Source organism: Hakea prostrata, chromosome 3 (genome assembly GCF_041222555.1).
Source record: "Hakea prostrata isolate BN-2017 chromosome 3, UWA_Hpros_2, whole genome shotgun sequence".
Taxonomy (NCBI): Eukaryota; Viridiplantae; Streptophyta; class Magnoliopsida; order Proteales; family Proteaceae; genus Hakea; species Hakea prostrata.
In genome coordinates, this window is record NC_142602.1 from 73,302,034 (window position 1) to 73,412,391 (window position 110,358).

A 110,358-nucleotide genomic window follows, 5' to 3' on the forward strand; every position below is an offset into this window, starting at 1 on the left:
CTGAGTTTGTATGATCCATCTTTGTTCGCTTGACTAGATTTACATTCTCTAGCCATGACTTTCTTTTAACACCCAGGGCATTGCACTTAACTACTGGATCAATATGTTCCCTTGAAAAATAACAGAAAAATGCTGATATCATCAGAAAATTTATTCGTCTGCAAATGATAAAAGGAGAATCCAGCTGCAGGAGGCTCCCACTACAGCAGGTTCCGGTAGGCCAAATGTATAGCTTTGTCCCCACATTTTGGATAGGCTGTCTCCAAGTTTTGGACTTGCAACCTGATGGTTGCAACCGTTGCATCAATCTTTGGCCACAGTTGGCACCTGGGAGAACTGCAGTCTACATTATCTAGGTTTTGGATTTTTTTTTTGGAGAGGGGGGAGGGGGTCGTGAAGGGGTGGGTGGTTGGCATTAAAGGGAGTGGGGAACATAGAACACATTACCGGATGCTACTGCTATAATAAATTAGCTTTGTACCTGATCTTCTTTTCTTCTCCAGCTGGTTGTCATCTTCAACTAGGGGCTTTCGCTTATCACAAAGCCCACTGTGTTCGTTTGTTTGATGATCCTTTTGTTCACCTGAAGAGATGCAACTTGGGTTAACAACTCTGATGTTTGATAAATTCAATACGATGAATACTGTATATAAAGGGGAAGTATTAGGCATTGAGAACATGATGGTACATCAGTTATCTATGGCATCTCTGCCACCACATTAAACTTGCATTATATAAAAGTTTGAAGCATCTAGGCAGAAAAGTACAATCTCAATTATTTTTCAGTAGACAACAAGAATAAAACTGGAAGAGCTTATACGATCAGAAATTTTTACGCCATTAAAAGGTCCATGACTCCATTATCAACAGGAGTATATGAGTTGATAAATTATTAAAAGTAAATGTTAGCTTTCCATATTGGAGGAACATATGTACCTGAAGGTACAAAAGTCATCAACACCACCATTATAATAATTTACAGCAGGAAATTAATTATAAATCTGTTAGTAATAACTCCATTTTATCTCAATTCGATTAATTGATGGAAAGATCATTACCTAGATTTGTTTTCTTAAATTATGGAGAATCTATAGGGGAAGTAAATTGGATCAACGTCCTCGTTCCTCCACCAAAGTTCCACCGAGGTGGTTCCACAATCACTAGGAAAGGGAACAAGTTCCACAACCCAAATGCCGTGTGGAAAGGATGGAAGAGTGATTTAAAGCAGGGAACTCATTTCCTGCGTTTCTAGGAGAGAGGGGGAGAGAGATGGGAGCCGCCTCTTTTCTGGAAAACTTACATAATGCAATCACACTCACTTATGCGGTGGTCACCAAAATATATAACTCTATATTTTGTAACCGCCCTAATAGTGAGTTTTCAATATTGCCCTTGGACATATTATTAAACTAATAATTATAAAATCCCAACACAATCAATACCCTTGAAAGCAGCTTCCAAAGTACTTATAAAACAGAAAACAAATCACCTATCAACATCAGTACAACATATCTTTTGCAAATGCCACTCGTTAAGGATCTAATCTAAGTTCATGTAAAACCTACCATGTCGAAAACCCTTTAGCACCTTTGACTTTTTGATTGTCAAATAGGCTGAAAAGCCCAACACCCTTCATTATAAGTGTTGATGGATTACAGTGGCAATGGCAGATAAGTAAATCAAAAAAGTTTTATGTCCAGTTATTTCTTTAGTTTAGGGAGCGAGAACCCGATATCTTTTCTACCTCATAATTTGGTGACCGATAAGATTGACCATATAATCGAATAGAATAAATCATAAGAAATTCATTAACCAACCAAGAAAACTGAGAAATTCCCACTTTTATTCTTTGCCTTCTTGAGAAGTCCTGGATCGTTAAATTGCAGTTTGAAAATGAATAGATAAAATATATAAACATTACTGTCTTCAGAAGCTGAAACAGATTTGAATCTCTTGCTTATCTGGTTTTTTTTTTTTTTTTTTTTTTTTTTGGTAAACTGGGAAATTTATTTGAAATGAAATCCTCTAGGAAAAGGGCACCTAGAGGCGTCAAAGTGCAGGTTCCAGTTTAGTAGGGGGGGGTAACAGAAATGAAAGATAAAGGGGATTGAGAGTTTGCAAATGAAGCAAGTTTATCTGCTACATGGTTTCCTTCTCTAGTGGTGTAAATGAAGGAAATGGATTCAAAGTGGTACAAAAGTAATCGAATTTCTTCAAGGATGTTTTTGATTATCCATGGTTCCCTGTTCCTTCTAGTGGTTCAAGAGGTTGATAATTGCTTCATTATCTCCTTCAAACATGACTTTCTTGAAATTCTCTTTGATGGCAAGATGGAGGGCTGTTCTGAGGGCTTCAGCTTCAGCTTGGAGAGCAGATAAATTTGATTTGGAAATGGCAAAGCATAAGAGGACATGGCTAAGATGATCACGAGCTATACTTCCACCTCCAGCGCTATAATGACCATTCGAGTTCCTTCTTGAGGAACCATCAATGTTGAATTTGATCCAGCACATAGGAGGAGGAGACCAACTGATGCTGACTTTCTTCCTCTGCAGTTTCTTGCGACCAGATTCCAAGGAAAAAAGCACAGATATTTGGGAATCCCATTAATATTGATTCCCTAAGGCACCTCTAACTTCTCCTACTACAGTGAGTAAGAATCTTGATAGATCAATTGCAAATAATAAGAGGAAAGAGCTAAGTCAACTGAGACATTTGGTTAGATGCATGCATAAGAAAAAGTGGACGTCTGAATTTTCTTTGTCCTCCTCAGACTGAATATATTTGTGACCTTGTGATAATCTGCAGGGAATCAATGTATTGCAAGTAAGGACTTCCTTTCCTTAATTACCAGCTAGTGAGAATTTGCAAAAGCCAGCATGATTATGGTGATCGATTGTTAAAGACAGACAACTCTCCTGAATCCTGATGCTCGCTCTTGCTGCAGGTTCCAATGGTTTCTGGAAGTATCTGAGTTCTTGTGTGTCCAGTGTTCAGTTTTTGTCTTTGAAATAAATTTATATTTTTCCTATTTCATGGTTTTAGGGCCGTATCGGATCGAGTGAATAGATTCATATCGGCAATACCGATACCGATAAACATTAGTATTGTTTCTCCATTTTTTTTAAACCACGGACTTAAAGATTCTAATGCATTCTGATGAGCAAAAGAGTAAACCGAACAAACGCAACGTTCGACAGGACACGACCGAAACCCAGACATACCCATTCAGTCCGCATTAGAACTGCCCTGATTGTGCACCACAAGGAACCAAACTCCGAGAACTCGGGAACACCAATACAAGGAATTGCAGGGAAATGAATTACAAAGGATGTGAATACTACAAGGAATCCCAATTCAATCTTGATAGATTTAGGGAATATAAAAGGAAAGGAATCTACCCTAAGAACGAAAGCAAGATCTCTTGGGATTCTCGAATCATTACTAACTCTAACCCTTAATCAAACGATCCACACGAAGCCTACCAAGGAAATCCAACAGTCACCATCTATAGGTAAAAAAATATATAAACCCTGCCTCTCAACAAGGCCCAGGTAATTGAATTATTCTCAACTTTTAGTGATCCTGTGCTTACGCTCTATGTATTCAGAGAGCCAGAGATAAGCTTTCCAACCTATGTAGTCGGCCTACATCAAACCTTGTTTGTATGCCTCTGTCGACCGAGCGGTTTCCACATGCATCACATTCAAAGTAATGTGAGAAGAACATAATTTGAGATATAAATAAAACCTAACGTAGCGATTGGTTGCTTAGTTACACGGTAAAATCATGTTTTGATTTGCAATTTAGGTGCAATAGAATCTAGTTCTCTAGAATCAGATTTGTAATATAAAAACTATTTGATTAATCTAAGTCTGAGAATTAAATTTAACTTGTTACACGGAGTCTAAGATCTAAATCTATCTGCAAAACTGTTCAGTTATCATAGATTTGAGCTCTAATCATCTAAAATGACTATTTGATCAGCTTGATTCCTCCATCAACAGGATTTCACAATACAGGAACCCCTTTAGTATTATCATGGGAACTCTTATTTGCTAAACCTATCCTTGAATTTAGAAAGCTTCCATGAATGTTTAGTTGTCATTAATACTATTCTTCTTCTTCTCTTTTTTATTTTTTATTTTTGGTAAAGAACACTCTTCTGCTATTAGGGCCATGAATTCTCTGATTGAGCTTTCCGGGTTATATAATGATAAGAGAAGACAATGGCACATAAGAATAACTATTACAGATACTTCTACGAAAAAGAAAAAAGGAAAGAAAATCTGTTTAGAGATCCATATGCAAATAAAATCTTCCCATCTAGTTACTCATGTGTCCCTTACCTAACAATTCTGACCTCTAATGGGCACAAGTTCCTAGAGCAAGGCACATTAAATTCCCACACATGCAATACGTTGGGCTTGGTATAGGCGGGGGGTTGTTTTAATTTTTAACACCAACCTGAGGCAATCTAAATAGCCAGGCTAAACCAATCTCTCAAGAAAGAGTGAGCAGAGCAACATAAAGCTGAAAAGGAGAAGGGGGTGGGGTAGGTATCAAGAAAGCCCTGCTTCTTGTTTAAATTGGATGGTGAGCTTTGTTCTTGGAGGCTACAGATTGCATACATGCAGAGGTTATTCAGCTCCCTTCATGAAGGAAATATGTGTTCATGAAGCCATCAAAGAAATCAGAATGGAAAGGCAGTCATGGCTTCCTTTCCTTCCCTTTACGAAAGAACAAATACCAATTGTATAGAACAGAAACTGTCAACCTAAACACATTAAGATGCACCTCTCCAGTGAAAGCAATAAGACCATAATCACCAAAGAAACCCAAAACTACACAAATCACTAGAAGCATATAGCAACATAGTATAGTATTATAAGCGATGGACCAGAAGGCAGTAGCCAATAAACAAGATCCTTAAACAGCGAATGGCTATTATTTGACATGTGATATGATAAACTATCTATTACTTTGAATGTGTAAGTAGTCTTATAACCTGTGTAAGTAGTCTTATAACATGTTTACAGTATTTTAAATTGATTACATGACGTTGACATGTTGTGGATGATGATTAAAATGTACTTGATTTATTATTTGATATGAAATAATATTATGATGCGTTTGGTGCGACTATGATTGAGGGTTATCCTTGCTGGGTATTCCTAGCTTGGGATATTAAGGATTGTGGTATGGTACACTATTCTCTGATGCCCCTAGCACTAACATGGTTGTTGGATTACATACCTACGAGGTTTACACTACATGGTTGGATACCCTTACATATTACCCTTTCGGCGGGGTATTGAAGCTGAATGACCCGTGATAATGGTGACGTGACTCTGTTTCATTCTACAATGGTAGCCAATCCATGCAGAGACTCAGTGATCTGTTGTTGATCATGCAATGGTAGGGTTGCATATGTTATGGTAGGGCTCATGGGCGTCCAATAAGCGACTTGAGTTGTGAGGTAACATAAGAGCATCTACCGCAACAATATGTGGATGACCATAGGGTTAGGGAATGGAGTCTAATAGAGGTAATTTGTCCATGAGGATTCTCATTCCTAGGTGGAGAAAGATACTGAACCGAGTTGGTTGGTGCCATAGGGGAGGTATTTGGACCACATGTAGTATGTTACCGTAGGACCTTGCATTGGGTTAGAATCCCTGACATGTGATAGTACTCATGCCAATGGTTGTGGTGAGAGAGTGTAGACCAAAACCCCAGCCATGGTTGATTGACGAGACTGTACCCCTTGCCCAGGATCCCAACAGAGGTAGCCAGTCCATGAGGGGTCAAAGTGACTAGACCTACCTAAAGGAGGGATGGTGTTATGTCTTAAAGCATCCCTACCTTATTAGAGATTTGCATGGTGAGCTATTAAATGCATCCATATTGTTGCATAACATCTTTCATTTTTATTATTGTCATGTTTATGATATTGATGTATATATGGGATTGTTGCCTTACTGAGTTCGTCATAACTCATTCTTTGTAAATGATCTCTATTTTCTTCTGATGACTATACAGATGCGAGAGAAGTTCCGTATGTCTAGGAGAACCCCAATGAAGAGGCTCTGGAGATGTCAATGGAAAGTGGTGCTGCACGACATGAAGCCTCCTATTGGTGCTTGGAGTGCGCTTATAGCACCTATTGACGGCAAGAGGATCTAGGTGGTCCGTCATTTAGATAGATCGATGAGAGAGACTTTCATGACTCCTTTCATTGTGAGATTAGAAGAGAAAAGTGTCAACCCCGAGAAAGACCAAAATAATAATTAGATTTCGATATTCTCTCTACTTCCCCTGAAATACCCTTTTGTACACATTTCTTTTATTCATTCTTTGGATTATATTCATTCATTTTGATTGAATTTTGGACACTTGTATTCCTTCATATTTAATTATTGGATTATTCTTTGCTCTTGAATTGGTATTGTGTGCATTTATTATTAGTGATGGAAAAACCGTGGATCTTGTGATTGTTGATCGCACCCACGAGTTGTCTGGTGGGACCGTTAATGGTGGGTGGGGTGTGACACTTAATGTTGAGGAATGGTTTTGGTCTCAAAAGTCTAGATGCCTCTACATCTCTGATGGAGACAGGAATACAAGGTTCTATCATTTGACTGCAAAAATTCATTGCCATAAGCGGAGAATTGAGTCTATTGAGCACAATGGGGTCACCTTATTTTAACCCCATTCTCCTGCAAACATTTTTACTCAGTATTTTCAACCTCTAACCCCCTTGATACAACCTTTGTAGCTAGCCTATTCCCTCTCATTGATAACTCTTCCCTGTTGGACGGGTTATCGGCCACCTCCTCTATTGAGGAATTAAAAAATGTTGTTTTCTCCTTTGGCTCATTTAAAGCCCCAAGGCTTGATGGATTCAATGCTTTCTTTTTCAAAAGAACTAGGATTTCATTCAACATGATGTATTCAAGTTTGCAAAATCTTTCTTTGAGGATCTTGTTCTGCCTTGGGGCACTAATCACATGTTAGTTTGTTTCATCCCGAAGAAAGACAACCCAAATGTGGTGACCGATTTTTGACCTATCAACCTCTGCAATGTCACATACAAAATCTTGGCCAAAACCCTTGCTCTCTACTTTTATTTCCCCTCTACAAGGGGCCTTAGTCCCAAAAAGACAAAAAACGGAGAACATTTTTTTGGCTTATGAAGATTTTCACTTTATGAACCGCACTAGAGGCAAGTTTGGTTTCATGGCTCTTAAGCTTGATATGTCTAAAGCCTATGATAGGGTAGTGTGGTAGGTTCTTTCTAATCTCCGTTCTTTCATAGGGTTTGATCAGGCCTGGCACAATTTGGTTTACAAATTGATTAGCGCTACCTTGTTCTCAATTAAACTCAATGGGTGCCCCTATGGATGGTTCAATGGAAGCCGTGGCCTTTGCCAAGGGTGCCCCATGAGTCCCTACGTCTTTCTTCTTATAATGGCGATTCTCTCTAGACTCAATGAATATAGAGGCTTATTTTATTCAAAGGGATAAAATTGCCAATCAGGCTCTGGAGATTTCGCACATGTTTTTCGTCGGTGATATTTTTCTCTTCTGTAGGGCTGACATGGATGATGTCCTCTCTATCAAAGTTGTTCTTGATCTTTTTTTCTGACCTCATTGGCCAAATGGTGAAAAAAGTAGAGCCTTCTTTAGTCATAATGTGCCAAATAACCAAAAATCCCATCCTGTCAATTTTGGGAATTTCGGAAATGAAAAAAGATGTGGTCTCCCTTGGAACAAATTTGATTTATGGCAAGACCAAATCCAAAAACCTTAAGTTTCATTTTGCAAAAGATTTATTGTTGCTTTGCCTCTTGGAAAACTTCTTCTCTCCCATTTGCTTCCAGGGTTGTTTCAAATCAGTTCTGCAACCCCTCTCTTTGTACCATATGCAATGTTTTTGCTTTCCTAAACAACTTTTTCATCAGACTCTCTTTGCCAAAGGTTTTGGCTTGGAAATCTGGAGAAAACAAAACAACTAACCTTGATCTCGTGGGAAAAATGTTGTCAACCGAAATACCTATGAGGTTTGGGCTTCAAAAAAATGGATGAAATCAACTATGCCCTTCTGCTTAAACAAGGTTGGAAGCTTTGGACGGAATCCCAAACTCTTCGGGCTTCGACTGTTAAAGCAAAATACTTTCCAAAGACCAGTCTTTTTAATATGAAGGTCAAAAAGAAGGGGGGGGGTCCTAGCCTTGGCGGAATATATGTAGTATCATTCCTAGTTTACAAGGGATGTGTCTCGACAAATAGGGAATGGCATGGACACCTCCTTTTGGTTTGACCCCTGGTTTCCAAAGGCCAAAAGCTTTGTTTCTGAACATTCGGACAACGTTATTGGAGAGAAGAATCTATAATTCATGAAATGTCTTGTTTTTTACACACTAAAGAGGTAGTACCTTTCAAACTTAAATCTGCCAAATACTCCTCTCTCCTCTACATCTCTCAATTCTTCTTCAGATAAGTGGATCTCAACTATTTCTTCTAAGGGTGTGTTCTCAACCATGTTGGTGGGGCGTGCTCTAATGAAAAATAGGATATCCTCCCCTGTCAATAGTTTGAATCCGTGGTGGAAATTCCTCTGGAACTTACCACTACATCCTAATTTAAAATTCTTCTTTTGGCGTCTTTTGCATGCATGACTTCTTATTAAATCTATGCTCGTCCAATGGACAGAGTTGCATACTGAATGTCAATTATGTGGAAATAAGATAGAGACTAGATCTCTGGCATGTATTCATCTCATGTGAATGGACCAAGAGTATATGGGCTGCAGAACCTCTAGGATTGCAGACTGAACATCTATCCCAACAATCAATAATGGACTTCTGTCTCTCTTTCTTTGGTGGGGGAAACCATCTCAACAGGGATGACACTAGCTAGTTTTTTTTTTCCTGTGTTTATGATTATTATTTTTCCTATGGTAAGAAAGAAATTTGGTGACCTTTAGTAAACAAAACCCAATCTATACAAATTATTGGCCAATGTTACCAAATGGATTTCACATCTCACCGTGGCCTCATACAATGACCTACAGACATATGTGTTGTGACTAAAATATCCCAGTCCCGGTTCAAGCCGGTTCACTCCGGTTCACTCCGGTCCAATGACAATGCGATTGGGTTCAATTGTTTAAACAAAGTAATCTATGGGTCCGCTCAAAATTTACAAAGAAAGGCTAATCATAGCCATCTAGTCATAAGCTACAATCCGACGGTCACAGTTAAAAACACTACAGGCGGGAAAACCTATATAAAAAGGAAGCAAAGGACTCGTCAAGGGTAAGTCTCTCAGATCAATTTGAACACTGGATTCTTTCCTGATTTTATTCCATTAGAACACCTTAGAAGCTCCTTTGAGCTTTGAAGAACTGTCTTCATAAATCTAACTAGACCGTCAGAGACGCGACGCCGATCAAGACTATCGGCTCCGTTTCTAACCATTGTTTTATTTTCCAGTGAACGAGAGACTAGCAGAGGGATCAAACGAATCAAATCGATCCAGATCTGAAGAGCTTGGAGCGAAGATTACGGTTCAAAGCTATTGGCAAATTTAGCACCAACATTTTGGCGTCGTCTGTGGGAAGTCAGCTTGAACAAGTTCAGAACAAAGGTCATGACTCAATCACTTGAGCGAGAGGAGATATTACCAGTTGAAATGGCGAAGCAAGCCCAGAGGGAGCCGATGAGAGTAAATCCGAAAAGAAGAACAAGAGAAATGGTTCCAACACTGCAAATTCCAACAATGCAGACTCGGCAAAAGCAAAGAATGACAGAAGATCGCTCACCTCATCCTGCTGAGATTTTCGAAAGACAGGAGAAACAACTCGCAGATACGCTGGTTGCTTCTCATTTGGAACTGGATCCGAATCAAATCACTGAACGATTTGAAAGTATGCAACATCAAATACTTGAAACGTAAAATCTGATGAGGTCGTTCATCAAGCAAGTCAAAATTCAACCAGAATGAAGAGTTCTGATCTCACCAGCTAGAAGATCTCGAACTCTTTCTTGAGCTGAGGCGATTTCTGTACCGAATCCTCAGATCTAGAGGTCAAGAGAAAGCCAAAGGAGATCAATTCTCAGGGAGGGATCAGGAGAAAGTGCATATCCAAATTACATTCCTCTAGAATTGGAAGATCAAGGATCATCTAAGGATGATCGATTAAGCCACATTCAAAGTAAAAAAAGTAAAACTCTTGGAAGTTGGAGAGATAAGAGAGAAGCAAGGAGATCAGAAGGTAGCAGATCTGAAGTTCATGGATCTGAAATCAGCAAAAGATTTCGTATCCTGGACGATCAAATTCAACGATTGGCGAACAAAGACAATGGAGAAAAAGTGGAAGAAGCAATGAATGAAAATCCATTTTCTAAAGACATCATGTTAGCACCATTGCCGCATAATTTTAAACTTTCGGTGTTCACAATGTATGATGGAAGCTCAGATCCATTGGAACACCTGGCTCAATTCAATTCTGTTATGATGTTGGCAGGTAATTCTAATGTTCTAAAGTGTCGATCCTTCCCATCATCATTGAAAGGTCCTGCAACAACTTGGTTCTTCAGTCTGTTGCGAGATTCCATTAGAGATTTCAGAGACTTGACAAAAATATTCTTGTCAAGATTCCAAAGTAGCATGAAAAGTAGCAAAACAGTGGATAATCTGGCTGCAATTCGCCAGAAGTCAGGAGAGTCAGTTCGAAATTATATGAAGAGATTCAATCAAGAATCAATTCAGATAAAGAACTTGAATGAAGCAGTAGCTTATGATGCTATGTTCAGAGGTTTGACGGACGATCATTTGTTAGAATTTCTAATCATGAACAAACCGGCAAACATTGCAGAATTGACAACCCGGTGTAATCAATATGCAAACATGAAAGATATCCTTCAGGCTAGGAAGGACACTGATGGTGATGGAAGCAAAAAGAGGGAAGATGGAGTCTTGCGGTCTGATCAGAGAGATCGAAGAAACAACAGAAATTATCCGAGAAATGGTCCTGATCGTCAAATTAGAAGGGATATTCCGAGACCATTCCTGGAAAATTATACTCCTCTTAATACTCGAAGATCAGAAATTCTGATGCGAATTCAACATCAAGGATTTGTAAAATGGCCAGCACCAATGATAGCAAAGGCAGATGAGCGGAATCCAAACAGATTTTGCAGGTATCACAGAGATCATGGTCATGATACTGATGATCGCAGAATTCTGAAGAATGAAATTGAGTGATTAATCAGTCAAGGGAGGCTGGATCATTACGTTCAAAGGAGAAATGGAGGTCACCAGAGAAATGTTGCTGATCAGCTAAGAAAATGGAATAACCAGACACCAGTGAAGCAGGACCAGGCGAAGAGAGATTTTCAATCTAGTTCTCCAGATGAAAATGCTAAACATCAGGAAAACCAGCGAGTTCAGCAGAAGCAGTCTCCTGTCATGATCATCTTGGGAAGTTTAGATTTGAACTCAATTTCAAAGTCTAAGGCTCATGCCAGGTATGTCAATGCTGTCGAATCTCATGTTATTCCTAAAAGAATTAAGAAGATGAAGGAAATAGTCTTCATAGAGGCGGAGATGGATGGAATTCAAGAGCCACATGATGATGCCATCGTTGTAGTCATTGAGGTGGCAAACAGAGATATTCACAGGGTTTTAATTGATACTGGGTTTTCTGTAGACATTATGTCTTACGAAGCCTTTCAACTGTTGAAGATGGATACTGTCAAGATATAACCTTGTGGAATAAGATTATTTGGATTTTCTGGAGAATCTACTTCGGTGGAAGGAACTATGGAGTTAACAATTACATTGGGAACACATCCACAAACAGTAACAACAGTTACTAAATTTTTGTTGATAAAGAATCTGTCAGCTTACAATATAATTCTGGGAAGGCCAACTTTGAATTCTATTGGAGCTGTGGTTTCAACGAGGCATTTAAAAGTAAAATTCCCAACTGAAGGAGGCATTGGAGAATGCAAGTCTGATCAGAGAACCTCGAGGCAAAGCTATACAACTTTCTTGAAAGATTCTAAGTCACAAGGTAAAGCTCTTGCCCTTACTGTTGAGGTTATGGATAATAGGGATGAAGAAAAAATTCAGAGAGGAGAACCAATGGAGAAGCTAGAAAAAATTTCTTTTGATCTCGAAATCCAAACAGGGGAACCATGATTGGGGCTGATCAGACCAATCAAGACAAGGACCTGTAGAAAGAATTTCTTCGACTAAATGCAGATGTCTTTGTCTGGTCAACACAAGACATGCCAGGTTTGAGTAGGGAGGTAGTAGAACATTGTCTCTGGATAGACAATACTGCTAAACCAGTAAAACAAAGACGGAGGAATTTCTCATCAGAAAAGCGTGATGCGATTAAAATCAAAGTGGAAAAGCTCAGAAAGTCCAAATTTATTGAGCAGATTGAATGTCCCATATGGCTGGCAAATGTCGTAATGGTGAAGAAGCATAATGGCAAGTGGAGAATGTGTGTGGATTATATTGATTTGAACAAGGCTTGTCCTAAAGATTGTTATCCTTTGCCATGATTTGATCAGTTGATTGATGCCACATCAGGTCAGCAAATGTTAAGTTTTATGGATGCTTATTCTGGCTATAATCAATTCTTATGAAGACAGAGGACCAACCTCGCACGGCATTTATGACGAATAGTGAAAGCTATTGTTACAAGGTTATGCCTTTCAGATTAAAAAATGTTGGAGCAAAATATCAAAGGGCAATGAATAAGCTGTTTGCTGATCAGATCGGAAGGAATATGGAGGTTTATGTTGATGATCTTCTAGTAAAAAGCCAATTCAGATCTAATCATCTCACTGATCTAAAGGAATGCTTTGATGTACTCAGAAGGAATGGAATGAGACTTAACCCTGAGAAGTGTGCATTTGGAGTTTCATCTGGTAAATTCCTGGGTTATATGGTTACATAGATGGGTATTGAGGCTAATCCAGAAAAAATCAAGGCCATTCTAGATATGTCGGCACCCAGCAATATGAAGGAGATCCAGAGTTTAACAGAAAGAGTTGCAGCATTGAGCAGATTCATATCCAAATTAGGGGATAAGTGTGCACCATTCTTCAAGGCATTGAAAAATTTAAATGCACTTAACGAATTCAGATGGTCAGAGGATTGTCAAAGTTCGTTTGATGAATTAAAAAGGAGGCTGACCAGTCCGCCAGTTCTATCTCGGCCGAAGCCAGGGGAAATCTTGCAGATATATTTATCTTCTTCGAAAGCGGCAATGAGTGCAATATTAATTCGAGAAGAAGGTACTATCCAAAATCCTATCTCCTTTGTAAGTCATACATTGTTAGATGCAGAGTCTAGATATCCAAAATTTGAAAAACAGGCCTTAACTTTGATAATAGCGGCCAGAAAGCTTAGGCCCTATTTTCAGGCTCATCCAATTATTGTTCTTACTAACTGGCCTTTAAAGAAATTATTACATAAGCCTGATCTTGCCGAGAGAATGGTATCATGGGCAGTAGAATTGACGGAACATGATATAGACTATAAGCCCAGAACTGCGATAAAGGCTCAAGTCTTAGCTGATTTTATTGCTGAAAGTATTTCATCACCAGAAGAGCATAAAGATTCTAGTGAAATATCTACTGGGTGGATTCTTCATGTGGACGGATCAAGTCATTCTCAGGGATCAGGAGCAGGCATGATTTTACAAAGTCCGTTCGGATTTGTAATTCAGAACGCTCTTCAATTTAACTTTCATGCTTTAAATAATGAAGCAGAGTATGAAGCTCTAATTGCAGGATTACGATTGGCCAAATCCCTATGTGTGCAAAACATTGAAGTGAAAAGCGATTTTGAGTTGGTGGTCAGTCAAGTCACGGGAGTATATGAAGCGAAAGATGATCGAATGATCAATTATCTTAAGAAGGTGTTAGAATGTAAAAGATGGTTTTCACAATTCTCAATTATGAGAATATCCATAAATCAGAACACAATGGAAGATTCTCTTGCGATGTTAGCATCCGCAAAATTTACTTCTTTACCACAAGCTGTATATATTGAGGAGCTGGATATTCTAGCATATTCAAAGCCAGAGATAATGGAAATTGATACAGAAGTGTCTTGGATGGATCCTATTATACAGTATCTTAAAGAGGATATTCTCCCTGAAGATAGAGAAAAGGCCAGAACTTTGAAAAGAAGAGCTGCAAAGTTTATTCTAAAGAATGAACTGTTATGTAAAAGAACAATTTCTGGGACACTTTTGAAATGTTTGGGACCATCAGATGCACAGTATGCTCTGGCGGAGGTCCATGAAGGGATCTGTGGAAGTCATCTAGGTGGGAAAGCTTTGGCCTATAAAATTCTGAGGCAAGGATTCTATTGGCCACGAATGCAAGCTGAAGCAATTGAATATGTAAGGAGATGCCATCAATGCCAAATTCATGCTCCAATCCAGAACCAACCGGCAGAACAGCTGACATCAATTCTCATTCCCATTCCATTTGCAATGTGGGGGATGGATTTACTTGGTCCATTTCCTGTTGCGTCTGGAGGAAGAAAATTTGTGGTAGCTGCAATCGATTATTTTACAAAATGGGTGGAGGCAGAAGCCTTAGCCACAACCACAAAAAATCAAATTGAGAAGTTTTTCAGAAATAAGGTCATATTCAGATATGGTCTGCCAAAAGTCTTATTGACAGATCACGGAACTCAGTTTGACAATGAAAGGTTCAAGGAATTATGTGCAGATTACCACATCGAATGCAAAAACTCTTCTGTGGCATATCCTCAATGCAATGGTCAGATCGAGATAACTAACAGAACTCTCTTACAGGGAATTAAAAGAAGACTGGATGAGGCAAACAGCCTGTGGGTTGATGAGTTACCTCATGTGTTATGGGCATTTAGAACTACAGTCCGAACACCAACGGGAGAAACACCTTTTAAGTTGGCATATGGATCCGAGGCATTGGCTCCAGTGGAGGTAATGGTTGGGTCAAGATAGATCGAGAGGTTCGATCCAGTTACTAACGAAGAAGGATTGAGGGTAAATCTAGAGTTTTTGGATGAAGTTAGGGAGAGGGCTCTGTATCAAAATATAGAGTACTAGAGGAGAACAGCGGCATACTATAATGCTCGTGTCAGACCTAAGTCTTTTAAAGTTGGAAATTTGGTATTGAGAAAAAAATCAGCATCAGACCCGAGAAACTGTGGAAAGCTCTCCGCAAACTGGGAAGGATCATATGTGGTAACAAAGACTGTGAGCAAAAATACATATTGGCTCAAGGATGTTTATGGAAGCTGTTTGAGGCGACCATGGAATGTAATTCACCTCAAGAGGTATTATCAATAGAAAGGGAGCAAAATTTTCTGATATTCTTGAAGAAATTATTTCTATCAACCATTGTCACCAAAAGGTTCTTCCTCAAATTGCACAAAAGGTCTTTTTGGTCGAACCAGTTTTCTGATCATGCTTTCTAAAGCTGATCCAGGATCATTCCTTCCGAGGGTGATCCAGACTTTCCGAAGTCAGGCTCTAGTAAGCCAGCCTTCCGAAGCTTGGTTTTGCTAGCTGATCACGGATCATTCCTTCCGAGGGTGGTCCCGACTTTCCGTAAGTTAGGCTCAAGTAGCCAGCCTTCCGAGGCCTGGTCATGCTTTCCGAAGCTAATCACGGATCATTCCTTCCGAGGGTTGTCCCAACTTTCCGTAAGTCAGGCTCAAGTAGCCAGCCTTTCGAGGCCTGGTCATGCTTTCCGAAGCTGATCACGGATCATTCCTTCCGAGGGTGGTCCCGACTTTCCGTAAGTCAGGCTCAAGTAGCCAGCCTTCCGAGGCTTGGTCATGCTTTCTGAAGCTGATCATGGATCATTCCTTCCGAGGGTGGTCCCGACTTTCTGTAAGTCAGGCTCAAGTAGCCAGCCTTCCGTGGCACGGTCATGCTAGCTTAATCATGGATCATTCCTTCCGAGGGTGGTCCCGACTTTCCGAGTCAGGCTCAAGTAGCCAGCCTTCCGAGGAAGCCTTTCGATCAAGGGCAGAGGAGCTGATCAACAGGATTTCTCACAAAACAGGTTATATTGAAGATTCTAATTACATTTTATCAGTTACTTTTTCCTAAGAATACTTCATCAGCAACTGATCAAAGATATAGCAATGGATCAGAAGTACAACAAATGGTCAGAAGTATTGTGTGTGATCAGATGTGCAATAGGTCAAGGATTGCTGCCATTTTTTCATGTTTATGATCAACGTTGCAAAGGTTTTCTTCAAAATATTCTTTTATCAAAGCCATAGAGAGCAAAAGAAAAGGAAGGGAAGTTCTATTGATATAAAAAAGAGATTAACAAAGTCAGAGCCATTGTATCAAAAGGTTAACAAAAAGGTAAGTTAAAAAGACAAAGGAAAATATTCTCTTAAACATCTGGGTTTTCTGGTGGACTACTATCTGTAGCAGCATTCTTATCACCTTTTGGAGGTGACTTATCATCATCATCATCATTGGAAGAATAATTGTTGTTAGAACTGGCAGTCTCATCATTAGCATCTTCCGAAGAACTACTTGAATCTGGATGCTTTAAATTTCTGAGATAAAAAAACTTTCTAGACGGGAGAAACTCTGGAGGCAGCAACTTGAAATCCACATTGGGGCAAATTTTGATAATTTTAGAAAAGATTGGATCAAAACACACCTTTACCACATTCTTGCAGAATCCAAGGAAAGCTGGATTATCTCCTGCCTCCTCCATTGATGAGGTAACTGAACTAAGGACAACTTGATGTTCATTATGAAGTCTTTTCTTTTCTAGTTCAAATCTTTTCCTTTTTGACTGTATTTCTTCAAGCATAGCAGTTTTATTCTTCAAAGTCTCATCCAAAAGAACGTTCAGATTTTCTTTTTCCTTAGAAATCAAATCTAGAGAGACCTTGAGATTATCTCTTTCTGCAGAAGCCTCACAAAATCTCAATCCCAAATTATCGTTTTGATATTCCAAATCAGATTTTTCCTTCAAAATTGAATTAAAGGCTTTATGATGATACTCATGTGCCAGCTCCAAGTCTGCATTCAATTTTTCAGTCCTTTCAAGCTTCTCTAAGAGCTCACTTTTCTCTTTCTCAATGCCTTTCAACCAAGCAAAAGCCTTGGCTAATTTTTCTCTAAGATCATCTCTCTCAACTGTAGCTAGTCTAGCCCTTTCCAGAGCATCATTCTTTAACATTTCGAGCTGTAGAAGCTCATCTTTGTGTTTTAAAACAGAAATCCTTAAAAGAGAAACTTCTTCCTGCAAGTCAGTGCATAGGTCAGAGCAAAGTTGGAAATCATTTTTTAAATCATCTATATAATTGCACAAATCTATCTCTCTGAATTTAGCAGCTGTCAATTTTCTCTCTGAAGATTTCAAACTGTTTTTGAGTTCCTATACCTCATTGATCAGTCCAAAATTCCTTTTGATCAAACTGTCATTTTCCTGGGAAAGAACTTTTTCTCTTTCCAACACTTCAGAAAAAGCATTAAAAGCAACTCCAAAACATCTGCAAGTCAAGCAATAAAAACCAAATAGAATAAATAAATGAAATCACTAATAAGTCAGTTTCAATAAGAGGAATAGAAATTTGTTCCTTACCCCCATGCATGTGACTAAAGATCAGGGTCAAACATTCGAGCTGTTTCCCTTTTGTCATGAGGGATCCTACCCTTTGTTCCCCATTCACGGGCAACTTCCCAATTCTGGCTAGCAGTATGGTTCTCCTTCAAATTCCATTCAGGTTTAAAATGATTCCCCGAATCAGCAACACTTTAGGAATCATCTAACTGATCAAGAATTGGGTGAGGGTTGGCGACCTCCATCATATCATGAGGACCAACATTCGCAGCCGCATCATTTGAGTCAAGTTGCATATCAAAATTTCCAGCTGCAATGTTCTCCTGGTCCCCAGGACCAATCGGAGGATCAGCTAGTACATTAACTTCAGGGGGAACAACATTAATCTCAAGGGGAGCAGCATCAAAAGCTTCTTCATTTGGTGGGATGTTTTGGACATTTTCTTCAATAACATGAGCAATGTTAATGTCTGGAATGACAGTATTCACAGCAAAATCTTGTAAAGGGAAAGTAAAAGCAGGAGTATCATTCACAACAGCATTTTCATTTTAAAGAATATTTTTCAGAAATATTCTCTCCAACAACAGTTTCCAAAAGAGGATCAGGCACAACAACATTCTCATAATACAATTGATCAGCAATCTGTTCAATAATATCACTTGCAAGATGAGCAAGGATATCTTCAGCAATTTTCTTCAAATGGTCAAAAGAGTAATCAGGAATTTCCTTACCTTGACCTTCATTCTCAACCATTTCTTCTTGGAGAATAGAAGCATCGTGGGGTAATTCAGCTAATACAGGAGGAGTGCAAACTTCTTTCCTGGGAGGAAGTACAGGTTCTACAATTTCTTCATCTTCAACAATATTATCAATGGCAGTGGGGGCTTCTTCCTGAAGATTACTTTTTTCAATAAGAATATCAGTAGGAACAGAACCAGATTCTTTCTTCTTTCTTTTCTCGGAACCAGATAATCCCTTACCAGAAGCAGGACCTGTAGACCGAAGTCTACATCTCAAAGTATTGGAGGTCCTGGAAGTTCTTGTCTTGACAAAAGGATTGTTACTGACAATTATTTTGACAAGCTGCACGTCAGGATTTTCTTCAACAGTTTCTTCTCTAACAGTGGTCTTCGGTGCCTGGTATGTTTTTCCCTGACCAGGCGAAGATTTCTTCTCAACAATCTTTTTCTTGGAGGGTTTTTTGTGGCTACGGTCACTGGAAGGACGGAGGGCAGCATGCTTTCTCTTCTTAACAGATTGATTAGGTTTCTCTTCTTCTGCAGCGGCCTTTCGAAGTTCGGAGACGCTGGGAACTTGATGAACAACAGTTCCTATATATATGTATATATATAGAGCGAAGATAAGGTCAAAAAAAAAGGAAGAAGAAGAAGAAGAAGAAAGTATATCATTATCATTGTTCTTTACCTGGAAAAAGACCATGGTTAGCCAGACCGGCATCAGTTTTCAGATCAGCCGCGTCAATCGGTACTCCAATAGAAATCAAACCCCAAGTCTCTCGATCATACTCGTTGAGTTCAGGACGCTTGTTCAGAGGAAGAAGAGAATTTAAGGAATGCAGGCACCAACGGAAACGGTAATTTGGATTGGGAATGGCACAGAAAAAATATTTCTCTCGCCACTGCTTGTTATCATTAGGGATGGAGGAATCAATAAAAATCCAGGAATCTTGACCCAATTCACTTGCAATACAGGTTCTTCTTGCAAAGTGAATGTATCCGCGTTCGCGGGATACTTTCAAAATGTAGAAATTTCTAAAGAGTTCAACGGAGGGAAGACGCTTCATTCTATGAATAAAAGCAAAAAAGCAGTATACTAACCTCCAACTATTTGGAGTAAGCTGAGAAGGACAGACATGGTAGTAGTCCAACAAGGACTGGACTATTGGGACTAAAGGTACTCTAAAACCAGATTCAAGGTGATCGAGATAAACAGTAATGACTCCAGGATCAACAGTGTAGGGACGATCAGCAAATTCAGGGACCCATATCTTGGCATCGGAGGGAAAGTGATAATCCTCTAAGTAAGACAGTAGGTGAGATTTCTTTACCTTGGTCGGGTACCATTCTGCACCAGCATATTTTGGGTCTTTCTTTTCCTTGGACATGTCCACAGGCGTATGAGGAACAATAACTTCGTCGTGGGCATAAGGAGAGGGTTTCCAGTCTGAAGAAATCTGATCGGAAGAAGAAGTACCTAAGGTTTTTTCCGGTTGTTTGGTACTTGAAAGCATAGTGGGCTGCACGGAAGTCTTGGCGGCTGAAGGAATAGTTGCAGGGTCCATGGTTAAGATAGAAAGGAAAGAGGAGAAAGATTTGCAGAATGCAACTTAGAAGGAAACTTGAAGAAGAGTAATAGAAAATGGCAGATGGATATATTTGATATTTTCGAAGAAAGCGGACAGAGTACGGATGAGAACAGATAGCAGCTGATGAATAAATACAAAGAATGAAGAGAGGCGAAGGAGGTTTCTTGAAAAGTGGAGGGAAATATACAATGTTTCAAGATCGATGGTCATCACTTTCGTAACCGACGTGTGGAGTCAATCGGTGGATTTAAAGGCATTGCGGTTGAGAACACGAGGATGATATAAGAGGAGTGGGGAAGGACATGGTAATCGTACGTTGGGAAGACACATAATTTATGATCAAACGGCACAAGAGGGGATAATGTCAAGGAAGATGAAAAGTTGTATTTAAGACTGTATAGAAAGTTTGATAAGATAAAGATTTCGGCTGGTTTGCAAGATGATTTGGGGGCTGAGCACAGAAACGTCATGATTATGGAGGATGGTTTGGTTATCGAGAAAATTGTGATTTTACATAGAAGATGAACCACAGATCAACGTTCGAGTTAATGATGATTTGACAACCTGATATTACAGTTTTTGAAAATCATAAATCTCTTGGGAAAAGTTATAAAGTATTGATCCAGTGAAGATTAGCTGTGTGGAAAAGGCGATGCAAAGGTTAACGAGGAACATCAAGAGCGACAATCACGAAGGAAAAATATGAAGAAAATATTTATTCTGATTGAACGATTCAGATTCAACGTATATAGTTTTCTGATCAGAGTTAAATATAGTATTCTGGAGTTGCTTGGAAGAAAGATTCAAACCTCCTGACCAGAGTCTCGTATGAGTTCGACCTAATCAGCAGGCTTGGGGGCTTGTGTTGTGACTAAAATATCCCAGTCCCGGTTCAAGCCGGTTCACTCCGGTCCAATGACAATGCGATTGGGTTCAATTGTTTAAACAAAGTAATCTATGGGTCCGCTCAAAATTTACAAAGAAAGGCTAATCATAGCCATCCAGTCATAAGCTACGATCCGACGGTCACAGTTAAAAACACTACAGGCTGGAAAACCTATATAAAAAGGAAGCAAAGGACTCGTCAAGGGTAAGTCTCTCAGATCAATCTGAACATTGGATTCTTTCCTGATTTTACTCCATTAGAACAGCTCAGAAGCTCCTTCGAGCTCTGAAGAACTGTCTTCATAAATCTAACTAGACCGTCGGAGACGCGACGCCGATCAAGACGATCAGCTCCGTTTCTAACCGGTGTTTTATTTTCCAGTGAACAAGAGACTAGCAGAGGGATCAAACGAATCAGATCGATCCAAATCTGAAGAGCTTGGTGCGAATATTACGGTTCAAAGTTATTGGCAAATTTAGCACCAACAATATGTTATCAATGGTCATAAGTGCTTATGTCATTCACTACATTATGATGTAAAATGCAACTCACATATATTTTTTTGTGCAGGGGTAATAACAGATTTCTAAATAGGACTGCATGGAGTGTGGGGATTATTAGTAGCCAAATATTGTTGTTGCTTAAAGTAGGAGTTATAGAATATGGAAGTGAGTTAGAAGCAGTGCTAGAGGCCTTTTGAAGTGTGTTGATGCCGAGGAAGCTAAGAAAGTCAGGAGGATGTACACGAGGGAGCTTGTGGTCCCCACATAAACGGCCATATTCAAGAAGGGCTCAACCACTATAGGGTTCTTAACTGGACGAAATTTGGTATAACAGCTGCGATACAATCCGGTTTCTACCTAAAACCAAAGGCGTAGCATTGTCCTTCGATTTGCTTCTAGCTCTATTAAAAATATCTGCTTTAACAGCTACTACTTCTTTTTGCCAATTTAAATCCCCCACCCTGCTAGAATGGTGTACGTATTAATATTGCTAACCAAACCTTTCACGAACCCACTACTACTAGTAGGAATGAATTATCTAAATGTACTCTTTGTAACTGTTTTATGGCTTAGTTATGAAGTTGTTTTCACGATTAAAAAAAAAAAAAAAAAAAAAAAAAAAGAAAAGAGGTTCACGTTCGGTTAATTTTAACTTATCTTTATTTCCATCGTTGCCATGGTTTCCACGGCCCTTCCTAGATCTCGAAGTCAAGTTCTATTGGTTTTTTTTTTTTTTGGTATGCAAATATGCAAGTCAAAGTCAGCTCAAGTCCATTCGTATCATGTTTTCATGGTGTTACATCTAAGGGTCTGTCGAAATGTCATTGGGGTTTCATTTTTTCAATAAATGAGACGATTGAACTTTGAAGGGACAATTACAAAAAAAACAAAAAAAAACCCATGACTAATACGAATTGCCATTTCTTTGCCATGTTCTTTACTTATGCGTATTACTCATCTTCAATAATGAACGAACAAAGAAACAAAGAAACACCTTTCAACCAAATGAGTGGTCAGACATAACAAAAGTAGACCACTCAATTCCGAAAACAACAAATATCTTCCTCCTGTACTTCAGGATTAAGAGACTGAAACCCAATCAATTGTAGAAACCAGAGTAAATTAACTCAAACTAACTACAGAGGAGCTAGCAGTTAATGGCGATGAGACCTGGAATTCATCATTCCCTTCCAAACACCAAGGTCTTATGGGTTCTTCTCATCATCGTTGTTCTTTTGTCGAATTGCTTCGCTTTGTTGATATGTGAAGCTCATAACTTACCGGATGAAGAAGGTGCGTATCTAGCTACAATATATATTGCAATATCGCTACAAGTTACTCTCTTTCTCTCTCTTTTTCCTAGCTAGATCGATCCAAGTGAAATATTTTCTCTTGAGAATTGAATTGTTTCCTTTGATGTTAACAGTACAAGCACTGAAAACGATAGCAGAAAAATTGAAGAATCCTTATTGGAATGTGAGCTCAAGTTGGTGCAGTGGTGGTGTAGGTTTAAATAGGAGCTTTGGGTCTACGCCTACAGGCACGATCATGAGCAACGTCACTTGTAATTGCTCCACCACTGTTTGTCACGTCACGAATATGTAACGCTTCTAATTAATTGACTTCAAATATATGTTTCAATCATCTTAATTTGCTTTTAAATGTTTTTATATATATAATTTCCTCTTAACTCTTCTTTGATTTGTTTGAATTTCAGTCAATTAACGAGGTTGAACCTCAGTGGTGTTTTGCCTGAAGAGTTCGCGGATCTTCTCTATTTGCAAGAAATGTAAGTCGTTTTCTTCTCTTCTCTTCTGTACTTAATTGAGCTTTTGAGATCATCGATCACACATATGGTGGATTCGATTTGTTTAGCGACCTGTCCTGGAACTATCTGAGTGGATCAATTCCTCTTCGTTGGACTCAAATCCCTCTCTTCTCCATGTAATTATACTCTCTAGCTCCTCTCTTCTTTTTTTTTTCTAATAGATTTCAATTCTTCAAAATTTTCAGAATCGTTCAGTTAGGATTAGGATTAGGATATCTAACCTGAACAATGCTTGGGCACATTAATTAATTGCAGCTCTCTTCGGATGAATCGCATCAGTGGATCCATTCCTAAGGAGATTGGTAACATCGCTTCACTGGAGCTACTGTGAGTATCGATACGATACATAGCCGAATCAATTAAACTCGTTGGTAGGCCAAACTGATTTTATTATTATTATTATTTTTTTTTTTCTAATTCAAATGGTCACTCCGTGTAGGAACTTGGAATCTAACCAACTTGAAGGAACCCTTCCTGTAGAGCTTGGTAATTTGTCTCGGATGGTGTTAATGTGAGCTTTCTCTTCTGTAGCTTCTGCATGTTCATTCTATGTTTCTGTCAATCAAATAATTAAGGGTACTTTTTATTTGGACCCCTTAAGGTTGGCTCAAGTCACTCTTAAACCCAAGAAAAAAAAGAAACAAACTCTTGGCAATCTGGCTCCCTTAGTTGATTAAAGGAAATCATTAAATTAATAAATTGTATGATGAAAATACCCTTGCGTCCTTTTGAATTTCTTTTTTTTTTTTAAAAAAAATCCTTATCATACTAAAAAAAATCAAATTTTCTTTCTTTAATCCTTTTTTTTTCTTTCCTTTTTTTCTTTTTTTTTTTTGGGGTAAGATTACTTTCTTTTATTCCATCTACCAAAATAAATAAAAAACAATGCTTCAAGAGAGCGAATAAAGACAAGATGAGAGATGAGAAGAGAGTAGCAGTTGAAAGCAGCAGTGCAAACACAACGCCCTTCTCCAATGAATGCGCCGGAGATGGAGCCATCTCTAGACTGAATGGTAACCACGAGACGAGACTTGATGATTTGAGCCATTGGAACATGAGGGAACTGCAAAAGAGTAATTGAAGAACTAGAAGACGAACACTACACGAGCTCTGATTTTGAGACATCTCCTACCTAGAAAATGCAACATAATCTAGCAAGATTTACTCAAAATACAACAAGTAGACAACGGGATTCAATAGAAAACTAACAAGGAAAAAAACAAAAAAAAAGAAAGGTCCCAAGTAATAACAATACACATGTTTGGAGAATCTACAAGAGTCTTATGAGGCAAAAAGGAGAGCTTGGAGCTCACATCAATGCAGATGGCTTTCCAATATTTAATGCTTGAATTTCAACCCTTTTTTTAATGCTTGAATTTCAAAAATTGGGAACGACGGCCCACGTTCAAAAATTGGGAACGACGGCCCACGTTCAAAAATTGGGAACGACGGCCCACGTTCAATATTTAATGCTTGAATTTCAACCGTTTTTTCTCTCTTAACCCCAACCTTTAGATTGGAATCATATGGAAGATATACGGTTGCTATCATTTCAGATGGAGAGCCTCTTTATAGTCATTGGATCAAGACCTTGCTTGGAAGTTCTGCAGTCCTCCTTTTTAATCCCTTAGATTAGGATATTTGGGGGGTATATAAAATCCTCCTTCTTCCTCTTTCCTTCATTTCTGCTATTCTGTTTTTTCTCTGTGAAGACGAAAAGAGTTGCAGAGTTTTTCAAGATTCATTCTAGGCCCTTTTTTGGTGCTCGTTCAGCTATTGCTTTCACGAGTAAGTTCGCCTGTCCCTTTTGAATCATTTGTTGGTTTTTATTGTTGCATTTATATGGTGTTCTGAATTCTTTTTGCATTTTCTTTTTTCCTCTGTTCTGCTTGTTTTGTTTCTGCAACTGCAACCGTAGCTTCTTTTTAGTAATGGGTGTTAAGAAGAAAGCTTCTAAGCCTTCTAGAGCCTCCTTTAGCCAACCCTCTTCTGGGAGCTCTATTGCTCGTTCCTGGGACAGTGGGGCTTCCTCTTCTGGATATAGTGACACTGAGAGTGACACTACTGTTGACCCGACCTTGGCTTCTGGTACTCGTCCCAACCTACTTAGTGATGCTGAATTAACTTCATTAAATATTCGTAATCGGTTTAGTACGAACAGGAGACGTTGGCTGCATAAGCTCTCTTCTTCAGCTTTAGCTCTTGAGAGAAGTCATCCTAGGACTTCCAAACACATAGATTTCGACCCTAGTACTTCGGGTCCCAGTTTTTATCCTTCCGAGCTGACAGAAGATGATTTGAAGGAAATCCGAGCTCAGTACGCCATTCTTGATAGCTTTGTACTTAGGGTTCCATCTTTTCATGAACGGGCTCACCGACCTTCTCCTGGTGAGTTTGCAGTGTGCAAAGATGCCTTTGTTAGTGGTTTTAGACTTCCCGTGCAATCTGTCTTTGTAGATATTCTTAATCGCTTTGGGATGTGTCCGGGGATGTTAGCACCCAATAGTTGGCGTAATATCATCTGCTTTTGGGGTTTCTGTAAACAGGATGAGGTCGGTGTGATGCCGATCTTGAATTTGTTTCTTCAGTTTTTCTTGTATAAAAAACAAGAACAGAGTCGTTGGTTTTATCTTTCCAAGCGCACTGCTCTCCAGTCTGGTTGGGAGGGGAATTTTGTAGGGAAGGGTACTCTTCCTACCAACACTAAGGGTTGGAGGTCTAGATTTTTCTTTGTTCGTTCTTCCTCTCCTCCCAGTTTCCCGATCTTGTGGCCAAAGACACCTAGGGAACTCAAATGCCATCCTTCCTCTTTCTCGTTCCGAACAGGAAGCCCAGGATCGTATTCGGATGATCCCTACCGCAGATCAGAACTTATTTGTTGTTAACGGATATTGTCCGGAATATCCGAACATCCTTCATTATTGGGGGTTTTTGATCGGTAAGACGTGTCCTTTCCCTTGTTCATCCTGGTTTTTTATCACCCTTGCCCCTACGTATCTTTATGCTTGGCATCAAGTCTATCAGGGTATTATTGCAGCATTTCATGACTTGGATCTAGGGGCTTTCAAAGCTTTTATTGATCCAGGTATCTATGACGACCTGAAAGTTCCTCGTCCTCAATGGTGCACCGACCAGCCTCGGATCCCGAAGCCTCCAGGTGTCGAAGTGACTGACTTTTTGGATTCTAACTGGGATCTGTTGGCCAAGGTTGGGCGCTCGAATACTTCTGCTTCTATGAGCAAGTCTGATAAAAAAAAAAGTCTTAGTTGATACACTGCCATTTTTGTAGGCCTTTTGTTGATACACTGCCATTTTTGAGGCTTATGTAATCTTTTTTGATATATGCATATGTATGGTCTTCTTGATATCTCTACTTGTTCGAATGGTGTAGTTTGTTTAATAGCAAGGTTTTTTGGTCTATTGATACCTTTGCCTTGACGAACCAGCGAGCTCGGTTTGATGGATTTTTGATCTGTTTGGTGCCTAATGGGTATTTTAGGTCTTTTTCTTTTTTTTTGGTGACCAACCCTAGTAGGTTGGTTTTGTGCCTAAGGAGCTCAGGGCTTTTTGTGCCTAAGGAGCTTAGGGCTTTTGGTGCCTAAGGAGCTTAGGGCTTTTGGTGCCTAAGGAGCTTAGGGCTTTTGGTGCCTAAGGAGCTTAGGGCTTTTTGTGCTTAAGGAGCTTAGGGATTTTGGTGCCTAAGGAGCTTAGGGCTTTTTGTGTCTAAGGAGCTTAGGGCTTTTGGTGCCTAAGAAGCTTAGGGCTTTTTGTGCCTAAGGAGCTTAGGGCTTTTTGTGCCTAAGGAGCTTAGGGCTTTTTGTGCCTAAGGAGCTTAGGGCTTTTGGTGCCTAAGAAGCTTAGGGCTTTTGGTACCTAAGGAGCTTAGGGCTTTTGGTGCCTAAGGAGCTTAGGGCTTTTTGTGCCTAAGGAGCTTAGGGCTTTTTGTGCCTAAGGAGCTTAGGGCTTTTGGTGCCTAAGAAGCTTAGGGCTTTTGGTACCTAAGGAGCTTAGGGCTTTTGGTGCCTAAGGAGCTTAGGGCTTTTCGGTGCCTAAGGAGCTTAGGGCTTTTCGGTGCCTAAGGAGCTTAGGGCTTTTCGGTGCCTAAGGAGCTTAGGGCTTTTTCTTGCTGACCTTAGTTGGTCGATTTTTGAAGTTGAACTCCTGTTTGTACTCCCCGATCATCTTAGCTTAGTATTCTAACTTCAGTTTGTGATGATATGCTCGAAATTCAAAGGATTGACAAACTTCAAAAACTTTATTCAATAGAAGAAGATAATATTCGAGGTGTCATAGCCTATGACATGAAAATCTAAAAATTTAAAGAGACTAGAAAATTCAAGTATCGAAAACTTCAAAATTTTGGTGAGGATTTAATACTATTCTATTGATAGTATTTCCTCAAGTTGTTCGAGTTCCAGGTCCAAGGTATTAGTTGCTCGGTTTCTGGATCTCTCAATCTGTATGCTCCAGGTGCAACCTGTTGTACTACGATGTATGGTCCTTCCCAGTTTGGGGCTAGCTTCCCTTGATTTGTGGGATCTGAGGCAGATGATTTTCTGAGGACTAGATCTCCAGGAAGGTATTGTCGTGGTTTAACCTTCGCATTGTAATATGTTGCAATGCGTCTTTGGTATTCTTCTAGGCGATACTGTGCTTTATCCCTGATTTCTTCAATGAAGTCTATGTTTGCCCTCATTCCTTCGATGTTTGCTTCTTCATTGAATTCTTCTTCTCTAATAGATCCAACCTTTACTTCTACTGGAATCCGAGCTTCAACTCCGTAAGCTAGTCGGAAAGGGGATTCTCCGGTGGTCGTTCTGGCAGTAGTTCGGTAAGACCAGATAACTTTAGGTAGCTCCTCTACCCATCTGCCTTTAGATTGATCCAATCTTTTCTTCAATCCTTCGAGCATTGATCGATTAGTAACTTCTACTTGACCATTGCTCTGTGGGTATGCTACGGACGACCAACGATGCTCCACGCCTTGTTCTTTACAAAATCGTTCGAATTCAACATTTTCAAACCGTGGTCGGTAACGATGATCTTTGGGATACCATAATGATATATGATATTATGCGTGATGAATTTTTTCATCTGGTCGGTATTAATGGATGCCAATGCTTCGGTCTCCACCCATTTAGTAAAGTAATCAACCGCTACCACCAGATACTCTCTGCTCCCTGTAGCCTTTGGTAGTTTTCCTACCAGGTCTATCCCCCATCTAGCAAATGGAATTGGTGAGAGGGTTGATGTTAGGGGCATTGCAGGGGCGTGAGGTATGTTGGCGTGTGCCTGGCATTTGTCACATTTTCGAACATATGTTTTCGAGTCTTCTTGTAGTGTGGGCCAATAGTACCCTTGCCTTATTATTTTGTCTGCTAAGGCTCTAGCTCCTATATGACCTCCACAGTTTCCTTCATGGATTTCTTTCAAGATGACAGCTGCCTCTGGAGCCTCTACGCATCGTAGCAATGGTCGGCTTAGAGACTTTTTGTATAGCTTGTCATTTACGACTGTATATCTAGATGCTCTTTGTTTTATAGTTCTAGCTTCTTTCGAGTCTTCTGGTAGTAAGTCGCTTTCCAGATAATTGATTATGGGAGTCATCCAACCTTGCTCGGTCTGCACGTGCATCTGGTTGGTCAGACTGGTGCTCGGAAATTGGAGCTCTTCCATATATACTGCAGGTTCTGCATCCATATCATCTGTAGCTAATCTGGATAGAGCATCTGCTTGCTCATTTTCTGCTCTAGGGACTTGTTTGATTTGGATGTCTTTGAAGTATGGTCGGTATTGGTCGACCATGGCCAGATATCTAGTCATCCTCTTTTCTTTCGCTTCATATAGCCCGTTCACTTGATTCACAATTAATTGTGAATTGCTTCTGACTTCTATGTTTTGAATATCCAGGGATTTTTCTATGCGAAGACCTGCTATTAATGCCTCGTATTCTGCCTCATTATTCAAAGCCCTGAATTTGAAGCGTAGTGCGTACCGTATTTGGAATCCTCCTAGGCTAATAAGGAGTAATCCTGCTCCACTTCCTTGTGCGTTACTAGAACCATCTACTGAAAGCACCCATCTTTTGATACTTTCGGAGGTAGCCTTTTCCTCTTGTGCACGCTCCGGCTCTGAAGTTTCGAGGATGAAATCAGCAAGGATCTGTGCTTTAATAGCTGGTCTTGGTCGGAACTCAATTTGATGTTCGCTTAACTCAACCGCCCATGATACCAGTCTTCCGGCCAAGTCTGGTCGGTGCAATATTTTCTTTAGGGGAAAGTTGGTTAACACTGTGATAGGATGTGACTGAAAATATGGTCTTAGCTTTCTAGCTGCCACGACCAGGGCCAGAGCTTGCTTGTCGACTTCAGGATATCTTGTTTCGGCATAAAGGAGTACATGGCTCACGTAGTAGACAGGGCTTTGTTGTTTTTCCTCTTCTTGTACTAGCACTGCGCTAACAGCCAGGGGTGACGTTGCGAGGTAGATGATAAGTTCTTTTCCTGTGGTCAGCCGTACTAGCAGAGGTGGAGTGGTCAATTTTTCCTTGAGGTGCTCGAACGCTTGTTGACGTTCCTCGCTCCATTCTGGTATTCCTTTCTTGGAGATGTTTTTTAGAGCTTGAAAGAAAGGGAAACGTCTCTCCCTTGACTTAGCAATAAACCTGTTTAAGGCTGCAACCCGACCAGTGAGACTTTGTATCTCCTTGACGCTTTTTGGTGGTTTCATCTCCTGTATGGCTTTTATCTTCTCTGGGTTAGCTTCTATTCCTCTTTGGGATACCATGAATCCCAGAAATTTTCCTGAAGCAACTCCAAAGGCGCATTTTTCCGGATTAATCTTCATCTTATATGTTCAGAGTACCTCAAATACTTTTGCTAGGTCTTTGAGGTGGTCGGATTGAGATGTACTTTTTATCAGCATGTCATCGACGTATACCTCCATATTCCTGCCTATCTGCTGCTCAAAATTTTACTGTCTGCTCGTTGGTAGGTTGCCCCGGCGTTTTTTAGACCGGAAGGCATTACTTTGTAGTAGTAACTATCCCTGTCAGTCATGAATGTTGTGTGTTTCTGGTCAGCGGGATTCATTAAGATTTGGTTGTATCCTGAGTATGCATCCATAAAACTGAGCATCTCATGACCGGCCATTGCGTCAATGAACAGATCTATTCTTAGAAAAGGATAGCAATCCTTTGGACAGGCTTTGTTGAGGTCGGTATAGTCTGTGCACATTCTCCATTTCCCGGTCGCCTTTTTTACCATCACCACATTGGCCAACCAGGTTGGGTGGTCAATGGTTTTAATGAATCCAGACTGCTTTAGCTTCTGAGCCTCTGTTCGGATGGCCTCATGCTTTTCTAGAGAAAATTTTCTCCTCTTTTGTATCACTGGAATTGCTTGAGGATCGATGTTTAGCCTGTGCTCGGCCACTTTTCTGTCTATTCCGGGCATATCTTCTGCCGACCATGCGAAGACGTCAGCATTTTCTTGTAGAAATTTGGTTAGACTAATTTTGAACTTTTCCTCCTGCTCTGCTCTAATCAATGTTCCCTGATCTTCTTTTGAATTCAGTCTAATTTTTTCCAACTTTTCTACTGGTTCCGCCCTTTGCATGCTTTCTTCGTCGCGATCATCTCTGACTTCGACCGCCATGGTAGAGCTTGTTTTTACTCTTTTTCTCATATAGTTGGCGTAACTCTGCCGGCTTCCTTTTTGGTTAGCAGAACATTCTCCTATGCCCTTTTTTGTAGGGAATTTCATCTTCATGTGTAAGGATGACACTACCACTTCTAGAGTACAAAGGGTGGGTCATCCCAATATCACATATAGGCAGATAGATCTCAGACGACCATAAAATTTGATTGAATGACCCTGTCTCTAGGGTATTTGCCGATTCGGAGATCTAATCTGATGGTACCCTCTACTCGGGTTGAGGTTCCCGTAAAGCCGTATAGGTGTGTTCCACAGGGGACCAGCATTTTCTCGTCCAACTGTAATTTTCTGAAGGCTTCTAGTGACAAGATATCTGCTGATGACCCTGTATCTACCAGAACTCTATGGACCTCAGTTCCGGCTAAGGTGATCTTGATGACAAGGGCATTGTCGTGGGGAGTGTTTACCCCTTGTTTGTCTCTGGACGAGAAGGTGATTGGTTCTGAGGTGACCTTTTCATCTAGCTTTTCAAGTTCGGCGTTCCCCACATATCGTCCTTTTCTTTTTGCTTGTCTACTTGACTCCTCGGTTGGGCCACCGAACACCGTAAACACTGGCGGTCGTCTCTGATCATCTCCTCCCTCCCTTGGTCAGGGTCTATTTGGTCATCTTTCTCTGCTTGGAGATCTTGATCTTTTCTTATTTCCCTCTTGCTTTTGACCAGGATGGGTAGGTCGAAGGTATTTTGCGAGCTGTCCTTCAGAGGTGATCCTATCGATTTCTGCTTTTAGCTGTCGACAGTCATCAGTCCAGTGACCTTGGTCTCTGTGAAACTTGCAATATTTGTTTTTATCACACTCTTCTGGCCGAGAATGTGGTCTTCTGGGCCATTTGAGAATTCCTCAATCTTTAATTTGCATTAGAATTTCTGACCTTCTCATATTTGGTGCTCCTACCCGGTCAGATTGACCTTCCCTGGTCAGGTTTGTGGTCGGTACTCTGACTGGTTGGTGCTTTTCTTTGTGTGCCCTTGCTTCAACGGTTGGATGCTCCTTCTTTCGAGATGCAATTATTTCTGATATCTCTGCTTGTTTGTGGCATTGCTCCCTGATATCATCATACGTTTTAGGCATGTCCATCAAGAGTTTTTCGAGCAGACCTTCATGGCTGAGTCCTTGGTATAAGGCGTGGAAGGCTATCTTTTGGTCCAGATTTTCGATTTGCATGGTCAGATTATTGAATATCGCAAGGAAGTCTCTAATGGACTTCGTTCGCCCTTGTTTTACAGCGAACAAGGTATCCTCCCTCTTTTTGGTTTCTACTCCGCTTTGGAAACGCAATAAGAAAGTCCGACCTAGATGGTCGAAACTTTTTATTGTGCCGTTAGGCAGAGCCTGGTACCAATCTAGTGTTGCTCTGGTCAATGAGGCCGGAAAACTTCGACACATAGCTGCTTCATTATGTCTAAATGTAGACATGACGGATTTATAATGGGTGATGTGATGTTTGGGACACTTCGATCCATCATATGCGGTGAAGGTAGGGCATTTGAAACCTTTTGGCATCTCTGGCTTCGAGATGCTTTTGATGAAAGGATCCTCTTTTAAAATGGCGTATAGCTCGTCTTTGTCAGGATTTTTCAATTTTTTGACGGTCTCGTCTAGGTCGGTGATGCGCTTATTCATCTCTTCATCCCGCTTGTTTGAACCATTGGGTTTTTTTTTTGTCTTTTCAAGCTTTTGCTGGATCTGTGCTGCTTCCTCGATCTCCGTCTTCATCGACTGGAGGATTCTTTTCTGGAATAACTTCTTTCGAAGTTCGAGACTTTGCCGTCTCTTTCTGCAGCTCCTTTTGAGATTGTTGAGGTATCTGGTCGATCAAGGGTGGTCGGTCACACCTGCTCCCTTCGAGACTTTTTTGTTTTTTCTGAGAATCTGCTTCGGGAGCGATTACGTGTTACATGGCCATCCTGATCAACTCACTTAGGGATGAGATTTCCATCCTCATTGCAGACTACTCCTTTTGAACTTCGACAATTTGTTGCATTGTTGCGTATTGACTTGCTTGAGGGTCTGGAAGAATGGGAGGATCTTGCTGAATTTGGAGTTCGGGAATTTTTTCCATTCCTTCTGGAAATGTGCCTTGGTCGACCTCCTTTTCTCCGTCAGACCCGTCTTCAATTACCAAACATGATCTTGTCCTCATAATGGCTTTTCGATCAGAGTTCCCACAGACGGCGCCAATTGTTGCTGCACAATCCTGTTCGTCCCTTCAGCCAGACTGTGGAGGTCGAGTTTTCACCTCCGACGATCTAGTTAGGGATCCGACTAAGGAAGATAAGAAAGTAATAAACAATAAAAATTCGAATAGTGATAGTTCTATTCAGCGTACCTTTCTCTTGTGTTCTCATACCTTTTTATAGCTTTTCTAAGTATGAGTTTGAATGGGACTAAAACCTTAGTCATTGAGTCCTACTCAAATATGAGTAGTTGAGTCTTGACTGAATACCGTCTCGTTGGCTATGAATCTTATTCAGATTTACCTTGCTATTCAGCCTTTGTACTTTACTCGACCGACCTTGACTTGGTCGGTCTAACTTGATCCGAACTGGTCGGACTAGGCTCAAACCGAACTGGTTCGAGTTTATATATTCTTTCCTCATCACTACATAAGTTTCAGTTGGTCCCTTCAGATATGCGAGATGCAAGCCCTTAGAAGTAGCTTTCTAATAGTCCTCACCGATAGAAGGATCTCCAAAAGCATAACCAAACCAATATGTGGTACTCGATGTCCAGGGGCTGGGGGCACCTAGATCTAACCGAATAAGGGAGAATGCAAAGACCCAAATGAGACGAATGAACGGGCATGGAGGAAAATGCGAGTTAAAGTATGGTCCCATCATTGGTACAGAAGATGCAAGAGAGAAGATTTACGAGTCTATTGATTTGATTAATGCAGACTGGTAATGGTGTCGAAGAAATAATTAGGGTTATTTAATTATTTTGTTGTACCTTTATATACTATCATCATCGACATCAACTTTTAATTATATATACACTGACTAGTACTATTACCGTTTCAAATGAAGTCATTAAGATTTCTTACTCTTTGCAGCGATGTTTCTTCAAACAATTTAACAGGAATTATACCGGAAACATATGGAGACCTTAAAAGCTTGGAATATTTGTAAGTTGGAGGTAGTTAGTTGCTTGAATAGTTTTATAAAATTTTGAAATAATGAATGCCTGATCGATCGATCGAATTAACTTGCTATAAATTTGCAGTCGGATACAGGGGACTGGCATCTCTGGGAAGATCCCTAATTTTATTGGAAATTGGACTAGACTTGTTTCACTGTATGTACCAGATTTGTAGCAACCTTTCGTCTATTTTCTTCATTCGATAAATTTAGAACAAATCTGACGAGGATTAATCTTGCTATTATTATTGGATAAGAATTGAATATCTTATATATATGTTGCCTTCGTCCTTTTGGGTTTTTGCAAACTGCATGTCTCTCTATGGCAGTGATATACAGGGCACTTCCATGGAGGGCCCTGTTCCTCCTAGCATCTCCTTCATGAAAAGCCTAAATTATTTGTAAGTACACCTTATAGATCCAACTTTTAAAGTTGTTATACTTAATCAACCTGAATATTGAAGGAGAAACAAAGATTTGGTTAATTTGTTGCATTAATTTTGAATATCAGGAGGTTGTCTGATCTTCATGGGAATATGACTTTTCCTTTCCCCGACTTGCAGAATTTGACAAATATAAAGAGATTGTGAGTTTTCACGCTTCAATTGAAGCAATTTATTGACTTGAAGAATTTGACATTAGCTTAGCTTATGCCAGTTTGTTTATGGTTCTGTGTGATAATGAGGACTTGCTTTCTTTGGTGGTGTAGGATACTGAGAAATTGTTCTCTTATGGGTTCAATCCCAGAATACATTGGAAAACTGATGCCAAATTTGTTTATTCTGTGAGTTTCATTATACAAAACTTCAACTTCTTCGCTTTTGACTAAGCTAATTATGTTCTTGTCCATGGATCTACTAAGTGATAATCCATCAAAAATCAGTGTTGGTATATATATATATGTATATATATATTCTGTTTCACATTCTCATTTAAAATTGATTGAATAAATAATGTACCATGATGACAAGCTAAAGGTGGTGGTTTGTAAAGAGGTCATGATTTGATATTCCTTCTGGTGTTACCTTTATTCAATTCTCATAATTAATGTTATCAGAATTCAGAATCACAAAAACTTAAGCAAACTACAATCTTAAGGATTGTGGCAATATGTTACACAGAAATTATACAAAACCTATTTAATATTCTTTAGCAAGATCCACCAATTGAAGGAGTATGCCAACTTCACTTGATTTAGAGTCTACAATATTGCAGATTTGGGTTCCACATATGGATAGAGTTGTGCCAAATTGTCACTCTCCTCAAGATTGTAGAGGCCCCATATTGGTGCAAATGGTATATTAGCTAGTTGTTGATGCAAGAAGTGTTGTCTTGGCTCCAAGGTTCGCTCCAAATCCAACCCTTACACCTGAGACCAAAGCAAAGTGAAAGTGGGCCGCCTCTGAGGACGGGAAGCCACCTCCGATGACCAAGTTAGTCCAAGCCAGTAAATAAGGGACTCCATAGAGGAGCCGAAAGCCCCATGAGATGATCGAGATCATCCTCTTAAGGGTTGGAAAGCTAATAAGAAATGAAGGCTGTAGTGTTTTCTCATTACCCTCTTTCCCCATGGTCAGGGTATATAATAAATTCATACCTCTGAAGATGACCTGCCTGTCGTCCATGAGCTCCAGGCGCCGCCCAGACTGTCTCCTCAGCTATTCGGCGGGTCCTATCAGGTCGCCTCGCCCCTGTCTTACGGTGTGTCGGAGCTTACAGAGATTCTGTCGACCCAAGGCTCGGGAAGATCTTTGATCATGCTATACCCTTAATATTAATGATTCCTTATATGGATATAAGTACGTGGGCCATGTGCCACACAGCCCGTCCATGCCCCGCTCGAGGTGATGAGCTGGCGCGGACCCACTAGCCGTTCTATGTCCGACCCAAGGATTATCCTTCTGGGCCAAAATAGTTCTGATGATAACATTAGCCCCCTAATCTCTATGGCTAACGCTTGGCATAGAGATTATCCATTTCCCGCCTTAAAGTGCTTTTAAAGTTATGGGGAGTCTTCTCAGGAAAACAAAAACGGCTTCCCACCAAGCGGTATTACTTCTTCAACAAGTTCCTAGGCACGATGAGTTGCCATATTTAATGCTAGCCAAGAACTGTCAGTTATACCAACTGCTTACGCCTTCTTTAACGTCATGAGCGTCTTTCGAAGACCTATGTTCGATCATCAGGTGTCTCTGTTATCTGCTTCTCACTAGGGACGAAGCGTCGTAATGATGAGATATGAAGATCAAAGAAAAATTCCCAAGAGTTGCACTCGGTTCCCAAAAAGGCACGTCATATAAATTAGACATTCATAACCCTTCTTCGGCATTGTTCAAACTGCAATTTTAATGCTCTTCTATGAGTCCTGGCAAACAAGATTGATCGCATCCACCGATCCTTGGAGAGATCCGTCAGCATCTTCCTGGGCGAGATGGGGAAGAAAAGCGCGAGGAAAACCAAGCCTTTCACCGGCACTGCTGGCCCTTCGAGTCCTTCAACTGAAAAGGGAGAAGAAGGGGGGAGCGATGCCCTAGAAATTTGTGGTTCCTCTTCGGTCGTTCCGTCCACTGCTCATCATAGTGCTCCTCTCGACCGCGCTGGTATGGCTACTGTAGCCTATCTTTGTCTTCTAGCTTTTGTAGAACGACGCTCCTCTGAACCCAGACTTGGGCCTTTAGACTATCCCAGCCTTCTTTGTTCGTCACACGTGACGTTGATGAAAGCTGTCTTCAGAATCCCTGAATATTTTTAGGTCAGGCTTCCTGGTCCCTACAAAAGGGTGAACTTTCTGGCAAAGAGTGAAATCCCCCCTGTATTTTGATTCTTTACTGGGTGGCCTAAGGCTCCCCTTATGCCCTTTTAATAGACCTTGGAGTATTATAAGCTCCATCCGGGTATGCTAGCACCCAATGGGTGGAGATACCTTATTGGCTTCATGGGATGGTGCCACCGTTTTGGCGTAGAATGCAGTTTAGATTTGTTCAGAAGTCTTACCTCCATTAGGGCTGTTGGCGGAGTCGGCTGGTACAGTTTTAGTAAATGTGGTTCAGCCACTCGCAAATTCATGGTTTTGGAAGAAGGAACTTTGCCTCAGACCCATAAGAGATGGAAGGAGAGGTACATAGCATGCAAAGTCCCCTCAGGGTACATTTTTTGTGCTTGGTTGTCCCTCTTCCCACAAGATATTAAGAGGCTAAATGATAAGCCTTCTTTAGGAAAGAAAGAAGAATGTTATTTCAACATTTTCCTGAAAGGAGAGGGGGGGCCCATTCACGGTTGTGAGATGGATTATGAAGCTTCCCTCATTCTGTGGGGAGTGATGATCGGTGAGCCCCCTTATCCCTCTTTCCTTTCTAACGACCGAAATCTAAATTCTGTCCATTTACTGAGAAGTTTTGTCTTTTGCAGTTCTTGATATGCAGATTGATAGAGAAGCCTTGCTTCAGAGGTACAATCTTTCTCGGACAGCTGCTAGATCGGAACATGAGGAAGTTCAGGGGCCGAAGAATGATTCCCCTACCCCCTTTGTCGGGCCTCCACAACTGGTGTCGAGGATCCCTGTCGACTCAGAGTAGAAGACCTTGGAGGAGATCCTTCAAGAAGTGAAGAAGGAAACCGGCCTACCAGTGGCGTGGGAGGAAGAAGAAAAGAAGGAGATGGAGGACCCAATCACAATTTCGAGTGAAGAACGTCATCAGACTTCTCGCAAGAAAAAAGCCAGTAGGACAGAATTCATAAGCAACTGCCGTCACCTCCCAGGACGAGAGGTAAGGAAAAGAGAACAAAGATTGGTGATGTTGGAAAAGGTCCGAAAAGCGATCCGGCCAGCATTCCAAGGTCATCCTCTCCTGGGAAGGTGAGCAAAGAAAAGGTCACTCAAGACCCTTCTTCGAGAACCAGCAAAGTTCCTCTTGGACACAAGTTCCCTCTTGGGCGCGGGACCCCCGCGTCCTGTTTTTCTGAACCACAGATTTTTGATGATTCCCCTCCTCGTGCTGCCCCTGTGGGAGCACAAACGGCAATTCCAGACTCTTATGATTATGCAGCCCCAGAGGCTCCTAGATCCCGCACACTTCGGCCACTCCACAGGGTGTTGAGGTCGACCTCGGCGTTACAGGGAGCACCAGGCTCTCGACCTGCTAGCAAGACTCAGACCTCCTAAGACTCTTCTGATCTGCCGAGCTCCTTGGAACATCTCAGTAGAAGGAGGCCTTTCTAGGAACCCTGCCAAGACAAAAGAATGGCTAGAGCATGGTGTGGCCCTGAATGACAAAGGGGTGGCTAACAACCTACCACTGCATCTTTTATCTTCTCATTTAGCTGAGTAAGGTGTTCTCTTTTATACTTCTAGGTCAACCTTCTTCTTTCACAGAATTTTTCCTCACACATTTTGTCTTATGTTTCTCAGAAGTGTTTATGAGAATGCCTTCCTAACTGATGGTTTACTTTGTCGAAGCAAGTTCTTGTCTTCTGAGATATCATTTCAAGTAAAGAATTCTACTGATCTCCAACATAAGAACTTTGTCTTGGAGTCTGACTATGCTGTTGTTGCCAAAGAGAAAGCCTCACTGCTGAAACAACTAGATGATGCAAAAGAGCGAGTACAACAATTAATTAGTAATAGTGCCCAGTGCTTGAGGCAGAGAGATGAGGCAATCAAAGGCAAAGAAGTGGCAGATAGGCTAAACCAGCAATTGGTGGGGGATAATCTTTCCATTGAATCTGAACGGTTTAAACTCCAACTGCGGAGCCAAGAACTGGAAAGCCTCCTGACCTCCTTCCAGAAAGAAGTAGGAACCATAACATCTAAACTTTCCAGGAGTGAGACACAGAATCAAGCTTTTCAAGCGGAGATCAGGAAGTTATTTGCTAAACTGGAGAATGTGGGCAAGGAAGCTGTGGCTGCCTTTAAGAAGTCGGGGGAGTACCGGAAAGAGTTGATGGACGCTGTTGTACCCGGTTTTGTGCTTGGTCTGGACCAGGCCTTTAAATTGATAGTCGGCAAGCTCCCGGAAGACTTGCTAAAGGAAGTCTGCAGGGGCTCCCTTTTCAATGCAGATACTTGCAAGCGCTTGGATATCCAAGTGTTTAGCTGGATGCTATCTCCCCCAAAAAATGTCGCACAGCCAACATCAAGCTCTTCCTCTCAAGCCCCTGAAGCCGGAACTTCTTTTGTAAAAGTCGATGCTGTCCCCCTTCAACAGGTTAACCCGAATGGGTCTATGATAGTGACCGTCCCGGAAGATGTCTAGTTATGAATCAGCAATCCTTTTTTTTGTCTTTTTTGAGAATTTGTTTTTTGTAGTGGTTCTCCTTTTTCATGGAGATTTCTTTTTCTGAATCTTTTAGCTGTGCTTCAAGGGCCTTTTGTCAATTTACGGACTTGTTACCGCCATTTTGCTCCAGAGATCCTTTATTCGCCAAATTCATATAGCAAATTATCTCCTTTTCTCATACCTTTATTTAGCCTCTAGTGTTTGCGACAGATTTTGTGAGAGGGCGTTCCCCATTGACACTTAAAGTCGTAAGGGTAAATAGATATCGTAGGACGTAAGAATGCTTTCCAGTAAGGTTATAGAAATTACCGATACTTCGAAGCCATAGGCGTTTCTCAGCGAAGCCATAAGGATGTCCTTTTCGAAGTCGCATGAAAGTGATTTGCGAAGAAATAGATGACATATGTTAAGAGGCAAAAAAGTCATCTGTGGAAAAGCAGGAAACATCTGTGAAGCTGAGAAGCTTGCAAGGAACATTTGTGAAGCTAAGGAGCTTGCAGGGAACATCTGCGAAGCTAAGGAGCTTGTAGGGAAGTCTTTTGCTGAGAAGCAGGAAACATCTGCGTTGCTAAGGAGCTTGCAGGGAACATCTGCAGAGCTAAGGAGCTTGCAAGGAAGTCATCTGGCGAGAAGCAGGAAACATCCACGAAGCTAAGGAGCTTGCAGGGAAAATCTGCGAAGCTAAGGAGCTTGCAGGGAAGTCATCTGCTAAGAAGCAGGAAACATCTGCGAAGCTAAGGGGCTTGCAGGGAACATCTGCGAAGTTAAGGACCTTGCAGGGAAAATTTGCGAAGCTAAGGAGCTTGTAGGGAAGTCATCTACTGAGAAGCAGGAAACATCTGCGAAGCTAAGGAGCTTGCAGGGAACATCTGTGAACCTAAGGAGCTTGTAGGGAACATCTATGAAGCTAAGGAGCTTGTAGGGAAGTCATCTGCTGAGAAGCAGTAAACATTTGTGAAGCTAAGAAGCTTGTAGGGAAGTTATCTGGCTAGAAGCAGGAAACATCTGCGACGCTAAGGAGCTTGCAGGGAACATTTGCAAAGCTAAGGAGCTTGCAGGGAAGTCATCTGCTGAGAAGTAGGAAACATCTGCGAAGCTAAGAAGCTTGCAGGGAAGTCATCTGCGGAGGAGTAGGAAACATTTGCGAAGCTAAGGAGCTTGCAGGGAACATCTGCAAAGCTAAGGAGCTCGCAGGGAACATCCGTGAAGCTAAGGAGCTTGCAAGGATGTCATCTGCTGAGAAGCAGGAAACATCTACGAAGCAAAGAAGCTTGCGGAGAACATTTGCGAAGCTAAGGAGCTTGTAGGGAACATCTGCAAAGCTAAGGAGCTTGCAGGGAAGTCATCTGCTGAGAAGCAGGAAACATCTGCTTTGCTAAGGAGCTTGCAGGGAACATCTGGTGACTCCTTCATACGTGAAACATCCGTTTGAACCGCTACTTTCTCATGGATAGACGTCCGAGACCTGTAGATCAACTAAATGTAGTTTTGGGGAAGCTCATCAAGAAATGTTTTGATAACTTTTCCTTCCTCCAGACCTATTCTTGACAAACCATCGATCTTTCCCCAAGTTTTGTAGCTAAGATATGGATGGAGGCGTCATTGGAGATTTATCGAGATCTTAACCCATGAGACCGGAGAAAGGTTCCCTTCGCAAAGGGTGTTCACTACAGATATGTGCGTCGGTGTTTAACACTTAAGTAGGGGTGTTTTCCACAGTCAGCCCCCTAGTCTGCGTGAATGATAAATCTTTGTTACTAAGGACATGGTGGAATACTCCAGCCTTCGAGCGAAAGAGATCAATGCACAGGGAGTAGACGGCGCGGCCTCTCGAAGAAAGTCACAAACTAGCATCCCTCCGCAATCTCTTCTTCTCAGTTTATAAGGAACTCAATATGGTAAGACGACTCTGGAAAGTTGTCGCACATCACACGCATCCTAACGATGAGCTACATTCGAGAATAATGCCATGAGGGAGGTAGCCATAAAAAGAGTATGTTAAACTTTAGCTCTAGGAATCCCACTTGGTTCGTCAACCACCAGGATAGCTCGAGGTCTGGAAATTAACAATCTCTTAGCTCCCTCCATACTTTGGCTTATATCAAAGCAAAGGAACAGCAGCAAGACTTTTTGTTGACGGTTCCCACAAACGGTGCCAAATGTTGATGCAAGAAGTGTTGTCTTGGCTCCAAAGTTCGCTCCAGATCCAACCCTTACTCTTGAGACCAAAGCAAAGTGAAAGTGGGTGGCCTTTGAGGACGGGAAGCCACCTCCGACGACCAAGTTAGTCCAGGCCAGTAAATAAAGGACTCCATAGAGGAGCCGAAAGCCCCAGGAGATGATCGAGATCATCCTCTTAAGGGTTGGAAAGCTAATAAGAAATGAAGGCTGGAGTGTGTTCTCATTACCCCCTTTCCCCATGGTCTGGGTATATAATAAATTCATACCTCTGAAGATGACCTGCCTGTCGTCCATGAGCTCCAGGCGCCGCCCAGACCATCTCCTCAAATATTCGGCGGGTCCTATCAGGTCGCCTCGCCCCTGTCTTACGGCGTGTCGGAGCTTACAGAGATTCTGTCGTCCAAGGCTCGAGAAGATCTTTGATCATGCTATACCCTTAATATAAATGATTCCTCATATGGATATAAGTACATGGGCCATGTGCCACACAGCCCGTCCATGCCCCGCTCGAGGTGATGAGCTGGAGCAGACCCACTAGTCATTCTAAGTCCGACCCAAGGATTATCCTTCTGGGCCAAAGTAGTTGTGATGATAACACCAGTCAATCCCTAAGGTCAAAAAACCCCCTGAAATGTGAGGCTATCTAATAGTGTTGTACTCCCCAACTAGGTCGTCCAAGCATGGTGCAATATCTCAATCTCGAGGTTCATCTCGGTAACTTAAACCTAGGGTTGTCTTGAGATCTAGGCAACCCAAAACCTGTGTTGGCTTGAGATCTCCTCAAGATCTCATTGGGTAGGTGGAATTTTTTCCCAACTTGAGGCTCCAACTCAAGGGTTATTAGGGGGTCATTTGGGACTTGATGTTCAGCATGTTTCAACCCTTCTAAACACACTGGTGACCTTAGATTTATAAGATTCAAAAATTAAATGTGAATTCCACTTCAAAACCCAACTTGAAAACCACTATGCTGAAGTGAAACCTTAAAACCTTTTGTACACATCATATACTTATATATTAATGCTAAAAGCTCAAAATTCAAACATATTTAACACAATAGGCATGTTTATAGTTCAAATTACAAAGTTTTGTTCACCAAACATAAATTACAAAGTTCAAATAATAGTCCAATCATCAAAGTTACAAATCAAGAGTCGGGACTCGAGACTGTGGGTGCTAAGTACATAATCTCGTCTTGCTAAATGGAAAAAGTGAGATCTTGCGGGTTCATGTACTATACGTCCAAGAATACTTAAGGTTGTACTCAATTAGACACGAGGAATGAAAAGGGATAAACCCAATAGAAAAACAAAGATGGGATTATCTCAAAACACTGTTAAAATGGGCTTAATCTCCTATTTATATGGGAAGAGACAAGAAATAAATTTGTCCAAACATATGCTCAAACACCATGTCTTTTCCACAAGACATACTTATGCCTATTAGGGAATAAACCACCCCATCAAACTTCTGGTTAATTTCAATTGTATCTTATATTGTTCTAATATATGACAAGCATATATAAATAGTTTATTATAGAAATAACTCTTTATCTAGGTGTTAATTTGAATCTACTGTTTTAATATTTGACAAGAGCAGATTATTCGTTATGAAGGTAAACTCTTTGTCTAGGTGTATATTTCTGAATGCTAATATTTATTTTGTCTTTAGATGATTTACTTTGTCTTTCCCATATATTATCTTGTGGTTGACAAATTTGATCTCATGATTGTCGAAACACATGGCAAATTCACTTCAAAGATTTGAGACTAAACTAACTCAATAAAAGTTCCATTAATTTCAGATTTAGTACCCAAGGCAGTTTGACTACTAGCAATAATTCCATTGATTTATTGTCTTAAATCAATATTCTCCGTAGACGTATCAAGTGAATGTCTTCATGGGTTTGAATTGCTAAATTAACCTTGTATTGATTTGAATGTATCACAAGTCCATCATTAAATCACACTATATAGACAATCTTTTCTAGTTATGTTCTAAAGGGATTTGTTTTTCTATCATTTGTAGAGACCTAAGCTGCAACAGGTTGACTGGTCACATTCCAGATTTTCAAAGTTCAATGAATCTGAAGTTCTTGTATGTAAAATAAATTTCTATATTTTCTTTTTATATGTCATTATTTATTTTATTCACTTTTGATTACAAACTGTCCATTGGTAAAATTAATCAAAGAAAGATATCTCATTATTTATGATTAGCATTTCATTAAACTTTCTTGCTAGCATAGTCATAGGTTTGTTGAATAAACACAATAATTCAACTTTACTTATCTATGATTTCTCTTAATATATCAATGAAAATTTTCTTTATTCTCACGGTTGGCACTTTATTGTTTATGGACATAGGTTTCTTAATAACAATTTGCTGACTGGAGAAGTGCCACAGTGGTTGTTTACAAATGGCGACATAAAAGTGTGAGTATTTCTCCTCTTCAAAAGTTTTGGCGCATGGTTAATAGGATCTTTTAACTTCAATTGACTTGCCTTTTTGATGAATTTATAGAAACTAGCTCATGTATCTCGACATGTTCTTTCTTCCTTTTTTTTTTTTTTTTACCAAGAACTACAGTACCATAACATAATGTTACTTTATCTATCAGTGATTTATCCTTCAACAATTTTACTGGATACGCTTCGCCAATCAGCTGTGAACAACAAATTACACTGTATATTCAGTACCCTATATTATATTCTTCCACTTTAATATACAACAAATGATTTTCTTATTTCTCTAATGAAATTGGTCTGTAAACAGGAAAACAATTGCCAGTTATTCATTTTCAAAAAACAATTCGTAAGTTTATTTTTTTTGGCTCAAATGTTATTTTTAATGATTAATAAATCTTGTGAAGAAACTAAACCCATCTGGATAACCTTTTGTAGAGTTGACTGGTGCTTGAAGAAGGACCTCCCTTGTTATGGAAAACCTAAATGTAATTGTACAACATGTTTACATTTTTAGATGACAAAACCTTAGAGCCTTTATAAGGGGTATACAAGTGATTGATAGGAAGTAATCATATATGAATACATCCCTTTGATTCCAGCTACCCACGCAGATAATTCATTGTTTATCAATTGCGGAGGTCCGTCAACAAATTTTGATGGAGAGGCATATGAACAAGATTTAACACCTCAAGTGGATGCTTCAACATCATACATCTATCACACTGATAGATGGGCTTCTAGCATTACAGGAGTCTTTGCGATTGGAAGCAATGTTCCGTACGTGTCCACAAACTCATCAGTGTTGAAAATGATTGATCCATCCATATATATGACAGCTCGAATTGCTCCGATCTCACTAAGATATTATGGCCACTGCTTACAAAGTGGTAGTTATACAGTGCGTCTCCACTTTGCTGAAATAACCATTACAGAAGACAAGACATTCAGTAGCCTTGGCAAGCGTTTATTTGATGTATCAATCCAAGTGAGTGATTGACAATTCCCATCATTGGTATTTTGTTTATCTTGTCACTTAGTTTCTCTTAGGAAATTATGCTCTTGTTCCATTACTTATTTCCCTTTTCATTTTCCCCCCTTTTTTTACACAATATCTCCAACATTCTTTTGCTTTATTACAGGGAGAAATATATTTGAAGGATTTTAATATTGCACAAGAAGCTAATGGCTCTGGTAGGAGTGTCATTAAGGAATTTAGTGATGTTATTGTCAGTGGAAGTACTTTGGAGATCCACCTCTTCTGGTCTGGAAAAGGGACTACTACAATTCCCATTGGAGTATTTGGACCCCTAATATCAGCTATTTCAGTGACACCAAGTACGACACTTGTCCACTTTCTATTTTCCCCATTCTTCGCACTTCTCATTGTGATAATGCAACTTGCTTGATTGTGCAGATTTTGGCTCTGGACTTTCAGTTGGAGTAATCATCAGTATCGTTGTTGCTTCATGTGTGCTCATAACATTGATTTTACTGACTCTTTGGGTGAAAGGTTGCTTGGGAAGGAATGATCTTGATAACAAAGGTTGGACAAATGGATCATCCATGTGTTTGTAACGCAATGCATTATTCTAACAACATTCCTAGAATATGCTTGTTTATAATTGATATGAAACTACATTTTAATTAGAAATCTTGGTTATTATTTTGGGTTAGAAAAAGTAATATGTCAGGTATAGATAGGGAAGAGGTCGTGTAGCTAATGGGAAAGGAATAAAATAGAAAATGTAGGGGTTTCAGTATTAGTCAATTAACAGAATAAAAGTAATTTATTTTGGAATAGTTTTAGGTTGAAACGATGGTTATTGGTTGAGAGAACAACATCAAGCCACAAACATCAATAGTTAAGGTGGTTATTACATATTTGAGGTCTCATATAAATACCCACTATTTTGTTGTGATAATAAAGTGGTTGCTTTCAACCCAGTGTTAACTAAATGACTAAACACATTGAAATCCATTTATGTAGAAAATAAATGTGACTCCATTCATTTCCTTTGACAAACTAATGGGTGATATGTTTATCAAGCCTTTTATCTAGTCTTACCTTCTTGAAAGATTGATCCAAGTGGGGCATGGACAATCTATATGCCATTAAGTGTGTCCCTATAGCATTATTGTCTTGGCAATAATATGTTAGTTGTTGTCACAATTAAGGATTTTTTATGTGATAATTGTTTTTGTCTTTTCTTTAGTTTCTTTGTCATCATGTTATTGCTAATTAGTGTTTTGTACTTTTAGTAAGTTCTTACTTACAGTCTACCTTCCCTTGGCTTGTAATTCTATTTATAAATAAATGGCAGTCTAACTACAATAACTCCCAAGTTGAGTATATCATGATTTTGTAATTTCCCCTATCTTCTTCTTTTATTTGCTCTCTTGTCTTCAAGTCTTTATTATTGATTGGTTCTTGGTCTATACTTTGCTATTGTATAAGAACTTCTATATGTGTCTCCTTTACTTCACATGTCTACTCTTTACGCTTTATTAATTTATTGGTTTGATCACTAGTTTTTATGCATTTCACGCATATCATATCTTCATATTGGTATCACATGTTCTCACCTACATGTGTGCTCTGTATTTATAAAAACCAATATCTATGCAAATATTTATAGATGTCACATGATACATATCATTAACTGGATAGATTAATTATCATTATAGTTTCATCTATGTATGGAATATTACTAATTTTGTTGAACTTAAAGCCATAGAGCTACAAACAGGTCACTTCAGTTTGAGACAAATTGTGGCTGCAACTGGGAATTTTGATGTATCAAATAAGATAGGTGAAGGTGGGTTTGGGCCTGTATATAAGGTATGTCAGTGTTCAAATCTTTGACTCACCCTTCTCACTTGTCACCATCAATCTATATCTTATTTTGTGGGTTGAGCCTTTAAATTATTCTAGCAGCAGCATGCCGCAACACTTTGATGTTGTAAATTTGCTTTAGTCTTCAATAGGAAAGACGAAAATGTAGGATGTAAATGAAAAGTTTAATTAAGATTGGGGAATAGAAAAAAAAGCAGCTTTATTTCAAATTTTACCTTGTTTATTTTGGAGAAATAGTGATTCAAATTTTACTTATATTGTCTTAGGGTATACTATCAGATGGCAAGGTAATTGCTGTCAAGCAGCTTTCTTCCAAGTCCAAGCAAGGGAATCGTGAATTTTTAAATGAAATAGTCATGATCTCTGCTTTACAACACCCAAATCTTGTGAAGCTTTATGGATGTTGTATTGAAGGAAACCAGCTGCTATTAATTTATGAGTATATGGAGAATAATAGCCTAGCCCGTGCACTATTTGGTAAATCCTATACTGTCATCGTGAATATAATGTCTACTCTTTTAGTAAATGAATGATAGTCATTGACATTGTCTATAATTGGTTTGCACAAGAATTTATGGTTAAATGATGATAAGTTGTGATATGCATTTAGGTTTTGAAGACCAAAGAATATACCTAAACTGGCCGACAAGGCTCAAGATTTGCTTGGGGATAGCACAAGGTCTAGCTTATCTTCATGAAGAATCAAGGTTGAAAATTGTCCATAGAGACATAAAAGCAACTAATGTGCTGCTTGATAAGGATCTTAATGCTAAGATTTCAGACTTTGGTTTGGCTAAACTTGATGAAGAGGAGAATACCCATATTAGCACTCGAATAGCTGGAACTATGTGAGTAATTTCTTTATTTCTTACTCTTCTTTTCTGCATGTGAATATAGTTGTTAGGTGACTAATGTCATAGCCTAAGAACTATCTATCCATTCGAGCATTTTCTTATGTCAAGATGATAACATACATTTTTCTTCACTAGTCTATGTTAATTATTTTGCTTTATTTTTAGATAAATATGTATGTTCTAGACTTCGTTGATTATACATTGATTTATTTAGGTCGTTTCTACCATAGTTTTATTAGATTGCATTGGTATGATTTATGTGTTGTATATAAGAATGACTATATGAAATATCATTGTTATAACATTTCATTTTTTGTCTGCATGCCTAAGTTTTCTCTTCAACACAATGGATTGTCTAGTCACCTTGACAACTATGCATGTGAGGGGTTTCTTATTTTCTTCTGCTATAATTTATGAGATCTACATTCAATTTTAAGAGTGTATACCATATTGAGCTATTCTGAAAAAAAAAAAAAAAAAATATTATGGATTAAGTCATTGAGATAGAAGGGATGATGCACTTGGTCCATCCATTTAGACAAGTCATAATTGGTGAACATTTTTTTTTTTTTAACATTGCGTGTCATATCAAATGAAAGCAAGAAAAAAAAGAAGAAACAAGCTCAAAATCTAACCATTCTTGGATTAGTTCAAAATTTAAAATTTATCTAGCATAACTAGATTCAATTAATAGAGGAAATAAAAGTAATTCAAGTTAAACATATACTCTACAAATATGAACGTGAAAGTATAGTACAAACTAATAAAAATCTAAATAACTAGAAGAGAAGAATCTATGACATAAAACATGGTTGTAATCAAATCCTTTGAAATTGATTTGCGAAAATATGAAAGTTAAATTTTTAAAATAAATCCAAATTAACATCATTATTGTGAATATTTTTAAGGAAAATTTGAAATTTAGATAACAATAAATGGTCAAATGACCCGCTTAGCTACAACTGTTAGGCAAATGCAAAACTTAGTTTGATGTAAGATCAAGACAATGCGAAATTAAAACTATTTTAATTAAATTAAATAAATACAGAAGCCTAGTGCCTGAAGAATGGTCTTATTTCATTTAAAAAGATAACAAAATCTAGAACTATGCAAGAAATTGCAAAATGTGAGACCCGGGGCTACTTTGAGTTAAACGCGCCTACTAAATGCAATGATGCCAAATGCGCATAATGATTTGATATTCGAACATTGCAGCGAAATAATTTCTAGATGAAATTAAATATAATGTTAATACCATACAATTTTTATTTTGTAGAGGATACATGGCCCCTGAATATGCGATGAGGGGTTATTTGACGGACAAAGCAGACGTTTACAGCTTTGGAGTTGTAGTGCTGGAGATTGTCAGTGGAAAAAGCAACACAAGTTACAGGCCAAGAGAGGATTTTGTTTACCTTCTTGATTGGGTAATTAAGTAACCTCGATCAAATTTATTTTTTAATGGAAAGAAAAGAATGCTGCTGCAACTGCATGGTTGTCTACGTAGCTTTATCTTGATATATACATTTCTCTTCGATCTCACAGGCTTATGTCTTACAAGAGCAAGGAAATCTGATAGAACTCGTGGATCCAATCCTTGGGTCAGACTACCAAAAAGAAGAGGCACTGAGGATGTTAAATCTAGCTCTTTTATGCACAAATCCGTCCCCTTCTCTCAGGCCTGCTATGTCTGCTGTGGTGAGCATGCTTCAAGGCAAAATTGCAGTTCAAGCACCTGTTGTGAAGCACAGCAGCACTACTACTGAGGATTTGAGGTTTAAGGCCTTTGAAAAGCTTTCATTGGAAAATCAAACAACATACTATTCAAGCACTTCCCGTGAGAGCCATCCACAAATGAATGTGCCTTGGACTGATTCTTTGATGTCTTCTCAGAGCCAACGAACTGAACGAAGGTCCTCAGAAATCAAGCTTCTCCCTGATCCAGAGTGACTACAGAAAGAGACACAAATTTGCTTCAAGCATTATATGTGACATTAAGGTCGGACAGAAGATTTCATAACCTTGAATTAAAAAATTATTGTAAGCATCTTAATTGGAACCAAGTAATAGTTTCGGGAAAATTAAATGACTAGTTACTTCTAAATTTTCTTTACAGAAGTAATCACTCAATGATTCGATTAATAAAATTAGCTAAATTTGACTTTAAGTTCACAAAACTAATTAAAACACTGAAGTTCTCAGTGCAGGAAGTTATCTATCTATATACATGGTTTGGTTCAAGGATATACAGTTTTCACATTCTGCTTCTACTTGAGATCTGAACAGGCTCTCAACACCACCATACGATTTTACAGAAACTTGCCTCTGTTGAATGTGTAGATGAGACCAATAATTTTGCACTTCCTTACCAACAAGAAGGAAGGAAATAACGCATTATCTTGCTCTCTTACAAGGAGAGGTTGTGACCATCTCGTCTTCTCTGGAACGCTTCAACGAGTAGCCGCAAGTGAATTGTTTAGCTGAGGTGACACTGGATGGGCTATGTTCTCTCTCTTGAAAACCTGAAAATACCCCAAAAGAACACATTATTATCTAAACAGTGTGAACCAGTGAGGAAAATCTAAGCATCAGTTCATCCAATCAATTCAACAAAGCTATCATTAGCAATAGAAAACAAAATTGCAGAACCATGTAAACTTTCAGTGGCAATAGATTGGACCTGAGTTTGTCTGATCCATCTTTGTTCGCTTGACTAGATTTACATTCTCTAGCCATGACTTCCTTTTAACACCCAGGGCATTGCACTTAACTACTAGATCAACATGTTCCCCTGAAAAAATAACAGAAAAATGCTGATATCATCAGAAAATTATTCATCTGCAAATGATAAAAGGAGCATCCAAGTGCAGGAGGCTCCCGCTACAGCAGGTTCCAGGTGAGGCAAATGTATGTAGCTTTGTCCCCACGTCTTGGATAGGCTATCTCCAAGTCTTGGACTTGCAACCTGAAGGTTGCAATAACACAACTTAACCGCTGCATCGATCTTTGGTCACAATTGGCACTTACATTACCTAAGTTTTGGATTTGATTTTTTTTTTTTTTTTCGGGGGGGGGGGGGAAGGGGTGGGTGGTTGGCATTAAAGGGAGAGGGGAACATACAAACACATTACCGGATGCTACTGCTACAATAAATTAACTTTGTACCTGATCTTCTTTTCTTCTCCAGCAGCTTATCATCTTCAACTGGGGGCTTTCGTTTATCACAAAGCCCACTGTGTTCATTTGTTTGATGATCGTTTTGTTCACCTGAAGGGTCATGTGATCCTGAAAAGATGCAACTTGGGTTAACAAATCTGATGTTTGATAAATTCAACACGATGAATACTGTATATAAAGGGGAAGTATTAGGCATTGAGAACATTATGATACATCAGTTATACAAGGCATCTCTGCCACCACATTAACTAGCATCATATTAAAGTTTGAAGCATGTAGCCAGAAAAGTAAATTCTCAATTATTTTTCAGTAAACAAGAATAAAACTGGAAGAGCATATATGATCAGAAATTTTGACGCCATTAAGTCATCGCCCGAAAGGTCCATGACTCCATTGTCAACAAAAGTATATGAATTGATAAATTATTAGAAGTAAATGTTAGCTTTCCATATTGGAAAAAAATATGTACTTGAAGGTACAAAAGTCATCAACACCACCATTGTAATAATTTGCAGCAGGAAATTAGTTATCAATCAATACCCTTGAAAGCAGCTTCCAGAGTACTTATAAAACAGATCACCTATCAACATCAGTACAACATATCTTTTGCAAACGCCAACTTATTTGAGTCACTAAGGATCTAATTTAAGTTCATGTAAAACCTACTCTGTTGAACACCCTGCATTGATTGTCAAATAGGCTGAAAAACCCAACACCCTTCATTATAAGTGTTGATGGATTACAGCAGGCAAAGGCAGTACGTAAATCAAAAAGGTTTTATATCAAGTTATTTCTTTAGTTTTGGGGGGGGGGGGGGACTCGATACCTTTTCTACCTCATAATTTAGTGAAAGATAAGATTGAGCATATAATCAAATAGATTAAATCATAAGAAAATTCATTATCCAACCTAGAAAACTGAGAAATCCCCACTTTTATTCTTTGCCTTCTTGAGAAGTCCTGGATCGTTAAATTGCAGTTTGAAAATGAATAGGAAAACAAAAGAAAAAATATATAAAATTACTATCTTCAGAAGCTGCAACAGATTTGAATCTCTTGCCCATCTAGTTAATAAAAATCTATTCTGAGGAAAAACCACACATATTTGGGAATCCCCTTAATATTGATTCCCTAAAGGCACCTCTAAACTTCTCCTACCACAATGAGTAAGAATCTTGATAGATCAATTGCAAATAATAAGAGGAAAGATCTAAGTCAACTGAGACAATTGTTAGATGCATAAGATAAAATGGACATCAGAATTTTCTTTGTCCTCTTCAGACTGAATATAATTGTGACCTTGTGATAATCTGCAGGGAATCAATGTACTGCAAGTTAGGATTTCCTTTCCTTAATTACCGGCTAGTGAAAAATTGCAAAAGCCAGCATGACTATGGTAGATGAGACAGTTGTAGTCAGTGTAGTATTCATGCAAAAAGGCTATGCAATGTCAAAAAGATCCAATTGGACAGACACCATCATCCCTTGACTTAATGATTGGTGAATAATGTAGACAGTTGGGGTAGTTCATTCTAAATACAAGAATAACATAACCATCACCATACCTCATCTCCTTCTCTCTCTCATAATCATCCCTCATACATTTTCTGTCACCCAAAAGATTATGGATTAGTTAATCTTAAGAATATACTGTAGAAAATCTCCAAATTCTGGTGAACAGATCCATTAAGAACCCGGAAGATAAACGGATATCAAGCACATTGAACTTATGAACTTCTAGCTATTAGAAACATAGTCACTACCTTCCCCCGGAAATAATATCTCTCTCTAGGCTCTTTCACTTCTTCTAAATCTCATGAAAGTTAACTAAGTGTACTAATTCCAAATAAGTAAGAATGAAGAAAAATAGAATCAAACTAACTCAAAATTTCTGGACATAAAATATTTGCACTATCCAAGTTCTGCATCTCATTATCAAATACCACCTGTTCTCATCAGTATCATATATAAGATCCAACAGTCCACACTATCTACTTGCAAGGCCAAAAAATTTCTTTATCAAAATTCTGACATCCAAATAGAATATATTCCCTCTATTAAGCATGCAAAGATTTAATTTCTTGTAGCTGTAAAAGGAATACATGAGCCAAGCAGCTTGCAAGACTAGATGCTGAAATTTCTGCCACACGCACTTACCCGAATTTACTAGACACAATACTTAGGTTGCTACCTAATGATCATAGGTCCGAGTCCAGAAAAGAAGCCCTCTCTTCAAAAGATGGAGTAAGCTTGCACACATCACTACACTTGCCAGACCCCTCAGTGGGTACATCCATGCTTCTTAAAGAATCTACGCAGAAAATTAGATTTCTGCTGTTTACCAAGTAAGGGGAACACGATTATAGTTCTTTTCAGACCTTATTGAGCTATTTCTAAGATATTTTGACATTTAAAATTCAAACTAATTCATTCTAACGCCTCCGAAAATTATCAAAACGAAATTCCCAATACGTTTAAATTTGAAAAAAAAGTACCAATAGTGAACTCTAAATCACACATCCAAGAAACAAAAATACAAGGGCTACAACTCAGAACATGGAGAAAAGTAGAACCACTTAACTGATCGATGTTAGCAAAAATCCCAAAACTAGGGCACTCAAAAGACAGTTAACTAAAACCTTTACCAAAGTTCTCCAAGAACCCAAATAACCATTCCAAAAGCAACGACATTCAAACAAAAAGGGAATGAAGAAAGAAAAAAACCTACTTTTTGTTCCAGCCTTGCAAAGTTTGCCATCGATGATGAGAGCATCAGCATCGTTAGCTCCAGTAGATAAACCTCGAGCAGAGAAGAAGGAAAGAAGCGACTTCCATGTGACTGACGAAGAGATGAGATCGAGACCTCTACTGATGAAGTGACCGTTGAGCTTCAACGTCGCCGGTTCAAGCCCAAAGGTCCGGGCAATGAAACCGAGGTCGAGACTTTGCTCTTCCACTGCCACCAATGGAACTAACTTTGCCAAAGCAGGACAAAATAGCTTGACTGTTCTGCTTCTAGCAGACATTTATAGTATAGTATAGTTGAATCTATATTTCTTCTTAACTGTTTTCTTTCTCCTTCGAATCGTTCGTCCCAAGAAGAACAAAGGTGATCGATTGCTAAAGACAGACAACTCTTCCTCCTGAATCCTGATGCTTGCGGCAGGTTCCAATGGTTTCTGGAAGTATCCTTGTACTTCTATGTGTTTAGTGTTCAGTTTTTCTCTTTTAAATAAATTTGTATTTTTCCTATTTCACGGTTTTAGGGCTCCGTATCGGGTCGGGTGAATATTTTTATATCGGCATACCGATACCGATAATAAACATTAGTATTATTATCATTAACAATTAACAATTTCGAGTTAAAAATTAATTTAAAAACCATTAATTAACAAGATTATCGCATAAACTAATTTGAGACATGACAAACCGAGTTTGCTCGAGTCGTGATTATGGGATAGAAGATTACTTGGAGAAGCTTTTAATGGAATTTCAAGAAGCTATGATTTCTTGAGAAATTGGCTTATTATTATTTCTTGGAACCTTAGCTCTTCTTTTCGATTTTCATTTTAGTGACCTTGTATTCTTGTTTTTTGTTGTTTATTATAATTATTTATTCATCCAAACTTAGAATAGGAATCGTTTTAATCACAAAGATCTATATATTTAAGGATGCCAATAATCATCCTTGATTCGTAGGTAGATGTTTTGCTAAGTCTAATTTTGTAACCAACCCAGTAGCCATTCCTAATGATCTTCTCCTTGTTTTCATTGGTTCATGAAGGCTTCTTCAGCCTCTATTCTAGCTTCCTTCCCCATATGTGTTCATTACCAAATAGCGAGGGTCAGACAAAACATTCCCACTAAAATCTGGTTTGAATTAGGGCTGCAACTGGGCCGAGCTTTTGCAATCCCAAGCCCAGCCCTATATGTTTTAATTTGAGCTCATTCCCGCCCTGACCCTAGTTCAGGGCCAAGGATGAACAAGGATTATTGTCCCTGGCCCTAAGCCATATAGGGCCAAGCCAAGCCCATTCCCGCCCTAATTGGTCCTAATTGGGTAGGGTTGGGATGGGTTGGCCCTAATTGGCCCTGTCCCTAGTCCTAATTGGCCCTGATTAGCCCTGATTGGCCACAATAATAATAATAAAAATAAAAGTATCATAAGTAAATTAAAAATAACATAGAAATATAAAATGATTCAAGCTCATACAAAATGATAAAATAGTTAATAAGTTGATAGTGTTGTTTTAAAACATAAATAAATTCATACTCCATAATTCTATATTGATCTCTGAAAATCTCTCATTGCTTTGATGATGGGAATTGAAAACCTCTCCCATTACTTTGGTGATGGAAATTGAAAACCCCTCCCATTGATATCCTTATTCAACAAAAAAAAAATCATATTCAAAACTTTGTTAAAAATCATATTCAAAACTTTGTTAATGATAATTTAGTATTGATATTTTTTTCGTAGTTAAACAAAATTATATTTTAGTTACAAACATAGCTATCTGTCTTTAATATATTTTTTTTTCTTCTAAAATATCACATTGGAGGTAAAAAAAGAGATGTCAATATTCATGATGAGAAGTTGGGGGTGTAGATTTGTTAGACATTAATTCTCTATATACTAGCTTTTATTATTTATAATACAATATATCGCCTTAATAAAAAAAAATCAATGATTTTTTGGAACTAAAAATGACTTAGTTCGAAAAATAAAAATTATTTTAAAAATAATATTAAAGTGAACTCATAGTCTAATATGATCAAAATGATTGAAGGTCAAAATCGAGACTTATAATTATATCAATGTTGATGTGAAGATTAGGATAAAAATCTAATACATGATCAAGGTCAAATTAACATTAAGACTAGAGCCAAAATTATGGTCAGGATCGGGCCAAAATCAGGTGGATGCTTAATACATTGGTAATGAAGATATAATTTATTTTTATTAACTTTTTACAAAACATGATCATGTTTTTAAAATTTGACGCATGTCAAATATTCACCCATGTGGATTATAATTAATTCCTCTCCATATGAGTGGAGGGTCCAGACTCAAATCAAGGCCAAAATCATGGGCCAAGATCAAGATCAATATCGGGACCAGTATCGGGGTCAAGATCAGAGGTCAAGATCGAGCTCGAATTAGAGTCAAGATCAGGGTCAGAATCAAAGCTAAAATCAGGGCCAAAATCAAGGCCAGAATCAGGACCAGAATCAGGGCCAAGATCAAGGCCAGAATCAGGACCAAGATTAGGGCCAAAATCAATGACGGGGTGGGATGGGTTGGGCAGGCCAGAGAGTAATCCTAGGCCCGCCCTTGGCCCTAGTTTAGGGCCAGAATATTTTAGCCCTAACCCGCCCTTAAGGCCAAAATCTTTAGCCCAAGCCCTATTCGGGCTTAGGGTGGGTCAGGGGCGGGTCAGGGCCAAACTTACACCCCTGGTTTGAATGACGATTAAGAACAGATATCCAATCATTATTATTAATTGTTATTACAGATTTACAGACATTTTGCATTTGTCTCCCCTACCAAGCTTCAATTCTAGTCCAACAAAACTAGTCCAAAATAGAGCACTCTGACCGGTGACGCATGAATTGCTGAGGACAACTGAGCAGAGTTGAAAAAAACGAGATGAACAAACTTGATCATTTTCCATCTAACTGAGCACATCAAATGACATAGAAACTGGTCAAGAAAAAGTCTAAACCATTTCAACTAACATAACACATCATGAAGAAAGATAAGCATTATGCCAACTTCTCAATTTGATGATCCAAAGAAATTCCCTAAAATGAAGGACAAGAAAACAAACAAATAAAATACATTGACATAGTATTACAAAATTCCAACACCATCTTCTCAACGGAACCTCCCCATTTCAACTGGCTTTGAAGGACTCGAGAAGATGATTTCCAGATTGTTGTTGAAGGGAAGCAACATGAACTTCTGCAGAAATAACATGTTTATCCTTCTATGCACGTGTCAATCTCATCTTCTTCAAAACCCTCTCTTCTTTCTTTCTGACATGCTGGTTGTCTATCCTCAACCCAAACTTTTTCTGAATACTGGTGTAAATGATTTATTATAACTCCGTCTTCTAACAAGGAGTATCCTGCAAGATAAAACAGTATTTAGAGAAAGATATGAATACCGACACCACTCAAAACAAGTCATAGGTCCATTAGCAGAAGAGTGAAAGAGTAATAAAAGTTTTAAACAACCCATTAGCATGCTACCAAAATATTAAAACTAGTGACTGGTAATATGTTCCAAACCATAGAGCATACAAGGACACCAATACCCTCAAAATAACAGTCATATGCCAAATTCTAATTTTCCTTCAAATAAAACTGTAGTACTTTAAGCTTATGTTCATTCCTTGCATTCAAAAATATATTCCCTGATTGACTCTTCTCCAAAAATAAAGTAATTAAAATATGTTCAATGGCTAATAAAAAAAAATTCATGTTTGTTGAGAAACTAGAATCTGTTAAGGGCCTGTACAACTCTCATACAACCAATGATTCTGGTTATCAAGGAACCCTTTTAGTTGATTATCAAGGGAACTATTATCTGCTAAATCTATCCTTGAATTTAAAGCTTCCATGGATGTTTTCTGGTCAAAAATACTCTCCTTCTATGGCTAATAAAGGGCCATGAATTCTCTGGATTGAGCTTTCCGAGTTCTATGATGATAAGTGAAGACAATTACCACATAAACATTAAATGTTATATCTTACCCCCAAAAAAAGATAACTGTTATAGATCCTTCTACCATTAAAAAGGAAAACTGTTGTACACCCATATGCAAACAAAGTATTCCTACCTAGTTGCTCATGCGTTCCTTACCTAATAATTGATCAGTTTTTTGACCTCTAATGTGCACCAGTGCTTAGAGCAAGGGACACTAGATTCTCTAGAGAACAGTAAGGACAGCAATAGGTTGGGTCTGCTATAGGCAGGGGGTTATTTTAATTTGTAACACCAACCTAAACCAATTTCTCAAGAATGAGTGGCGCAAAGCAACCTAAATAAGGGTGTCAATTGCATACCGAAACCGTTTAACCATACCGAACAGCGCCATCTAAAACCGCACCGTACCATACCGTTCAAAATTCAATACGGTACATACCGAAACCGAATTTCTTCAGTACGGTTCTGGTTTTAGGTACTCATACCGTTGGTATGTACCGAAACCGTACCGAATTGGTACCGTACAAAATTAAGGGATATAAATTATAATTTTACAATTAAAACTTTACTTTTACCCTATCCCTAATTCTCTATTTCAGTTTTTCGTTTCATCATTCACTCCTCTTCTTAAATTTACTTGTTTTGTCTCTATTAATTAGATTTACTTGTTTTATCTCTGTTAATTTCAAATTCTATTGATTGGTTGCTCATAATTTCATTAGGAATCTTAATGAACTAATAACAAATGTGGCATAAGTTCATTTGTACAAAAATTGTACCACATTAGATACCGTTTTTAAACCGTTTTTCCGTAACGATTTAATACCGAAACCGTACCGAACCGTTTTTGTAAATACCAAAACCGTACGTACCGTTTAAATTCGGTACGGTACGGTATGGTTCTGGTTTTCAGTATTCAAAGCTGGTACCGAACCAAAATACCGAAACCGTACCGATTGACACCTACCTAAAGCAGAAAAGAGAAGAGGGGCAGGGGAGGTAATCAACAAAGCCCCTGCTTCTAGTTTACATTGGACAGTGAACTTTGTTTCTATGGCTACAGATTGCATACATGAAGAGGTTTTTCATCTCCCATCCTAAAGGAAATATGTGTCCATGGAGTCATCAAAGAAAACATAATGTAAGGTAGTCATGGCTTCCTTCCCTTCACGACAGAACAAATACCAATTGTGCAGAATGGGAAACTGTCTGTGGGTACTTTTGAAGGGATTAAATTCTAACCCTTCAACCCAAACACATTAATTTGATACACCTCACCAATGAAAGCAATTAAACCATAATCGCCAAAGAAACCCAAGAATACTCAAATTATTGGAAGCATATAGCAACATAGTGTAGTATTCTAAGCAAAAGACCCAAAAAAGTAGTCAACAAACAAGATCATTAAAAAGTGAATAGTTCATGTCATATGGGACAATCCTGGCACACCTAGGAGAAGGATATTAAGGTAATAAACCAAACAAGAAAGGAAAAAGAGAAGAATCAATTCCCACTAAAATCTGGTATGGAATGATGATGAGAAACAGATTTCCAATCAGAACTGTTAATTGTTATTACAGAGACATTCTCAAATTACAGAAGCAGAACTAATCATCTGTTTTGAATAATGGCTACATTGTGGAGTCTTAACACCATAACAACCTCGAAAGGAAGATGGAACTAAAAACACAGAAAAGACAGAAGCTATCATATTCATAAATGAAATAAAAATTTAAAGGGGGAAAAAAATGCACAAATATATCAAAAAAAGAAGAGATCTTGGAACCAGGGAGGGGGGAATAGGTTACCTAAATGAGGGAAAATGAGGAGGCATGCAAGCGAGAGGAGTTCTTGAAGCTTTAAGGGTGAAGTGAAGGAAGGGCATTGGGTTCCTCGGACTTCAGTTGGGATTGCATCCTGGAATGTTTGCAAGGAATCAGGAAATGGCATACTCTCAAAACTATTTAGAGAGACAGATACCATTGCGAATCACATGTGAAAGATTATAAATAAATTTCTACCCAAAAAATACTGAAGAGAAGGAACATGATGGCTTTCCAATGTAATGTACATGACTTCGAACTGAAAAAGCAGAGACTGAAAACAATTCTCATTGCAGAAAAGTGCAGAAAGTATTCAAACAAATCTGGTAAATTCAGGATGCATTACTGAAGCCAACTTAAATGTTTTCTGGAAACTTTCAAATTACTGCTATGTCTCATAAGAAAAATTTTCAGAAGAGAAAACTGTACATAAAAGATGTAATTCCACCACACTCCCAAGTGAGAAAACTTTCCACCAACTTCAAAACCTAAGTGAAATTTCTTTCACCAATTCATATATCCTAAACAAAACAACCCCCCCCCCCCCCCCCAAAAAAAAAAAAAAAAAAAAAACAGAGAGACAATTGGGGGACCAGGGTTTTCTTCACTCATACGCAAAAGATCTGCTACTTGGTTTGAAGATAGTTGACGGACTTTTGATCAAACCAGATATCCCCAGCTTTAAAGCAAGTATGATGCCACAACAAGAAGTTGGATAGAGAGAGGAACCTTCAGAGGAATCTCTGGTTAAACAATGGGACGATTCAGAGATGGAGAGAGGAACCTTCGATCCACGCACATTGGAGAAGACAAACCAAAGCTGGTGTTCTACTCATTTCCATGCGACTTGGAGAAGACAAAGTCAGGTTATAGTTTTCCCTGATGAAATGGATTCCATGAAATCCATGTCTTTTACACCATGGGTCTAAAATGTGGATTCAATCCTAAGATAAGCTATTAAGGCGTCTCAACCGTGAATCAGACTTCAGGGTAAAAAAATGTGGATTTGAGTGAACCATCTGATTCTAGTGAATCATCTTTTTTTCTTTTTTTTTTTTTTTTTTCGACCAAAGGGTTTTCTAAATGTTAATTCTACCGAAACTGATTCTAAAGAATTACAAACCAAATGCTTCCAAATTCTTTGATTGTTGCAATACTTAACGTAATGCTGCCATGGTGTGAACCCAATTTTGTTGCTTCCATATACTAAAAATCAACGAGTTTGAAAAAGTTCAACTGCAACAACTGGTCTTGTAATCTCCCATCTCAGAGCATAGATGCTACCATGTGTTAGATTGGAGAACATTGTTGTTAATGTTGCCACATATTGAAAATTGTCCATTAAATTGGATTTGATCTAAATACAGATAGCTACTATTAAGTCAACATCAGTGTTTGAATAGGCCATGGATGCGAGAGAAGTCTTTGTTTTTGCTTGGGGTTGGATTGGTTGGTGTTAGCGGTGGACCCAGACACAGCCTAAGGCCCTAAAGTGCCTAAACTTAAGTCAAGAAGCAGAACCATTTAGTGTTTGAATTGACCATGGATGAGAGCCATTTCCACCTAATGATGACTAGAAACTCAACAAGACCAAGCAAACTCCCAAACAAAGAGGAATCAAAGGTTTTTCATGATTGTCATGAGCTGCTGCCCTGTTGTTTCAATAACTGCAAAATGACCAGCTGCAAGTAGTCTTCTGCTAATTCAACATAGTTTTCTCCCTCCATGGATTTGTAACAATGCCCATATGTTTATGCCATTTTATTCATGATAGAAATTAAAAATGACAAATAAATAGCAAGACATTAAGGAATACAACCGAGTTCCCTACGAGAACCCCAAAGGGAATGACTCCCCTCATTAATTTCAATGGAGCCTAATATTCCTGTTCATCCTATCATCAATTGCACATGTGAAATACATTGAAGAGCACTAGATTGGAAGGTAGATCTATGGAATTAAGTGCCTCAAGATTAAATTCTTTTCATAGTATTAACTCAAAGTATATTTAAAATCATTAGAGGCACTCAAGGAATATGTACGATACAATGAAGTTGCAAAACAAAAACCAAATAAGAGACTCTACATGCATCTGGAAACAAATAACATAAACGAATAATCCCAATTTAGATTTCCTCAAAACCTCTATCCATACCAACGAGAACCTCATCGATGCTCTCAAGCACTCCAACCACATCATTAGTTGTATTAAGAAGATTTTGCAGCCCAACGCTGAAACCTTGTGAAGTTAAGGAGTACTAGATTCCGATATTTCAAAGATGATTATCTGCAACCCACGCAACCAACTCAATATTTGATGTTTTTAGGAGGATGTTGCAATGATGAATGAAATGGATTTTAATCACTCCTCCTAGCTATTTGCTCTGCGTCTGTGATGAGTAAACAGAATTAGGAAAATGAAAAGGGAGGCATTGATAAGCTTTGGTTGCCTTGAGGATGAATTTCTTTGGCTTTTAAGATACAGCCGATGGTCATGCTCACTTCAGAAAAGTTTAATTTCAGTTCACAGATTTTGAGCAACTAGCACAGTGACCAGATCCAAGAATGCTTTCTAGGACTGTTCCTGAGGAGAATGAACTAAAATCTATTATGACCGTCCGCACAGGAGTTTCAGCTACTATTCCATCAACAATAAATCAAACGGGCAAAATAGAACTACAGGGAAACAGTACAGCACCCAAGATCAGAATGATACCTTCAAAAATTACCAAATTGGAATTCATGCAGATATTGTACATGAGGGATACCTTTGATTCTTGTCCGTCATTCAGAAAAAAATTGCCAGCCAACAGCAATTCCTGCCACCAATAAGACTTTGAGTATGAACTTAGGAGTCAGAAACATTGACGATGGCGGTGGTTGTGACTGCGATGGTTCTTCTGGTCTTCCTCTTAGCTTTCTAATCAACTTTGATAACAGCCGAGGCAATGGACCTCCTTCCCTGGAAGCTGTGAATGAAACGAAAAACTGTCAAGAGCTTGAAAATAAAAATATATACAGACAAAAGCGAAGGGGTAAAAGAAGACATAATCAATTGTGGCCCTCAACAATTTTGTATGGTAAATATGGTTAGACTACCACACTGCCAATCAATGATCTTAAGAATTAATTATAACTTCTTATCTGGATTTAAACCATCCCTAACAGAGTGCAAGTAAAAAAATTCAACATATGGGACCCAAAGGTACACAGGATTGAACAAATATTTAAGCTTGAAAGGAGAAACCATTAGCATGGGTGCCAATCAGCTGAATGACACCAGCAGTATAGGCTGTAGCCGTAGGCAGACTGCTTTAATCTTCCATCACATAAGATGGATACTGCTTTAAACTGAAGGTGCCATAGCCTTGTCACAAAACTTCCGTCCTCTAGATCAACACCATGTATCATTTATGAATTACCTTGTTTTTTTAATAGTCTTTCTTCCTCACCAACCCGCCTCCTTAATACATTGAGCAATGATCCAAAATACAACGCAAACACCGTGCATGTGATTGTAATCACATTGTAAGGCATGCTAAAATCAGGAGTGGCAAGAGGCACAAGTAATATTTCTGTGTATGACCGAACGGGATTCTTCTCCTGCATGCCAGTTCCATCCAATGCAAAATATCAATAAAGTAACGTGCAAGATGAACATTCCCAGGACAAAAATACTGGCTGAATTATTACCTGAAACTTCAATAACAATGGTGACTTGCTGGACTTCTCATTAAGAAAATACATACTTGCTTCAAAGTCAGGGAAACTAATCACAGCTGATGGAATGTCAAACCCCTGATTAGCATCTGGAGGATATTCATCGATGTGTAATAATCCCTACATCAATTATAAAATTTCAGAGGTAAGAACATTAAAATAAAAACCAACAGGAAAAACTGGTCGATAAGAAGGATCATATGGTAAACTTTTAGCCTATGCAAGTGCTACTGCTACACAATGCTTGCCAGAGGACTGCCAGGTCACTGGTGAGTTGTACTTGATTAAAAAATGAAGATTCCCAGGGAAATGTATCATGAGAAGTTTAAGAAAGCAAATCAATTACTTCTGAAGCAGAGAACAGAATAGCAATCTGTTTAAACAAAAGAGGTTCAAACAGAGCTCACAAAAGAAAAGCTTTATACAAGTTAAGGCTTAACATAGGCCTTAAATGAAGGAGATATAACTGTTTACAGATAAGAGAATTAGACGTCTTCACTGTGGTTCTTGTTGACATATACATTTATGTTGACAACCCCCCCCCCCCCCCGATTTTTTGAAATTCCCCTACAGAGACCCCTCTGGCCATGTGGTTCTAATAATTGCCCTCCTCCCCCACCCCCCACCCCCAAAAAAAAAAAAATAAATAAATTCTGGCTCCGTCCCTAAGCATGAGTCGGAGAGTAGTGATGTATACTTTTATGCTCTGCCCTGTGAAGTTGTACCAGGCTGTTCTTTGGACATTATTCCATCAAGACCAATATATATGTTTTATCTATAACTTCATACCATTATTCCATCTCTAGATAAACTTAAGCTTCTTGCAGAGGGATACTCCTCCATTAACAGGCTGACATTTTATCAGTGGATTAATTAACATCTAAAAAAGAAGGTTTATAGACACATATTAGCCAGTCGGTGCTGTTATAAATGGTAATTGATGGATGAGACAGAGAGAAAGCTCAAGCACAAAGAATTGAATTTTGACAGTGACGTAACCAGGGAGGACACTGACATTTTCCCCATGGCACTACATGAAGGCAGGACCGGCAATTTCGTCATACTGGTTCCCATTGGATGCAACACACCTTGAGGATCCGAATCCTACTCTTCTTTTGTCATTTGATCCTTCTTTGTTAAGTTATGAAAGAGTCCTAGTCTAGCCAAGCATCCTTATTAGGAAAAGGGTTCCTTTTGTTGGGAACCCAAAAATACTTTTATTTTTGAGTTTGGGTTTGTCTTTTTCAAGTGATTAAAGAGTCCAAGTTAGGGTAGGAGTTCCCACTTAGAAAGGAATCCCTTAGTTAGAGTCCACTCCTTACAAGGATTCTAGATCTACTCTTATTTTACAATTTGGATTATTCTAGGATGAGTTATGATGGAGTCTTTGTTAGAGAAAGAGTCCTTAGTCCAAGCGGAGTCCTAATTAGAATCATCTTCTAAGTTTGAGTCCTAATGTGAGTTCATTCAACTAAGGCAGACTCTGATTAATTGAATGAATTGAGATTTAAAGGAAGAGATCAGGTCATGTGTTCCAAGGAGGAATCCCACAGCTGTGTGATCTTTAATTTTCTCCAAAATTTAGACTTCTCCTCCTTCAAGCTTGCAGCAGCCTAGAGACCTTCAAACTTCCAGCAGCCTTCGAGTGACTTTCCTCCCCAAACCAATTAACCAAGTACAACCCCAGCTCCTTCCCTACCCCTTTCCACCCTCCCTTGCTCAAACCTGCCCCGTCTTCTCCTTATTCTTCCTCGCAGCAGCAGCAGCCCCATCCCCAACCAAAAGCCTAGAATTCCCCTCCGTCGCACCACTCCTCTTCCTCTAATCATCCTTCAAACTTCATCACAGCCCCTATACTTAACTAATTTCCTAAAACCTGCTCTTCATCTTCAACCTTCAAATCCTAGAAACACTAAGACAATTACACCCCTGCAACTCTTCAACCAATCACCCAACCTAAACTCGACCCTAACCATACCCCTCCCCTAGAAACCCTAGAAATTATACAACCCTAAATATCATATACCCAACCTTGAGAAATAATTCTGCAAGTAGAAAATCTGTTTAAACAGAATTGTTCCTTTAATTTTCAGCACTACAACCTTGCTAAACCCTAATAACTCCTCCCAATCAGTCCGCAGTTCCTAGACCCCCTAACCTAGATCGAAGGTTTGGAAGTCAAATATCCTTAACCACAGGACTTAATTAATAATGTATAGCTGCTGTTTGAATCAGAAGACTTAGTTGCAGAAGTTTCAAACCCTAGTTCAGTTAAGTACCCAAAGCTGCAGGGTTTGGGACATAATTAGCTTCTGTCCCTGAAATTACGCATACATTGACCTAGAAAAGTAGGGTTACAACCCTAATTTACTGCTGGGTCTCTAAGAGAGGATCCTGAAGACCGGCCCCTGACTTTGGGGTTACATCAGATAGGTGACAAGTGGATAAAAAAGCTGAAGGCTAAATCTTCTTTTTACCTTTTCATGGCAATCATTTTCAGATATGAGCTGCTAACTAGATGTGTGGTTATTGGGTATTCTAGATGTTTAGTTATGTTCCGATTTATTTTGCATTACTAAAACAATGGCTAGATTATCTTCTTCTTCTTTTTCTTTTCTTTTTTCCCTTTTTTTTTTTTTTTTTGTGGGGGGGGACGGGGGGCAGGGTTGGGGGACACGGTGGGGTGTCGGAAAAGTAGTTCAGTAAGCCATTATCAGTATGGTAATGAATACAGTTCAAAACCAGAGACAATACATAATTTACAGTTAGAAATAGAATGGTTTCTAACACAAACTGAAGCTCCTTTTCTGGGTTTCCATGACCTCTGATTTCTAATCTAGAACCAACAAGGTTATGTACATTAGTAACAAACTTCTAATCCATATTTTCTTCTTGGCAACTAACTCAACTTATGGATGAAACTCTTTATTCTATTACCATCCCTTTTATCTATTTATGTATTTATTTGAGGTATGCATATTTTAGTAGTGCTATAATATGAACAAAAAAAAAAGTAAACTTTTACATAGGCAGATGGCTGTGCTGCTCTTCTAGTCACTTTCTAATGTATTCTTACTTATATTAACTAAGACTTACAGGTTTTTTTGGGCTAACAAGGGTGTCCAGGCCTTCGGCCTAATTATTGCCCATGTCATACAATCCCCACAACCACAGGATCAGATCATTCAAGGATTTAGTGGTTAGCCATTACATGTAAGTGAGTAACCTTGAACAGATGAGGGGATTCAAACCATGGTTTGATATATGGCCAAGATCTTGCGAGATATCTCGCTTTTTAAAGAAGGCGAGATGAGATGAAGGGCACGACGGGATACAGGGTGAGATTCCCACATCTTGCTTGAGATCTCGCCTATCTCGTCAAAGCTCACCATATCTTGTTGGAACTCTCAATTTTTTTCCCTTTTTTTTTGCGGATTCCAGCTGGATTTTCACTTACAACTACTCTTAGCACATCTACCACACCAAAGGAAGATCAATCATTCTATGCTTGTCTTATGACTTATGACTTATATAGAACTTCTAATGGTTGTATAATTTTATTATTCTATTCTTGAGAGTCGAGATTGTGATACTCATATGGATAGAATTTTGATGACATTAAAGTTATTTGATGTATTTGATACACAAGTTCACTTATAAGCCTTAAAGGTTCTATATCACGTATTATATAACCTTGCATTCCCTAATCCTGTAGCATTTCAATTTCACACTTAAGGTTGACTTGGAACTCATACTTAGGGTTGTCTTCTCACAAATCCAAGGCCACTAGTATGTTCAGAAGGCAAATTAGGCTAACTACCAAGCTTGAGCCCAACATAGACCCTAAAACCCACCGAGGTGGGACATCGAGCTGGCCCAAAAAAAAAACCATATCTCGTCCGAGATGTTGCCAACTCAGTCGAGATCTAGGTTTTTGGAAGGGGCCAGATCTCCCTCGAGAGTGAGATCTTGAACCATAAGTCAAACACAAGTCACCTATCAATTTAGGCCGACACTCATGCCAAGTCCACTACCATACAAATAAGACGTTTTGTTGTATTAGTTTTCTAGATCCTGAGAAGTCTCACCTCCATCCGATATCAATGAGGATACACATTAACATTGCACAGTCATATCCATCTAAGCTTGCAGCCAATGGTGTATTACTTCGTGTGACAAAATGACTTAAATTCTGACCTCAAGTTATACAGAACAGAAAAACAGAAAGAAAAAGAACCATCGAGCATACCTTGTCGAACTCTATGGTTAAAATGGCTGATTTCATATCACAAGGGAATCTCAGCAGCATCTCCATCAGTCCAGGTGAGACCCTATCTTCAGAAGGTGAAACCCGAATTTTTTCTATAGTCTCCGAAACATCTTGTGCTTCTCCGTTGACAAATATCTGAAGAGTATGAAAATAAACTTTGACATACCAAGGCACAACTTGGAAAACATCAATCCGCACCTTACAACCATCTTTATTGGCATTGTCACCCAAGAATCCCTTGACAAATTCTGTAGATTTCAAGGTGATAGCAATGGAACCTCTTGCATTCCCACTACCCATCAAGAACCTACTTGCATGAAATGGTGCTTGAGGTGATGACCAGAACATTGGCTGTTTCCATGTCAAACTAACATCAAATGGCTCATTATCACTGTATTTCTCAATGGAAAACTCATAAAGAACAGCTGAGCTCCCACCATGCCCATTTTCCACCTCTTCAATTACCCTGTCGGGACTAGAAGAGAGGTTAAATATTGAATTACTCCAAGAGCCAGGGGTTGTTTCAGCAACCCAATTTTTCTCATTATTCTTTCCCAACTCATTGAGTTGAGAGCCTAGATTCCTATCAAGTCCAATGAATACTGTGCTAGACTTTGCAAGAACACATTTTCCAGTAATTTTTCTTCCAAATATTGAGCTTAAAGACCAACTCGGCTGCAAGTCACTAGGTTGAAGAACAACAGTAAGAGTCTGCTCAAGCAAAATCTCACGTTCAACCCCAACCTCTGAACCCAATTCAGTAGATATCAACTTTAAACGCTGTGAATGATAGAATCCTTTATAGATAGAAGGTCTATCCATTAATACAGTAAGCCCAGCTTTATCTCGACAAGGGAGCAACTTCAGCCAGGGAGTGAGGTTCTCAGTACAAACAGCCTCTCGTGGCAGAGCACCATATCTTAGGGTACCCGAGAACGATTGAAAGCTCCAATGTGGAGAAGCATAAGCAGTAGATGATTCCAAGAAGTTGATCGAGGCACAGAAGAGACCCGAGAGGGTATTGGTCAGATTTTTCCAGGTTGAATCGACCTGGTCAGAAGGAACATCGAAGACGGCCCACAATTCAACTCCGGGAGGTTTTGCATTCGCGCTTGACACAGGATCAAACCCACCCCATCGTTGGTAGTTCCAGCGGCCTTGTGTGAATGATAACTCCATCTCGCGAATCCGGAATTTTTGAACCTAATCAAACCAACATTAAAAGCCATTATTTATTACCCTTGGCACTTAAAACTGCAGTTCTGAAGACGGCAACAATTAATAAACCCTAGATTCTCAACAGAAATGAAGCTGCTCATAGAGTGAAAGGTAAATGCTAGAACATAGCTTGATTTTCAGGAAAGTTACCAGTTGAGCAATAGCTTTAGGGAAGAGACGGTGATGGCGGCCATGGGTTGTCGATGGGGGAGCTTTGGTGTCAAAATGGAAATGAGCAAGGACTTTCTGATCTGGCAAGGGCTTCAGAAGCAATTCTTCAGAGAACTCTTCTTCTTCAGTCGATCCAGCGAAGATTGGAGAGAAAAAATAGAGGGATATCACAAGAACAAAGAGAATTGACCGTAGAAACAACATCATTGGGCTTCAATGGCGAACCTGGGACTACGCGGGCCGCCACTAAAGAAGAACCAAACGAAGCTCGCAAACGGATGATCGTGACTCTGTCCGGCCTCTAACCATGATTCTGATTTCTTCGACCAATTCTTTCTGTGTTTTTTCGTTGATGCCATAGTTTTTGCCCATTCGGCAAAAGATTCATCGGGATGATTTATTTGTTTCAAAAATCCAGACCCAGACGCAGAGTAAGTAAACCTATAGTTCAGGTGGCGAACGCAGAAAGGGAAAACAGGTGATTCGAATTTTTACACATGAGCGCATGATAAAGACTGGTAGAGAAAAGTGGAAACGCAAGAACTTGTTTAAACAAATCCTCACTAATACTAGCCGCAACTGTCACCGGTGCAGTCTTCCTCTAATGCGATCTTCTTTACTATGAAGGAATCAAAAACAGAAGAAAACGAACCCCACAATTCCTTTGCCACCGTAATGGATCTTCAAATGCGAACTTCTTCTTTTTTTCCTTCCTGTTCAGATCTGTAAATTCAGAAAATTCTTCCAATTGGTTCAAGGTTAGCAGCCGAAGCAACTGCTGGGGTTACCTATCCAACTGTCTCTGCCGCTGGTGGAACCTGATATCGATCCAACGAGTTCGAATGCGAGCGAAGGGAAGCATGCCAGAGCTGTTACAATTGCTTCACCCGGATTTCTAACCCGTTAACCTATGGTTTCAGGACCGCGAACCCGGGCCTTGAGTCGGCAACAACCGTGGACCATTCGAGTTGAGCCCGAAGGTTCGGAGGAGGACCAAATGATCGTGGATGAACCTAGTGATGATTTGATAACTCTCATGGAGTTTAAAAGAAGAGAGAAGATTCATCACGATGGTGTTAAAAGGCGGTTTTGGCATATTCGTAAATCGGCGATGGATAATCCAATGGAGACAAATAAGGTATCAAATCGAAGATCGTCGAAATACCTTTCCAACGAGCTAAAATTCACTGAATTCCGAGTCCGTTTGGGGGTCCAACCATGGACGGAAAGTTGGGCCGGTTGGGTGAACCAATCCCCCACCCTATTTTCTATTTAGGGGCAAAAACGGAATTTCGGATTCTTAAACCCTATTTTATGTTTTAACTCATCCGTAGCCGCATTTTATTTTACAAGAACGACTTTGAGGCTGCGGGAAGAGGAGAAACGAAAGAGGGGGCGATTTCCATTCTTCCGGAGGCATTCTGATTCGAATCTTCAAGAAAATTTCAAGAAAGGTTAGTTTTATTTAATCCTTCTCTTACTCACAATTTTGTGAGTATTTTCTCTCCTTCCCTTTTGAGGAATCTTGAAAGGGAAGCATGTTTAGGTTGATAGCTTATTTCTCAATTTTCATTTTAATGTCGCTTTCTAATAAATGAGTTATTGGTGCAATCCCATGATAAGGGTGATTCATTTTGACTCTCTAGGTTACCCACGGGTGATTTATGAGAGCCAATTTGGGGCACTTTGATTTAGGTCAAATTAAATCAAATTGAGAACACCCTTGTGATCTTTTTATTTCCAATTAATTTTTCCCCACAATTTCATTTCATTTCGACTTCAATTAAAGACAAAATTATAACTTTTAGCGTTAAAATGGTGAGTTAAAACCTAGAGTTCTATTTGGGGTTGTTACGGGAATATTTTTACATATTTTACTAAACCCAAATTAACTCTTATTTTTATTTGGTTAATCCTTTTGCATGATTAGGATAAATTACCCAAAGGTTATTTCCTTGTGGGAAGAGATATTGATCTGTGGAGAAATATCAAAGTAAAAGGTGAGGAATAACCAACCCATTACATTGAATTGATTGTTGTTGTTTTATATCTTTTGATAAATATGAATTGTCATAATATATGTTTATCATTATTACTTATGATGTTGCTTCTTGCTGTGAAATATATTAATGTTGTTATGATATGGAATGTGAATGTATGTGAAGGGAGAAGAGAAATATTATTATTTCTTCTACCTTGTATTATCTGTTTGGGTTGTGGGTTTGCCCATCGCCCTAGTTATATGATTGCTTAGTTGTGGTTGGAGAATGGGGAATGCCCTTTTGGCATTTCTGCCATAGGATACCAGAGGAGGGGGTATGGGACGCATTCCTATGGTGCCCTTGGCGCTTTCCCTAACTACTGGTTGGCATATTTAGGGCATGTCTAGAAGTGTTGGGCTAGGTGACCTCTTGAGTACTACTACTCTTCCGGCAGGGGTATTGAAGCCGGTTAACCCGTGATGGTAGTGGCTGGGTCCTGTATCGAGCAGGCCCACTATCATCATTGAGAGGTAGGGTTGCATATAATAGATAAGGGCTCATGGGCACTCAAGACCGGTGAAACGACCCGTGAGAGGACATGGAGATCATCCTATCTATTATATGTGGATGATCACTGGGTTAAGGGATGTAATCCAACAGATGCCTCCCGTTGAGGATTACATTCATAGGTGGGAAGGTATTGAACCAACGAGCACTAGGCGTGAGGGGAGATATCCGGACCATTGTAGTACGAGATCGTATGACCCCGCACCGGGCTTAGGTTTGTCCCCGGCACGCGCCGATCTTATGCCAATGGTGATGTGAGAGAGTGGTGACTTAATCCCCAACCATGGCTCGATGAGACTTTACCCAACAACCGCGGAGAACCCAACGGACGTGCTTAAGTGCCGTGAGGGAAGAGTGATGAGACGCCCAAAGAAGATCGGTGTTTGACTTAATGCGTGTCTACTTTAGAGACTACATTATAGAGTTAGGAATCTCATATCATCACTTTGCATTTGTTTATTTATATTATTAAATACATGTTTGTCTTATGAATGTTGAAATTGGAATTGTATGAAGATATGATGTGATTGTGTTACCTCACCGAGTTCTATGAACTCATTCCTTTATTTTGTTGTTTCTTTAGACTGTTCTACAGGTCATGAGGACCCTTTTTTCGTTGAGGATCCCTTATCAGGTGGTTACCCAGACGGTGAAATTGGAGACGAAGTGGAGGCTCATGACTCTTCCTGTTCCTGCCAAGACTGCTCTTATGGAGAGTCTTTTCCTTAGAATTCTTTAGATTATTTCCGCTGCAACATTATATATTCTTTCTTTTCGTATAACTATGATGTTCAGTTTTGAAAGGATTTTGAATATTGTAATCCTTTCTTTTCATTCTTGATTATTAAATACTTGAACCGATTTATCTCTCGGTCCATTTAAATTTACTTTATCATGTATTGTATGGAATTGTCCCCGAACCTAGATCTTGCGGTGTATCACCCCCACGGTATTCGGGTATGACCGGATCCGGCTGGGTGGGGTGTGACGAAGGTGGTATCGAGCCAGGTTCATACAAGTCCTAACTTTATATGATACAGTAGGGGCATCTGAGTCATCGATCCATAAATGACTCTATTGAATAGGAGTGAATAATAGGCTTAACATGAACTTAGGAAAATTTTGAATTTTTCAAGTGCATAATGAATCCAATTTTAATAAGATACAATAAGCATATGAAATCCAAAGTCACATATGCTATTAATCCAACTGAAGCATAAATCATAATAAGTATATGAAATATCAAAATTCATAACTGGTAAGATTTTAGATTCAAAATATTACAACCCCATATCAAGTGAAAGAGCGTGGACAAACACGCATAATAAATTATATGTTCGAAATAAAATAAAACTGAGTGGAACAAGTAAATCTCTAGCGCTCTGGCGGGGGCATGTACTTGACGAAGGAAGTTCTCCCAATGCTCGACTCGGGCATGGATGTCTCTCATTCGTCGGACCATCTCCTGCTGTTGAGTGTGAATTTCTACAATTTGTCGACCCATAAAATTTTGATTCTCATTGTACTCTTCCAATTGCGGCCAAGAGTGTTTCCCACATGGCGGGATCAACTGCTATCGTGGAGCCTTCCTACTACGGGAAGACTCACCCTTCTCCATGTGACACTCTGTTGGCACATGCTTCTGTTGCTTACCTCCTTCATCATCATCCGTTAAAACTGGAGAGTTGGGTCCATCTCGAATATCCATTTGAGATATAAGTTTCCTCCCAATGTTGTCTCCCATATTTTCTCTCAATTCTTCTGTGCCAGAGAAGTCTACTCCAAGTGTTTGAAGATTCGAGTTAAGAGACGCCCGTGCCCAATGTGTGATACCTCCGGATTTTGCACTTTATGAATCATTGCACACCGAATGATGTATGCAAGGTCTATGCGATATCCCACATAAATGGCGAAAGTGATGAACGCCGCATGATCGATATCTCATCTTGATGCCCACCTTTGGGCAAGATGTTGCGACTCACAATGCGAGAAATAAGTCTCGGAGAAGGAAGCATGTTTCTCCCCAGTCGCACGTGATCGCACTCGCGATTGCACAGCATCGAAAAGATGAGGAATCTCTCGGTGTAATTAATGAAATCATTCCCACCCGGTGGAATCCACCTCATCTCATCGGGTACGTATGGTACATCCATAATTGCAGCTAATAACTCAGTGTTGAATTGGATGAGTGTACCTCTAACCCGAGACCGGATAGTGAGAACGGTTCCTCCATCGTTATCCGGAAGCTCCAAAGTCGATTGCTGTAAAGTATCGGATCAAATCGGGGTAAGCCGGTTCGTTGAAGTTCAGCATGCTCCCCATCCTAGTGCTGCAAATCTTTCATATACCTTGAATGGAGCCACTGGAGCGGCTCAACGAACCGTTCATACTCAATGAGACGATTTTGGAAGGAGTTGAGATACAACGTTTCGCTTCGACGGTGTTGAATAATTCGGGATGTTGGACTCCCAACTCGTCCACGACCTTTACCACGTGGAGCCATCCGAGTTTTTGGAAAAAAAAAATTTGAAAAGTGAAGAGAATAATATGAGGATAGTGGATCTAAAAGAATACATGAAATCCCACTTGCAAAAAAAACGAAAACCAAGCAAAATCTCACAAAAGATTATGTGGAGAAAGGTTACCTTTGGTTTCCGGATGATTTGTCTCGAGGTGCGTTTGAGCATTGTACGTGCTAGGTCGAAGCTAGAAGTATGGAAGACCTAACCCCAAAGTAGGAGAGGAAAGTGAAAAGGTGAAAAGAGGTGGAAGTGTAAAAATCACTTTTGGGGGTGGGAGATCGTATAAAACGACCCCCAAAGGCGGTTTCCCTACTGCGCAGCCAGGCTCGCAGACGGCCACGCTAGCAGCAGACGGCTGCGTAGCCGTCTACGCGTGCAGCGCCAGCGCGAGCGCCACACGCAGAGTGGTTTCCGAACGAAAAAAAAAAAAAAAAATTCACGATCTCTAATTTCAGAGCTGCCCGTGTGACCTAGCATGAAGCCCCAGCCAACCCCCCGGTCAAATCTTTTCTCTCATTTCAGATCCCTTCGTGGCTGAGCACCCCCACCCCCTTTCTCTTCTGATCTTTTCATCCTTCACTTTTTTTCATGCTTCTTTTAACTCATCTTTCTAGTTGATATAAGATTTATGTTTTATGTTGTGATTTTGGAATTAATGAGTTTTGGTGTTATCGGATGGTTAATTTGAGGAATCGATCGTCGGAAACGAAGTCCAGGGCTCTCCTAATGATTCCGCAGTAGGTAGATGGTTTCTCTACCTAATACTAAACCCCTACTCAGGTATCATACCCACACCACCTTCCACAACTCGATGTGTTCAACATTATAACAAACATGATGCACCAGCACACTCATCAATGCTCTCATGCAGTGGTGGCTTGGAACAGCCCCACCTAGCCCCCTCGCTACCTCCCGGTTACTCCTGTTGTATCTCCCCTGGACAATTCCTCAGCTTCTTCCCATTCTCATCACCCTTTTCCCATTTTGGAATGAGAGCTTTCCTCACTTGGTGTGATAGGAACAGATATGTGTCCACTTCAACATAGCTCTTTGACGCCCCCCCTTCTTGCCGCATCCATGATCACTGATTTTCAGCTTCCACTACTTCCATTTGACTCCAGAGTATTCTCCGCCTCTCTTTTTTTTCCTTCCCTTTTCTTTCTCTTTTCCTTGGCCGTTCTTTAGGCCATCCTTTTGCCTCAACCTTCTTTGCTCTGGTCGTTGGAGGTGAGAGAGACCTACCAACTCAGGAGTCTGCTTGGGTCCCACCTTTGTCACGATCAGGAGGTTCTCTTCCTTCCCCTCTTTTTCTTTTGATGTGGTCCCTTCCCTGGTACTACTCCACCATCACCTATCTTGCAACCCTTCCCTCCTCCCCTCTCGTTCGGCTTTTTGCTTCTATTCGAACCTCTCTTCCTCCCCGCCCCTTCTTCTTTCCCCCTCCCCTCTGTGTTTGTGCTCCATCCTCTTGTGCTCTTTCTTATTTTCTCTTTTATTTTTCCGCCTCCCTCTTTATTGCTCATCATTTTCTTCTTACCATCTGTTTTGTCTACGGGTTGTCCCTACTCCTCTTACTTATGTGTTGGACCTTGTCCTTTAGGACTTGGGCTCACTTTGTTGGATTGGGCTTTGTGCTTCTGCATGGATTGGCTACCTCCGGCTTCTCATTTCAGAGGTTCAATTTCATCCCATTGTGCCCCCTTTGTTCGTGATTTGGGAACATGGAGCTTTGTCTTCGTAGAACGTTGGTGCTACTTTCTTTTTTGAAGAAAGAGGAGTAGTCCATAGCCTAGTTCATGTTTTTCTGTTCCCGGATACCCCCGAAAAGAGAGTTGGAATTTGCCATTGAATTGGTACTGAGCTGCACCGTGTCCAAAGCTCCTTGCTGAATGGCACCCATGGAGTTAAAAGAACTTCAAGACCAACTAAATGAGCTACTAGGGAGAGGTTTCATTCAACCTAGTGTATCTCCTTGGGGAGCTCCTGTTGTTTGTGAAGAAGAAGGATGGAAGTATGAGGATGTGTATCGACTATAGAGAGTTGAACAAACTTACTATCAAGAATAGATATCCCTTACCGAGAATTGATGATTTGTTTGATCAATTGAAGGGAGCCTCAATTTTCTCTAAAATTGATTTGCGGTCGATATCATCAACGAGAGTGAAAGCCAATGACATATGTAAACGGCTTTTAGGACTCGATATGGTCATTACGAATTCAAAGTGATGCCGTTCGGTCCACTAATGCACCAGCTGCTTTCTGGATTTGATGAATAGGATATTTCATGATGTCTTAGATAAATTTATCATAGTTTTTATTGATGACATCTTAATTTATTCTAAGGATGAGAAAGAGCATGTCGAACACTTAAGATTTGCTTTGCAGAGGTTAAGAGAAAAGAAGTTGTATGCGAAGTTTTCCAAGTGTGAATTTTGGCTTTCACAGTGTGTTTTTGGGACATTTGTATCTGCGAACGGAATCAAAGTGGATCCAGATAAGGTCAAGGCTGCATTGGGACCAACCCAAATCGGTCACCGAATCAAGTTTCTTGGGACTTGCTGGATACTATAGGAGATTCATTGAAAATTTCTCTAGGTTATCCCCCCAATGACAAGATTGACGAGAAAGGCTAGTTCGTGTGGGTGAATCTGTGAAAAGAACTTCCAGAGTTGAGAGAGTTGACTTGCACCTTTTGCTACTACTCGGATTGACGTCTACACGATGCTCAGATCGGTCTTTTGTGTGTTATGCAACATGGAAGTGGTAGCCTATGCATCACGGCAACTCAAGGATTATGAACACAACTATCCCACCCATGATCTTGAGTTGGCTGCTGGTTTTTGCTTTGAGATATGGCGCCACTACCTTTATGGAGAGAAGATAGCCATCTTCACCACCATAAGAGCTTGAAATACTTTTTCACCCATGAGTTGAATATGAGACAACGTCTGTTGGAGCTTACGGACTATGATTGCATATCCATCCATCCGTAAGCAATGTAGTGGCCTGCCTTAGTAGGAAGAGCACTCTGTGACCTCTTCTTCTTTAACTTGTTGACTCTTTGTGAGGTTTGGTTGGAGATTTTACCGAAGGTTCGGTAATCCTTCCGCATTGACAAGAGGCCTACCCTAGAGATAGGTCATTACCTTCTCTTCAGATCCTTTGTTGCAAGAGAAGTTAGAGAAGATTTCTTCACCCTCGGGTGTTGACTTTACTTTATCCTCCGTTGCTTTGTGTACAAGGGAAGAATATGCTACCCATGAGATCTTGGAAAGAGATTTTGGGTGAAGCACATTACTCTTGTTCACCTGCATCCCGGTAGCACCAAGATGTACAAAGACTTGAAAGAGCACTATTGGTGGGTTGTCTGCATGTTGAAGACTTTGTCCGTGTGGAACTTGCCAAGGTAAAGCCGTTCACAACCATCTCTCTTTCAACCACTTCATGTCAGTTGGAAGTGGGAAGACATCACTGCTTCCACTTTCCTCACCAATAAGAAACCACATGTTGTGGACCTTGCAATCCCTTTTATTCCTATGAGATTACTTTACCATGACACCGTTTTTGGATAACGTAGTGGTTACTGTGTGCCTTTTTTCGGTCTTCCGTTTACTTCTTTTGAATCCGCTTTGGTACCCATTAACTTGAGTCCTCATCATCCCCAAACATCACCCTTCTCTTGGACATCTTCTCTTTTCCACTTGTTGGGATGAACACTTACTTGTGGTTCCACAACAACAGCTATCCTACCATTCTCACCTTCACTTTGTTGACGATTGTAGAACTCCCCTCTATTGGGATAGTTGGACGTTTTGGGTCCTTGATGCCCTAGCTTGTTGACTTGTTAGGAGAATCAGCCTATCTCAAATCCTTCTGGGACTCTGTTTCGTCACTTTTCGTCTCCCTGGTTTGGGTTCACTCGCTTTCCTTTTTCCTTTGAGATTTTAGAAGTTCCTTCTTATCTTCACTCCTCTTTCTTCTGTTTTCCATTTTCTATGCTTCTTCAATGCTGGCCCCCCTTTCCACAGAACCGGATTGGTCTTTGTCTTTGCTTTTCCTGGCCACTCTCCCTTCCTTTGTGAAGATTGTGAGATCCCGAGGCTTCTGGGAGTGATCCTTCCTATCCTCTTTTGCTCTCTCTTTCTTTTAGGTTAATCCCCTTTCTTACCTTTTTCCCCCCCTTTCCCCTCCTTCCCGTTGCCTCCTTGTTTTACCTTTTTGGTTCCCTTTTTCTTTCTTCCTTTCCTGGCAGTTCTCTCTTCCTTTTCCCTTTCCTTTTCTTTGTCACGTTTTGTACCACCCCACCCTATTTTCTTTTAGGGGCAAACGATTTTTCTTAAACCCTATTTTATGTTTTACTCATCCTCCTTTTTTTTCCCTTTTCGGGCAGGCTTCTCTCTCCTCTTCTTGTTTTTTTTCCTTCTCTTCTCCTTTTTTTTTCTCCTTCTTTTGGATCTTGCTTTTTGCTTTTTCTCTTTTCTTTTTTCCTTTCTTTTTTCCTTTTCTTTGACTCTCTGGTTCTTTTCCTTCCTTTTTCTTTCTGCCCCTTTTCTTTTTTCTTTTTTTCCTTTCTTTCTTTCACTTCATTGCATTTCTTTTATTTGGTGTTCCTGTTCTTTTTTTCTTTTTTACTATTTTACTAAACCCAATTAACCTTATTTTTATTTTTATCCTTTTGCATGTTGGATTTACCCGTTTTCCTTTGAGTTTGATCTTGATGTGTGATCACCCTCTTGTTTTTTTTTTTTTTCTTTTGATATTGTTGTCTTTATTTCTTTCTTGTGTTCTCTTCTTTTTTTTTTTGTTGTGTTTTGTTTTTTTTCTTCTCTTTTTTCTTTTTTTCTTTTTTCTTTTGTTGGTCCTTTTGCTTTTCTTCTTTCCTCCTTTCCTACTCTTTTCTTCTTCCTCTTCTCCTCTTTTCTTTGTTTCCCCCCCCTTTCCTCCCTCTGTCTCCTCTTTTTTTCCGATGTTCCCTCTCTGTTCTTTTCCGTTCCCTCTCCTTTTCCCCCCCTTCTTGTCTCCCTCTTCTTTCCCAACAACCGCGGAGAACCCAACGAGACGTGCTTAAGTGCCGTGAGGGAAGAGTGATGAGACGCCCAAAGAAGATCGGTGTTTGACTTAATGCGTGTCTACTTTAGAGACTACATTATAGAGTTAGGAATCTCATATCATCACTTTGCATTTGTTTATTTATATTATTAAATACATGTTTGTCTTATGAATGTTGAAATTGGAATTGTATGAAGATATGATGTGATTGTGTTACCTCACCGAGTTCTATGAACTCATTCCTTTATTTTGTTGTTTCTTTAGACTGTTCTGCGGGTGCATGAGGACCCTTTTTCGTTGAGGATCCCTTATCGGTGGTTACCCAGACGGTGAAATTGGAGACGAAGTGGAGGCACATGACTCTTCCTGTTCCTGCCAAGACTGCTCTTATGGAGAGTCTTTTCCTTAGAATTCTTTAGATTATTTCCGCTGCAACATTATATATTCTTTCTTTTCGTATAACTCGATGTTCGCTTTGAAAGGATTTTGAATATTGTAATCCTTTCTTTTCATTCTTGATTATTAAATACTTGAACGATTTATCTCTGGTCCATTTAAATTTACTTTATCATGTATTGTATGGAATTGTCCCTGAACCTAGATCTTGCGGTGTATCACCCCCCCGGCGCCCCCGGGTTGCGGCGGCCCGCCGCGGGGGGGGGGGAGCGACAGGCGCTGCCGCGCCGGTGGCGGTTTACGGTCGTTCCCCCTCCCCCGCCCCCCGCGGGTCTTGTTTCCCCCCCCCCCCCCCCCTCTTGTGGGGGGGTTTTTTATAGGGTGGTTCTTCCTTCCTCCTTCGTGGGCGGCTGCCCCTCCTTCTTTTTTGGGTTTGGTTTTTGTCTTTATGAGCCGTTGTGCAATAGACTTCTACTAGTTTGGACTAGTAGAGGACTCCTGAGATAACCTTTAGGTTATGTGATGATTATCCCTTCGATAATGATTATCCGCAACCGTCAATTCGAGTCTGCCATTATTAGGGTGATTACCCTAATCCATAAGTAGGATTAGGGCGAGCTTGCAGCCGAATAAGCTTTCTTCTTCAGCAAGCCATCTTAAGGATCCGGTTCGCTCGGGAGCGAGTCGGATCTCTCCGTCTCGACCGGGGTCGAGGGTCGGACCAGGTATGAACCCGGTCTGATCATAATCTCTCCGTATCACATAGAACACACATAGGATTTGCATTCTATAATTTCAAGAGGACTTCCTTTACTGGAAGCCCCTTGAAGCAGTCTCAAAAAAAAACATATGGTACCTAGGAACACGTTTTAATTTCCAGAAAGCAAACCACCTTCTTATTATACTATAGGAATCTCCATCCGTTTAGCGTATCTGAATCCGTCCGATACTAATAGGATGCTGATATGGTATACCCCTTTCTTAACGATTATTACTCATCCCATAAAATAAAATAATCCGATTAAGTTATTTATTTTGATTTATTTTTGTTGATTTTATAATTTTTTTATTTGAGATATGTGACTATTTTTATTAACTTTCTACTAAAATAACTACGAAAGTTACTAAATTATTAAATTTCAAACCTAGCCTCACAAATAAAATGATAAAGATGTCAACAAGTAGTTGAAAACCTATATTCAATCTATATACATGGCCGTTTAGAAGAATCTACCTAAGAAAATAATTATCCAATTATCATCCGAATCCGATGAATCCTTCCGAAAACTTGATAGGGTATTATCCGAATCCGTCCGAAAATAATAAGATGAGGATATGGTATTACCACTATCCGATCTGAATCCAATCCGTTTACACCTCTGAATCTATCCATTAAGCATATGTTTAGAATCAATGTTCAATATTTATCAAAGATACATGGTGTAATCCCAACCATGGAAAAGACAAGCCGCGTCACCATCTAAAAGCTGGTCATAGAATACTCGCACAGTAACAAACAAAGGCTTTATGTGTAATGGGGATCCAAATCCTCTTCACTCGGGAGGTTGTCCCCCAATGGCTCCGCCCTCACAAAGGGCCTGACAAACTTGCTTGTGGTACACTAGCAAGTCCAAATGTTGGGGGATGGAGGATGGGAAATTGGGTGGAGAGGACCTACGTGCATGTGTAGATTCCCTTTTACGCTATCCCCATAAGGCATCTCCCAGAAAAAACATAGTAGTAAGCTTCATTAATATTCTACCCTCATTAACAATATTTTTAATAGAATGATCAACATGTATAGTCCATTGGATGGGATAACTACAGTAGCATATATGTGCTACATCATATGTTTGCTAATAATTATGATAACAAATTATATTTACTAGTACTCAAAGTCTCAAATGCTGTCCTTTGTTATTGAAATACTACAAATGGGTGAAGGGAATAAGCTTATGATATTAATGACATGGTGTTGGTGTTGGAAGAGAAGAACCAAAGCTGGCTGTTAGTTCTTATCATTGAGGGCATTCCGGTGGAGGCGTTGGGTACCTTGAACTATCAGTACAGTAGTCATAGGTCATATAATTCCTTTTCACACCTTGATATGCTCTCTCTTGTTCAGAATCTAACTCCCAGTACTTCTTACTGTTCCACCAATACTTAGAAGAAAAGCAAGGATTTGGCTGATCAGTAGTAGTGACTTGTTGGTTAGATGGGCAGCCATCAATGTTGAAACCTTGGAAATAGGTCTTGAATGGTGCTGTGCTCCAATCTGTCTTTGTTTGGCCTCCATCTGTGGCCCAGCTATCTCCATCCCAAATACTTCCTTCTATAGTCATTGCTGGAGTTGGATACCCAACTCCTATGCTTTCTTTGTTCTTGAAAACCCTAATGGGAACAGTGTCCACATAAAACCTGCAGGAAAGCCAATCATTTACAACATTAAAGAAGTTGGTATCAATATAGATGAAAACTATAGTCCATGATCTCTCTCTCTCTAGCTGTGCCTGTGTTAGTGGATTTTCGAGGTTTCATAAAAAACTGATGAATCTCATTTACATCTAATTGGTGGAATGGCGATAAAGAGCTACAGGGAATGACTGAAGGATTGATGAAGGTACATGAGATTGAACTTACACAATTTGATGATGGTTCCAAAGGATCTTGTAGGTGTGGAAATCTGCAGAAGGGTCAAACCAGAGTCGAATTCTTTGCTCTCTATTACCTTTGCCATCTGTAAAAACATTAGTCTGCAACGTATAGGGCTTCTCTTCTTTGTTTCCCAAGAACTCAAAGTCTAGCTCATCATGATCAATATTTGATTGCGACCTCATCTGCAAGTTACGTTAAAGCATTCAGAGAATTAGGATACAATGCAAATTAGACTGATCTCTTGTATTGTCTTAATCTACTTCTGAACAAACGTATGCATGCATGATTTAATTAATGACGTTGAAAGCAAGAAATATATACGTTGACTTCCAACAATAATAATACAACGAAGATCACGAACAGAGAAAGAGAAAGGTTTCCTTACATAGAAAGCTGTAACTACTCCTGCTGAGTCCCCACCTGGTAACTTTATTCTCAAAGAGAAAAACCCAGAACCATAATTCAACTTGGACCCAAACCCAGAGCCTGTAATTATAAACAAAGACAAACAACACGATAAATAAATGGACCATTGCTAATAAATAATGGATGAAAGAAAGAAGCACGCGATCAAAAGAGATGGAAGAAAATTAATTAACCAGAAGACTTGTCCATGGTGAGATGGATTTCTCTTCCTTGGTCTAAGGATTGAACATGATTCTTTCCCCAGGTAATCTCATAGGTTTTATCGAAGATGGCGTTTTTAGGTCTAGAAGCAAATGCCCCACCAACTAAGAGAAGTCCCAGGAGAGACAATATTAATGCTGAAGAACCCATTTGAGAGAAAGGTTAACTTGTTTTTCTCGCTGTATCGTGGTCTTTTAATACCAAAATGATTCTCCTTTGCAGTTATATATGTAGTTTCATGTCAAGTTCTAAAGATTGGTGAGTGAAGATCAAGGAAGAAAGGTATGCCAAATTCAGTCTACATTTCCTCCACGCAATTGTCGTCTCCATTTTATCCCCATAAGAGAGAGAGAGTATATTTATAATTCAAAAAGGGAAACTTTGAAAGCAAAAGAAAATCACTATTGATCGTAAGAAGCAAAAGGAGAAATGGAATGATCTAAAGCAACTCCTTGTATTCAACGTTTGAACCAAATGGACAAGAGAAGAAAAGTACCTAATTAGTGGAGCTCTAGAATTTCCAATATAACGATTGTTTAGTTTCTAATCACAAACTTATAGGCAGCTTGATAGCACAATTAGCCATCAATTAGGCGGATTTGATTTTGGTTGATTTATTGATTGGTTGGTTTCACCCAACCCAATGGGGTTCCCATTTGGCATGGGGGAGGAGTAAGGGAAAGAGAGAGAGAACCCCATGTTGTTCTGTTGTGTTAAACCCGAATTCTTGTACTTGATTTTAAAGATAGACCTACACTGACATATTTTGATGGGATTCTTGAATGATCAGATTCATAAGGTTTATATTGGAAGCAAAGGAGTCCGTCGATGATCTTGGTTACGATGGGAATGCGGGGGCTTCAGTATGATCAACCTATCAACCCCTTTATCCAATTAAAATCTGAAGTATGTACCTTATGTTTCTCTTGTTAGGTGATCGGGAGATTTGGAATTTTCACATAGGGTTTTGGGCGAGAGTGTTTGTTAGTGTTTCAAAAATCTAAGTCGATTGGGTGTGAATCCCTGGAAGACAACATTCTTTCTTGCAGAGCAGCATAGCCGGAACAACGAAAAGCTAGTAGCATCTTTCTTCTTCTCCTACTTTCAATTAAATTTCTTTTTTCGATTTTATTTATTTGTTTGAGTTATTAGATGGGAAGGTTTGAAATCTAAAGACCCTGTTCTTTTCTACTTCTAGAATTCTATTTGGATTAGCAATGGCTGCTGATGAATCTTCAAAGCCTGGGACGATGATTGGGATAGACCTAGGGACGACCTAGTCGTATGTGGAGTCAACAGAAATGATCATGTTGAGATTATAGCAAATGATCAAGGAAATCCAATCAACCCTTCATGTGTTGCATTAACTGAGAGCTTAAGTGAGCGTTTGATCAGAATGAAAAGGTAGACATGAACATTTTTTTTTCTTTTTGTACATTTAGGGTTTGCATCTTATTTCAATTAAGTGATCAATTCTATAAATTTAAAAAATATAAGAAACCTTGAACATTAAAAAAGAAATTATAATTACAAGCATACCTCAGTTATTATTATTATTATTATTATTATTATTATTATTATTATTATTATTATTATTATTATTATTATTATTATTATTATTATTATTATTATTATTATTATTATTATTATTATTATTATTATTATTATATTATTATTATTATTATTATTATTATTATTATTATTATTATTATTATTATTATTATTATTATTATTATTATTATTGTCGGGATTGTCCGATTAAAATTTGTATATGTCATGCTAAGCCAACAACCAAGTAGTGGTCAAATGCTGGGGTGGGATTGTTGGGGTTTCCTTGGACTCTAAACTTGTATGTCTAGCTCGTTTCAACTCAGAGCCTAGAACACCCAGGTTTTTGGGAATGTCAACAATTTATTTGAATTCTTAACCTTGGAAATTGAAGCCCTTGAACTATAGCCTGTACCAGATTGGGATTTAATTTTTGAGAAAAAAACAACTCCTCTTAAGGGCTTTGGATGCAGAAGAATGGTTTTGGTTCCAGAAATCTAGATCCAAGTATATTTTGGAAGGGGACCATAACACTAGATACTACCACCTTGCTACCAAAATGCACTAATACTCTAGGAAAATTGATTCTTTTGTGATGGGTGGGGTTACACTCTCAGAGCCTACGGAGACTGACTGAAGCCTTTGCCTCACATATGCAAAACCTTTTTACCTCTACTTGCCCCTTGGACCTATGTTTTTAGAACCTCTCTTCCCTCCTCTGAAGAACGTCTCTCTTTTTGAAGGTATCTCTGCAATACCCTTGATAGATGAAATTGAGAGAGTGGTATTTTCCTTCATGCGTTTTTCTTCTAGAAACACTGGGATTTGATTCATGGGGATCTAATGGACTTTGTCACATCCCTTTTTAGGGATTTGTTTCTGCCACATGGAACCAACCATACCCTTTTATGTTTTATATACCTAAAAAAGAGAAGGCAATTTCTGTGGCAAAATTTAGACCGATAAGCCTTTGCAATGTCATGTATAAAGACCTGGCCAAAACCCTAGCTTGTAGACTTAAACCTATCTTGGCACACTTCATTTCTCATCTCCAAGGAGCGTTTGTACCCAAAAGACAGATTATGGAAAATATCTTTCTTGCTCATGAAATTTTTCATTTTATGAAAAAAACTAGGAGAAAGCAAGGCTTTATTGCTCTTAAGCTAGACATGTCCAAATCCTATGATAGAACTGAGTGAAAGGTTATATCTAGTATCTTTTCTTTCCTAGGTTTTGGTTAACATTGGTGCAATTTAGTCTTTAAACTCATTATTTCACCCATTTATTCTATTAAAATTATTGGCTGTCCTTTTGAATGGTTTTTGGTGTCGCGAGGGCTCCCTCAGGGTTGCCCCTTGAGCCCATACCTTTTTCCCCTAGTAATGGAGGTTTTGTCCAGATTTCTTAATGAGTATAGAAGCCAAAATCTTTTTAAGGTTATCAAAATTGCTAACATTGCTGTAGAAATTTTATAATTATTTTTTGTGGATGACACCTTTCTCTTTTTTTTAGCAGAAGTTGATGATGTTTTAACAATAAAGGCCACATTGGAGTTGTTCTCCAATGTAACAGGCCAGGAAATAAATGTTGAGAAAAGTGACTCTTTCTTCAGTTGCAGTGTGAATGCTTATGTCAAAAGCTAGATCTTGTCGATCCTGGGCATCTTTGAAATGAAAAAGGATGCTTTGCACTTGGGCATTGATACGGAAGATTTCTACCCGACTGGGTCAGACCCGGATGGGGCTCCACATGCTAGTTAATCAGGAAAATGCCGATCATCCATGACCAAAGCGTAACATCGCTACATATTGCAATCATCCTTGATATGGGTATCGTGATTGTGGGGCCACGCAGGCTGTCCTAGGAGACATAGCCCTTGTGGCTAACTTCCATACGTATGGTGTTAATCATTATAAGATGGGATGCATCTCCTTGGTAGCAAACCAATACACTTTGGATATTTTGTGTGCTTTTCGAGACCTCATTCGGTTCATCATCTAACTTTGCCATCGGAGGCGCTCCCCCCCCCATCTACCTTTCTTGCGGACTCATCGTCCCGATCGAGGGCTCGGTTGGATCCGGCATTTGATCCGCTTGTTTGGGCCGTCTATGGCGACAATCTTCGTCATGCCAGCGAGGATATGCGTTCCGAATAGTGTTGGCGGGAATCGGTTCCGGATCAAACACATCAAGCGTGGGTCCCTCACCCGGTGAGCGGATCCTCCCGTGGGAACCTGGTCGTTGAAAATCCACGGTGCACTCCGAGGCCTCGGTGGTTGCTCCGGGTTGGCAGCTCCGGTTCAGATCGGGTGTTGGGGGCTTGGTCCATCGTTCGAGTTGAGCAAGCCAGGCGTCACTGGCGGGCTGAGAGCCTTCCATGCAGAAGATCCTGGCCGGGGATCTGAGGCGGGGTCGAGTCCTCATCTTGGTCCCGCCATCGTCAAGAGCTCGGGGATGGAGCACCAGGGGTCATCCTCAATCAACCCGATCGGGGTCTCGGTTCTCGAACTCAATCCAGAAACAACGCATCGGGCGGAATGGAGTTGGCTCGCCTTTGGAGGGATGGCGGTCGGCAAATTGAGGATCGGGATGCCGAGATTTGCTGGTTGTCGAGACCATTCTAGATGAGATCATGAATTTACCTCTTCCTCAAAATTTATTATGCCTACCTTTACTCCATTCGAGCGAGCCCGGCATATCGGTTATTTCAAGTCAAGAATGATTGTTCTAGTTCGGAGATGAGCTACTCGCGCGTTCCCCTCGTTGAAGGGCCCGACCATTAGTGGTTTAGTGGTCTTCAACCTGGATCCATCCATAATTTGGGGAACTTGCTAGAATTCATAGTCCGGTTTAGAAGTGCAATCGGAGCAAGGCGTCGTGCTTATTGCTATAGGCAGGGCGGAATGAATCCATTTGATTTCTGAATGTTTCGATGAAGTACATTGAGATCGAGATTTTGATGATCGGGTGGCGTGACTTTGGGTGGCATTACACACCGGGGACTTTTGAGTCTTACCTTTTTTAGGTAATTATTTGAATCGGGCCAATCCATTCATCTTGCGTCTTCCATAGGACTTGACCTTTTTGGTAATTATTTGAATCGGGTCAATCCCATTCATCTTGGCCTTCCATAGGACTTGACCTTTTTGGTAACACATTTTTAAGGTAATTATTTGAATCGGACCAATCCCATTCATCTTGGCTTCCATAGGACTTGCACCTTTTTTAAGGTAACAACTTTTTTAGGTAATTATTTGAATTGAGCATTCCCATTCATCTTACGCCTTCCATAGGACTTGCACCTTTTTTAAGGTAATTATTTGATCGGGCCAATCCCATTCATCTTGGCCTTTCATAAGGACTTCCACCTTTTTCAAGACAACACCTTTTTTAAGGTAATTATTTGAATCGGGCCAATCCCATTCATCTTGCGCCTTCCATAAGGACTTGCACCTTTTTTAAGGTAATTATTTGAATTGGGGCAATCCCATTCATCTTGCGCCTTCCATAAGGACTTGCACCTTTTTTAAGGTAATTATTTGAATCGGGTCAATCCCATTCATCTTGCGCCTTCCATAAGGACTTGCACCTTTTTTAAGGTAATTATTTGAATCGGGTCAATCCCATTCATCTTGCGCCTTCCATAAGGACTTCCACCTTTTTTAAGGCAACACCTTTTTTAAGGTAATCGGGCCAATCCCATTCATCTTGCGCCTTCCATAAGGACTTGCACCTTTTTTAAGGTAATTATTTGAATTGGGGCAATCCCATTCATCTTATGCCTTCCATAAGGACTTACACCTTTTTTAAGGTAATTATTTGAATCGGGTCAATCCCATTCATCTTGTGCTTTCCATAAGGACTTGCACCTTTTTTAAGGTAACACCTTTTTTAAGGTAATAATTTGAATCGGGTCAATCCTATTCATCTTGCGCCTTCCATAAGAACTTGCACATTTTTTTAAGGTAATTATTTGAATCGGGTCAATCCCATTCATCTTGCACCTTTCATAAGGACTTGCACCTTTTTTAATCTTCTTTGCTATCCCGCACGATATAAACAACGTCCGGGATAAGGGGCTTATGATACGGAAGATTTCTACCCGACTGGGTCTGACCCGGATGGGGCTCCACATGCTAGTTAATCGAGAAAGATGCCGATCATCCATGACCAAAAGCGTAACATACGCTACATATATAGCAATCATCCTTGATATAGAAGGTCAACTCAGCGGCTGATTGAATGGGACCAACGACAAGGAAGCATGATCCTAGGAGAAACAATAGCCCTTGTCGGGCTAACTTACCAAATACGTATAAGGTAAGTTAATCATTATAAGATAGGGGACGCATCTCCTTGGTAAGCAAACCAATACACTTTGAGCATAATTTTGTGTAGCTTCTGCACGAGACCTCATTCGGTTCATCATCTAACTTTGCCATCGGAGGCGGCTGCCCGGCACACAAGCCGGCTCGCATCTAACCTTCTTGCAAGACTCATTGTCCCGGATACGAGAGGAGGCTCAGTCGGATCCGGAAGCATAATTGATCCGCATTAGGCACCATTCTTTTTAATGAGAAAGCCAAGGGTAAGAATCTCAATTTTCTCTTAGGAAAAGTTAGCAAGAGCATTGCTGGATGGAAGGCTGCCTCTTTACCTTTTGCAGGAAGAGACGTCCTCATTAAATCTGTTTTGCAACCCCTATCAGTTTGCTATATGCATTGCTTTTGCCTTCCAAAATCCTCCTGCAGACAAATTGATGCCATCTGCCAAAGATTTTGGCATGGTAATATGAATAAAACCAGGAGCCTTACCCTTATCAATTGGGACAAGTGTTGTCAACCCAAAACTACTGGAGGTCAAGGCTTCAAAAGGATGGAAGACGTTAATTCCGCTTTACTTCTCAAATAGGGATGGCGGCTTCTTAATGAGCCCAATAGCCTTTGGGCCATGACCTTGAAGGCAAATTAATACTTTCCAAAGACTTCTATCTCTCTTTGATCCTAAAGTGTGAAAAAAGAGTGGTTTGTGGCCATGGAGTAGTATTAGTAGTACCATCCCCTAGCTTGAGGGAATGGTAAAAAGGATAATTGGTAATGGAACTGAAACCTCCTTTTGGTTTGATACTTAGTTTTTTGATAGGAGTTCGATTGTTTGAAAATTCAAAGGTGTCTTAGTGTGGGCACCAGAAACAACGATTGCTCGAATGCTAAGAAATCTAGAATTCAATAGGGAGCATTTCTCAACCTTTAATCTTCCTAGTTTTGTTTTTTTCCATATTTTTCTGACCTCTTCTAATGATAGGTGGGTATCAAAAATCTCTTCCAATGGAGAGTTCTCTACTAAGTTGGAGGGATGAGCATTGCAGAGACAAACATACCCAATGATTTGCAATCTCTTCAAACATTAGTGCAAGTTCTTATGGAAATTGCCCCTCCACCATAACTTTAAATATTTATTTTAGCATTTATTGAATGCAGGACTACCAGTTAAGTCTGTTATATCCTGATGGTTGGAGATAGACATTGTTTGTAAATTGTGCAGAGATACGACATAGAGTTTATGCCATGTTTTCTTGTTGTGCAAATGGACCAAGAGGATATGGGCGGAAGGACCCTTGGAACTCTAAACACAACATTTGGACAATGCAACTTTCCTCCATTTTTGCGCCTCCTTGTTAGCTGACAAACAGCTTGACAAAGGAGTGAGTCGGTGGTTTTTTTGCGTTTTTATTATCACTTGCCACTTTTTATGGATAGAAAGGAATTATGTGGTATTCAATAAAAATAGACCTAATTCATATAGGGTTTTGAATAATATTTGTCAATGGGCAAATGAACTTCATCCGAGTATATTAGTCCATGTTGTAACTAAAAACTCTCAATCAATGCCTATCACTCAAGGTGCATATCATATACCTAGAGAATAATTATTTATGAGTTGTTCACCCATTTTATGTTGTGCAGGGGTATCTAATGAATTACTAAAGGAAGTAGGTTGGAGTGTGGGAATTTGTGTAAAGGGTGATGCGTTTAAAAAATTGTCCACCCGTCGAAGGCTTGGAAAACAATAGTTAGATGTAGGCCGACTCTTCGGTTGGGAAGCAGCCTCCGATGGGCGATGGCTAAGTTAATTAGTAAGAGCACCATTAAAGAGCTATGAATAGTTGTAGAGCTAATTGAGAGATAGAATCCGGGGAGAATGATTTAGCTCCCTCTCTTTTGCATTGTCCATTTAACTTATATAGAATTTACCTTTTAATCCCAATCATTGGATAGTCAATGAGTCTTATCTACGGCCGTATGATCATAGGGTTTAACTTCCCTAATCCTTGTTATTCCACATTCCTTCTTGGGCACGATCGCCTATCCTAATTTTGGCAAGATCATATCTCTCAACATAGTGGTTGGGTCTTCCATAACGGTTAAGTTTCTTAATGCTCAAATAACATTTGGATTATCTATTCACTTTGGTCCAGACTAGTACGAACCAACCAACCATGGTTTGACCTAGCTGGTTTGTTATTATTATTTCTACTCATCAATGGGCGACAAGGATTCGATGGGAGCCACTCTTTTTGGGATAAATGAAGGGTTGGAGTGGCAAAAAAGGCAAACATCTTCATCTCATAGATCTGGTGCAATGATATATGAATTATTGTTTTACTCTCAAAATCTCCAAAGATAGCTTGACACCTCTACAACATCCGACTTTTTTTTTTTTTTTTTGGGTACAAAGGGGTTTTATTAAGCTGTTCGGTTGGTTTCATCACTAGAACAGCTCTGCATTGAGAACATCTGACTCTTCTATTGGCTATAGCATCAAAGTTAAACGCCAGCATATGCACTACATTCAAATTTCCCACTCTAACTTAAGTTTTCTTTTACATAAATAAAAAAAAATTAAAAAAAAAAAAAAGAAAAAGAAAGAAAAAAAAAATAATAATAAGAAATAGAAGAAAGAAAGAAAAAAAAAAGAGAGGAAGGAAAAAACGTTTTTAACCCTATACTCTTTCTTTGTTCCCTTCGAATCTTAACCGAGAAACGGTCTCAGCAGAATTGGAAATGCTCAAGTAGAGCTGCAAGCGATCTGCTGAACTGGATTTTGGAATCGGTTAATCTTCAGCGGAGATGTTTGATTGGAACGAGAAAGAGGTAAGATTTCTACGGCCCTTTTTGTTTTCATCAGTTGAAACAAGAACAAATAGAGAAATCCACCCAACAAAATGGAAGTAGAATACGGTGAAAATTTGAACTTTATCGATTCTTTCCCGCTGAGATTCTTCTGGTTTGCAAATGATTTAGGAGTAAAAACCAAAAGATAAATTTTATTTTACTTTACTAGTATTGCGTTAATTTCAGTGGATTTGATTCTATACACGTGTCGTACACGATAAAACTCCGTTCAAATTCACCTGCCAGTCCACAGAGACTCTCGTCACTTATAACTACTTTCTTCTTTGCCAACAAACTGTCCAATTTCGTTCCTGCAAATTCCATTTGAGTTTTAACAAATTATAATGAATGGACGGTTGATTTTTAAGTCTTTCATCGACGATTATGAGGACGTTCCATGATCACTTCACCTTCAAATCTTCACATCACATTTTTCAGCGCTCTTCTTCATGGGATCGAAGAAGTGCTTATCTTTGGAAGAAAATGTTGTCGACTCATCATCGGAACCTCTGAAAATAATCCAATGGGAAGATCTTGAGCAGGAGCTCGCAAGACTCTGGAGTCTTTCATCTGCACTCAATAAAGCCAAGGAGAAGAAGAGTTCTCTCGATCTGAAGCTTCAATCCCTCATACAGGTCCGGTCTGTCTTCCACCGCAAACCCATATTTAGGGTAGTGCAGTGTCTTCTGCCCTTAGAATTAGGTTTTTGTTGAATTTCATTAAATTTCCCAGTTCAATTGTCTCTGTGTGCCTACGACTGAATCGCTTCTGCTTCGCTATTAATAATTAGTGTTGTGACTTGTGACTGGTGAGTAGTTAAAAGCAGAAGCATTGAATTGGTCTAATGAACTTGAGGAGAGGCGTCAAAAACTTGAGACGCGAAAGTTGGCGATGGATAATATGTTGATGCGTTCAAAGCTTGTGGCAGAGGACGTGAAAAAGCGTGAGGGGCCGCTTAAGGTTGAAATTAAAACCCTTCTGGTTGCAGGGAAGGCTCTTTCGGTAGCTTGTAACCAATTGCAGGTAACTGACATTTGTTATTGGGCTTGTGGGTTTGTTTGTTCGTGGAGTTTTAAATTACTCTTTACATGATTATTGCAAAGTTGAAATTTATTATATATTGTTGCTAGTATTGTCATGATTTACTGGAGAACTGGACTGTATTTATCAGTTAACTTGAGGCAGGAATAGATGGTTTGCACCTTTAATTCATAATTTGGTCCAATCAGTCACTGGAGTTGCAATGCTGCTTTGATTAGCCAATCAGTTTTTACTCTGATGTGGATTAGTGGAATGTTTAAGACTACGTTCAACAATCCTTGTTGTCTGGAAATAAACCAATGGAGGCCAGGTGGCTAATATAGTATAACAAAGGATAGTCCCACAAATAGCAGGCATTTCTGAAGCTGGCATACAACACAGAATAGAAACCTTGAGAGAGAAGAAAGAAATTAAAATATTTTTGAGAATCGGTGAGACAAAAGAGAAATAGGTTAATTTTACTACAGACTATCTTGGGCTTGATTATCAAACCTTAAGAAGGAGATATTCCCTCCAATTGCTTGAATATCTACTGTATAGTTTAAAAAAACAATGTGGTTCAAATAGAATTTTAAATCTTACTTCTGAAAAATAATCTAGATAATCACTTGATTTCAACTCTAAGACGTCTATTTGAATTACTGAACCTTCAAGGGTACACACACACTTCTAGAAATGTGTCAGAAAGCCTCTTTAGATGAGACATTCTGATGTCTAATAGTCATGAAGCAAACTAAGCAACTAAATGATCCCCTCATCTGGGCCCTTTAATAAATAATAGAAATAAGTTTGATCTAATAATGAGATATAATTCTTTGCAGCTTACTTATCATAATGTACTAGACACTTTGTTAAAATTTCATCACCGCGATCTCTTTAAATATCAATCTTCAATCCTCAGGGCTTCTCTGATGACGTCCCAACGTCAGTGACACCCTGTTACTATGGGAGCAGACGCTATATGGCACAGAAAGATCACTGCCGGATTCCAGGCATATCTAACCAGACTGATTTATTTATTAAGCAAATTGTAAATCACCATTAAAGCTTTAGTTCCAGAGTTCAAGATTATTCCATGCTATCTTCTTATTTTTTTGGGTTAATAATTGTCTATTACAATTTAGAGGGCCTCAGAGAGAGAGAGAGAGAGAGAGAGAGAGAGAGAGAAGTAGATAGACATCTAACCTCAGGTAAGAACAATATTGGCCAAGACAAGATGAGATGAAACAGTGCAGTACTTTAAACATTGGATGGAAATGAGTAACCATTCATTGATGATTGAACTAATGTGATCAAATCTGAAAAATAGGCAATACTAACTAAAGAGATTTCGCAAAGAGCATTGGGAGTTTAGTTCATATTCATAATGAACGTTTAAGATAGATGGTTGACAATATGGTTACTGTTGAGTGCTGGTCACATAATGAATTTAATTAAGTGTAAATGCGGCACCTTCCTGCCTAAATTTGAAAACGGAATGACTTCTGGGTTGTTTCTATAGTGGAGAGAAAAGCATGAATGTGAGGCATCATTACAATGACATTTGGAATGGATCGTAGATGAAACATAGCGTGCTTTCTTTTCTTCATGTACCACTATAGTGTAAATTGTAAAACAAATGTGATGCTGTAGGTGATTTCATCAGATCTTGGTTACAGGAAGCAAAGAGGTTGCTAGCAGGAGAAAGAGGTCAGATTCATCTAAAAAATTTGCAGACGATGGTAAGGAAGAGGCAACAATATATGGTAGCGCAGGTTGCATCGTTGTATCCAGTGAAGAACTCAAATGAGCTTACACACGGAGAGAAGCTTGATACATCTTCTAATGGTAGCAAATCAGGTAAAAAAGTCAAGAATTCATGAGTATCTTAGGTTGGACTTTTATGTTAATGGGCAAGAAGCAGCAGAAAATTACAGATTGGGTTACATGCCTGAGAAATCTTGTGGTTTCTATTCAAATTTCAAGATGTTTTACAGTGTACTTAAGAGTGGTTATTTTTGCAGGTGATACTGGTCCTTTGACCATTTCAGGTCTACAACTGACTGCGCTTCATTTAAAGAAGGCAAGCCTTTTCAGTGACAAGAAAGAGGCCCAAAAGTATGCTTCTGCCCTGGGATATATTGCACATGTAAGTTCTTGCTGACTCTCACAGTTTTTCACTTGTATGTTTTAAATTATAATTTTCTGTTTTTTGTGCCTTTGTTTTTAGAAGCATTGTAGAAGTCACAATTATTTTATATTTGTGATGATCTCTAACATACACCTTTTAAATATTTCTAAGTTCATAGTTGTCTTGAATATAATTTGTGGCCTCATCTTCAATTTGATGGTGTGTGCTCATCTTTTGTGAGATTCATTGGTTAGCCAAGAATCACTTATTATCTTTGAAACCATGCAGGCTGTTTCACTTATTGCCTCTTGCTTAGATGTTCCTTTGCGGTACCGGTTGCTTTTTGGAGGTTCACGTTCATATGTTAATGACTATGTGTCCTCAGTGGATCCTTTACCTTCTGACTCCACGTCAAGTTCGTTACTTTCAACTCTTTCAAAGACAACAGATTTTCCTTTGTTTTTAGAATGTCAAGACACAACAATTGCTGCTTATGCTATGTTCTTATTGAATAAGGTATGTCCCCCCCCCCCCCTCCCCTTTTTTGGTTATTTGGTTCTGAGCCCTAAGAATTAAATGTTATTCATTCTCAATCTTTTAATTGCTGTACTTCATTCTTTATTTTCTTTGATGGATCTGGTCCATTATCATGATGAAAAGAGTCAAATCTGTTGAGAATTGAGCACAGCTTTGGCGCTTAATTAATTGAGTTTTTATTTTTAGAGGAGAATACTTGGTGCCAAGTCAGAGTTAGTGGTTGCTTGGTATGCAAGTTCATGAAGTCACTTTGAAGTTCTGAAGTTTCCTATTTAATTACTTTCTATTTTTTGGTTCTTTCCTTTTCTGGACATATTTTCTAGGAAGTCTAGTCTATCCTTTTTTTGTTACTTAGTTTCTATTTTAGAAGGAGGTTACTTGCAAGGTTTAAAGTATCCCATGATACCATACGATACTAGCCGATACGTATCCATATTTGACCCAACCGATACGATACATATCGATACATCTCTCCATTAAATTACACTAAAATACATTGGTTAGAGCGATACAATACTCGATACATGACGATATGTCTCTTAAAATCACCTTACCGATACGCTACTCGATACTGATACTTTAAACCTTGGTTACTTGTCCTCCAAGTATGTATTTCTAAAGGCTTTTATTATAAATCGAAGAAGAAGCCTGCAATTCTAGTGAGGAGGTCCGGAATTGCAGGGAATTGCTGCTCCTTGCTGGTTCTGTTTTTGCTCTCTTCTTTTTGCACTTCTTTGTTTCTCCTGTAATTGTTGTGACTGATTTGATTTGAAGTGTGGGATTTCTAACATGGTATTAGAGCACTAAATTGAGGCCTAGGTTGGTAATTTTTCTCTACAGTTTTGAGAGTCCACCGTAGTATCTCTTCTTCTTTGTCTTCCCCGTTGTTTTCTCCCTTATTTCTTTCCCTTCTTCATGTATCACAAGATTTTTTGCTTACTTTCGTTGCTTCTGAATCAGACAACAGAATAAATGAAGAACTGAATCTTCAAGGTCTTGTCTTGCATCTAATTCATGCCTGCAGTAGCATATTTTGAGATTTATTCAAAAATCTGTGCAATGTCTTCCAGTATCGTGAGGATGGTAGGATGTTAAACACTTGTTCTGCTACTTATTACAAGAGCTCAATGCGTAATAGGAGTAGTTTTGTGGTGTGGATACTCCTCAAGAAGTACTCCCAAAATAGCTGGTGGAATCCCCCCTTTTTTTGTGGTCTAATATTTGCCCTTCAAATGCCCTTGATCTTACTTGATTGGTCTCTGATTTTAGGGTTAAATCCTCTTACTATCGTTGCTATTATGCATTAGTTAATTGGCTATTAGCCTTGGTTAGTTCAGGTTTGTTTGCACTGCTTCTTACCCTATTTTGGGTTATTGCTGCTGTTTTTGTTAGTTGTGCGATTTCTTGCTGTTACCTACCTGGTTTACCATTGTTGCTTGACGTCGATGGGGGTTCTCCTAGTTTTTATTGCCATTTTGGTTGGGAAAAAAAGAGTTTCTATCTTCTAAATACTACCTGATTTGACTTTTCTTGCCTCTTTTTAGCTTTATCTTACCTGGTAATAAATATGTAGGAATCTCATCTCTATTTATTATCCATACTTCCGAAGTTATTTACATGATGCCACTAATAGCTTTTACCTTCCAAGTTTACCCTTTGGCTTTTGTCTGTGTTTCCTTTTGGAGATTTCTCTAATTACATTATGTCAATCCCATTTCAGTTTTGGGATTTTGCAGATTGCCATTCTTTTCTTTTATTTATTAATAACCCTTTGAAAGATTATGGTTTATTACAATGTTGCCATCATCTTAATCTACATCTACCATGAGGAGAGTTTGGAAATTGTTTCTTGGATTCAGATTTGCTAGAGGAACGGATATTATATCTACCAAAAAGTTCTCATTGGAAATTCTTCTTGGGATCTTTCTATATTGGATATTAGTCGTAATTAATTGTTCACGTGTAATACTACACGTGAGGGGGAGAATGGAGACTTATTCTATATTTACTCAAAGTGTGTTGAAGGATATTATTTATGAAGACCTTTGTCCTTGCAAGATGGTATTCTACAACATTACCTTTGCCTGCCTACCTACCTTTACCTATCTACTTGGTTCGTAGTAACCTATACTACCTTTACCTACCTACTTGGTCTGTAGTAACCCATACTACCTTTACCTACCTACTTGGTCCATAGTAACCCGTACTACCTTTACCTAGTTACTTAGTCTGTAGTAACCCATACTATTTTACCTACTTGGTCCCCAATAACCTATACTATCTTTACCTACTTGGCTACCTATTTGATCCACAATAACTAATATTGCCTTTTACCTACCTACTTTGTCCACTGTAACCTATACTACCTTCTACCTACCCATACTTTATCTGCTACATGCCTTCTTACGAAGAGCTTATATGGACATTGGAGCTGCACTTTACCTACTTGTGTGGACATTGGGGAGTTGCACCTTGCCTACCTGTGCAAACATTAGAACTGCATCTTACCTACTTGTGATATGTAACTTCTGGCTCAAATTTATCTTCATATGTGGAGATTCCTTCCTACCATTGGCCTTATTTGGATAGTGTCCTTGATGTAATTGTTGGGGCTATACTTATGGACAAGTTTCATCTTCACCACTGCCTATTCTTCTCGTTGTTGGATGTTTCGTTTAACATGAAGATTGTATACTTTGGATGTTGTTAATTATCTCCTGAGTGAAATACTATTGGCGTTTGTTGTTGCTACATGTTTCAAGATTGGTGCTGCGTTTCAAGTTTATTCTTATTACCCAAGCTAGAGTTTTCGTTGTGTATACTCTAACTTGAGGGGAAGTGTTGAGAATTGAGCAGCCTGGGCGCCCATGTAATTGAGTTTCTATTTTTAGAGAAGAATACTTAGTGCACAAGTCAAAGTTAGTGGTTGCTTGGTGTGCAGTTCATGAAGTTACTTTTAGATTCTGAAGTTTCCTATTTAGTTACTTTTTATTTCCAGTTAGTTTCTATTTTCTGGTTCTTTCCTTTTCTTGATAGATTTTCTAGGAAGTCTAGTCTGTCCCTTTATTGTTACTTAGTTTCTATTTTAGGAGGAGTTACTCATTCCCCAAGTATGTATTTCGTTCCCCAAGTACATATTTCTGAAGGCTTTTATTCTAAAGCCTGTGATTCTAGTGAGGAAGTCCAGAATTGCAGGGAATTGTTACTTCTTACTGGTTCTGTTTTCTGTCTTCTTTTTCCACTTCTTCTTCATTGTTTCTCCTGTAATTGTTGTGACTGATTTGATTTGAGGTGTGTGATTTCTTACAATATCTATTTAAGATTCACATCCTATTAGGTGTTGCATTACTTGTTGAATACCCTTTTGGCTGTTCTTAACAGTTTTGTCTGCTTGTCTGTAAGTTGCTTTTTGTGCTGATTTTTCAGGTATCTTGGATCTTGAAGGTACCTTTATTTTATTGTTTCTACAGATCCTTTTTCCTTTTTTTTCATGTTTTGTCATAACCCTTCTATGCTTCAATTGGTTACCAACAATCTGGCAAGGGTTGAGCCTGAAAACAGTGATTCAATTAAGCAATTCTCCTATCTTTTCTATTCTTGAATTTTGATTATAAGTCATTACCCCAAAAAAAAATGATTATAAGGAGGTTAACATCGCTAAGGATATGTGTAAATTAAATAAACCTCCTGGTTTGCTTTTTTTTTTGTAAGTGACTCATATTAACTGTGATTTATTGGACAGAACTTCATCTAGAAGTCCCTATTTGAACATATGATCTTATATCCATAAAAAAGAAGGGCAGGAAAAAAAAAAAAAAAAAAAATAATAAAAAAAAATAAAAGAAAAAGAAAGAAGAAGAAGAAAAATCTGTAAGATCTAAAAGACCAGGAGGTGACTTCAGGGAAATCTAGTAGCTTTCATTGCCAAGCTAGCATTTTGCTGTACCATATAGTATATTTAGAAGGAAAAGGTCTTCTGCATCTTCTGGAATAAGATTAGTACTATTCCAATCATTTGTAAGAAGCATTTGGTAGGATGTGGAGGAGAACTGTTGGACTCTCATTCTCAGTGCTCTCAGTATCCCCAGAAATCACTACATTGGAGAAAGAGGGCATTTAACCCATTCGGTCATCTAGATGACGTGGTGCTTGTTGGGGGTTTGGCTTCTCCTGTGGTTCTGCCAGTCTTGAACCATCATAGTTGTTTATTTTAGGCCTCCTTTGGCTCTCGTGTAGATTTTGAGTTTTGGTTTGGAAAGGCCTGAATTCAAGTGTCATAAAGGGGAGGGGGGTGTTTGATGAATGGGTCTGCTTGTCACTTAACTCTTACTGTGTCTGCAAGGGAGTAGGTGTGGTAACATTTGCAGATTCTCTTTGGAGTTTTCTGCACCCCTTTCCCTCTTCTCTCTCTTTCTTTCTTCCTTTGTTTTCCCCTTCTTTTTTCTTCTTCCTCCTGCCCCCTCCTTCAAGCACAATATTATATATGTCTGGACACGCATCTGAGCAGTTTGTAAGCTTGCAGGCCTTCTCCCTGTTATAATTTTGCCATCTTCTATATTTGACATTTTAGTAACTATGTTCCTCTGTAGATCCTTTAGATGCCTTAGAGCATGCATAATTTTGTGCTAAATCCCTCGGTTTTCAGATACATGACATAATGCTGTTTTCCAATTCAAATATAAATATCTGAAATTTTATCATTTTATCTTTGCACAGCATTGCTTTTTCATCATTCATACATTTGCCATCTACATGACCATATTGTTTCTTGTGTAGGACATAGAGCAACTCTTAAATTTTATGGGTGTCAACAGTTTGGGACCACGCCATGTTTTGGCCAATTTGAAGGAGCTTTTGAGGACCATTCGATCTCAGGAATATATAGACAAACTTTGATATCCTTCAATAGATTGAGTACTGTAACCGGTGTTGTGCCACTAACGATTTGTGTATAACTAAATTGTTTCGATTCTTGGGAGTAGGTGCATTAATTTTTTTGGGAGCACCTTTGTCCTATATAGCCATGTAAGTTCTCACTTTGGCAGAAATGTGAAAACATATATCTTCAGTTCGTGTAAAATGTTGACTCGGCTATGATTTGTAAACCAGGTACAAAGTAATGCTAAGCCTCAATTATTTGTTTGATCACAGAGTCTTCAAATTGGAATGAATGAAAGGCTTTGACTTCTTTTAGACGTTGAAACGCAAAAGACATGACTTCATTGAGTCTTTATTCTCTGAATGTAGTTTTCTGCACACACTTCGCCAAATCTTTTCCCTTTATTTGTGTAATTTTAGATCAGTTGGATTCATCTACATTTTTGGAACCCACAAGTAGACCTGTAAATGGACAGTCGAAATCCGCTTCCGAATTTACATTCATATTTGTTTAAGGGTATCCGTATCCGAAAATTTTCTTACTGGAAAATATCCGTATTCGTGTGCTAAGCAACCGGATTCGGATAATTGCTTATCATCGAATCGGATAATATCCGGATAGAGTAAAATATTAACATTTTTTCTCTAAAAATGGATGATAATCGGATATCGGTAATCGGATAATTGAAAATCGGAAATTGATTTTCAATTATCCGATTAAAGTATAGTATTAAACACTTTTCTCTAAAAAAGTGGTTAATAATTGGATTCGAAAACCGATTAATAATCGGATTCGAAAACCGGTAATCGATAATCGGAAATTAGAAATCGAATATAAAACATCAATTAATAATTGGATAGTTTATCGGATTAGATTATTATCAGATATTCGATAAAGTTTCAAATTCAAATTCAACTGCCCTCTCTAAATTTCTGCCAGATTCGGATTCGAATTCGAATAGTGGTTTTGCTATTCGGATTCGGATATTGGTGTATCCGAGTCAAATTCGATCCGTTTATAGGTCTACCCACAAGGGATCAAAGATGTCATCTTATTTATTTATTTTTTGAACATGAATGCTCTGGAAGGATTATCATAATATACTTGGAAAATGATTAAACCAAACATCCATTGACATTGACTTTTTAGTAAAACAATAACAATTTCTTTAGCCTTATCCCAACTAAACAGCGCAGGCCAGTTACGTGGGATCTTCTTTGTCTAATTAACTTTGTGTGAAGTCATATGAGATACAAGATGGATACCATAAATGTCTCGTCTCACCGCTTCTCCTAAGGTTATATTAACAGGAACAACAAAACTAGAAACTGGCTAGATAACAGAGAGTTTTAAGGCAAAACACTCAGATATCAGCTGGGAAGACCTTAAAAGGCTACTAATTTAACCATCACTGAGGGCACTCAGGGGGAGGCTTTGGATGCCTGTCTCTGTCGGAACAATAGTCATAAATCAGATACTTCTTCTTTACAGCTTGATATGCCCTTTGTTGGTAAGGGTCTAGCCTCCAATATTGCTTTCTGTTCCACCAATATTTGCTACTTTGACATTCTCCATCAGTGCCCAAATGAGAAGGGCAACCCCAAATGCTAAAACTGCGCAAGTAGACCTTGAATGGTGCTTCATTCCAATCAACCTTGATTTTTCCTCCATTTGTTGCCCAGCTATCTCCATCCCATAAGCTTGCCATCACTTGCATTGGTCTTGATGGGTACCCAGCTCCTTTATTTACCTTGTTCATGTAAACCCTTATAGGAATTTCGTCCACATAGAATCTTTTCACAACAAAACAACATCATATACATTAGCACGTAGAGAGAGAGAGAGAGAGAGAGAGAGAGACTACTACTGAACTATACTCACACTACTTGATATGGGTTCCACAGAATTTTGTAAGTATGGAACGCGGCTGAAGGGTCGAACCAAAGTTTGATTTTTTGCTCTCTATTTCCTAAATTGCTCGTAAAGATATTTGTTTGAAGAATGATGGGATGGCCTTGTAAATTACCCAAGAATTCAAAGTCGAGCTCATCACGAGGATTGAGTCGTGAAGCGAGCTGTCAATGGTTCCAGAGAAAAACAAACACTGCGATTTAGAATTTACGATTCAGAGTAATATTGACATTAGCAGTGTGGATTCTTACGTAGAAAGCTGTAACAGTTCCTGCTGAATTTCCTCTAGGAAGCTTTAGTCTCATACGGAAGAACCCAGAACCGAAAGTCAATTTGGATGCAATTCCTGAGCCTAAGTTGCAGCAAGAAGATTATATAAATAATGATTAGTAGTATAGTTGAGAAGTAGAAAGAGAGAGTAGGAATATATGTATATGCATGGAAGAAGCTAGAAATTAATCAACCAGAGGATTTGTCCATAGAAAGCTGGAGTTCTCTTCCATGGCTTTGAGGTTGAACATGATCATTTGCCCATGAAACGTAATAGTTTTGATCAAAGCTGGGACCTTTTAGTCCAGCAGCTGAAAGAACACCACAACACTGGACCAAAATCAAGAGAGATTTCAGCACATAGAATGTCCCCATTGACAAAATTCTGCCTCTTTCTCTGCGTATGTGTCTAGTTTTTCGGCTGAGTGGGTTCACCTTTAACTATGGATCGATGCATGAGAAGGCGCCATGGAAGGAGCCTAAAGCATGCAAAGATGGTGTGACCAATAACTTCTCCACGGTTCCCCTACGCGCGCCGCTGTGCCCATATGATAAATAATGGGGTCACGATCAGTTTAGCAGAAGCCCTCTTTGGGGCGGGGGAATTTAAATTTAAAAGGAAGAGCAAATTACACATATAACCTCTAAGTTTGAACACAACTATATCTGCAATTCTTGGAATTTATTTTCATTACATTTACACCATCGTGTTTTTTTGGGTAATTTTCATTTGGATCTCTTGAGGTTTGGTGTATGTCATTTTTAGTCTTAAAAACTGAAATTGTTCATCTGCCTCTCCTATATTATAAAAAAATTAATTTAAGAACAAATTATAATTTTTATGACCTATTTACCCTTATTCTTTTTTTTTTTTTAAATTAAAATTTTTTACATACACACCCCCACCTACCATGAAACTTGTAACTCTCCTTTTAACAAAAAAATTACAGAAAAGTCTTAGAATTTAAATAAATATTTAAAAATGATTAAAATACCCTTATATGTTAAAATGACTCAAGTACCCCTTAGTTTAAACCCTATTTGCAAAGTAAAATTTTTGAGAGATGGATGAAGAGATTTTCCCTTCACCCAGTTTCTTCATTGATTGATCTGAATCAGGGGCGGACCCACTAAGGGGCCGAGGGGGGCCATGGCCCCCCCCCCGGATTTTTAAATATTTTTAATAATTCCCTTCTTATGTCCCTTTTTGTATTAATTTTCTTCATTTTTTCAGTTTTTTTCTCTTCTCACATGTGAAATGTCACTATTTGGCCCCCCCTCAATTTTGAGAATAATTTTTAAAGGTAAAATAATGGGTATAATTGTCATCCCTAGTTAAAAACTAACTCCTCAATCCCTATTTATTCTCCCCTCTTTTCTCTCTCACATATTTTCTTCCTATTAATTATCTTCTCTTTCTATAATCGTGGATTAAGGAAAATTTTTGAAAAAAAAATCTCACTAGAAATTCAAAATGTCATTCCTAATTAGAAACTAACTCTTCAATCCCTATTTATTCTCTCATTTCTCTCCTCTCTTCTCTTTCTTCCTATTTATTCTCTTCCGTTTATTTTTTCCTATTTATTCATTTTCAACTTTCTATAAGCGTGGTTAAGGAAAATTTGGGAAAAAGAATCTTCTTCACAATTAGGTACTCTTTCTCTTTCTCAATTTATATATTGTTTATATTTTTTCATTTTTTTGTTTTTCTTTATTAGATTTTATATTATTTATTTTTTTATTTCTTTTGTTATTTTTGTTATTTGATTCTATATTGTAAATAAAATGTCTAAAGCTAATAAGGTAAACTAACTACCATTGGTTTGCATCTCTTACCAAAACAAACCAAAAAAAATTTGCATTTGACTTTTTAGGGTTGGAAGTCATGTGTTTTTTTTTTGTATTGATACTTTAATTTACCTACATCTTGTTGAAAAAAAAATATCATTATCAATAATTTACATATTTTTGTCAAATATGTGTGGGTCCCACAAAATATGTGAGCATATTCTTTAATATAATAAAATAATTCATAGGTGGAAGTCCCAATGGGTCTTATAAGGGCCTACACAATATGTGGCGAAAAAGCGTTTGTTCTTCTCCAATCTAGACTTTCGTTCTTCGGCCCCCCCCAATATTCAATCCTGGGTCCGCCACTGATCTGAATAAAGGCAAATAACAAATTAGTAGAAACTACCAAACAATATACACGTCGAATTCTATTGGGCTTCCATCCTCATAATCCCAACTTTGTATTTGTTGAGATTAATGGTTGCATCTTCTTTAATTTCTACTGCAACTCCTACCACCATCGAAGGAGAAGGAGAAGGAGAAGGAGAAGGAGTGGAGCAACTTCTTCAACTTCCTCATGGTAGAATGGAGGGTACTGTCTTTCCTATTATTCTACAGCCATACACTCTCCCCCCTTGGCCCATATCTCCTTTTACATTACGAATTTCCCTTCCCTCTCTTGTTGCAACATTCACAGAATTTCCATAAATTTTATTTAGCCTTGTAACTTTTTATTGCTACAACATCTGAATTTTATTGTTCTTGTTCACAAATGAGATGTTGATTTAAAGTATCTCACGATACCATATGATATTAGTCGAAACATATCTATATTTGACACAACCGATACGATACATGTCGATACGTCTCTCTATTGAATTGCACTAAACTCAGGGGCGGAACTAGGATTCAATAGTAGAGGGGGGGCGAATAATAAAAGTTCAGATTGGGGAAGCACCAATGCTTTTTCGTCACACATATTGTGTGGGCCCTTATAAGACCCATTAGGGTCCCACCTATGAACTATTTTATTATATTAAGAAATACGCCTACATATATTTTGTAGGACCCACATATATTTGACAAAAATAGGTAAATTATTAATAATGATATATTTTTTTAACAATGCAAATTAAAGCATCAGTTAAAAAAAATACACGTGACTTTAACCCTAAAAAATTTGCAAAAAAAATAATAATAATAAAAAATTAGTTAAGAAATGCAAACCAATGGTAATTAGTTGCCTTACAAATTATAGATATTTGGGATAATTACTGTTGCCTCCTTGTACTTTGATTTTATTACTAATAAAACCCTGTTCTTTACGAAATTACTGTTGCCCCCCTTTATTATAACGGTGTTAAGTAGCTATTAAGTTTGAATATGTAATGTCTAATTCGCCTTTCATTAAAATTAAGAAATCAAAAGATGATGCTACCCCATTTATAAAACCATATTAAATGTCAATTTTACCCTAAACTTCATTTATTTTGAATTAATGAATTGGGCAAAATCCAAATTCGATTTGGTTTCCCACCTTTACTAAACTTCATTTATTTTGAAAATATTTTAGGCGATATTCAGTTTCCAATTTGAGTTGAATTCGATTTTCCTTCCTCTTCGGTTTCTATTTGAGTTTTATTCAATCATTCTTTCTTTATTTGGTGGTTTTTGTTTTTAGAATAAAACGGATTATAGTTATTTTTTTCTCCACATAACTTGACAAAAAGGTAAAAAAGTAAATAGATACCAACGGGGTTGGTCCAAGTGGTAAGCAGCTTGGTTCGCTTAAGCAAGGTTTCGGTATCAAATACATGTGGATGCAAAAAATTCCCGCTGGGAGACTCACCCACCACAGCCAGATGTGCGACGCGGGTCGAACCATTGGTTTATAAACCGGGGTTGGCAAAAAAAAAAAAAGAGTAATTAGATAAGTATAAGGGTATTTTTGGGTTTTTGAGAAAATATAAGGATGCCACATCATCAGTAAACTAACGGAACTTAACGGTAGGGGGGCAATAGTAATTGTAGACAAAGTTAAAGGTTGGATTAGTAATTTTGAAAAGTACAGGGGATACAGTAGTAATAAAATCTAAGTATAGGGGGCCAATAGTAATTATCCCTAGATATTTTATTTACAATATAAACTCAAATAATAAAAATTGCAAAAGAAATACAAAAACAACGAATATAAAATCAAATAAAGAATAACATAAAAAATAAGTAAAAGAGAAAAAATAAATAAATTGAAAAAGAGAAAAAGAACCTAATTGTGCAGAAGATTTTTTTCCAAATTTTTCTTAATCCGCACTTTAGAATAAATAAAAAGAAAGGAACCGAAGAGAATAAATAGGAAAAAAAGAGGAGAGAGAAAAGAGAAGATATGAGAGAATAAATAGGGATTGAAGAGTTAATTTCCATTAGAAATGACATTTTGAATATTTAATAATATTTTTTTTTTCAAAATTTTTTTTTAACCCACGTTTATAGAAGGAGAATATATAGGAAGAAAAGATGTGAGAGAAAAGAGAGAGGAGAATTAATAAGAATTGAGGAGTTAGTTTCCATTAGAAATGACTTTTTCAAAAATTTCCCTTAACCCACTTTTATAGAAGGAGAATAAATAGAAAGAAAAGATGTGAGAGAGAAGAGAGGAGAGAATAAATAGGGATAGAGGATTTATTTTTTAAATAGATATGACTGTTATAAAATAAAGAGAAAATATATTAGATACAAAGAAGAAAGATAAGATGAGTTCAATCAGAACTAATTCATACAGTTGAATGCATTACATATTTATAGTAGAAAGAGCATCTACTCTAATATGGAAATACAATATATGATTCTTGCACACAATAAAGATATTCTTGATATGGAAAGATAGATTGCTGCCCAAGATAGAAGGTGCATGGAATGGAAATATTGATTGCCAACATTGTGTGTTGAGATCACTGTAATCATCAATTAAGATGGGAATGTGAATCACCAAGCCTGTATCCTGAGGTAATTGAGATCTTCAATTGGAAGTACAATCTCTTTGGGGTAATGGACATCCATAATAAATATTATTTATAACACTCCCCCTTGGATGTCCATCAATAGATAATGTACCTCGTTAAAACCTTACTAAGAAAAATCCTGTGGGAAAAAAATCTTAGTGAAGGAAAAAGAGTATACATATCTAATAATACGTATTAGTAGCTGCCTCATTAAAAACCTTACTAGGAAAACCCAGTGGAACAAAACCTTGGTTAAGGGAAAAAGAGTGCAGCACGTATTTTACTCCCCCTGGTGATAACATCATTGAGTATGTTTGAATACGTACATTCCATTATCATATACCAACTTCTCAACATTTGAAGTAGGCAACGCCTCAATAAATAAACTTGTCAAGTTATCACTTGAACGAATTCAATGAACATATATTTCACCATTTCATTGAAGATCAAGAGTGAAGAAGAATTTCGGTGAAATATGCTTCGTTCTATCTTCTTTGATGTATCATCCCTTCAATTGAGCTTTGCATGCAGCATAATCTTCATATAATATTGTTGAAACCCCTTTTTTTTCTAGTAGAAGACTCATGCTTCCAGAATGTGTTGTATCATTGGTCTAAACCAAATATAAAATAGCTAACATTCACTTGTGAATAAATAGCCTGTTTGAGATCTAGTTGTATATAGATCAGATAAAAATCTTGCATCTGCATAACAAGTAAGTTGATGTCTACATTCATAAAATAATATCATGTCAATAATTTCTCGAATATACTGAAATATATAATTTAAAACATTTCAGTGTCTTCGTATTGGAGACGAGATAAATCTTGCTAATATACTTATAGAAAATGCTATATCTGGTCTTATACTATTAGCAAAATACATTAATGCCCCAATTGCACTAAGTATGGTACTTTATGATCAAGAAAATTTCCACTATTTTCTTGGGGTCGAAATGAATCTTTCTTTATATTGAGCGATCTCACAACCATTGGGGTACTCAATGGATATATTTTATCTATATAAAATCTCTTCAAAATATTCTCTATATAAGTTAATTGATGAACGAATACTTCATTCGTCAAATGCTCAATTTACAAGTCAAGACAAAACATTGTATTTTCAAGGTTTTCATTTCAACTTTCTTCAAATAATCTATTGCTTTTGGAAACTCTTCAGAAGTTCTGATGATATTTAAATCATCATCATATATACTTACTAAAATTAGATCCATATCCTTAATAAAGGCACAGTAATAAATTGGATCATTTTTATACTTTTCATTTAGTAAATATCCACTAAGGAGATTATATCATATATGTCATAATCATCTCTGAAGCCTTATCGAACAAACTTCTTAGGAATTTTTATGTGCTTCAGGCATTTTGAATTCTTCAGGGATTTTCATATATATTTCACACTCGAGTGAGCCATAGGCTGTAATAATATTCATTAGATGCATGTCAAAATTTTCATATACTGCCAGATTAATAAGATATCTGAAGATGATTGCATCTACCACAAGAGAACATGTTTCCATATAATCAATGCCAGGCATCTGCAAAAATTCTTGTGCCATAATTCATGCTTTATATATCACGATTTCATTCATTTTCTCATTTCATTTTTAGCAGAAAATTCAATTGTACCCCACTGGCTTTATACCTTCAGATGTTGGACTATATGTCCAAAAACTTTATTTTTCAAGCGAATTCAATTCTGCTTGAATTGCGTCTCTACATTTTGACCAATCATTTCTTGATTTATATTCATCAACAAATTTATATTCAAGATCCTCGTCTTGTTGCATTATTTCAACAAAAACATTATATGCAAAAATTGTTGTCGACAACTGTTGGAATTTATTAATATGATTAATAAATTAAATGCCCAAGGGCAATATTGGAGACTCACTATTAGGGCGGTTACAAAATAAGGTTATATATTTTGGTAACCACCGCATTAGTAAGTGTGTGATTCATTCGCACGAGATTTATCTCTGAGAAACGGCGGCTCCATCTCTCTCTCCCTCTCTCTTAGAATCACAGGCCAAGGAAGCTTTTTTTCTTTCCTCGCTTTTGATCTTCATTCCATTAATCCACGGCATTTGAGTTGTGGATATCATTCCCTTTCCTAGTGATTGTGGAATCGCCCCGGTAGAACTTTGGTGGTTGAACGAGAACGTGGATCTAGACTTCCGCTGCGAATACTTCATAAAAGGGAAAGCGAATCCAGGTAAGGAATCTTTCCCCCGTCAATTAAACAATATTGATATATATGGAGTATTACCAACATTGGCATCAGAGCCCCAGGTTCCCACGGTTCTTTGTTCCTCCCCATTGTTTATTTTAATTGTATGGATCCAATGGGAGGATCAAGGGTTTAATACGAAACCCATGGGAGAATTGTTAGGGTTTTTGGAAACCCTTATGTTTTGGGTTCGGATCCGAGTGGGAGATTCTTGAGAATTTCCCTTGTAAATTTTTGCATGAATTGATAATCCATGATGATAATTTTTTGTTTAAAATTTATTGTTGGATTTTTTTTCATGTGTTTTTGGATGATTTTTTGAGTGAAAAAAAAACGTGTTTTACCGTTTTTGGAAAAAATTTCATTCATAAAAAAATTGAGAAAAAACGCCGTTTTCTGGTCCCAGAATCTACCGGGAAAGGAGTCATCCTAAGTGTAGTGATATTCTGGCAAGGAAGGTTTGATTCAACGCACCCTAAAAGTGTTTCTTTGGCGCCAACTGTTTGTTCGTAGTGACATTTTAGGACAAGAAGGTGATCTCTCAGGATCGATACCTTTAGTCCTGAGTTTGAATAAACCTGGACACTGTGTTATACTAATGCTTATTTGATTTGTTTCTATGGTGATGTGTCATTCCCTTCTGGAGGTTTCTAGTTTGGGGCTCACGCTGCGGGTATATCACCGTCGCACAACCCATTTTGCCGATGACTTGTGGATATTAGTGTCCGGGACACAGTGGTCTATGTATCTGGGATACATAGTGAAGAGATCAATATATATGTATATCTGGGATATACATGTGTATCTAGGACACAAGAGGTCTATGTATCTGGATACATAACGAGAGAGTTGAATATGTATATCTAGGATATACATGTGTGTCCGGGACACAAGAGGTCTATGTATCCGGGATACATAGCGAGAGATTGAATGTGTATTCCGGGATATACAAGTGTGTCTGACACATTGAAAGATTAACACTTGCTCTTGTGCAAGTGGGAGCTGTTGAATTTATTAATATGATTAATAAATTAAATGCCCAAGGGCAATATTGAGACTCACTATTAGGGCGTTCAAAATAAGGTTATATATTTTGGTAACCACCGCATTAGTAAGTGTGTGATTCTTCGCCGAGTTTATCTCCAGAAATCGCTCCATCTCTCTCCCTCTCTCTTAGAATCGCAGCCAAGGGCTTTTTTCTTTCCTCGCTTTTGATCTTCATTTCATTAATCCCGGCATTTGGTTGTGGATATCATTCCCTTTCCTAGTGATTGTGAATCGCCCCGGTAGAACTTTGGTGGTTGA

The 110,358-nt window shown here is 38.8% G+C and overlaps 6 protein-coding genes and 1 non-coding gene across 9 annotated transcripts; 2 read left to right on the forward strand and 5 right to left on the reverse strand.

Moving 5' to 3' along the window:
* The first annotated feature begins 22,469 nt into the window (after positions 1-22,469).
* Positions 22,470-49,608, forward strand: LOC149023024 (putative LRR receptor-like serine/threonine-protein kinase At1g53440). The gene is made up of 24 exons (XM_089150897.1): positions 22,470-22,632; positions 22,766-22,940; positions 23,057-23,128; positions 23,215-23,283; positions 23,423-23,494; positions 23,607-23,678; positions 33,937-34,008; positions 34,107-34,178; positions 34,351-34,422; positions 34,533-34,607; positions 34,731-34,805; positions 43,507-43,575; positions 43,845-43,913; positions 44,099-44,164; positions 44,254-44,292; positions 44,382-44,431; positions 44,558-44,931; positions 45,086-45,281; positions 45,361-45,489; positions 46,682-46,785; positions 47,067-47,277; positions 47,411-47,648; positions 48,931-49,081; positions 49,200-49,608. The coding sequence occupies exons 1-24, from the start codon at positions 22,497-22,499 to the stop codon at positions 49,602-49,604; spliced, it is 3,063 nt and encodes a 1,020-aa protein (XP_089007023.1). The 5' UTR covers positions 22,470-22,496; the 3' UTR covers positions 49,605-49,608.
* Positions 49,532-54,010, reverse strand: LOC149023025 (amino acid-ligase). The gene is made up of 4 exons (XM_089150898.1): positions 53,559-54,010; positions 50,820-50,939; positions 50,335-50,445; positions 49,532-50,176 (listed from the first exon to the last, which is right to left on the reverse strand). Exons 1-4 carry the CDS (start codon positions 53,854-53,856, stop codon positions 50,049-50,051), a joined length of 657 nt encoding a protein of 218 aa, XP_089007024.1. The 5' UTR covers positions 53,857-54,010; the 3' UTR covers positions 49,532-50,048.
* Positions 54,011-56,481: 2,471 nt separating this feature from the next.
* Positions 56,482-69,630, reverse strand: LOC149023026 (GPI transamidase component Gpi16 subunit family protein). 3 transcript variants are annotated; one of them, XR_016172505.1, is made up of 7 exons: positions 68,724-69,630; positions 67,335-68,558; positions 63,059-63,205; positions 62,788-62,968; positions 62,134-62,334; positions 59,351-59,459; positions 56,482-56,961 (listed from the first exon to the last, which is right to left on the reverse strand). XR_016172505.1 is itself a non-coding variant. In XM_089150900.1 (6 exons), exons 1-5 carry the CDS (start codon positions 68,949-68,951, stop codon positions 62,150-62,152), a joined length of 1,965 nt encoding a protein of 654 aa, XP_089007026.1. In that variant the 5' UTR covers positions 68,952-69,630; the 3' UTR covers positions 56,482-56,907; positions 62,134-62,149. The 3 variants fall into 3 exon arrangements, 2 of the variants coding, with proteins under 2 accessions (XP_089007026.1, XP_089007025.1); XM_089150900.1 differs by lacking the exon at positions 59,351-59,459 and having other exon boundaries at positions 56,482-56,907; XM_089150899.1 differs by lacking the exon at positions 59,351-59,459.
* Positions 61,325-61,395, reverse strand: LOC149023027 (small nucleolar RNA Z267). Its single transcript, XR_016172676.1, has one exon. It is a non-coding gene; the product is annotated as a small nucleolar RNA Z267 (small nucleolar RNA).
* Positions 69,631-81,278: 11,648 nt separating the features above from the next.
* On the reverse strand, positions 81,279-82,692 carry LOC149023028 (xyloglucan endotransglucosylase/hydrolase protein 2-like). Its single transcript, XM_089147746.1, has 4 exons — positions 82,515-82,692; positions 82,301-82,401; positions 81,901-82,097; positions 81,279-81,678 (listed from the first exon to the last, which is right to left on the reverse strand). Exons 1-4 carry the CDS (start codon positions 82,690-82,692, stop codon positions 81,279-81,281), a joined length of 876 nt encoding a protein of 291 aa, XP_089003872.1.
* Positions 82,693-91,131: 8,439 nt separating this feature from the next.
* On the forward strand, positions 91,132-100,244 carry LOC149023029 (vacuolar protein sorting 38-like). The gene is made up of 6 exons (XM_089150901.1): positions 91,132-91,900; positions 92,082-92,288; positions 93,965-94,145; positions 94,310-94,434; positions 94,705-94,932; positions 99,730-100,244. The coding sequence occupies exons 1-6, from the start codon at positions 91,715-91,717 to the stop codon at positions 99,847-99,849; spliced, it is 1,047 nt and encodes a 348-aa protein (XP_089007027.1). The 5' UTR covers positions 91,132-91,714; the 3' UTR covers positions 99,850-100,244.
* Positions 100,245-100,963: 719 nt separating this feature from the next.
* LOC149023030 (xyloglucan endotransglucosylase/hydrolase protein 2-like) lies at positions 100,964-102,400 on the reverse strand. The gene is made up of 4 exons (XM_089147391.1): positions 102,208-102,400; positions 101,995-102,095; positions 101,714-101,907; positions 100,964-101,625 (listed from the first exon to the last, which is right to left on the reverse strand). Exons 1-4 carry the CDS (start codon positions 102,386-102,388, stop codon positions 101,241-101,243), a joined length of 861 nt encoding a protein of 286 aa, XP_089003517.1. The 5' UTR covers positions 102,389-102,400; the 3' UTR covers positions 100,964-101,240.
* Positions 102,401-110,358: the final 7,958 nt, after the last annotated feature.

What these genes read in the sequence shown, in the direction of transcription:
- LOC149023024 (XM_089150897.1), top strand. Translation starts at nt 22,497, where the DNA reads ATGGCGATGAGACCTGGAATTCATCATTCCCTTCCAAACACCAAGGTC. An exon ending in GTTTGTCACGTCACGAATAT is followed by an intron (nt 22,941 to 23,056) that starts GTAACGCTTCTA and finishes TTTGAATTTCAG; the next exon opens with TCAATTAACGAGGTTGAACC. An exon ending in ACTCGAATAGCTGGAACTAT is followed by an intron (nt 47,649 to 48,930) that starts GTGAGTAATTTC and finishes TTTATTTTGTAG; the next exon opens with AGGATACATGGCCCCTGAAT.
- LOC149023025 (XM_089150898.1), bottom strand. Translation starts at nt 53,856, where the DNA reads ATGTCTGCTAGAAGCAGAACAGTCAAGCTATTTTGTCCTGCTTTGGCA. An exon ending in TTGCAAGGCTGGAACAAAAA is followed by an intron (nt 50,940 to 53,558) that starts GTAGGTTTTTTT and finishes GCATCTTTTCAG; the next exon opens with GATCACATGACCCTTCAGGT. An exon ending in GATGGATCAGACAAACTCAG is followed by an intron (nt 50,177 to 50,334) that starts GTCCAATCTATT and finishes GGGTATTTTCAG; the next exon opens with GTTTTCAAGAGAGAGAACAT.
- LOC149023026 (XM_089150900.1), bottom strand. Translation starts at nt 68,951, where the DNA reads ATGATGTTGTTTCTACGGTCAATTCTCTTTGTTCTTGTGATATCCCTC. An exon ending in CTAAAGCTATTGCTCAACTG is followed by an intron (nt 68,559 to 68,723) that starts GTAACTTTCCTG and finishes TGGTTTGATTAG; the next exon opens with GTTCAAAAATTCCGGATTCG. An exon ending in TAACCATAGAGTTCGACAAG is followed by an intron (nt 63,206 to 67,334) that starts GTATGCTCGATG and finishes TAATTGATGTAG; the next exon opens with GGATTATTACACATCGATGA.
- LOC149023028 (XM_089147746.1), bottom strand. Translation starts at nt 82,692, where the DNA reads ATGGGTTCTTCAGCATTAATATTGTCTCTCCTGGGACTTCTCTTAGTT. An exon ending in CACCATGGACAAGTCTTCTG is followed by an intron (nt 82,402 to 82,514) that starts GTTAATTAATTT and finishes TTATAATTACAG; the next exon opens with GCTCTGGGTTTGGGTCCAAG. An exon ending in GAGTAGTTACAGCTTTCTAT is followed by an intron (nt 82,098 to 82,300) that starts GTAAGGAAACCT and finishes CGTAACTTGCAG; the next exon opens with ATGAGGTCGCAATCAAATAT.
- LOC149023029 (XM_089150901.1), top strand. Translation starts at nt 91,715, where the DNA reads ATGGGATCGAAGAAGTGCTTATCTTTGGAAGAAAATGTTGTCGACTCA. An exon ending in CCCTGGGATATATTGCACAT is followed by an intron (nt 94,435 to 94,704) that starts GTAAGTTCTTGC and finishes GAAACCATGCAG; the next exon opens with GCTGTTTCACTTATTGCCTC. An exon ending in CTATGTTCTTATTGAATAAG is followed by an intron (nt 94,933 to 99,729) that starts GTATGTCCCCCC and finishes TTTCTTGTGTAG; the next exon opens with GACATAGAGCAACTCTTAAA.
- LOC149023030 (XM_089147391.1), bottom strand. Translation starts at nt 102,388, where the DNA reads ATGGGGACATTCTATGTGCTGAAATCTCTCTTGATTTTGGTCCAGTGT. An exon ending in TTCTATGGACAAATCCTCTG is followed by an intron (nt 102,096 to 102,207) that starts GTTGATTAATTT and finishes GCTGCAACTTAG; the next exon opens with GCTCAGGAATTGCATCCAAA. An exon ending in TGGAACCCATATCAAGTAGT is followed by an intron (nt 101,626 to 101,713) that starts GTGAGTATAGTT and finishes TGTTGTGAAAAG; the next exon opens with ATTCTATGTGGACGAAATTC.